This window comes from Impatiens glandulifera, chromosome 9 (assembly GCF_907164915.1).
Source record: "Impatiens glandulifera chromosome 9, dImpGla2.1, whole genome shotgun sequence".
NCBI classification, from domain to species: Eukaryota; Viridiplantae; Streptophyta; class Magnoliopsida; order Ericales; family Balsaminaceae; genus Impatiens; species Impatiens glandulifera.
Window position 1 is genome coordinate 22,840,177 of NC_061870.1, and position 115,696 is coordinate 22,955,872.

Consider the following 115,696-nt stretch of genomic DNA (forward strand, 5'->3'; position numbering starts at 1 on the left):
TTCTCAGCCCAAACTTGGGTGCATTGTTCCCTTTAATTATTTTACTATTACATAACCTTATAATTGAAAATTAATAATTCTAACACTTCAAATTTATAAATAAAACTTATATAGACAAATTATAGAGATGTCCAAATACCTTCAATGTTATTAAGTAAGAAAAAATTAATAGGTTTTGTGACTATAATATTTTTATAATAATTCATCAAGTTTCAAAGTTTTGGCTTATTATGAATTTTTTTTTTTATATAAAATATACTTTCTTTTTTTTGTCAAAAGTATATTTAAAAGATATATGACAAACATATATTTATGACTCATACTCAAATTAACTCTATTAATATTATTGATGATCTGCAATTAAAATATATTTTTTAATAATATATTTGTAGTAACTTTATTTTTGTGTTTGTTTAATAAAAAAAATTGTTGTTAATGATTTTCAGTTAATTTTAATTAATTAAATATTTTAAAACTAATTTATAAATAATTTATTTATAAGATTAATATTCAAATAATTATGACTTAGAAAATATATAATCATTCAATATGATATTGATAAAGTATAATTATGTTTAAATTTTGTGAAGAATCCTAACCAATCTAATTAATAATGGAGCCTAACTACTACAAGTAATATTGATTGGTAATTGGTACATAAACAAAGAACAATTTCAACAAACTATCAATAATAATTAGATAATATAAAAAATTATAATAATTTAACAAAATTAAAAACACAAATAATTTATTTATTTTCATTAAACAAAGTTTTTTTTAACAAAACCTCACAAAATTATAAAAAAAAAAAAAACAATATGGAACAAGCCCTTAGAGCCTGTTTGATTTGATTTTTTTGATTTTTTTATCCAACTTGTTTTTTTAATTACATCACTAACATTCTAACTATACAATCATTTTTTATCAACTAAAATATTAAAATTTATTTATTTATTTTTATAATTTTTAAATAAATTTTTTTATTAAACCAATTAAAAACTCATAATTTAAATTTTATCCTTAAATAACCAATATGTAACAATGCCTTAGAAGTTAGAACTTGTTTGGATTAGATATTTTTTTAAAATACAACTATAATCAAACATCAATTCATCATCTCTCATTAATCACATCACTCAATTAATTAAACAAAATACTAAATTATTTTTTATTTAAATTTTGTTTTATTTTATATAGAAAATTATCTATGTGGCCCTCAAAGTACTTCGATCGCGTACTTTTAGCCCTTAAACTAATTTTGAAAACAAATCGCCCTCAAATTTTCAGAAAGGGTCACCAATGGCCTTCTGTCAATATTTCCGTTAAACCTAACAGTTCTAACTAAAAGCCCTCCAACTATTATAATAGTTTACTTTTGGTCTTCCAACTATTTTGATAGTTGGTTTTTAACTCTTGAATTACTTCTCCCCAAAACTATCAACATATTCAATCTTGATTTTTTTTTTTATGACCAAATTTGAAGATAATTTGTTCTATTACAATTATAAATATTTATCTTTTTACAAATATTGATAGATTATAATAGAGTTTTAAACAATTGCAACTTCATATTCTAAGTTTTTTTTTTGTTTTATATAATAATGCCAAATAAGATAAAAATGCGAATGTGATTAAACAATTATAACATCAATGCCATACTAATAATATTCATTACAAAGTACTAAATATATCAATAATCATCTTTTATGCACTATAATTAAAAATGCAAAAAATTACAATTAAAAACATAAAGAGCAATAACACACTGCAATTAAGAAGACATGCTATTGTAGTTTATAATATTCATGTACTAAGCCCTAAAATATTAATTTTCCAATCATATGCTTCATTCTCTGTTTTTTACTAGTCACTGTAGTTAAAAAGACAAAAAAATCTACCATATACTGTGAATATATTCCACAAATCAAACAAATATATTTACATATCGGTTCTCTACTAAGAACTAGATATACAACAACAAGTCCTTACCATATACTCAATTGGAACCAAAATCTCAATTTATAGGTCTAATCATCCAAGTAATTTCTCCAATACTATAAACTTTATCTCATGTCACTCTTTACCCCTCTAACATACCCTTCTCTCGCACCGATCTCAAGAACTCAAACATTTATCGCAACGTAGGGCTTCTCTAGCAGACCCTTCTCTCAACTAAGGATTCTCCTTATAAAAAATATGCAAATCTTTGGAAAAGAAGAAACACAATATTAGGTAGGTAGGTTTTGTGGTTTGGACTAAAAGTCCCGACCGAAATGGATGGATACATAAATACACAATCACAATGATCATCAATTAATCCATGTCAAGGAATTCCATTCTCCTTCTCATTGTACCTTTCAAATCCGAAGCTTTCCTTTCCACCTTTTGCGTACTTGTTATTTCTGCAACTGAAATAGAGGTCACGTGAAGAGAAAATTCTTCCTTCTCCAAATCCATTTCACCAATTAGAAGCACATTCTCCTCTCAAATAATATATAGACCTAGAGAATGCCACAATAAATATAAAAAACTATAACTCCTTCACAAGCACCTTCCAGCACCGCATTTGCAAATTGGTCAAAGGAACGAAGTATGCCCATAAGATTTCTTTCATCTCGCAACAATACAATCAACTTATTATCAAGATAGCTTGCGAGATATGTTGACAAGTAAATATCTTATGGTCCTGCCGAAGACATTTTAGCAATGTCCTAGAGCAACAATGGTGATGAAGATAGATTTGTATTTGATCGATGATGGCTTTTGAGGTAATTTCGTAGTGGAGCGACGATCGATTTTAGGTAGATATGAGACTAGGAACTGGAGCAAAGTAGAGAGATGGCTCTGTATTTTATGTTGTAACGGAAAAATTGATAGAAGGGCCTTTGGTGACCCTTTTTGATAGTTTGAGTGTCATTGGTGACATTTCAAAAAGTTTAAGGGGTAATTTCTTTTAAAAAATAATTCAAGAACTAAAAGTAAGCGATCAAAGTAATTTGAGGGTCACCTAGATAATTTGCCATATTTTATATGTTAATACATTATAAATATTTTTAATAAAAAAATATATATATACGCCTACTCAAAATCAATCCACACTCACTCATGGGAAATTTGACTAAATAACCTCAAAGATGAGGTTATTTGAGCTGGTTGGTGGTAAGTTACTAATTAAATTGCGCTCGTGGTCTTTTTATATTTTTTTGACGAAATTGCCCTTGTAGCGAAACGCTAAGGGACTTAGCGTTTCGCTAAGTGAATTAGGTTTAGTATAAATACTTAAATTTTTCCATTTCCTTCATTTTCTTTCTCTCTCTTCTCTTGTTCTTTCTTTGACGGCGGCGACGGAGGCGGCGGCTACGACGACAGATGCGGCGGCTACGTCGACGGAGGCGGCATAACTTACATGATCTTGATTTCAAACCCTAACCTAAATCGATTTATGTTTTTATTTACACGATCTTCATTTCAAACCCAACCCTAAACTTATTTTGCATGCAGGTGAAGGATTCTAAGGATTTGAAGGTCGAAGAAAAAAGGAGAAGAAGATCTTCATTTCAAACCTTAACCTAATTCGATTTATGTTCATGTTTCTATTATCTTATCTTTATTTCAAACCCTTCGATTTAACTTGTTCTTATTTGGTTCATATTGATTCCGTTTCAGGGAAGATTCGCTAAGTGCTTACCGTTTCGCTAAGTGCTTACTGTTTCGCTAAGTGCTTACCGTTTCGCTAAGTGTTTACCTTTTTGTTTCTTTAGTTGTAAAGAATTGTTTTTGTTATTATATGTTATCCCCGCAACGTCGTTTCTTTTTTAGACCTTGTTCAGATAAGGGTATGAAAAAAATGTTTTATGCAACTAATTGAAAATTTCACTGAAATCTCTTGCATATGGTGCAGACTGATAAAGAGTCAAAGATGAGGAGCGATAGTTATAATCCATTTTTTGAAGATCATCACTCCCATGAGTACAAATACTGAGCTTTGCGACTTATTGTTGCCTTTATGATGAAGACTCTTTGTTTAGATCGGGATGGATGGAATGATGTATTATTATTATTATTATTAGTTATGTGTGTGTGAATGCTACTTAAGATTAAGATGATGACGATATTTTGCTGTTTGTTGCAGCAAATACAGTTCATGTTCTTTCTTTTTATAAGGTTGCTAGAGACAACTAAACTAAACTTGACTATGTAGATATAATTATTTTAACTTGTGTGCTTCTTGTGGCATTAATATATAATGTTCCTTTTTTCAGTACTTTTGACATTCATCTTCTTTTTATTTTGATTGTTTTTATATATAATTATTTGAAAGTATATTAGTTATTGTAAGACGTGAGAAAATAGACTATAAATATCCAAAACAAACCACAAATATATCACTATATTAACTGTGGTTTTATGATGGGGATTTAGTCGTCGCGATCTCTTTAAGATTCAAGAGATACTCTTCGTGACACCTTATTCCTACTATCGGGTCGGTTTTGATACAAGTATCGTTACCCGTGAAGAAATATACTAAAAGTACCTCGAGACCAATATAATCAAGCTCAAGAGGTACCCTATAAAGGTATTTATAGTTTATTAGTGAAGTACATATTTACAGTAATTGATACAAATAAACAAATAATATTTGTTCTTGCTAACACTACAAAAAGTTTCGGGGCTCCTGCTAGCACTACAAAAAGCTCCAGTCCTTTCCTCGGGTTCATAGAGTCGTGTTTCGTTTACCAACAACGGAGGACCCCACAATGCAGGTAGCAACAACAGTTAGGAACAAGATGTCGTCAGCCTCAATAAAACTTCAAAAGAACATTTATTGGAAAGTCTATTGTGTTTTAAAATCAATGTTTCATCGAAATGGATGTAAAGAAGAAACTCGTCATTATTGCAGCCAAACTTGAACATATACAAACAAACAAAAGAAGTAAGAAAAGAGAATTGTGATCAAATTCATTAGTAACCAATGGCAATTATAACAATGACAGAATTACAACAACAATAACCAAAATTACAAAGCCAAAAAACACCAACTTCATCAACATCCCACCTCTCTTTCTCTCTTTCTCTCTAGCTATATTAAAAAATTACAACAAATTATCTTCCTTCAATCTCCCCTGTCTGGATGATGTATATGTTTCTTCTCCATGTCTTGACGGGGATTGGGGAAGAAGTAGAAGAAGATTACCTCAAATCCAGCGCTTGTGTTCTCCTCGTGAGTTATGAGCTCCTTGAAACCACCTATCCCATCCTACCACTGCTGGACCTTTAGTGCTGCATGTAGTTCAGTTCATTCTCAACAATGTTAATCATCTATCATCTATCTATCTACTACTGCTCTTAACTCTTTCTATAAATCAAACAAGTTAACAGCAAATAAAATGTAAAGGTTTTGATGAAATTGTACATACACAGGGAGCAAAGGATCAGACAGACTTTGTCCAAGATTATCTATCATCTATCTATCTACTACTGCTATTATTTCCGTTTCTTGATTATCTAAATACATAATAATCTTCAATATACACCATAAGAAAATATATCTATGTACTTTAAACAGACAGACTTTGTCCAAAATTATCTAAATGGTTGAAAATGCTTAACATATCCTTTGTATTATGTATAATCTTCAAAAGAGATGGGGAAATCTCTAGATAGCTTAACAATGCATAATAATAATAATAAAATAGGGTTTAATATATCCATTTCGAAACGCTAAGCACTTAGCGAAACGCTAAGTACTTAGCGAAACGGAAAGTAAACCCTAAACAACAGATTCGAAGATTCATAAACCAAACATCAATAATAAACTTGAAGTATCATAGGATAAACGTACCAAGTGGAACCGTGCTTGTGCTCGTCGTGGAGCTCATCGTCGTGGATTTCGCCATCGCCGCTGATCGCTGCCGCCCAGTTTAGAGAGAAGGAGGAGAAGAGCGGTAAGAGAGAGAAGGAGAAAAAAAGAAATGAAAAAAAAATAGGCTGGGATATATTAAATAGTAAGGGTAATCTAGACATTTCACACATTACCACTTAGCGAAACGCTAAGTCCCTTAGCGTTTCGCTACAAGGGCAATTTCGTCAAAAATAAAATAAAAAGAACATAAGCGCAATTTAATTAGTAACTTAGCACCTGCTAAAATAACCTCATTTTTTTGGTTATTTAGTCAAATTTCCCCATTTCAAGGTGAAAAGAATTTTCACTTGTAAAATAATTAGCTGATTTATAAAAAATGGAGTATTGTATTTGAAAAAGTCACAAATATTTCTGATTTTAAAACGTTTTAAAATTCGTTTTTTATGTCATTCAATTCTGTTCTCATTCTTATTGTTATTTTTTATATGGTTGGTTCTTTGGGAAATTGGACGAAATGACCCTAAAAATAGGGCTATTTGCCTCCGTGGTCATCTTTAATAAAATTTGATCTGATGACCACTTTTTTTTTTTGACGAATTTACCCTTTTCGCGTAACGCGAAGGGACTTCGCGTTTCGCGAAGTGAGACGTTGTGAAAAGTCCAGAATACCCTTACTATATAATAAAATCCGGCCATCTTTTTTTCATTTCTTTTCTTCCCTTCTCTTTCTTCCCTTCCGCTTTTCTCCTCCTTCTCTCTAATCTCGCCGACGACGGAGTTCAACGGCGACACTCAATGAGCTCCACGACGAGCACAAGCACTGTAACAATTGGTAAGTTTATGTATTTCAAGTTTATTGTTGTTCATTTATGCATTTTCGAATCACTGTGTTGTTTAGGGTTTCATCTGATGATACTTCCCGTTTCGCGAAGTACTTCCTGTTTCGCTAAGTACTTCCCGTTTCGCTAAGTACTTCCCGTTTCGCGAAGGGTTTCCATTTCACAGTATTAATTATCCCGTTTCCAATTTTTCTTGCAGCCGAAGTTTTCGTTTTCTATAATGGAGAGTGGAAAGTTGATGCTAATGGAATATGGTTTTTTGATGCCTCTTCAATCAAAACATTGGATTTACCCCAAAGTACTCGTTATGCTGAATTAATTGATAAACTCCATGAAAGACTTCAAGTGCAGAAATCTACCTATGATTTAGTGCTGCAAGTGAAGTATTATATTCCGAATATCACAAATCCTAAACCCGTTTTTATTGAAGATGATGAGGATCTGAACATATATTTATCACGCTTGATTTTGGGTCGAACTGTGTCACCATTGTGTGTGTCTGTAGTAGAGAAGTCATAATTTACTAAAGAAAAGATACCACTACTTACCTACCCAACTCAAGAAAGTATTCTCCCACAATTTACTCAGAAAATTGTACCAGAAGCTTTACCCTCGGAGGTCTTTGTTGAAAGTAATGAAGCCGGAGATAACTCTTTGCCTCACATCCCACTTACTCAGGACTTGCATGCATCGATACCTACACCACATAGTGCGAGAAGAGCATCAACGGGTACACCTACTAGTGCAAGAAAATCATCATTGGGTACACCATGTAGTGCAAGAAGATCATCATTTGGTACACCATCGACAAACATATCACCGACAGACATATCACCGACAGACATATCACCGACAGACCCCTCATTTGCGTTGGCGTTAACTACTGAAACTGTATTGGAAGTCGGTGCCTTGTTTGAAAATAAAAAAGAACTACAACTGATGCTATATAAATATGCGATGGCTAATCATTTTGAATTCAAGGTGGAGAAGTCAAGAAAACATCTTTGGTATGTGAAATGTTTGGATGAGAAATGCAAGTGGAGATTGCGTGCCGTGAAAGGTAAATTATCTGAGATGTTTGAGATCCGGAAATTCGACCAACAACACTCATGCTCAGTTCTATCTAGGCTAGAGAAAAAAATGCAAACACCAGCATGGGTTATTGGGCAGTGCGTGAAGAGTAAGTATATGGACCATCACCATAATCACTTGCCTAAGAAAATAATTGAAGACATGCAGGCAACTTATGGGGTAAATTTGACTTATAATAAGGCTTGGAGGGCTAGGGAAATGGCATTAGTGGCGGTGCGAGGAACGGTTGAGGATTCATATGAAAAATTACCCTCATACCTATACATGTTGGAGAAGCATAATCCTGGTACCATAACAGACATCCAAACAGACGAGGTCGGGCACTTCAAGTATATGTTCATGTCCCTAGGCCTCTCTATTAGGGGTTTCAAAGCATTTTGTCGTCCCGTATTGTGTGTTGATGCCAGTTTTCTTAAGCACAAGGTGGGAGGTCAACTATTGGTGGCTATTGCATTAGATGCTAATGAACAATTATATCTTGTCGCATTCGGAGTTGTTGATTCAGAGAATAATAACTCTTGGACTTATTTTATGCAAAAATTGAGAGAAGCAATTGGATTAGTTGATGATCTCGTCTTCGTATCCGATAGACACCCAAGCATCGCCAATGCCTTATGTGCTGTTTTTCCAGAAGCATACCACGGTGCGTGCACATATCACATAAAGATGAATATCAACGCGAAATTCAAAACTGATAATTGTCATATGGAGTTTGATATGGCTTCTCGTGCGTACACTGTCCACGAATTCAATCGTTTTTTTGACAAGATAAGGGTTAAAGATAATAGGATTGCTGCCTATTTGGAAGAAATTGGATTTCAAAGATGGAGTAGAGCATTTTTCCCCGGTAAGCGATACAATCAACTAACAAGCAATTATGCTGAGAGTTTTAATAGTCAGAGCAGGGAAGCCAGAAAGTACCCCATTTCCTCAATGGCCGAGTATTTAAGATTGACAATACAAGGTTGGTTTAATGAGAGAAGAGAAAGAGCGTCCAACCACCGAGAAGTGTTATCTCCAACATATGAAAAGTGGTTACGTGAGGGATTCGAGAAGGCTAGATTCTATACAGTATCATCGCTTAACCGATTCGAGTTTTATGTGCATGACAATGAGTCTCATTTTAAAGTCAATTTGAAAGACATGAACTGCACTTGTAGGGTATTTGAAGTTTCTGGTCTTCCTTGTACTCATGCAATGGCTGCTGCCCGTCACCGCAATTTGGTTTGTTATGACTTTTGTTCAAGGTATTATTCAGCTCACATGTTCAATCTATTTAACCAATTGTTTAATCGTTTTATTTTCCATTCTTACAGATATTACACAACTGAATCTTGGATGAATGCATATGCGGAGACATGTTACCCTGCTGGTGATGAAGACGATTGGGATATTCCCGAAATGATCAAGGAACGCGTATGTCTAAAACCACCTGTCAAGGTTAAGAAAGGGTGCCCACAAACAAAGCGTAGGTCATCTCAAGGTGAGGTACGTAAGGTTCCGAGACGATGCAGCTCATGTGGTGGACTAGGACATAATAGGGCCACATGCAAAGCAGTCATGCCTGCTCCATCTACTGCAAAAGCATCATCATCTAAGCATCATGACTCATCTTCTCAACAGCACGAGCCATCATCTCAACAATATGAGCCTTTAAATTGATTGGAATAAGTTGTATAAGTGTTTTGGATAAGTTGTATTATGTTTTGGATAAGTTGTATTATGTTTTCGGATAAGTTGTACTCGGATAAGTTGTACTCGGATAAGTTGTACTCGGATAAGTTGTACTCGGATAAGTTGTAATCGGATAAGTTGTAATCTGTATGTTGTATCTAGTTTATCTGTGTACTGAAGGAGTACTTATCGTTTCGTTAAGTACTTAACGCTTCGTTAAGTACTTAACGCTTCGTTAAGTAAAACTTGGTTTAAGTGAGTTTAAGTTAGTTACTTGGTATGATTTATGTACATTGATTTATATGTTCAATTCTTTGGTATGTAAATATCAGACTACCAACCAACCAGACTACATTAAAACTACAAATATTTTAACATGAAATGTAACTTAAGTTGAAGTTCTACCCAAAAAGTAATACAAGTTCAGAATACATAAGCACAAGTCAAGTTCTATCCAAAAATCAATAAACGATTACAATACAAACTAAGGTTCTGTAATTTGATGAAATAACCGGACCGCCATCTTTTGTCGAAAAAACTCCATTTCATTGGAAGTCACATTCTCTACACCTAAACCAGCAGTCAAGTATTCCATGTGCATAAGCATAAATACACCACAATTCCCACTTTCTGCTGCTCTAGGGACTTCCCCATATTTGGCGACTGCATTTTTGGCTGGGTGTGGCAACCTTTTATATGTCAGTTTCTGGAAATTGAAATTAGGATACCGTTGTAGCTCAGCATCACTGGCTCCCATTGCATATATTCGTGGAAACATCTCACACAAAGGTCTCATGTATGGATCGAGATTCCTATAAATACTCGAGTCGCAGTCATAAGCTCATTCTTTCTAGCAAATTTAGGAACAAAACCTTTGATGACCTCATATGTCCACACTTGAAATGCCAGTGCAAACCCATAAATGTTATAAGCAAAAGGAGCATAAGGATCAGTACTCTTTTTCTTCTTCTTATAATATTTGTGACTAAGATGTCTCATGTTCTTGTTCAAACCTTTGAGGGTGGCTCTAAAGGTCACCTTCCCCCAAGGAAATCGGAGGAAACTTTCCTCGTCTTCGACCATGTGGAGGATTTTTGCAAATACCACCCTCCTTGGGTCAAATGAAAATAGGTACTAGCAAATCAGGCATACCAGCCCCATCTTCCAAGCATCTTCCTTATCTCTACATTTCAAAAAAGCAGTCTCCAACTCTTGCATTACTACACTCGTCTTCCCTTTAAAATATTTTACCAACAGAGGTGGACAACCTCGGCATTCTTCTTCGTTCACCTCAGGAAACCTTCCGAAGTTTAGGCCCGTCACCAAGGCGTACTCTTTCATACCAAACACAAGTTCTTGCCCATTGATATTGAAAGTTATCTCCTTGGAGGTTGAGGTTACCCTCCTAAGCAACATGTGATGTACAATAGTTCCTGAGAACTGCAACACTGGCGCAGAGACTATATATCTGAATTGGGTATTGTACACCTTCTCCACAAGATCCATTTCCTCAAACTTCATAACAATCTTCTTCAGGCAGAGGGCGCTTTTCCAAGAAATCCGTCCAGGAAAATCAGGAACGGTGGTTTCTGCCATCTACAAAAGGAACAACAACAAAAATGTAAGAACAAATACATAGACCACACCAAACGTTAAGTACTTAACGCTTCGCTAAGTACTTAGCGAAGCGTTAAGTACTTAGCGAAGCGTTAAGTACTTAGCGAAGCGTTAAGTACTTAGCGAAGCGTTAAGTACTTAGCGAAGCGTTAAGTACTTAGCGAAGCGTTAAGTACTTAGCGAAGCGTTAAGAACTTCGCGAATCCCTAAACCAGAAACAATAACCAACAACCAGAAACAAACATGCAAATATAAGGCAATAATCAATAACCAAAAACATACATTAAACGCTAAACCTAACCAAATAAACTGAAACAGCCAAAACCCTAAAACTAAACATGCAAATATGAAAACCCATAACCAAAAAAAGACATGCAACAACCAAAAAAAACAAACCTGAGATTTATGGGGAATCAATGATAGAGAGGGAGGACACGAGGGGGACGGGCAGATCGGCCTTGTCAAAGTCTTCTTCAGTGAGACGGTTGTAGTAGAGAGAGAGGAATCGAGAGAAGAGGGAAAATGGAAGAAATGAATGTCGAAATGTTTGATTTTTTAAAATATATGGTATGGCGCGTGCATATACGCGCGCCTCTTCGTCTTCCTACGCGCGCGTGCAGAAACGCTAAGTACTTAGCGAAACGTTAAGTACTTAGCGAAGCGTTAAGTACTTAGCGAAACGTTAAGTACTTAGCGAAACGTTAAGTACTTAACGCTTCGCTAAGTACTTAACGCTTCGTTAAGTAACTAGCAGAAACGATATCATCTGCAAATATCATCACAGCCAAAAGAACAATCAATAAGATGAACAAACTAATAAACCAATATGAACAAATATGAACATATATGAACAAATATGACCCAATATGAACAAATATGATTCAATATGAACCAATATTAACCAATATCACCAAAAAGAACATATTTAGGGTTAGGGTTTCATTAAGAAATACAAATAAGAACATAAATCTGTTATATAAACATAGATTCGGGGATTAGGTTTCTTATCTTGTAGATTTAGTTCATAGGAGTCGCCGTCGCCGGAGTTTACGCCGCCGGCGACAAACTCAGGAGGAAAGAAAGCATGAGAGAGAAAGAAAATGAGAGAAATGAAAAAATTTGAGTATATATATCAATACTGTTTCACTTCGCGAAACGCGAAATCCCTTCGCGTTACGCGAAAATGGTAAATTCGTCAAAAAAAAATAAGTGGTCATCAGATCAAATTTTATTAAAGATGACCACGGAGGCAAATAGGCCTATTTTTAGGGTCATTTCGTCCAATTTCCCGGTTCTTTCACTCTGTACTTATTCTGTCAAAATTCTGAATTCTTTTAATATTTTATCTGTGCCTTTTTATTTAATAAAATTATGTTATTTTTAAAAAAAATATCCCCACTCAAACATTTTTTTAAATAACTATTTATTTTACAATAAATCCAAACAGAACATCTAATCATCATTAATGCTATGGTAGTTGGGTTCATAGGATTCTTCACTATAATTTTACTTTATTTAAAAAAAAATTCAAATAATTTATAATTTCCTAAAAATACAAATAACTCATCATCAAACAAACTCAAACTCTATAACTTGATTAACATGATTAAAGATCATGATCATTTGAAATGAAAAACATAGACATAAACAATTCAAGTTTCCCTAAAACCTTACATACAATTCAAAATTCAAACCCCTAAAATTTTACCCTCTTCTTCTTCTTCAAGTTTGGGAGCAACATCATTAACAACAACAGATTGTTGATAAAGAACACCACCACCAATAGTAAACAAAAGACAAACCAATCCAAATGGATTCGCATGTTTATCCCAAATCAAAACATTAACCCCAACCGTAAGAAACTTATTCACAACCCCAGTAACAGTAAAAGCCGTTGCAGATATCGCTTTCCTAGCCGCAAATCCAAAGAAACTAATCACCAATCCAAGAACACAAGACAAACAAACAGCCAAAAAAGCATTCAAATCAAACCTCAATTCCCCTCCCAAATCATTAACAACATCAGAATATTCACCAGTAATAACCCAAAACAATGGAGACATCATTAATGATAACAAATTGTTATAATAAACAAAACCCCAAGTATTCAAACCAAGATTAGTCACCATATGTTTAATATAAACCATATCTGTAGTAATACTGATCAAATAAGCAAATGCCCATGAATAACCAGTCAGTGTAAAACCCAGATCAGTTGAAACATACCCAACAGCGCCGCCGGAGATGACAAGGAGAGACGAGAATGTTAGTTTCGATGGGAATGGTTGATGTCGGAATGTGGTGTCGGCGACGGCGACTAATAATGGAGTCATTGATCGGAAAACTATGAAAGTATCGATATTGGCGTGACGGAGGAGATTTGTGTTTGTGAAGATGGCGAGGTAGAAGATGACGGCGGCTGGGAAGAATTTCTTGGCGGTTTTTAACGTGAATGGGTCGTGGTTTAAGAACCCTAATTTGCGTAAAATGTAAACTCCTGATACTGAAGTTAGGTATTGGAATGATGTGAGAAGACCTGGATAGTTGAATTGGGTAATGGCGTATTTGTTTATAATGGAAAGTAAGCTAGAACAGAGTGCGTAGCCGAGGACTAGAGTTGTGGTTGTTGGGTAGTAGAATTGAAAACGAAATGAAGCCATGGAAATCTGGGTTTTTTGTTCAGATTGAAACCCTAAAATTGAAATTGACGATGACTAAGAAAGTGAGTGAAAAAGTTATAATAATAATAAGAACAGAAGGACCCATTTCCACGTGAAGCTTCTGAGCCCTTCTGAAGATATTGTCAGCTATAGTCATTGCCATGAAAAAACAGAACAAACATTTGAGATAATGGAAAAGAAGTATACATAAATAGACCTTAAACTCTTTGTAAAATTTTCAAATTAGTCCTTAAAACTTGTACTAAAATATTTCAATTTTATATATTATAATGAAGTATCAACCATTCTTATCCAACCAAATTAATAAATATTATATTTTTAATTAAATATAAAATTAATATACATATTAATCAAACTATAAATTAAAAGTCAATTTTTAAAAACTTGATAATACTATATGTAACTCAATAAACTATTTGTCTGTTTGTAGGAGAATTTTGAAAGGAGAGACATTATAATAAGAACAATACTCAAAAATTTGACGAAATGATCTGAATAAGGTAAATGAGTTAGTGACTAGCGCATAATTTTAAATGCGGTGGTGATCACTTCATATCTTTTGACGAAATTGTCCTTGTCGCGAGACGCAACCGCCGGTTGCGAGACGCAACCAGATACCTTGTGAAAAGTCCACAATCGCAAGACGCAACCAGATGCCTTGTGAAAAGTCCACAATCGCGAGACGCAACCAGATACCTGGTGAAAAGTCCACAATCGCGAGACGCAACCGGAATTCGCGAGACGCAACAGGCAATCGCGAGACACAAATTTTTTCAATTTTTTTAAAAAAAAATACTTAAAAAAAAAGATATTTGCGTCTCGCGAATGCCGGCTGCTTCTCGCGAATGTGGACTTTTCACATGGCATCCGGCTGCGTCTCGCAACGGGGGCAATTTCATAAAAAAATATAAAGTTTTAAGTTGCAAATTCGAAACATACATATAGCATTTTTAATTTTATTTTTAAGTTTATGAACGAGTCAACCCACAATCTGACCCAAGTATCCTATATATCCAAATTAACCACAACTTCGACCCAACAATCCGAACACTTTAAAAATTAAGTATCATTATATATATATATATATATTATTTAGTTAAAAAGTTAAACTTATATTGTTAAAATATCTCACGTAATCAAATTTGGTGTTGAATTTAAAATATAAAATCTTATTTGCTTAGTAAGTTAAAGCGTTGTAGTTGTTTTGTTATGTTGCAAGTTCGAAACATACATATATCATTTTTAATTTTATTTTCAACCGAATTAAGTTTTTGGGCGAGTCAATCCACAATCCGACTCAAATATCCATTTACTCTCACATATATATCCAAATTAACCACATCTCTCGAACCGACAATTCAGACACTTTGAAAATTAAACATCGTTATATATATATATATATATAAAAGTTAAAAAGTTAAACATATATTATTAAAATGTCTCGTCGTTCATTAAATTTGATGTTGAATTAAAAATATAAAATCTCATTAGCCTAGTTGGTTAAAACGTTATACTTGTTTTGTTCGGTTGTAAATTCGAAACATACATATAATATTTTTAATTTTATTTTTAACCGTTTTAAATTTATGAGCGGGTCAACACATAATCCAATCCAAATATACATTTAATCTCACATATATATCCAAATTAACTACAGTTATCAGTTATCGACTCCGACAATCCAGACACTTTGAAAATTAAGTATAATTATATATAATTTTCTAAACAAATAATTAACGTTAGAAAAAGAAGTGTGTGGAGTTGGGCCCAATTACCCTTAGCCACCATTATTTAAAAGTGTTTTCAAATAGTTTTTAAGCTCGTATTGTAACTTTCTGAGTTACCCTGTTTTCAATAGAACCCAAATCTAAAATCACTTATATAAAAATGAAAGAAGAATTTAATATACAAAAACATCATATTTTCTATCTATAATTCTTTTTTTCTTTTTAAAAGACATTATTTTATGTATTTTTATTATTATTTTATAATATATAAAGGTATCTTGTTTTTATTTTTACTCCTTAGATTTGTGTTGTGTTTTTGTTCGGCTTAATCAAATTATATTTTTTTTATTGAATTTTTAAAATTCGAATAATACTTTAAGTCGTTGGTGAATCGTTTATTATTCATACTCCGTATCGTGTTAGTACGAATAATACTTTAAGTCGTTGGTGAATCGTTTATTATTCATACTCCGTATCGTGTTAGTATTTATTTCTTAAGTAATTCTTATAAAGTTCATCATTATATTAATATATACATTTTCAGTCATAATCAATTATAATTTGAGATAACATTTTTTTTATGTTTACTACAACACTCGACTAAAACTAATTTTAATTAATGTTTAAAATATTTGCGAAATTGTTTAGTTGTTTTTATTCTACTTCAACCTTTCTTTCTAGTATCACAAAAAAACATAATAAAAAAAACATAAAACAAATGAATTTGGCTTGATTTCGTGCAAAGTAAAATGTGATCCAATCATTTATTCTACGGCTGAGGTTGTGGCAGCATGGACTCTCCACTCCACCACTCTGATTTCCTCAACCCTAACTAAGGTTTTACAATCGTCCGCCATGAAATATTTCAACAGAAATGGCCGGAACAACCGCCCTTTTCCTCCATCACACTCATACTTTCCCTCCCTCGTGCGTCATTTCCCGGCGAATCTCCACTAAACCATCCAAACTTTTCATCTCTTCCATCCCCAGACATCTCAATTCCATAACCCACATCGCCGGCAGGAATACCAAGTCAATCGTAAGACTGAGCTTGGTCGAGCCCACCATTGACATCAATCGAGTAATAGACTTCCTCTACGAAGACCTCCCCCATCTTTTCGACGATCAGGGAATCGATCGGACAGCTTACGACGACCGAGTCAAGTTCCGTGATCCAATCACCAAACATGATACCATTACTGGATACCTCTTTAACATATCTTTACTCAAGAACCTATTCAAACCTGATTTTCAATTGCATTGGGTCCGACAGGTAAAATTTCACACCTTTTTATCACTTTCTCTAATGATGATCTTGATTATGATGTTGATGAATAGTTTGTTCTTGTATATATAGACAGGTCCTTATGAAATAACCACAAGATGGACTATGGTAATGAAGTTCATTCTACTTCCATGGAAACCAGATTTGATCTTTACAGGTACATCAGTTATGGGTATAAATCAAAATACCCAGAAGTTCTGCAGTCATGTCGTAAGTTTATTATACATATAACTGTATAAGTCTCCTCCTTCATTCAAATCATACCTCATTATCGTTTCTTCTTCTATAGGACTACTGGGATTCAATACAGAACAATGAGTATTTCTCTGTAGAAGGTTTCTTGGATGTTTTTAGACAGGTAATTCATTTCTGAATCAAACCCATCATGGTTTCTTTTTCATACATTTGTAATCTTCTTCTTGCAGCTTCGGATATACAAAACCCCAGATCTTGAGACACCAAAATATCGCATACTAAGAAGAACTGCAGATTATGAGGTGAGGGAATACTCTCCCTTCATTGTTGTAGAAACAAATGGCGAAAAACTTTCTGGATCAACTGGCTTTAATGCTGTTGCTGGGTGAGTAATGTGTATATAATCTTTAACCTTTTGTTTCTTTTAATCTTCCTTTCAATCTGACGAACAATAACAATTAATGAATTAATGAACAGGTATATTTTTGGGAAGAATTCTTCAAAAGAAAAGATACCCATGACCACTCCTGTGTTTACTCAAACATCTGATAAAGGAATTAATGGTGGTGAGGTCTCGATCCAGATAGTTATTCCATCCGGGAAGGAAATCAGTAGCTTACCAAATCCTGATGAAGAAGCAATTAAGTTGAGGAAAGTTGAAGGAGGGATTGCAGCAGTTGTGAAATTTAGTGGTAAACCAATTGAGGATGATGTTCTTGACATTGAGAAACAACTTCGGTCTAAATTAGTCAATGATGGTCTTAAACCTGAACCGGGTTGTTTGTTTGCTCGCTATAATGATCCTGGTCGAACTCCGAGTTATAAGATGGTAAGGTTTGAAATTGATGTGTGTTTACTAAACAGTTTTGAATTGGTTTGGTTTAGGGTTTATGGTTTATCATCATTGTTTTTTTAATGCAGAGGAATGAAGTTCTTATTTGGCTTGAAGATTTCTCATTGGACTAGTCATCAACAACAAAGAATGAAGATTTGATTAATTATCTTTGGAAGATAATCATATAGCTAAACATGTATATGAAATTCGATTTACAATTTTGGTGTATCTAATGCAATTTTGAATGAAGAACTCTTTTTAATTTAATGAGTATAATTTTTTTATAAATTAATTAATGATGATTTACAGTTAACTTATTAAAAAAAATAAAATTGAACTATCTTAACATGTTTTTAATTAATAAATATATAGAATCAAATATTTAGAATATTCTCAAATTGATCTAATATTTAAAATAGTAGAATTAGATTTAATTCTATAAAAAAGAATATCAAATTTTTTATTTTTTATTTTTTAAAAATGATACATTTAATAAAAAAATCGTTTAAACACAACGATAAAAACATAACATAAAAGAAGAAAAAAAGTTAGGTACAAATTAATTATATTATAATAATTAATTGACTCACAGATCTTTAAGAACGGCAATAAGATCTCTACATGAATCCACTGGTTTTCCAGATCTAATTTCCGACATCGTCATGATAATGACATTGTGAATAATCCTTAACGGCCTACTTTCGTTGTTAAAAGTTCTCCGATTTTTTTCCAACCAGACAATCCACCAGAAAATTATAGGGATTGTGACCCATCTTCTAAGTCTCGTATTTTTAGTCGCCTCAATCCATGCCTCCCAATAGTCACTAACAGTTTCCGGCATAACACATTGTATTCCAGTCAAATTCCACAAAAGACTTCATATACTTGCAACAACGTGACAATGATCAAATTCTTTATTATGTAAATATTAATTTGATTTTATTCATTTGTGATGGCAGGAATAAGTGTAATGAGCTCGAATTTTAATCAAAACAAAAAAAATATCATATTCATAATTTCCTAATATCCTAGAAATATGTTCAGTAATAAAAATCTCTTACAAAATGTTACGAGTTCGATATTATCTAGAATCTAGACTGTTGATGGACATGGTCGTTACAGAAAATTATGAACCGGTTTAATCAATATCATTTTATCTATTAGATTTTTTCGATTTTGCTTACACCTAATTGTAAGGTTAGGGTTTGGATATTTCTTTGTTGGATGGTAAAATTGAATGCAAGATTTAAATTGAAGGATGAGAATGGTATGATTTGAAAACGGCAATAACTGTCGTATCATATCATTGATGAGTTATTGATAGCGTCCAAGTTTCCTTTTCCTTCCTTGTAAAACGCATTTTTTCTCCCTCTTTCTCGCCATCTGTTTGTTTCTTCCGAACAAAGATGGCGATGGTCAACGTGATACCGATCGGATCGGCGCGATTCAGAGCAGCATCCGTTGTTGTTGTATCTTCTTCTCAACGGAATCCGGATCAATTCAGGCACAGATCGTATCGTAATTGGTGGTCTCCACTCTTCGGCGGCTATTCGGCCTCCGAGTCCAATGATTACGTTGATTCCAGCAGCAATGATGATGAGGAGGAGAAGTCTGGCTTGATTCAAGGAAAAATAGAATCAGGTCCGAATGCGAAGGCGAATAAATCAGATCGATTCGCGCCAGGAGGTTTTACGGAGGAGAAGGCAAGGCATCTGCGGCTGTTGACGACGGCAGCCGATACAGCGTCGTTTCACGAAGTCATGTACCATTCAGCTATAGCCTCCCGACTCGCTTCCGACTTTTCCAAGAAGCGGTGATCAGATATGTTCACTTCTCTTCCCTGCTTCTTCTTCCTTGTAATGGAATAGCTAGCTAGGTTTTGCTCCTTGTATAAAATTAATTAACTGTTAATGTGTACATAATAGACAATAGTACTTACTTACTGTTAGCTAGATATGTTTATAAATAATAATAGATTCAGAATTTCCATTTGATGATGATGATGATGTCTCTGTTGTTAGAAATGGATCATAATGATCATGAGCATTCACATTCGTTTGATGATGTCTCTGTTGTTAGAGATGGATCATAATGATCATGAGCATTCACATTCGTTTGATGATGTCTCTTTTGTTAGAGATGGATCAGATTGATCATGAGCATTCGTTTGTGTGATGATGTCTCTGTTGTTAGGGATGGATCATAATGATCATGAGCATTCATTCGTTTGATGATTCGGTCGAGATCATGATGATGATGATTAAGATCATCGGTTTGATAATGTCTCTATTAGAGATGATTAATTATTTAATTGCATTCATTATTTATTCATTCATGTCTTTTTCATCAGCAAGTAGATAATTAATTAATTATATATGCCACTAAGGCTAAAGAGTCGTTTTATAATATTTGGTCAATGTTAAATGTATATTTAAATTTTATTTTATTTTAAATCATTTTCTAATTTTTAACTTCTTTTTATTTAATACTAATTTCACCAATTCTTAAAAGGAATACATAACAATATCAACAAAATGACAGAATTGTATTTTCTGTAATAGATAGATAAAATAATAATAAAATAAAAAATTGAATATATTAGAGTGATTTAAGATTATATCATTGGAATATCTATTTAAAATAATTATATATATAAAAGGGATTTGAGTTTTTAAACTTAATATATAATGATAAAATAAAAATAATAATTTAAAATAGAGTATTTTAATTAATAAATTGAATAATATTATAAATGATTAGGATAGTAAAATGATATTTGATTGGTTTTAATTATTTAAATAATTCAAATTAAATAAGTTGATATTGTAAGGATGTTGGTATCTTTTTAGTTTTTATTTTTATTTTAAATTACTAAATAATTTAAGTTTATAAAATATTGAGTATATATTATTGGACGTGTTACTCGAATATATGATCATTAAGATATTGATGGACTATAACCGATGTAATAAAATAAAATTTAAATTTATTTAAAAATGGATTAATCGCAATCGTTATCATTAATTATTATCCATACATACAAATAAATATCAAAACAAAATTAGAAAGAGTTCAAAATCGCCTGTTTTGCTAATGTAAATTTATAACTCAATGTGTATTACAATTGAGCACTAAAATATTTTATGCCTAAATAACTATGCCAACATTAAGTTGTTTTTTTACTCATTTTTTTTCTTTCAATTTTTCCCTTTTATAGTGATAAATATTTGAAGTTAATTTTTCATATGAAAGACCCTAAGTATTATATTTCATATGATTTGTTTGAGTTCCTTATCCTTAGACAGTGAACCAAAACTTACATGAACTCTCATCTAAGTGACAATTATAATTTTCACATAAAATGTTCAATAGATTTTTTCTAGACAATTTTATTCATTCATTAGACTTGTTCTATCTGTTTTAGTACTTTAATGAACTATTTATTGGAGTATTTTTTAAACAAATACTATTTAACATCTATAAGAATGAGAGAACTAACTAAAGACATTAGACACAACAAACCCATTGGCTAACTCACATCTTCTTGACTGGCTCAGTCAAAAGTGTGACTTTGGAATTGCACCATTGTTTGTCGATGATATTTTGTGTCTCTCATGCCTAATAGTAATAGTAGTACCCACAGGCCCCTCGTGCCTAATAGTAATAGTAGTACCCACAGGCCCCTCGTGCCTAGTTCCGTGCCTAATAGTAATAGTAGTACCCACAGGCTCCTCGTGCCTAATAGTAATAGTAGTACCCCCACAGGACCCTTGTGCCTAATAGTAATAGTAGTACTCACAGGCCCTTTCCGTGCCTTAGGACAGTCGAATCCTCATGGTCAGCCTTAGGTACTCATGCCTTTAAAAGGTAATTTCAATTCTAGTAACTGGATCAAACAATTCTCCGAACTTTGCAAGGGTTTTGAGGATGAATACAAGTTGGAAGAAGGTTTAAGCTTTAAGGATGGCCAATTGGAACACAACATATCATCTTACACAAGTTGATTCTGTTACTTGAAACATCTATTTTCAAATGAAACCTTTCATATATTAATGGTCCAAAAGAAAGAATCAACACAACAAGAACATTGGCATTGTACAATTAACAACAACAACAAAAATCGGAAAAAAAATGAATATCGCAATCATTCTAACGGATGCACAACATATTTGCACTCGTTGATCAAAGCCAACATACTCCTATCTCGAGATCTTCTTAATACACATCGCCATAAATACAACACTTCTACGTTTTCAACATTAAATGAGAGACAACATAGACATAGATTAATAATTCCATTACCTCAACTTTCTGCCTCTTTGATAAAATTCACATCCGAGCCTGCCATTATTGCAGACGAAATCAGCTGCTGTTTGTCATGATTTTCTTCTTCTTCGCTTTCTGTAGAATTACTTGCAACCGACAAAGTATCCGATCCATCTTCCTCCTCTGCCCATTTCCAAAACAATGTCAAACCTAAAATGTTAAAAAGATCAGTCATATGCAAAATCCAACCTGTACACGCATGATATTCGTGCAGTTGTTTCACAGTTGTTACTTGAAGACTTTCTGGAAGTAGGCAACTACAAACAGAACCTGAAAATAACAACCAAAATTGAGATGAATTTGATATGAAAACAAGACCAATTGAATGTAGGAAAATGCAGACCTAGCTTAGCAAGTCTGTTAACCCATCCAGGAATCCCTTTTGCTGTCAATCTCATAGCCATGTCGTCTGTAAAATGATTGCAGTTCTTGTAGATAAGGTGGTAAGTATCTCCATGATATTCTGATGCTACTCTCTCAATGAAATCTCGAAAATCTGAAGCAGACATGTTTATATGACCTAGAGGAATGGATGTTCTAAAGATGAAACCAGGGCAGGTTCTGGGTTCTACTTCAAATACACCACTTATCGGAAAATCATGTGCCCCAAATCCATATTCCATTCCATGAACTAGAAAATTAAAACAAAATCAAATCAAATCAAATCAAACCCATGTAATTGAAACAAATTAAGGGTTACAACACAATCAATCAGATGAAATGAAATCACAAAATCTGAAGACAGGAATTGATTAAATGAATTGAATTGAATGAATTGGTATATATTACCTTCTATGCCTGAATGGAAGATTCCAAAGCCGAACCAAACGGCATAATGATTCGCCGGGGTTAGATCGTATACATTCAATATGACTGGAGTCTGTATATTGGTAGCGGCGTCACCGCCATGACCGGGTTTGGGATTTGGGTTCGAGGCGTCATCTGCGCCCATATCTGTTTAATGATTCAGTTTGGGATGTATATATATGGAAGCCAACACCTCCTTCCTTCCCTGAGAATAAAATGATATATTTTCTTTCCAAATCTCCCGGACACAGACGGTGGCGACGTCGGAATATGCAGATCTTTCCGATCGTCTCTTTCTCTCTCCTCTCTTTCTGTCTGTCTCTCTCCTTTACAACCGAGACACGTGAAGAAGAAGAAGAGAGAAATGGAAAAATGTTTTGTTTGCTCTGTAAATTAATTCAGAGGAGAAATAGAAATTTGGAAAAAAGAGACAATTATGCTAAATTTTATTTACAAGTTTACTAAAAACAAATATTAAAATTCTGTTTAAAAATTTTAATATTATTTTATTTAATTTACCCAAATCAAAATTAATTATTTAAAATAATATATATTTTTTGAACACCAGTAAATCTAAACATTAATTTACTAATAATAGAAATAATATCTACAAAAATAAAAAAACTGAATAAGATGAACGACAACTTATTAAATTGATTAATATAAAATATATTATAGAATATTATTTTATTTAAAACAACATATCAATAAAATATATAGTTTATAAGTAAATAATTTTATTTTTTTGTTTACCGTGACAGCTCCAGCTCCTCTGCATTTTCCAACAAGATCATTATATAAATTAACATTTAACACGTGCATTTGCATAAGTAATAATATAAAAATTGAAAAAAAATATTACGGTAAAAATGTAATAAAATTTTTAATTTACTCTCACATATATATTCAAATTAACAATAACTCTCGCCTCCGGACATTTTAAAAATTAAGCATCATTATATATGAACTTATATTCACCCATCCGGACACTTTAAAAATTAAATATCAATATAAATATATATATATATATATATATATATATATTAGTTAGTTAAAAAGTTTAATTTATAGGGTTAAAACGTCTCACATTTATCAAATTTGTGTTTAATTTAAAATATAAAATTTTATTAGCTTAGTTGGTTCAAATTTGTGTTTAATTTAAAGCCGACCCGAGTTTTGAGCTGTCCCAGCCCCGTTAGAAAGAAAAACTCGATATTTTTTGTTGTTTTAGGTCGAGTTAAAAAAACTTAATAATTTATTTTTTTTGGGTGAAGTTTGAACCCATAACCAACAAAAATTCTAACTTTTAAGTTTTTATCTAGAACCACTAAACTGCAATATCTTATGTTCAAAATTACAATACATTTAATTAAAACCTTACTAATTTTAATAAATGGGCTGCCCTCCGAGGGCTTGCCGGGCTTACCCCAGGGCCGACCCTGAATATACATATAACATTTTTTATTTTATTTTTAACCGTTTTAAGTTTATGGGTGGATCAACCCACAATTCGACTCAAATATCAATTTACTCTCATATATATATTCAAATTAACCACAACTATTGACCCGACAATCCAGACACTTTAAAAATTAAGCATCATTATATATATATATATATATATATATATATATATATGTATTAACACCACACAATCCGACACAAGTATACATTTACTCTCACATGTATATCCAAGTTAACCACAACTCTCGACTCGACAATCCAGACATTTTCAAAATTAAGCATCATTATATATATAGATTTATGAAATGAGAAATCTATTTAATTCAATAACAATAAGCGATAAATAAAAACTAAATTGAAGAAACCAATTATATGGTGTGAAAAAATCTCAATCCAAAATTATGAATCCAAAATTATGAACAATAGTTAAATTTATTTTTTATTTTGAAAGGTTGATAACAACGAAAAAGTTCTTTCAAATTATAAATGATAATTTACCAATACAAAATAAGAAAAAACTCAACGAAATCATTAGAAAATACATTATAAAAGGCATCGAGATTAAAGATAAATTTTAAAAAATCTTGACTATAAAAAAAAACCTCCAAATCCTTTTGTTGCAAAGAAATAGATGAATGCGGACTCGAGAAATGGTTACCAACATGATTGTAGGGTATTAATAGTTAGGGTGTAAGCAGTTCGGTTCGGTCGATTTTTTTACCGAAAAATTCATCCCAAATGTTGGTGTAAGTTTTTCAAAATCTTCATCCGTCGGTTGGCAGTTAAATGTCAGTTCAATTTGGTCGATTATAAAATTGATTCAATCGGTTTACCAGTTTAATCGTTCAAAAAATAACAAATATAAAAATATATATAATATATTAAAGTAAAAAATAAATAGAATAATACATTTATAATATAATAACAAAAAGAATGGAAAATTTATTAGGAATAAAAGTGTAACAAATCAATTGTCTACCGAGATTTGAATATTAACCAAAAAATAAGTAACATCTTTATCTTTATCACTAGGCTAGAAAAACATTTACTTAAAAAAATATCTAGACTCATATATATACGGTCGATCAGTTTATCCCAATTTTTTATTATCTAAACCGCCAACCGAGCCGGTTATGGTCGGTACAGGAAATTATAAATCGATCAAAACTCGGTTCGGTCGGTTTATAATTATTTCGGTCGGCTTTTTTATTAGTCGGTTCAGTTTTTCGGTTTTGCTTACACCCCTATGAGCAGTACTCATCAAAGATTGAGAAGAATTATCGGATTGTAAAATTTTAAGATGACAAATCTTATCCTCATATCAAATATAAATGGTTAAAAATTGAAAAAAATTTATTTGAGATGGCAAAATCTGATTCTCATATCAAATATAAATGGTGAAAAATTGAAATAAAATATATCCGAAGTTAGAAAAGTCATTGAAGGAAGGGGTGTTCATCGGTTCGGTTTTTAGGTTATTCGAGTTTTTGGTTTGGGTTCTTCGAATTTTTATTTTTTTAAAGCAAATTCAAAAACTGAACCGATTTGAATCAATTCGAATTCGGTTTATTCGAATTCGGTGAATTCGATTTCGGTTCGAATTCGGTGAATTCGATTTCGGTTCGAATTCGGTCGGATATTCGGTTTAGACCAAATATTAAACATCACCTACCTATAAGATTAAAAAAAATCTCAAAAGAGTTAACAAAACAAATAAGTTGTTAGCTTAGTTACTCAACGTCAATATATATTCGGTAATTTACCGACGAAAGTAAAATAGTATCGACAACGACAATATATGACGGTTGAGAGCTATGGACGGTTAGAGAAATGGGAAAAGGAATGATGAATTATAGATTTAATGTAGAGATATAGTAGGAGGCCAATTATAATTTAATATATAATAAAAATAAATAATAAAAAATAATTTCGGTTTTCGGTTTGGTTTTCGAGTTGAAACCTAAACTCGAAAACCAAACCAAAAACCATATTTGAATTCGAATCGGTTTAGAATTCGATTTGAAAACCAAAAATGTAATTCGAATTCAGTTTATTCGAATTCTTTCGAATTCGGTCGGATATTCGGTTTAGACCAAATATTGAACACTCCTAGAAGGAACCATAAACAAGATTATTTTTTTATTTCTCTATAATTTTTTTTTTGTAGAAGAAAAGAAAAGGTGTAATAACTTACTTAACTTTTTTTTTTTTTTTTTTTTTTTTACATATAACTTTGAGATCCCACACACTAATTCAAAAAGAAATAATATTTACTTATATAATAAAAACTTGAATATAAGTTCAATATAATTTAAAATATTTATTTTTTTATTGAAGAAATTAGCACAATCTCTTTATCAACACATTTAAGTTTCTAAATTTTAATTTTTATTATATATATATATATATATATATATATATGAAGTGTATGATGGATAGTTGTGCTTGTTAATTTTAAAAATTAATATATTTTATTTGCACTTTTTTAATTGCGAAAAATAATAGTAGTTTCCAGCTGATGCTGACAAAGATTCCATGTACTCATGTTCCCAAATTAATATATTAAATAGACTCTAAATTTTGTTTTAGAGGAACAAATACATACAAAAGTTAGAACAATTATGCATATTGATTTCTCAAAATGAAGACACTTCAAAGTCAAAGTTTTTATTCCCCAAAAGTCAAGGTTTCATACTTTCATTTAAAATGTTTTCATTGGAAATTTTATATAGATCACTTGGACTTAAAAAACACATATATAACATTAGCATATTGTATTATTATATTAAATAAAAATAATGTATATAACATTAGCATATTATATTAAATGAAAAGGAAACATATAATATATATAATTGTTTTGTAAATACTATATTAATAATTCAAGATTTGTAAAACAATTTTTATTTCATTTAAAGTAATTTTTCAAATAAAATGACAAAATAAACAAAAACAATAATAAAAACATCAAAGATGAATTATGCATAAATATATATATATATATTAATAGATTGCATTTAAAAAAATAAATAAATTAAAAATAAGAAAAATAAATATATAAATATATATGATATTAGAAAAATATGTATAAATATAATATATAATAATATTTAATGATTATCCTCCTTTATTATTTTCACTTTCCTAAATATATATATATATATATATATATATATATATATTAATAAATTCTCTTTTTTAATTAATTTTTTCTCTCTTTCATATACTATAATATAATATAATATATATATATATATATATATTTTTCACTAATTATATATAATATATATTTATTCAACATTAAATATATAATTTTAAATAACATATAAATATTTTATATATATAAAACAAATAGTTCTTTTAATAAGATAATGATAAAATTTATTAAGTATTTATATTTTAAATATTTTTATTTTTTTAGTTAATAAAATATGATAAAATATTATATATATAAATAATTATATATGAAAATAAATAAATATAATCTTATATAATTAGTATATATTAAATATATAATTATTATATATTAAAAAATAAATCAAAAAATAATTATTTTTAATTAGAATAATATAAATTAGAAGATAAATTATGATAAGGGATAAAATAAAAAATAATCTCTATCATCATTAACTATATATAAATTTTATTTTCTAATTATATATATATAATATTAATATTATATATATATATATAAATTAAAAATAAGAAAATATATAAATATAAACTAATAAATTTATTTAGTATTTTTTATTTTTATTTTTATATTAGAATAAATAAATAAATAAATGTATAACATTATATAATTATTATATATTAAAAATCAAATCAAGATAGAAATATTTTTAATAAAAATATATATATATATATATATTATAATAGAAAAATAAGAAAGATAAATTATGATAAAAGATAAAATAAAAAATATTTTTTATGACCATTAATTTTATATAAATATTTTGATATATATATATATATATATATATATAATATATAATATGTTAATATTTGAAATCAAAATATTATATATATAAATTAAAAATAAGAAAATATATATATATATATATATATATATATAATAATAAAGACAAATTTATTTAGTATTTATTTTTTAATATTTTAAATTTTATTAATTAAAAAAATATTATATATATAAATATTCATATATAAAAATAAATAAATATATTCTTTTTTATTTTTTTAAATAGGTTGATTTGATTTTGATATACATTGTATTGTAACTAATATTTTAAAGTTTAAAGGATAATTATATATAAAAATAAATAAATAATTATGTTTTTTCAAATTATTTTCATGATATAAATATTTAAAGGAAAATATTATATATATATATATATATATATATATATATATATATATATATATATATAAATTTTATTCTCTTCTTATATATACATAAATAAAATTTTAATATTTTAAATCAGAATATTATATATATAAATTAAAAATAAAAAAATATATATTTAATATTTTAAATTATTTTTTTAAAAATATTATATATATAAATATTTATATATAAAAATAAATAAATATATAACATTTTATAATTATTATGTATTGAAAAATAAATTAATAGGAATATTTTTAATTAGAATAATATATATATATATATATATATATTATATTAAAAAAATAAAAAAATAAATTATTTTTATTAATAATTTTATATAATATATTGAAAAAAAGAATAGAATAGAATATTTAATTTTATTATATATTTGTATGAGTATGAAAATTTTATATAAAATATGTAGTTATTTAAAATCTAATTTATTAAATATATATAATTATTATATATTATAAAATAAATTATAAGATAAATATTTTTAATTAAAATAAGATATATATATATATAAATATTATATATTAGAAAAAAATGAAAAGATAAATTATTTTTATTAATAAATTTATATAATATATTGAGAAAAAATAAGATAAAATATTTAATTATTTTTATTATATTTGTTTTATAAGTGAAATTTTATATAATATATATAATTATTTAAAATTTAACTTTTTATATATATATATATATATAATTATTAAACGTAGTTTTTCTTTCATTTTAATATTGAAGCAAATATAATAATTTGAAAATTATTATCAGAAATAATCCTAAAATAAATACATCCATTAATAATAATGTTATTAAATATTTAGTTATAATGTAGACATATTACAAAGAAAAGTACCTACTTGTAATCTCTACATAAATTTAAGGACAATCTTTATATTATCATAAGATCCCAAATTCAATTTAACCCTAATCTGTAAAGAGTTTTGATTCAGTAGTTAGGTTGTTCCAAATCGCGGCGAATTTAAGAATTTGCTATTCCTTTTCAGAGGCGCCAACCAAAGCTCGCCCCAATCTCGGACTTCATCGTCGCAGGTAGGTAAACGGTAAACTCTTCTTCATTGTCGTTATATAATCTTGGTTGATGAAAGCTCTCTCTGGCGTTAGAACGATTTTGTTTTGTTTCTGTCATTAGAAATGAGGCCATTGGATGAAGACGAAACCACACATGTTTTTGAAAAGTTGTTCAAATTCACTGGCAACAATCTGAAGAATATCGTCGACAGGCCTTCTCTAGAAGGAACGGACACGAATCCTGGTCGCTACTGTTTCCGTATGCAGAAGAACAGAGTGTTCTACGTGAGCGAGTCTCTGGTGAAGCGGGCAACAAATGTGAAGCGTGATAAGCTAGTTTCCCTAGGAACCCAGATTGGCAAGTTCACTAAAAACGGAAGCTTTCATCTCACGATACAGTGTTTGAATATACTTGGGGACAATGCTAAGCACAAGGTCTGGCTCAAACCCACATCAGAGATGTCTTTTCTGTATGGAAACCATGTGTTGAAAGGAGGTTTGGGTCGTATTACTGAGAATATTGTGCCTGGTGATGGTGTGGTTGTCTACTCCATGGCTGATATGCCTTTGGGATTTGGGGTGGCTGCTAAATCGACTCAGGATTGCAGGAAGATGGATCCTAATGGAATTGTTGTTCTTCACCAGGCTGATATTGGTGAATATTTGAGGATGGAGGATGATCTTTGAGACAAGGATTTGGTAACTATGTAATTCAATTTTGCTTGTGTTATGATCTTGTTTACATTAGTAGTTTGTCTTAAAAAGTTATTCACTGATATTGAGCATTCTGAAACCTTAAACAACATATTTTTTAATCAAATGCTTATGTTTTCTCAGTTTAGAGGATAGTTTTATACTGTATTAATGTTGTGTTTTAACTTCTGATGAAAGTGAGTTCAATTGATGTGGCTGAATGGATGTTATACTAAACAAAATGTGCTCGATGAACTTGAATTTTTTTCTTACGTTTTATAAGGAAACTTTGACTGTCATAATTTATTGAGCCTTTTCAAACTTGGGTTGAACACAATTTTTTGAGGGGATTGTTTTTTAGGAGGATTGTTGAAAAATGAAATTTCAGAAAGTTATTTTCTGTTATGGTTTATTATTGAAATAATGAAGTGTTGGAGTGATATATGGTTGATAAATCAAATTGGCACAAGAGGGATAAGGGCCTTGTGTATATACATTCATTTGATTGTATGATTAGTAAAAGGTACACAATTATTTATTATTAAGCTACTTAACTAACTGCATTAAACCATTAAACCATAGTTTTAAAATACGCTGTTAACCGGCGGTCCAATTTTTCAACTGCATTAAACCATAGTTTTAAAATACGCCGTTAACCGGCGGTCCGACCATGAAAAAGTTTAATGGGCGGTCCGGATTTTGACTTCAATACGGTTATCTAACTGGCTAAATTCAGGTCCGACCGAAATCCGAAAGGAAATTTCCGGTTAGAAAGGTTTCATTAACTGGATCTGTTCTGTCATCTGTTTGTTAGCTTCGATGCCTTCGCTTTTTCCTGTTTCCAGCGATGCCGTTGTCTCTCTCTTTCAATCGGAATCAAATCATAGCTTGAAGCAATGTAAAATAATAGGGTGCTAATTTGATATGGGTATTCAGATCAAATCATAGCTTGAAGCAATGTAAAATTATAGGATGCTAATTTGATATGGGTATTCAGAATTTTATCGTATTTTGATTGATTGCGAGATAGATCTAAGAAAGACTAATTCCTTATCTTGATTTATTAAGCTTCTTAGTTATGTTCCCAAATTTACTTTGTTATTAGGTCTTCTGTTATATATATAATTGAATTGTTGTTAATAATACCAAGATTGATGATATCCTCAGATGAATTGAGTTAGTCGTGAAGGTTTACTTTGCTTTGGTTTTACTGCTTCTAGTTACAGTAAACAAGTTCACTTATGTTTTGGGTCACATGTTTCATATTGAATTAGTATACAGTATACTAATAGGTTGAACCAGATGATTGATTGCAGAAGAATGTATCAAACCCTAACTGTAATTTCACCTAATTGTGCTGTTTGGATGCTACTTTTCCTTTTGTATTAGATTATGTATGTTTTTGTTTATATTGCCTGCAGTAGCAGGTGTCTAGGTTAGATTAATTTGTTTAATTTCTTGCTCTGCTGCGAGGCTCAAAACAAAAAGATAGTGAACTTCAAATTTTGGGAGTGCAAGAAGAAAATGATCAATAGATGTTGATAGACTATGATATGCTCAAGTCTGCTGCTATTTTGTATACCATTAACATTACCCCTTTGTTTATTTTGTAATTGTATTCCCCGCCTCATTGCCATCCCTAGGTCCAACCCATGGTGTTCTAACGGTTGGACCGAACTACTCGTCCAACCAAATTGGATTGAGGACTGAAACGGTTTTCAGACCAATGCATTAAACTATTTTATTCATTTTTAATTATAATATATATATATATATATATATATAATATTGCTTAAAAAAATATTAAAAGTAATAGTTATAAATTCACTTAGCTACCCAAATTCTAAGGGCAACTACTTATATATGTTTTTCAATGAATCTTCTAGGAAGAAGAATAAGCGGCTTACTAGCTGAACTAAGGTTTGCCTAAAGAGGAAAAAGTTGCAATTTTATTACTTAATTGATTTGTTTTTCCTTCTCCGGTCCTTGCGTTAAAAAAAAGTCATCATGCTTTGCTTTTCCATTCCTTTTGCCATAAGTCATGTTTTTAGTCCAAAAAATGAGAAAGAAATGTTCTACTCTCCCAAACAAGAAGTAAGGATGGATGCAGACGAAATTCCTGTCAATGGTTATCAAACCCAAAGAAAGTGGCAATAAGGCGTGCTTCATTCTTTAGGAATCCGGAAGACAAGGAGACCAACCTTGGAGATTGACAACGTTCATTTCATAAGAAGAAACATATGAGATTTCTTTATGACTTATCGGCATGATCGACATGGACAGATCTATGAATTATAGTTAGGGTGGACCTAAAAAAAATTGACTAGGGAAAGAAACAAATTAAGGGGAAAAACCAAACCAATATTTTATCTATACTGAATTAGATTGAAAAAATTATCGAATTAATGAGTAATTTTACCTTTATACTTAAGCGCACCTCAATCTTAATGTGCATTGATTTATCTGGATCGAGATGTAAAATAATTCAAACTACATAATAATCTATTTTAACACGTTCTACCCTTTTGACGATGATGCAAAGTAGTATACAAACAAGAGTACTTGTCGAGAATGATCAGATCAACGAGAATCATAATCCAAACCGAGAAAGCTCAACTAGCTCATAAAAGGATGATCAGATTTAAAGTCCGAATGAATTTCAGACACAAATATCATTGAAAATATGATAACGAACAACTATTCTAACGAAAACATGTTTTCAAATATTAATATAATTATTATTGTGAATTATTAAATAATTGACAGCCGACAAGATTTGATTAGTTTTGAAGAATAAAAGGAATCACGGCATGCCTCAGGATTAATCGTGCATGCATGGAGAATGCTATTTGATAATTGTATTTTATATTATATTTTATGCATAATTATAAGAAGAACTGATTCTATTTTCCATCTCCCCTAGCTAATTTGAAAAAGTAATGATTAATACAATTTATAATAAATAAATATTAGTACAAGGCTAGGTAACATTTTATATTTATGTTTTATTAAAAAAAATCATTAATATCATGTAATAATACAATAACTAAAATAAATCCTCGAAACAATTTAACTCTACCATTTTCTATCTTTTACTAAACAAACTTTGTACTATATATTTATAATTATGAACCTTTTCATTTACTTATATACAAAATAAAATTCTAAGAGAATCCCATACTTAAAAAAAAAATAATCCACGTGTAGATAAAGCGACGTAATTATTGACTATTGAATATATGTGTCAGATTTAATATAAAAAAAATTAAAGATTCTTAATTAATTGGCTTGATGAAAAAATCTTATAAAATAATGAACTAATGAAAGTGTTACATAAATTAATGGGCCTCCCATTTGATACCCTAACTTGTATATAAACCTAATTCTCCAACCTCACCCATTCAAAACTCACATTTTGAAAAGAAAAGTAAAGAAAAAAGTGTTTAAATTTTCAATTAGTTATGGGTCGAGAAGGTGGCGATTGGTTATGCGGTGCATGCAACCATTTGAACTTCAAAAAACGCGATGTTTGTCAAAGGTGCAAATGTCCTCCAGGCACCGAAGACATGACTTTTTATCGAATGAGCGCAAGATCAGAGGTTTTAGCTGGGGATTGGTATTGCATGATCCCAAATTGTGGAGCTCATAATTACGCGAAAAGGATGAGCTGTTATAGATGCGGGGTTGTGCAAACTACTTCATTTATCGATGAAACTAATTGTCAACTTCCACCTGGATGGAAATCCGGCGACTGGATTTGTACTAGGTAAATATATATTTTTCGTAACAAAATGTCATTTTGAATAATATTATGAAACATATTCACTAATTTATTTTTTATTTTTTTGTAGTTTTGGGTGTGGAATACACAATTATGCTAGTAGGATGGAGTGCTACCAATGCAAGACATCTAAGCCTTTGGGTAAATAGCAATTAATTAATACACATAAGTTTAATTAATCATAATTATTAGTGTAATTAAGTTAAGGTAATTAATATTGTACAATTTCTTATTGTTTCAGGTTGAGAAGTCTAAGGAGAACTCCATCTAAGAATCCTTTTAATAAAATCATTTATAATGTAAAAGCCCAGTCAAAAGGCTTTTCAATTTTTGTTTGTACTCAAGTCTATATAAATCTCTTTTATATCAATCTTTGGATTTGCTTAGTCGGATTCTATATTTTAAGATCTTATTTTAATAAAATTATATATATTATTATAGAAAAGAAAATAGTTTAGTATGGTTTGTTTAATATTTGAATTATAAATAATGTCCTTCGCGATAGAATTATGAGTTTTTTTTATGATAAGTGTGACTCAATTCACCACTATAAAAAATAAGGAAAATCAACATAATAGAATGAGTCTATTAAATTGAGTTCAATAGTTATTTTAGGAATCATCAAACCACAAATTATTATTAAATATTTAAATATATTTGATTACAATTTATAAATATTTTTTTTAAATAATTAAGTTTATAACAATTGAACTACATAGATATGTTATAATTGTAATATTTAGCAATAAGTTTTTAAGAACAAATAAATTTTATCTAATTGAATAAACAAAATCAACCATTAATAAATGAAAGTAAATTGTTCATTCCATTACAAACCAATCAAACTAATACATCTCTACCACATGGCTCACAACATAATCATGATTGAGATTCAAATAAACTTGGTTTTTCATTTTTGGAAGGTATTCATTTGTGGTTTAGAGCAGTCATGAGTTGTTTTCTGTCACATCTCTTCTTAAATAATTGTAAAGATGTGAAATAGATGTTTTATTAGGGCCACAAGGCCAATAATGTCACAACACAGGCCCCCACATTTCTTCAAGTGAATATGTTAGTGTTATTATTTATTACTTATTTTCATTATAAAAAATAATTAAGACAGCAAAATTGTAATTGTAATGAAAACAAGGCAACGGATCAGACCTATCCTTTCACAAGTGATGGAGAGTGAAAAAATGTGTAAATTTATTATCGCTCATTGTTTGTCAAATTATCTCTTTCTTAACTCTCTCGGGCAAAAAATTGTCTCCATACTCAAAATTGTCGAAATAATAGGTATTCTTTCGGCTTTAGTTATACAAAATATTTATATTTATTTTTATTTTGTATAGATAACGAACTTTTTCAAGTTTAATGATTAGAATACAACAAAGATAACAAAAAGTCACGAGTTCGATTTCATCTGGAAGTGCTTTGAGTTTAAGTGGAGGTTATGACGGTGGGGTTTCATACTAGTTTTTCTTCGTTAAAAAAAAATACAACAAAGATAGCATCACAAAAGATGAAATATTGAACAAATCATCCGTTTAACCCGAAATGTAATTTGTTAAGGCTTATACTTTGTTGTTTGTTAAGGTTTATTTTGATACTGCTTTATTTTGATGGTTTATTTCTAGTCATATTTCTCAAAATATTTTGTTAGAAAAAAAAATTGATTTCATGTTCAGGAAATAAGGCTATATTCGTAACTTTTTTTATATTGAAAAAACTTTACTTTTTTTTTTTTTTTTTTTTTTTTTTTTCAGTTTTGCCTTTCATGTTCAGCGCCTCATACATATTCAGCGCGCCGATCAAGAGCATGTTCTTCCCACTTTTTTTATGTAGTAAAAAGGCCATGTTCTTCTCCCATTTTTTATGTTGATTTTGTTTTTTTTTTCAGTTATGCATTTAATGTTCAGAGAGCAACAAGACTTCTTTCCCCTTTTAGGTTGAAAATAACTTGATTTTTTAAGTTTTACCTTCCTATGTTCTCCTCTATTTTTATGTTTAAAAAAACTTAATTTTTTCAGTTATGTATTACGCAATGTTCAGTGCCGAACAAGGCCATATTCAACATCGAACAAAGCCATGTTTTCCCCCTTTTTATGTCGATTTTTTTTCAATTTTGTATTCCATGTTCAGGGCATGATAATGTCATGTTCAGCGTCGGACAATGCTATATTCTTCCCCCTCTTATGTTGAGAAAAACTTTATTTTTTTAGTTCTGTATTCAATGTTCAGCGCATCGAACAAGAACATGTTCTTCCCCTTTTATGTCGAATAAATGGGGCAACGGATTAAGTATGTACCCCGCAAACACACTTGATCATTTAACCAAGCGCAGAACTTGCCGCCCGACGGGCTCGAACCCAGGAACTTAAGGTTGGTATCCACCTCTTTTTGCCTCTAGGCTAGAAGAGAGGATCATATAATCGTGTATTTATCTGTTAGATCGAGGATTCATGTATTTTGGCCTGAATGTGGTTGGCAACATGTAACATTGACCGATTTGATCACATGTAACATTGACCGATTTGATCATAGGTACTTTAAACAAAAAATTATATAGAAATGCAACTTTGTGCATCCATCCAGATAAGGTGCAACAAAATTGCTGAGAAGATTTTAGATATTCTTTAAGGTAATTTGTTGATAATGTACTTGCTTAAGGATCAAATGGTGAAAATGTCAAATGTCAAATCCATTTCTATTTGTTGATAATTATTTATAATATAATTAGGAAGCATGGAACAAGTTCAATTAAAATTCTGATTGTGTGATTTTTTTTCTTTGTTTGTAAGATATGGTTAATTTATATTTTTTTACTATTCATTTTTTTGCTTCATATACTTCAATTTCTATTTGACATGACAGATCGGATTCATGATTTTCCTTTCGTTATAATTTTATAGCCTCGTTAAAAGGGAAATTTGAGGAGATAACCCTCAACAAGGGGTGAAATGCGGAAAGTGCAGAGATAAAAAAAAAAAAATCGCTGGTGACCCCTTTTATTGTTTTTGGACGAAAATGCCCCAGTTGCGTGACGCAATTTTTTATTTTAAAAAAAAATTTAATTATGAATTTTTTGGACGAAAATGTTCCAGTTGCGTCACGCAACCGCGAGACGAAATATTTTTTTTTGAAAATAAAAAATAAAAAAATTTCGGTTGCGTCACGCAACTGGAGTTGCGTTACGCAAGGATATAATTGTCGTTAAAAAAAAAAAAGATCACCAACGCTATTTAATTTATCCCACACTATCGGCTATTATGCCTATAAATGGGGTCATTTCCTCAAATTTCCCGTTAAAACTTTAAAATTCAAATAAAAAAAAAAACTAAATTAAACAAAATTGGTGATAAATCCTTTTTTCAAGTTATTTGTTTGTTTCTCCCTACATTCCGACTGTTCTTCATCTTCTTCCTGTAAACAACAACTGCAATGGACGAGGAATTTCTGAAGCAGAACATCGATTGCGTCTACTTTCTTGCCTCACCCTATACATGCAAGAAGGTATGTAGACCATTTTTCATTTCTTTCCGAACTTTTTACTATTAGTTCAATCTCAATGCCCAAATCGAACTTCTTTTTCTATATTTTAACCCTCAATTATTGAACACCTAAAGATTCCTTTCATTGATGCATGACTCGATTAACACGATTTAGAATATATCTATCTCAAACAGGTTGAGTTCTGATTCGACACAATCTTCTCACGTCAACTTTAGAATCTCTGATTTAGTGCTTAGGGCTTTTTCCTGTTCAGTTTTTCCTTATCTTTTAACCCATGTTCTAAATTTGTATGTATGTATGGATGGATGAATGATTGGATGGATACAGAGAGAATAAATAACCTGTTATGAATATCCCAGGGGGTGGATTGCGAGTATCGACATAGTGAGATCGCAAGACTGAACCCTAGAGATTGTTGGTATTGGTTGGCAGGGAATTGTCTCAACCCAGATTGTGCATTTCGACATCCTGTAAGTTTATTGATCTATTATTGTTCCTTTTTTCTTAGTTAAAACTAAAAATGCTATAAATTTCCTTTTACAGCCATTAGATGTCCATGCAGAGGGATCATCTGAATCACATCCTTCATCATATTCAAACAAGGTGAACATTCCTTGTTATTTCTTCTTCAATGGAACCTGTAGCAAAGGTGACCAGTGTTATTTTCTCCATGGACCTGATGATGGTAGATCAGTTTGGAAATTGTCGCAGACAGCATCTGCAGTCACTGATGCCATCACTTTGCAAAACAAAGTGTTTCATTTGACTGATTCTGGATCTTCCCTGACTGATACACGTGTTAATTATCCATTTGAATCTCGTGTTATTCCTAAAGAGGAGGATGTCCACTTGTCTGTTCATGAGAAAAATGAAGAAGCAGCTACAAAGAGGTCTCAAAATGAAGGATATTATGCTTGTGATAATCAGATTCAAGGGGATATAGAACCAGAAGACTGGTTGGACTCATCTTCGGGTTTTGATGTTCTTCTGGAGAATGCATCTGAGAACACTGATCAGTATGAAGATGTTCTTGAAAGGGATGGAAGGGAACTTAGTAGTCAATATTTAGGGTATGATTATGAGAATCATGTTGAGTATGATCCCGAGTATCCTGATCTAGGAAACTTTCATGAATACAAAATAAGAGATTCGTCTGACCAATTGGAGGATGGATATGATATTGAATATGCCTATATCCGAGAGAATCCAGGAAGAAGAACAATGGCGAATACTGTATTTCCCTGTAAGAGGAAACTCTTATGTCTAGAGTATGCAATCGATGACAGAAGAGCCGTGGATCTTAGAGAACTTATTGAAAGGCGAAGGGAAATAAATGGCCGTTCTATTACATGTTTTCCAAGGGGGGGAAAATCTACTTATTTCAGTCACAGAAACTATTATAAAATGAAAAGGCAATCTATCCAACAGTCTCGACTATCTGAAGTTTCAAGGAAGCCAGTTCTAAAGAAGAGAAGAATTGTAGAAAAATCAAATAGGTTCAGCAGGCCAAAGATGCATGAACAGATCAAAAAAGGGAAGAGAAAATACAGAGGGAAAGGTGGTGCTTTCAGGGGGGCGGTTAACGATTCAAACAGAATTGCATCAGAAGAATTTGAGGGACCTAAACGGCTATGCGAGATTCTCAATGACAAAAAGAGGCTTATGTCAGTTGTTGAATCCAATACATAAGACAAAACAAAACAAGAGGTGTTCTAACTTCTAAGTATTCTATTTCTTTTGCATATTTCTTGATTGGGTCCTCTTACGAATGTAAAAACTATAAACAGCTTGTTTATTTTTGTACAAAGCTGATTCATCATCATCAATAGATTATTGCTTCCTGGTTGTATATCTTATATAAAATCTAGTTGGTTTTGGTTGCCAATCCCATCTCCTTTCATTCTCCACTTTCTCACCTACTTCATTTATGATTGATTGCTAATGGCTTAAAAAACAGTAAAATAAATGAAACTTTTACTATATTCTTTATTTGCTGTTTCCTTTCCTTGTCAATTAGCTCAGTTGGCTGCTTGTGAATGGCATCTTCCAACTCAATGATTTCCTTGATCGGCTCTTTCTGGTATGTTTCCTATTGCCAATTCATAGTTCACAATTTTTTATTATTATTCTGTTTCTAATGATGTTAATTAGCCTTGTATGACCAGGAAAAACATAGTTTTTCCCTCCTATCTAGCAAATAGTCAAACTTATCTCCAACTTATATAATTATTTAAATATCTTTGATTTTGACATTTGAAGATAACTCTCATGGCTGGCATCTTAATCTGATTTTCCTGTGTCTCCCCAATTTGTTTCTTTTCTCTTTGAATTCAAAATTGGCTGCTGTCTTATGTGGGTCTAGTTTGGTTACCTAGACTCCTAGAGTTTAGGATCATTAAGTTGGTGAAACTTTAAATTTGAGAATCTCTGCTACTTTTTAAAGCTTTTAGATGATAAATAAAGAATTCTCTATTTATAAAGTCTTTTTTATTTTTATGACCAGGGTGCAAGACCGGACCAAACCAAACAAATTTGAGTTTATTTTAAATTTCAGATTGATCAAATGTTTGACTAAAGGAAATGATAAGTTTTGGCAGTTTTATATGGATTATTTAAATTAGTGGTGATTGCAGACTGGATTGGTTCGGTTATTTGTCCTAAAGATTGGCCTGTACCCTATATTCGCTAGTTAGGGCGGTTGGGCTGCTCACCCTAGTTCCTAGTCGTTTAGTATAGAAAACATATTTTAGGTTAAAACCATACTAGTACAAACTAGCCATAATGATTTGACCAAAAAGATAGATAATTATAAACTGAAGGGTTAAACAATTATAGATTGGTAAATGGACCTTGTCTATGCAAAATGGGGTACCCTTTGGTTAAATTAATATCAATTTTCATTCATATTATTGTTGTCTTCTTTCTTCTTCCACTAGTCATATATATTGGTGGGGTGCTTACATAAGAAACCACAAATCTTATCTGTGACACCAACTCCTTCCACAGAGAAACAAAGATAGATAGATAGAAAGAGAGGGAGATCAATTATGGATGGATTACAAAGATCAGAGATATCTTTCAGGAGGCAAGGATCATCAGGACTGGTATGGGATGACAAATTGTTGTCAGGCGAACTGAAAGAAGAAAGGGCTGCTGGTGAAGATGATCATCATACTAATAAAGAAAAGGGAGGAGGAGAATCTAAAGAGCCAAAACCACAGACTTATCGAATAGTTAAGGATGTTAGCCCAACCATTGATCCTCCTTCACCTAAGGTTTCCACCTGTGGTTTCTGTTCCATGTTTGGAACCAAACCCCAACAAAAATTTACAACTACCCAGAAGAAGCAACACCATAGACAACAACCACCACCACCCAAACGTAAGTTGTAGTTTTCCTTTCTTTTTTTTATCACAACTCTTGTTTCATAAAAACAAAACTGTAGCATATGGTCTGGTTTGGTTTGGTCTGGTCTGGTTGATCTTTACTATGAAAGTATTTGGACTTGTATTTTTGTTCGAAGGCTTGATCTTTTGAATTCATTTGATTTTAGCTCTACTGTTATTGATATATCTCTATTCAGATCATTTGGGATTTTCTTGAAGATTTCTTTCTCTTAGTTATTGTTGTTGTTATCATCAATCCATACATAATCATAATTTGATCTTTTAATAACCGGAAACAGGTTTTAAAGGTTTGATTTTCATTAAAAACGCTTTTTAAGTCGTGTCGGCTGTTAGTATAGTATTGGAAGATGATATATGAAGAAGGTTTAAGGCATAAAGTATTGAATGAATGTCATCAATTTCATCCCCACACATTTGTCATTTCTTATGACTTTTACCAAATAATATAAGCCTATATTATTTCTAGATAATGTGATTCACTGTGTACACAAGGAGAATGGCCCCCAAATTATTTTTATAACAAATAAGATAATGTAATAGTTTTTGTTTCAAATTTAGATTTGAGAATTATTTTAAAAAGGATTAAAAGATATGTAATTACTTAAAATAAAATCTCAAACAAAGTTGTTACTATGTTCAGCAATTTTTTCCCATTAATAATAATGTATTGACAATTTGAATGTTGGTGGGCTAATTTTTGTTGCATTGGATATTAGTTTTAATTGGTTTTATTATTTGAAAATTGTAACTAATAAGAGGTTTTTGTAGAGTGTTCATAATATAATATAATAATATATATATGCGCTTAATTTTTAAAGTGTTCGGATTGTCGGGTCGAGAGGTATGATTAATTTGGATATATATGTGAGAGTAAATGGATACTTGAGTCGGATTGTGTGTTGACTCGCTCATAAACTTCAAACGGTTAAAAATAAAATTAAAAATGCTATAAGTCTGGTTCGAACTTGCAACATAACTAAACAAGTACAACCTTTTAACCAACTAAGCTAATGACACTTTATATTTTAAATTTCAACACCAAATTTGATCAACGCGGTGGTTCATCAATAGGATTTAATCAGTCATAATTCACTTTTAACTATACGCTATAGATTTCACTATTATTAGTGAGCAATAATGAAAAAATTTCGTCATATTTATAGAGATAGAATATATAATTCATATGGATATAGTAAATCTCGTATGTGCTACTTTAATGGTAGTCTTTACATTTTCTCTTTTCCTCGGAGAGAGGATCTGCTGTCCCAAAGAGACTGTCCCATTTGCTGTCTTAGAGATCAAAACGATGTCATTTTGATAAATTAGAAAAATAAAAAAATATATATATGATATAAACCCTAAATCCTAAAAAATTATATATGTGACATTTTATTTTAATATTCAATTTCCTTTTTTCTCTCTCCACTCTCTTCTCTGAGATAGCAAGTGGGACAACAGATCCTAATTATTTTTTCACTCGTAGTATGTGAAAGAAGTGGAGTCTAGAGGTCAAACTAATTGAGTTGAGGAATCAAACTGTATCAATTGTTTTAAAAATCGTTCTGCAATGGGAGAGTAAATGGATATTTAGATCGGAATGTGCGTTGACCCGCCCATAAACTTAAAACGGTTAAAAATAAAATTAAAAATGCTATCATATTTTTACCGTAATATTTTTTCACGATTTTTTATATTATTACTCGTGCAAATGCACGGAATAAATACTAGCATTAGTTATTTTTTCTTTATTAATAAATATTTTATCTTTTTTCTTTTAAAATGAAAAATAAATAGCTGAAAATAGTTGTGCATATTGGCTAAGACTAAAAAATAATATATATAATAAAAAGATTAAAAAATGAATATATATATATATATATATAATTAATGAGTTTAAAAAAAATAATATTCCGTCACACTTAAAAAGTGAATTTATTTACATTTAATATAAAATTTGTCATTAAATTAGATGTAACTTTTTATATGAAAAGTTGATAAAAAAAATTAATATTTTGATAAAATTTTAAATTATGTTATAAGTAAGTGATAATGTTTTTGTCAAATAATCTTATAAACAAAAGCTCAACAAAATATTATTTTGTTTTCAAACATTGTCGAAAATAAAAAATAAAAGAAATGTTGTTTGTATTTAATGTAGCTGAATTAGATGAATCTAAAAATATTGATTTAAAAAAATGATTTTTAAATTATGTTACAAAAAATATTATTGATTTTTTTTTTTTGTTAATTCTATTTTTTTTTAAAATGTTTTAAGATATCGAATAGGCTAATAATAATTATAGAAAATGAAAAAAAGGAGTTTCCATGGAAGGAGGGTTTGGTCTGCCTAAATTTGAACCGTCAAAACTATTCAAATTAAACTGAAAATTGTTGGGCGTTGTTCTAATAGTATTACAAATCTTAAGTTTATCTATTTTTTTAAAAAAATATTTCATACTTTAATTTTTTTTTTAAAAATAGTAAGTATAGCCAATGAAAAAACACAATGAAAAATATGGCAATAGAAAGTGGCAATATGGTAATATGTATAAGAACTCCTTTTTAATAATACAAATTTTCCAAATTACTACAATACATTAAAAAAAATATAATAATAATAAAATATCATATTATTTTTTATATATTTGAATTAAGAGGTGCAATAATAAATAAAAATCACATTTATAAAGTTGAAATATACCACACTTACATCTTTGTGGTAGTAATCGTCATCGTTTTTATCGCATTCATTATCCTCTTTGTCATCAACATCTACGGTCTTAACATGATGGTGCTTCAATGGTTGAGACAACCTAGTGATCATTTTCCTTCTCTCATTCATCGTTGTTTTCGTTATTCATAAAAAAAGATAACAAATTTGATGAGAAGATATTCATTTAACTTTTTTTCATTAGCGCCAACCTCTTCATCTTCTTCTTACTCTCATTTCTCGATTAACCAGTAATATATTTTCTTACCTAATAAACCTCTTATATTACTAATCTCGTGACCTCACTTTTGCACTCAACCATCTCAAGAGTACTAACATCTTTTATTATCATTTTTGTTAAATCAACCATCTCATCATATCATTAACATCTTTACATTCACTTCTTTCTAAAACCAACAAATTCATTCATATATTTAACATCAATATTTTTGTGTTCTCCAACGAACATCTCAGTACTAATCTCGTGACCTCACTTCGAGTATTTTGTACCTCAACCACAGAGACATATTCAGTCCACCCTGATTTTTTTTACGGTATAAATGTGACATTACCCTTATTTTTTTTAAATTACATTTTTTCAATTGTTTTATCCAAAATTTTATCGTTATTTATTTAATCCCACCCTAATCTTTTTTTTCAAGCCCACCCCATTTCCGATTTCTGGGTCCGTCCCTGTCAACCATCTCATATCATATCGTGACCTCTTTACCCTCACTTCAGTAAACCAACCACCAATACAATTGATCTCTCATTTTGTGACATCACTTTCACACTTCGGTCAACCAACCATCTCAATCACACATTTAATAACCAATATTCTTTTTTTCAATGGACAACTATCATTATTAATATTGTGACCTCACACACTTTCACACGTCTCTTTTCCCTCGCCAAATCAACCATCAAAATCTCAATTGACATTTCTATCTTGTGACCTCACACTTTCAGACGCCTCTTATCCCTTGGAAAATCAACCACCAATCACAATCGATTTCTAATATCGTGACCTCACACTTTGGTCAATCAACATCTCATTCACATATATTTTTAACCACCAATCACAATCGACCTTTAATCTCGTGATCTTACGATGCTTTGTTACCCGTCTTTTATCCTACAACAAACCAACCACCAACCTTCAATCTAACTGGCCTTTTATCCCTTAAAAAACCAGCCACTAATCACATCGGCCTCTCATCTCGTGACCTCATACTTTCACATTCTTTTAATCGCTCGATAAATCAACTACTAATCACAATCGATCTATAATATCGTGATCTCACACTTCGATCAATCAACATCTCATTCACATATATTTTAACTACCAATCACAATCAACCTCTAATCCCGTGACCTTACGATCATTTGTTATCAGTCTCTTATCCTTCAACATACCAACCATCAATCTCAATTTTATCGACCTCTTATCCCTTGACAAACCACTCTTACGATCATTTGTTATCGACCTCTTATCATTTGGTAAACCAACTGCCAATTCTATTTGACCACTCATCTCATGACCTCATTACTTTCACACATATCTTATCTCTTGGCAAACCAACCACCAACTTCAATTGATCTCTCATCTCGTGACCTCATTACTTTCACATGTTTTTTTATCTCTCTCCAAACCAACCACCAATATGAATGAACCTATCCATCTCGTGACATCACACTTTCACTTGCCTCTTATCTATTAGCAAACCAACAACCAACCACCAATCTCAATCACACTTTCACAAGCCTCTCTTATCTCTCGGAAAATCAACCACCGCGACCTGAATCGACCTCTTGTCCATCAACAAACTAATTACCAATTACAATGTTACCGACCTCTTATTCATTAGTAAACCAATTAACAAATTACCAATCCCAATCGAGCTCTATCTCGTAACATCACACTTTCACACTTACATGCCTTTGATCCATTGACAAACCAACCATCAATCCCAATTGACCTATAATCTCGTGACTTTACGATTCTTTGTTACCGACTTTTTTATCCCTTGACAAACCAACCATCAATCTTATGTTACCGACCTCTATCCCTCGAAAAATTAACCATGAATCCAAACCACACACATTCAAACGTATGTTATTCATCGGCAACCCAACCACCAATCTCAATCACACTTTCACACGCCTCTTATCCCTCGGTAAGTCAACCACCAATCTCAATCGACCTTTAATCTTATCACTGCATGATCATTTGTTATCGACTTCTTATCTATCGACAAACCATATCATAATCACATTTTCACATGTCTCTTATCCCTAATAAAATAAACCCGCAATCTCAATCGAAATTTAACCTCGTGACCTCATACTTTGGTCAATCAAATATTTGATCCATATTTTTAAACCACTTTCATTTGTTACCGACCTATTATTCCTCGGAAAACTATATCCCAATCACACTTGGTTAAAATGTTGTACTTGTTTTGTTAGTTAAAAATTCGAAACATACATTAATACATATAATATTTTTAATTTTATTTTTAACCGTTTCAAGTTTATGGGCGGTCAACCTACAATCTGATCTAATTACTCATTTACTCTTATATATATATCCAAATTAACCATAGTTGTCGACCCGACAAACCAAGAAAATTTAAATTAAGTATTATTATTATTATATATAGATACACTAGATACATTAATATGCACTAGATACATTACCTTAATATTCTTACAATTTGAGAATTGAGATAAAAAATATTTGAGCTAAAATATTTTGTACCTAGTTATTATTATTACTATTAAAACATATTTTAGCTATACTTTTATTATTATTTTTTTATATATTTTTCAAAAAAGTTAAAATTGACTATATCAACTAAACAATCAAACCATTTTTTTAACCAATCAAACAAAACCAAACAATAAACCAAAAATCACGCTACATTTAAAATATCGAATCAAATTCCACATTACTTACCTTTAAATATAATTATTAAGAAAAATGCTCGTCTAGACATATGTACTTGAACAACTATCTCATATAAACATACAAATATCAAAAGTTCAACGTATGAACTATTAGAAATTGACCCATTTAGTTTCTTAGTTGTTTAATGTTATAACAATGTTAACTTTTTATTTTATTTATTATATATGTTAGAATATTTTGAAGAAAGACTTTGACAAAGAATGATATTTTATTATTGTTTTAATATATTTTGGCTAGAATTATAAATCCTTGTTCATCATTGTTAGTGCTAATTAACACACCATTTTTCTCAATTTTGTTTTCTTCCTAATTCAATAAATTTTTTCATCAACTTGAACATCTCAACTTATAATAACTTGACATTCTTTTTGGTTTGCATAATTGATGCTCGCCGAAGCTTCGATTGACCATTTTGATTTTGGTGAACACCTTTGACTTATTTTATCTATCAAAGATAATACACTAATTGTTATCGAAACAATGCTTATACCCATTTTCTACCAATTGTCCGAGACTGAGTAAATTTTGGCTCAAACTCGGCACATATAGTACATTGTTAATACAACTTAATCCTTCTTTCGTCTTGACGGAGATCCTTCCAACCCCTTTTGATTTTGTTTGCTCTCCATTCCCGAATTGAATAGGGCATTGGAATTTTTGTCGAGCTCGAAAAAGATTTTTGAGGTCGACGTCATGTGATTGCTAAATCCGTTGTCTAGTAACCATTCTTCTCTCTTTATCATTAACTATGTGACACGCATATAATGTTCTATGTGTCTCCGATGCTGTTTGATTTTCCTCAGCCTAACTTGCTTGATGAGTGTTTTCACTTCGATAATCTTTGGTGAGGTGACCAAATCGATAACATTTGTTGCATCTAGATTGAGCTTCGTATCAACAGTTTTTCTTAGAGTGGTTTGGCTTATTGCAGTTATTACAATTTGATGTGTTATTTTTCCCTTGCCTTTTGAACTACGTCCAGCTCGTTCTCTGGAATATCTTACACCTTTTAATTGGTTAGAACTCGAGTTATCTTCTCGTTCGTTGTTGCTAGTATTTAGTTTTGACTGAAATGCACTATCTATTAACCTTTTGGAGTGTCTAGACAATCATTGCTCAAATGATTTTAAGGACGACATCACTTCTTGGACTATAAGTGTTGACAAATCCTTTATTTTTCAATGACGGCTACGTTGAAATCGTATTTCTTAGGATGGAATATGAGAATCTTTCACACCATTTTTTGGTCGATGACATCTTCACTAGTTGACCAAATCAAAGATTTTGGTCGAGAACTCCATCAGAGTCTCTATCTCCTTCATTTTGGTATTTTCGAATTCTCTAAGTAGTGTTTGGAGCTTAATTGTTTTGACTTTTACATCTCCTTGAAATTCACTTTAAAAAATCTCATGTGCCTCTTTAGCTGTATCGACACACATGATTTTAGGAAATATTGTTTTAATGACTTTCTTTAGAGGAATGAAAGAGCGTTTGCGTTAGTTTGTCGGGTCTATTTTAGTTCTTTTAGGTCGACTTTATTGATGTCATTTTCTTTCTTTGGCTCATTCACTTCATTCTTCACAATCTCCCAATGGTTAAGAGATCGAAAGATAGTCTTCGCCATTAAACTCTAGAATGAGATGGTTGATATTTGGATCGATTAGTAGAAGGCTTTGTGGATTGGTAGAACCTAGAGGCTCTGAAACCAAATGTTAGAATATTTTGAAAAGAGACTTAATTTGAGAGAGAATGATATTTTATTATTATTTTATATATTTTGGATAGCATTACAAAAACCTTAATTTATAAGTTACTTCTTCTCCTCCTCCCGATTCCTTCTTCTTGCATATTCCTTCATATCATGTTTCAAATTGTTACTAATATATACGTTACTAACATAAGAATTTTTAGTGCAGTTTGAAGGAACTTCTTCTAGTTTGATTGTTTTCTCCATGGACAATCATTGAACTCAATCACTTTCGGCAAAATATGCGTAGAGTAAAAGTTGGAAACCGAGATGATCATAATCAAAACTTGCTCTCATTCCTTCTTCTTTGACTGCATTAACAAACCTATCAATTTCAAAATTCAAGAGAACATCACAATTGTATCCTACCCCGCCGACTATGACTGTGACGGGAAACTTGAGCTCGAAACGTGTCGACAATGTATTTCGACGGAAAGAGTCATAATATGGGAGGACGCATTGTTCAAATCGATGATACTAGAATCTCAAAAGAACTATTGTCCATTCAACGATTGTTAGACTATGCTAGTTTATGATAAGGATTGAGAAGAGAGGATTAAGCAATTTGGATGCTTAATTTGCCATTCTACGTAGATTCAATAGTAAAAAAATGACTTTTAACGAGGGCAAGAAGTCTCAGTGAAAACCAATATGCCCTCGGTGATAGTTTTTACCGATGACAACAAACGCTCTCGGAAGGTGTCGGTAATATGACTATCGGTGAAGGAAAAACTAATATCACCGAGAGTATTTTGTCTCCCTTGGAGATAATTAAATTATTTTACCGAGAGTAGAGCCAATGCTCTCGATGATAATCATCATTTCTAAAAAAATTATAATCTAAAATCTCCATCTGGTTGTCCAGACCTAAGAAAATACGTCCAACAAATTACAACAGTTCACTAATTCTAATATGTGTTTCTTTTGCTCTATGTTTCTTCTACTTATTCAAAATGAAAAATAATGAATAAAATGAGAAATGTTACCGTAACCAACGCAAATTTGTGTTTTTTCTACTTCTTCATATTTGTGTTTCTTCTACTTCAGATTTGAGCAATTGATAAGCTATCAAACTCAATAGAAACTATCAGAGGGAGAAATCTAATAGAAAGTCTATCAGATTGCTCATAGGAGGAATGTAATATTTGTAATCTTATCTCGTAACAATTACACATAAATAATATATGAATACAATAAAATGATAATAGAACAGATACAATAGATTATGTAATGAGATGAATAAATGTTTCTCGTTTGTTTTGAGACCTGTGAAAATACAATTTCTTTAAAATAGTTTCACCGTCTTCCGTTTGTGCTAGAGAGTTTCGTCGGTGGCTGCTTCCCAGGGTACAACGGAACCTGCAATGATTTAACACAGAAAAAACCACTACAATAACGAACTAGACAAAAGTACCTAAATCACAATCACCGGGTTTCGCACAAAAATTGTCGAGTCAAGAAACTCGAAGAACACTCACAAGAATAAGGAAAGACTTTTAGAATTCTAGAGTGAAAAGTGATAAAATCATGTGTGGAGAGGAATCAAGGTGAGGTGATATTTATAGTTGAAAAATAAACTTATAATCAATTCTTTAATCCAACAGCCACTAATCCATCATCCATTCATCCAACGGTTATCCTTGCTTGCCTTTTCATTATCTTTGCAAGTTACATCCAACAATAAGTATTTTGTAGTCACAATAGTAATTAACACCATTTGTTAATTGCCTCATTCAAGGCATTAATGTTAATTGTAACAATTGACAAATTTAATTCACAATTAATTTGATGTGAATTTCATTTGGATGAAATTTCACCTTAATTCACATTTGAATTTGATGTGAATTTCATTTGGATTAATTTTACTTTAATTCACATTTGAATTTGATGTGAATTTCATTTGGATTAATTTCACTTTAATTCACATTTGAATTTCATGTGAATTTCATTTGGATTAATTTCACTTTAATTACATTTGAATTTCATATGAATTTCATTTGGATTAATTTCACACTTAATTCACATTTGAATTTAGTGTGAATTTCATTAGCTCAAATATCATTTCCATTTAATTAATGGAATTAGTTTAATTCCAACAGGAAAAGAATTAGATCAAGCTACTTAAACATGTTTAAGTAATAATAAGGTTTCATAATCCTATAAGGGACCAGACAAGAAGTAAGACAGATAACCATGGAAGATCCACAAAATTGTACATGAACAACCGACAAAGAGAAATTTAGAATCAACGATTAATCATATGTAAAACAGATAAGCTAATAAAGGACATGAAAAGTATGAATAGAGAACTAGATATAAGAGAGGGAACCCGAAGGAGGTGAATTGGGGAGGGACAAGAACTCAAGAAGTAACAAAAACTGCGAGAGGCGAGGGTGTGTGATTATCGAGAAAAGGAGCCAACTCTTCTCTATACAGTACTAACCCTCTACTCGGCTTGTCCACCATTCCTTCATGTCGCATAAAATCCCAACAACTATTGCTTCAAGACTCGATTTTTAGTACTTCTTATAGTAAATAAGCTTATGAGTGCTAGCGAGCGAGAGAGATTTGATAAGGGAAAAGATGAATTGATCGGTAGTATGAGAGAAGATCAGATGCCCTTTGTTCATAGCCGACCCCCTTTTAGAGATTTGCAAAAATGAATAAGAGAGGAATAAGAGAGGGAAGAAAGAGTTGGGCGGCTGCTGGTTAATTTAGGGGAAAATATAACTTTTTTTTATCGAGAGAGCTACCATATGCTCTCGGTAATAATAATTATCATCGAGAGCAACCCTTTGCCCTCGGTGATATCTCAATGATATTAATATCACCGAGAGCATTCTTTCGCTCTCGGAAATAATTCTTGATAATTGTACATATTTTACTAGTGATTACAGAGTTCTATTTCATGTGGGTATTGAGTGTAAACAATTTTGAGACTGAATCAAGACGAAAGGAGTTGGGAAGATTTTATGGTGCGAGTGATGGCGACTAAAAGTAAGTGGAAACGTTGCTCAAATTGTCGGTTCTTCGTGGAAAAAAATGAACTGTGTATACACATTATTTGTAGGATTCTTTCATGGGATTTCATTTTGATTAATGATTCCATTTTTTATTTTCATAATCTTATTTGAATGATGATGTAGATAATGTAAGTGTGAGTTTCATTTATGCTATAGATTCTAGATGTGTATAATTAAAAAAATAACACCGTTATATAACATTAAACAACTAAAGGAATGAGCTAATTTCTAATAATACAATATGTTTGAATTTTGATAATTTTGATAATTTATACATTTAATGAGCTAATTCTAATGTATTTATATAAAATGAATATAAAAATACAATTTAATATTAGAGTAACGATAGAGATCAAATATATGATGTCATGAATGATGTGATAACACGTGATTGAACTTAAATATAATAGAAAAGAAAAATTACATTTTTCAAGTGCACGTGTTGACACGTCATTGCCCCCACATTATTAATGACACCAAATTCTCAATCCCTTAGTTCCTCTTAATATTAATAATAATACTTATTTATTTGACTCATAAAATAGTTCCTCTTAATATTAATAATAATACTTATTTATTTGACTCATAAAAACCTCTTAATAACATGTCTTAGACTCTTAAGTAATAATAATACAACACAATTATGACACAATGTTGTTTATTATAATGATTTGTAAATTATAATATTATAGATAAACAAATTATTTGAAAATTTTAAGCTTCATTTATAAGGCTATATTAATTAATATATAATAATAGTCGGAAAGAACACACTTTTTCTTTCCCTCTTGTAGTGAAAGGAGAAAGAAACAGACTGGCTTCTTTCAGAGCTCTCTCTCGCGTTAGTTATCTCTCTCGATCTCTCTCCGTCTCTCTCGATCTCTCTGAAGATCGGAGACTTGTTGTTGCAGGTTTACCGCGGTCATGTTTGGAAGCTCATAACTAAAGGTACTTCATACTCGTTTCTATGTTAGTCGTTCTAATTACATTTCCAATTCCTTCTCAAATTTCAGTTTTCCATTTGATTCTTCCTCCAAATCCAATTGAAGAAAGATTTTAAACTTACGATTCATATTTCATGTTTCTCATCATTGGCTTATATTACCGATTCCTTATTCGTTTTGTAGATCACGGCTACCTGTAATGTCATTCAACTTGTCTTAAGAACTAGCTAATTTCTCTGTTTGGATCTAGGTAACTGCAACTAATTGATATTAACCTAGTACCTACTTATATCTGAGATTTAATTATGTAAATTGTTCACTACAGAAAACTAGGGTTTAAGCTGGTGGAATACTAATTATGATCTCAATCTCATACTGTTGTTGTTCTTCTTGTTCAGATGATGATGATGATGTATAGGAATTGTGTTGTTTTCCTTGGAGCATTCATTTTACTTGTTGTAAAACTCAATGCCAGTGCTGGAGATGCTGATTCACTTTATAGGTTATTATTTCGTAATTGATTGGATCATTTGCATATTTACTGAGTGTGTGAACTTTATAAGAGGTTTGATCTTGATATATTAGGTCTTGTGTAAGTCAATGCCAAACCACGGGATGCACTGGAGACTTATGCTTTCAAGAATGCGAAAATTCAGATAGTAATAATCACAATCTTACTACAGAAGAAGGTCCCTGGTATTTCCAAGGTTCAGTTTATTCACAGCTGAAAAAATGGGATTGTTTAGGGGAGTGTCGTTACCATTGTATGGTTAAAAGAGAGAATGAAAGAACATTGCTCGGGTATGAACCGGTAAAATACCATGGGAAATGGCCTTTCAGACGTTTGTATGGGATTCAGGAACCTGCATCAGTTGTGTTTTCTGCACTCAACCTTGCGATGCATTTCTACGGTTGGCTATCGTTTTTCAAACTTATTTTCCATAAGCTACCAGTTAGACCTGATAAGAAGCCATATTATGAATATAGTAGTTTGTGGCATATCTATGCTTTCTTGTCAATGAGTTCATGGTTCTGGAGCGTTGTTTTCCATTACAAGTAAGTGTATTCGTTTCTGTGATGAAATAATCTTCTAGTATAGTTTGGATTAGATGAAAATTTTATTCATCTGTTTGAAATAATGGAATGATGCCAGAGACATAACTATGACGGAACACCTAGATTATTCTGCTGCTGTTGCATTACTTGGTTATTCATTGACACTAGCCATTATTAGAAGCTTCAACATAAGAAATGAAGCCACAAGAGTCATGATTGCTGCTCCTGTTTTAGCTTTTACAACTACCCACATTTTGTACCTCAACAACTATCAGCTAGACTATGGTAATTTTCCTTTTTTTCATCTTTTTGGTTGAAACCTCGGTAATTGGTATAGATTTAAACAAAGGATTGGTGAAATTTTACAGGTTGGAATATGGTTGTATGTGTTACAATGGGTGTAATCCAGCTTTTGATATGGGCAATTTGGGGTGGTTTATCTCGCCATCCTTCTAGGTTGAAACTATGGACTGTGGTTTTTGGAGGCGGAGTTGCTATGTTATTGGAGATTTATGATTTTCCTCCTTATGAAGGCATTTTTGATGCACATTCGCTATGGCATGCGACGACGATCCCTTTGACTTACATTTGGTGGAGTTTCATCAAAGATGATGCTCGTTTTCGCACTTCTAATCTTCAGAAGAAGTCGAAGTAATCACACACAAGGGTTAAATTGAAAATTGAAAAACATTAATGATCTTAGATATGCAGTTTCTTTCCTCCTTTAATGAATCAAGGATTGAACTTTTGATTGGTTTTTACAGAGACAGGAACAGGATTACTATTTTTATATTCTTTAGTCCCATTTGTAAACATTTGTCAATTATCTTTTATGTTTTCTTTATCCTAATTCAGAGATCCAGATGAAAAGTAACCAATAAATTTTGTGCTTGAGTTCTATAATAAGGGGTAACTAAACATCAAATCAAAACCATTCAAACTAAATTCAATATCAACTTGAACTATCAAACTGAATTTATTATGGTTTCTGTCTTAACAAGAAGATGGAGGAGAATCAAACCATCGAGAATTTTAAAATAAAATTAATTTAAAACTTAAGTGTTTAGTGTGTGATGTTTAGTAAACAAACAAATCTTAGTATAATGCAAATACATGACAATAAATACTACTGTTTTTATTGATATATTTTTTAAATAGATTAAACTGATCTTCTAACCGTTCAAACCGATAGACTGACGTTAAAAAATTTAGTAAATCGATGTCAACCGTTTAGATGTACAATTTAATCAATAAACCAACCAAACTGACTCACTTACCTCCTTAGTTTGGCATATTACTTTTTAAATCATAGACATATAAAATAATATTTTTCTGTTCAAGTTTCGTGAACAAATTAGTCTACGAATTAACGGCTCGATTTGTTTATTCTTATAAAACGTACCGTGCGTTGTGATGCAAGAACCTGACAAAACGAATCGGTCATTGTTGTATGCGAAGACCTAGTGACCTTTCATTAAATATTATTTTATATATATATAAATCAAAAGTGTTTTAAATTAGAGTACATGTCATAATTTTGGGATTAGGCTAGTTTTCTAATATTAAAAAATAATAATAAAGAAAGAATGATTTCATCAATTTATTTTTACATTTTGATTTGAATGTAATGGATAGTAAATGTTAAGAATCAATACTTAAAAGATCGTCACGAGTTCAATTCTCATTTAAAACATCTTAAGATCTTCAATTTGAAATTAAGTTCGAGGAAAATGATTGACATTCGGAGTGATGATGGTAAAAGCACTTTATTTTGGCATGAGGTTTGAAGGCAAATCTATCTTAGTTAAAGCTCAAATTAGAAAGATTGTCAAATGGTTAAGATGTGTGATATCATTGATGGGATGGAAACACGCTTCCGAGGCGAATTTCAGAAGGGGTAGGATCCTTGACGGGTTTGACCAAATCTGCCTTCATAATCGTGCGGATTCACACTTGTGGAAAATGAGACTAATGGAAAATTCAATTATAACTTGAATTGACATATTATTTGTGAGAGGGGAAATGCGGTTGAGTGAGATAATTTAGTTTGGTCTTCCAAGATCATTCATTCCATGACACCAAATTGTGTTTTGTCTTGCATTCCGTGGAAGGTTTATGACGAGGGATAGGGTGAACAAGTATATGTCCATACCTAGTACTTATTGTGTACTTTGTTCTAATAGTGAGGAGACGATTGCCCATATTCTTGGAGAATGTCGATATATTAAAACAATTTGGGTGAATTTTTCTAAAGCCATGAGATTGAGAAACTTTCCTCTTTATTGAAATCATATCAAAGAAGTAATGCTTGGAAAGGCCAAAAGTTATGGACAAAATGTAATGCAAGAGTGTTCTCAAGAACAAGGAGGAATGAACATCAAATTTAACAAGAAATCATGGTCGTGCGCTTATTCACACGTGGAGGCGAATACCCACAAATTCGGATGAGAGAAATGTCAAAATTAGTCTATTAAGTTCAATGAACTCACAAAAGTTTCCAAGTTCAAAGACATATTAGATTCTATTTTTGTTTGTTTTCTTTTAAATTAAAGTAAAAGATGGTTTCCCTTTAATTCAAAAACTTATTTATCTCTTATTTTTTTTTTTGGTTTTTAATTAAATGACTATAAATCATTCCCAAAATAAAATAAAATTAACCATCCATTCAAAATAGATAAATACAATAAATGTCAAAATAGATAAATACAATAAATGTATTGTTGTGAATTATTAATTTGATTTAAAGAGAAATATATAAAAAACAAATTAAATATTTATAGAGTAAAAATAATTTGATGTAGTGGGCAAAAGTTAGGCAAAGTGGGGGAAGAGAAGATCCAACGCACCCAATCCAAAGCAACGAATTTGGCAAATTCGGAGTGTAAAAATGCGAACTTTATTATTCAAGTCCACGCCTCCTATCAACAGAAATCCTCGGCGTCTCATCAGCCGTAGCCGTAGGAATAAAGCTAAATACCTAACGCTTTATTTCAATTCATAAACCCTTTCTTCTTCTTCTTCTTCTCGCCTCTTCTTCGCTTTCAGTCGCTTTCCCGTGCCGTTTTATCTATACCCTTTTATGGTTATCATTTACGATCATCATATGAGAATCCAAAGAGACCGATTCGGTCAATTTTAGGGTGGTTCGACTTCTACTGTTTCGAAACCGTTGTGGGTTTATTTGTCCTTTTATTATTTACTATTATCGATCGATTGGGTAACCAAATCTCGTAATTACTGTTCTTTGTTGTTGTGCTCTCTTAAGGGAAATTCTTTGCGATTGTGATGTGGGTTTTCGCCATTGTTTAGTTATTATGATGTAGTAATAGATTCTTTGTGTTTTTTCTCTTCTTCATCGATTCTTTTATTGATAAACCCTATTAAATTGCAAAAGATGTCCGGTGGGTCACCAATGGGAGGTGGTGTTGGTGGTTTGATGAGGCAGAGACACAGTCATGGGTATTCCTCTGGCGGGGAGGATCTTGAAGATGATGCTAGCTCAAGGTTGCGTCCACAACCTCCATTGATTCAGTTAACAAGAAGCTGGACTGAGATTATTGAGAACATTGTTTGGATTGTCTCGACAACCTTTATCTTGTTCTATGGAGATGGGAATTTCAATTTTCTCTTCCTGTTATGTCATGATCATCGGATTAAAAGGTATTATATATACTCATTTTGAACTGTTATTTAGGAATTACATGATGATTGTTCATTCCTTCTGCAGAGTAGAGCTGTATATTGGAATGGGTGGAGTTATGTTGAATGCCATATTCATTTTCTTAGCTTGGAACTTTAGGAAATCTGGGGAGAAATGGGATGTTTCGAATTCATCTGCGCTTCCTTATGTCGTGATGATCGGAGTCATCTCCTTCTGTTTGTAAGTGATGTTTAAAGGTAAAATGCATTTCAGGTGTTTTAATCTTGATGGGTTATACTTGTTTATAACTTCTGCAGATTGTCTTTTGCTTTGTGGCCAATTTGGAGTTTCCTAACCCTGCCTCTTCTGGTATGTATGAATGAGTTCTTAAACCGCAAACTTCTGTTAGTTAACAAATGCCTCGGTTTTATTTTGTTTTGTTTTTGTAGTTCACTCTTCTTATAACTGGTGTGGTGACAGTTCCATACATTGTGCTCTTGGTGTCGAAGAAGTCTCAAACTGATTTACTCCGCATAGATTAGACACACTTTTAGTCGTTTGGTTTTGTTTGATTGATGAATGGGATTTGAACTCTTATAGTGATAGATTGATTTCCATACATACATAGAACTTAGTTTAGCAGATTGAGATTTAGGATCCTTTAGAAGATTGAATTACTGTTTTTTTTTATCAAATATTTGTCTCACTGTTGAACAATTCTGATTTTCAGATACCCATTTGAAGAAATTTTAAAAGTGTTGATGATTTGACTCTTTTTTTGATTATTGTAGTAATGGTAGCTACTTTAAACACTGTTCATTTAAAAGTTATAATTGATTGAAAAGAGTTATTTTACAACTAGTTTAGTTTAATTAGAACTTAAATAATTGAGAGATTCTTAGGGTCATTTTATCCCAATCTGATTTGGATGTCCTTGAATAGTTTCATTTCTAGCTAGGTTTCATTTAATGTGTTATATTTTTTTTGAAAAATAAAGTATGGTTAAAAGGGGTTAAGTACATGGCTTGCAAACACACTTAATCATTTAACCATATGCAGAATTTGCTATCGAATTCATAATCTCTCAAAGAAGCTGGGAATATCCACTTTTTATTGTTTCTAGATTAGAAGAGAGATTTCATGTGCTATTTTATATTGATGCACATGATATTATTTAAAATAATTTTTTTTAATAAGATTATAATGTTCCAATACGATGCCATATTGTTTGTTGAATAAGGGTGTTCCCTAACCAATCAAACATGAGATTTTTGTTTTGGATAATCGTCTTATTGCTTTTTCAAGTGTATAATGGCTTAATAATGTCATATTGCTTTTAAAATTGTATAATGTCTTATTATGTACAATTTAGTTGTAGTATTTATTTTATTCTATAATTTTCTTATATAATTTTCATAATCAAAACTGTTGTAGAAAATAAATAACATAGAACAAGTAAATCAGTTACAAATAAGGGAAATTAAAAAGTTATAATAAGTAAAGATTTAAAATACAAATGAAAGCTAAAAGATGAAAATTAAAAGACTAAGTGATCTACTCTTTATTTTGAATTGTAGAATTTTTAATACATTTCTCAAACAAAACAAGGAAGTACATACTTCGAGTTTGTTACGTGATAAAGTAAATCAGTTTGATGCAAGTCCTTTGGTAAGAATGTCAGCAATTTGATCATAAGTAGTTATGTATCGGATGAAAAGAGATTTATGTAACACGTTCACGAACAAAGTGAAAATCAATATCTATATATTTTGTACGAGCATGAAAACTGGATTGACTAAGAGAAATGCAACATCAATATTGTCACATAATAGAGTGGAAGGTTGAGGTAGGGGATATGTAAAGTTCACGCAGTAAGGATTGGTTGAGGTTGAGAAGGTCACAAGTAGAATAAAAGTAAAAACGCTGTAGGCGCTAATTGATTATTGTTATTGTCTGTAATTCAATTATTGTTTCATTGTCAAATCTAGAAATTGTCTAGATCTGATCTTAAACTTTTGTATTTTTTTCCCTCTTTTGGTTTTTTTTAATGAAATGGCACTAAGGAGATAAGATTGTCACCAAGAAATATGTAGTAGATAGTTGTGGAGCGACGATTGTCCAGACAACCAACCCAATCAGAGTTAGGAAAGACAGATAAATCGAGAGAAGGTGATGGACGAATGAGAAGTCCATGATGAAGAGTATGACAAAGATAACAAAGTATTTTTATTTTACTGCAGACCAACGAGTGGTGGTAAGAGATTGCATTAATTGACAGACACGACTGTCAACAAATGCTAGTTTATGTCGAGTATGTTTCAAATATTGGAGAGCACCAATAATGTTGTTATACAAAAATAGCCCAAGAAGAGTGTTGTCATCATGGCGAGATAAAAATGACACATAAAAGATTGAAGTATTAAGAGGTTTTGAGTCACTCGTATTAGTTCAGATAAAAATGTCATGAATATATTTTGATTAAGAAAGAAAAATGTCAGAGGTAGATCAATAAATTTTAATCCCGAGAAAATAGTGTAGTGAACCTAAATCTTTGAGGGGGAAATATATGGTTGAGTAGAGAGATTATGGAGAAAATGTGAGAGGAAGAATTGCTAGTGAATATAATATCATTCATTTAGAAAAAAAATAACGATGTAGTTTGTGGAGAGTGATACATGAATAAAGAAGAATCGTTTTTAGATTCTTGAAAACCAATTAAAAAGGGCGAATTTCAAGGTAGTATACCATTCACGAAGAGCTTTTTTGAGTCCATAGAGTGCTTTGTGAAGTTTGCACACATGATTAGGATAATTAGGATGAGTGAACTTAGGGGTGAGACATAAAAACTTCCCATGTAGAGTTTCATGTAAAAAACATTTCTAACATTGAGTTGATGAATGTCATTGACGAGTGACCATAAGTTAGAGGAGGTTCGGATGGTAGTATGCTTCAAAATTGGGCTGAATATTTCAAGATAGTCATGTCTTCTTGTTGATGAAAGTCCTTTGCAACTAAACATGCCTTATGATGTTCAATAGAACCACCAACTTTTTGTTTGATTTTGAAAATTCATTTGTAACCCACGATATTTTACGAGGATCGAGAAGCAAGAGATCACGTCTTTTTTGAATTAGAGCATTAAACTCATTTTTCATGGCAAAACACAATTAAGTATGTTTATTGGTAGTGGAGAAACATGTGGGTGGAGATGGTGGTAATGTTGACGTTGTGAATAGCACGAGTTTTGGCACGTGTGATCATATGATGAGAGGACATTAAGGAGCATGTATAACATTGAAAAGTCCACATATGCGAGTGTAAAGATTGATTGAAGATGATTTGGTTGATGAGGATGAATGATATGAGTTTGATGTTGGCAAGTTAGTTGGTGAAGATGGATGGTTGTAGTTTGATGATGGTGAGTGTTTTGATGTTGGGGAAGATGGTAGATCTATGGTTTGTGATGTTAAAATTGGAAGATTGGAGGTGATGAATGGACAGAAATGAAAAATACGATATTGGGGAGACTGATGATGTAGAGAGATTGGTAGATTATGATATTGTATTTTTAAAGGGAAATGTTGTTCATAAAAAGTGACGTGACGAATATATATATATAGGAGAGGAGATCGACAAGAAGAAAAAAGAAACAACCAAGGAGAGGGAATGATGTGACGACGTGACTGATTGAAAGAAACAAAATGAGGATGTTCCGTTTTTATACACTCTATTGTTATAATGGTTATCGTTAATCAATCTCGTGTGTCAGACCATCGTCAAGTTTGGAGCAATAACGGCGGCGTCAAATATTAATTCAATTCCATTTTTTTCTCTCTCCTCTCTTATTTTTTGTCGCATCTTTCTTCGTTTACTGTATTAATGGAGTTTTAGGATGTGCAAGTTAAAGCTAGTGAGTTTGTTAAGGTCGTTCTTTATGAAGTTCAATCATACATATTTTTTGGGCAGCACTAGGTAAAGATGACAATAGGTACCCTAGTTACTCGACGATGGTGAAACATCCATCCCTAGACCCGATTTTCATTTAACAACCCGATCCCGACCTCGAACTTGATGAGTATCTCTATATTATCCTCATTCTTGATTCGTTAGATATCTCATTACCCAATTATATATTTATAAGATTTTAGGTGTTAAAAAATAAAAAATATAACTCTAAAAATATTAATTTAAAAAAATATAAACATTACCTACTCATACTTATATTGTCACAATAGTTGAAGAATATATAACAATATTGAAAAATTAAAAAAAAATAATGTTGAAATTAGAGAGAAATATGTTGAAGATTAAGAATAAGAAGGAATTGAATATGAAAAATGTGATGAGGGAAATAACATGTTATTAAATAAACGTGAAGAAGAATAGTCATGAGAAAAACAAAATTGGTTGAGCGGGTAAATATAATAAATGATATATTTATTATAATGATTAAAAATTTGCAAAGCCACCTCATTAACAAAATATATATATTTAATATTTAAAAAATCGGGTATCGTGTTTGGGTTTGACATACTCTCCATCTCGAAATCCGATCGAGTAATCTTTTATCATTCTCATCTCCAACCCCGATTTAAAATACCCAACGCCGACTATCGGGTACCCACATGTATCGTTGAAAAAAAAGTTTGTCGACATTATTCGATAAGATCAAGAAGAATGCTAAATTGATTTCTTTGAAAAAAAATTAAAGTTCCAAAATTTGAGAGCAGATGAATAAAAGATATTTCATAGTAATTGTTGTGGATGGACTAACGAATGTTGAACTATCTATATTAGGTAGTTTGAAAAAGAAAATGGAACTAGTTGAATTGAGATTGCTGAAAATAAAATGACTACAGGATTGTAGCTTGATATTTTATCGATTTATTTTGTCATTGTGAAATTTTGTTTTTACTAGTTTTCCTTTTTAGAGAAAGTTAAAAATAATAAAACAGTTTATTAATTAGTTTATAAAACTATTAATTAATTTAATAGTTACTATATAGTTTTATTAATTTCAATTAGTAATGAAAGGAATGGAATGATCTTTTAACCATACATTCTAAGGGGTGGTTAGTTCAAGACACTATTATATAACAAAACCACTTTAATAATAATACAATTTTGTTTATATATATTCTTTTTAAGAATTTAACAAGTTCGAATTCAAATTTACAAATTGGTTTGAGTTTAAGCCAAGCCAACAAAAAAAGTTAATAACCAAGTTGGAGCTTAAGCTGATTTGAGCTCGACAAAAATCATTTGCAGTCTTAAGCCCTAACCCTAATCCTAACCCTAACCCTAACCCTGACCCTAACGACGTGGACTGTTTTACAAATTTCTAAACATACTCATACTCACTGTGATTTTGACAAATTAAAAAAAAATGACTATATAAGCAAAATAATAAAGATAATCATACTCACTGTGATTTTGACAAATTTAAAAAATTGACTATAGAAGCAAAATAATAAAGATAAGAAAAGTAGGAGAAATCATTGGTACAATATATGGTTCTAACTAGCAAATTATCACATAATATAGGCTTAATTTTTTTTTATGAATACTTGATAAATTATTAACTTATTATTATAACTATTATTTTAATTATAAATGTCCTTTCACATAGTCAAATGATATGAATAATGTTGAAAGGGTAATATTAATAGAGAGAAAACCATAAATCTTTCAAAAGAAATTTGTTGAGGTACTAATTAATTAATGTATGAAAAAAGATTAGTAAGAAAATCCATACTTGATTCAAAGTAGGATTTCGATATTTGTTTGGAATTTTATGTTTTCACAAATATTTTCAATTGATTTTTAGATAAACTAGTTTGACATTATTTAGAAATGGTCACCTTAACTTGAAAGATAAGAAATAAGTTTAGGTATTGACTTATGTTAAAAATTGCATTGCATTACTTGTTATAATTAATTTGAAACTTTCAATAATAGGTAAGGGATCAAATAATAATTCATTTTTATTTATATTTATCAGAATTAGGTTTAAGTCTCTTTCATTAAGTTGTTTTCCTACTAAAACCTACTTCTTTTTGTCATCTTGTAATTTTTGTAATTTATATATATATATTTTTAAATAGACAACGGTCAAATATGATATTGGACCCACATTGGAGCCCTTCCAGAACACACACCCCGCGTTTCACTCCCTTTGTCATTTATTTATTTTTATATTTCTAAACAATTTTAATTTTAAAATAGAAAAATAGATTAAAATATTATTCAATTACTTGACACCATACGTACTTAGACAAATAAGTCAAATTTTTGCAAATAAAAAGTCAATCAAACAACCCCTTCTATCAATCTCATTTATTATATTTATTATTTTATCTATTTTTTTTTTTTTTAAGAAAGTTGATGATACAATTATGATTGGTAAAGAGCTTGTTTGTTTGGTTGATTTATTTTTAAATTTAACTATAATTAAACATTATTTTATTTTTCTATCTATCTATCTAATTGCATTCCTAGATTCATTAACTATAATTTTAAAATATTTATATTTAAAAAAAATAATTTATTTTATCATTATAAATTAATATTATTTAAATATTTTTATTAAAAAAATTATTATATTTAAAATTCTCATTAATTAAAATTTTGTTTAAATAAACTTAAACCGAAACAAGTTATGAGAAGTGTATGATCAATATTGTTACTTATCACTCATATTAGTATAAAAAAAATGGGAAATTTGACGAAATGACCTTAAAGACTGGGTTATTTGACCTGGTGGTAATTTGATAATTTAATTGCGCTCGTGGTGATTTTATTTTTTTTGGACGATTTTGCCCTTGTCGCGAAACGCTAAGTCACTTAGCGTTTCGCGAAGTAAATATGTGTGAAATGTCCAAATTACCCTTACTATTTAATATAACTTCCCTCATTTTTTTTCATTTCTTTTCTTCTCCTTCTCTCTCTTCCCGTTCTTCTCCTCCTTCTCTCTAAACTGGGCGGCGGCGATCGGCGGCGACGGCGGCGAAACGACAATGAGTTTCACGACGAGCACGAGCACTGTTCCACTTGGTACGTTTATCTTATGATATTTCAAGTTTATTGATGTTTGGTTTATGCATCTTCGAATCACTGTTGTTTAGGGTTTACTTCCCGTTTCGCTAAGGACTTCCCGTTTCGCTAAGGACTTCCCGTTTCGCTAAGGACTTCCCGTTTTGCTAAGAACTTATCGTTTCGCTAAATATTTTAACATGAGTTGTCTTAGCTCAGCTGGTAGAGTGCGTGGCTTTTAACCATGTGGTTGTGGGTTCAATTCTCATAGATGGTGTTTTTATAGTTTTTTTTTTTTACTTTTGCATAAATCAAATGCTAATTTGTAGAGAAATGATTATTTTTAATTTGATACATAAATGAAATGGTATAGAAAATGTTTGTTATGGTTATGTTTTAATTTGATGCATAAATGAAATGGTATAGAAAATGTTTGTTTGTTTTTTTTACTTTTGCATAAATCAAATGTTCATTTGTAGAGAAATGGTTATGTTTTAGTTTGATGCATAAATGAAATGGTATAGAATGAAATGAAACAAAATCAGCTTAAACATTCATTAACAAATACCAAAAGCAGCTTAAACATTCATTAACAAATACCAAAGAAAATAGTTCACTTTTTACATATTATTATTTTCTTAATTAGAATTAATTTATTTATTTACTGAAGTAATCTTCAGTCCTGCCCTTGAATCCAATTTGTCCAAAAGTCAATGCCAAGAACAATCTCAAGTGTCAAGTAACCAGCCTAACCTGTTTGTTTACTTGTTTATGTATATTAATATTAGAAAGAAACAGAAATATATTTTAATTGCTCAGTCCCAATGCTGGAAAGAGTCCGTTGATCGCCGGAATACTGGAAGGTGCTAACCATTCGATCAACCCAAACCCAATCACGTTCAGATCTTTCCGTAGCCAATCCCTCTCGAAACTACAATCAATCAAACAAACAAATTTCAATTATACTCTTATTTTCTTACATTACATACATACATACATGATACATACCATGTAAGCTTTCCACCTAAGGCTTTTGCAACCATCAAAGGATTCATGGCTCTAACTGGGATTCATGGCTATAACTGGAGCCTTTAGGAATCCTGAGCTCAGTCTCACCGGTGATGAAGACAGACAAGATCCGTTTCGCTAAGTGCTTAGCACTTAGCGAAATGCTAAGTACTTAGCGAAACGCTAAGCACTTAGCGAAACGCTAAGCACTTAGCGAAATGGTAAGTCCTTAGCGAATCTTCCCTGAAACGGAACTCATATGATCCAAGATTATATGCAAAACCCATTAATGAACCACACTTAACGAAATGGTCAAATATGAACCAAATAACAAATATGAACCCACAAATATGAACAAATATGAACCAAATATGAACCAAATATGAACGAAATATGAACAGGTTTTGAAATGAAGAAAATGTAAACATGAACATAACTGTTTATCAGATCTGAAATGAACATCTACATCGACGACCTTCAAATCCTTAGAATCGGAGATCTGCATACCCTAAACCCTAGAATCGGAAACCTGCATGCAAAATAGATTTAGGGTTATAAATCTTGTAAATCTGTATAGATAAAAACATAAATGAATTATGTTAGAAGATCTTGTAAATCTGTATAGATCTGTATAGATAACCGTCGCCGTCCGTCGCCGTCCGTCGTCGCCGCTGGCCGCCGTGAAGGAGAGAACGGGAGAAGAGAGAGAAAGAAAACTAAGAAAATGAAAATATTTGAGTATTTATACTAACCCTAATCCACTTCGCGAAACGCTAAGTCACTTAGCGTTTCGCGACAAGGGCAAAATCGTATAAAAAAAAATATAGAACCACAAGCGCAATTAAATTATCAAATTACCACCAGGTCAAATAACCCAGTCTTTAAGGTCATTTCGTCAAATTTCCCAAAAAAATAGTGTGAACAATCAAATTTTTTACCTAAAAACTATTTTGTTTCAGTTTTCCATTAATAATATTTAGAGATTTTTTTTTTATTTTACATTCAATTTGTATTACAAATCTTTGAAGATTATTTCGAATTATTTAAAAATAAGATTTTAATTAATTTAAATATATGTAAATTTGTTTTATTAGTTTTAACTCTCACTCTTGTTTATTACCCTACTTAATTTATTAATTAAAATAATTATTATTTAAAAAATATATATTTTATTATTATATATTAATATATTAAAATATTTAAAAAAAAATCATCCTTTCCATCAAAAATTCCTGACCAACTCCCTCAAAATCCCCCACAAATAATCAGAATATAAAAAGGCCTCAGTTTTAACTGTATATTATTATCTAAGTTATAAAAAAAAATAAAATTGTGATTCAATTATATTTTTTTGAAAATGGGTTGATTATTTGAAAAGAAGAATAAGTGTTAAAAAAAATTTAAAGATAGGTAGTATAATTTTGTTTTTATAAGAACTAACTACTCCATAATGCAGCGTCTTAATTCAAATTCAAAGCGCTTTTAGATAATCGGGTGAATCGCATATTTTTAGTCATTCTTACCCTGTGTTGGGTTAAGATGAGTGACATCATAACTGATAATACTAAAGAAAGAAACTTTGATTTAAGATAGAAACAAACAAAAGCCATCTTCCAAATTGAGCTCTCTCTCTCTCTAAATCGCCTCAGCGATCAGTTGGGTCGTCTATGGACCATCTTCTCCACTGAGGTGGTCTTTAATGGTGAAAGAGAATTCATTGTTTCAACGCCTTTTTTCCCCATTTTCTTGCTTCCTGTAAGGGACAACTTGAGCGATTTGCAATCGCAACTGGTTTTTCAGTCTTCATCGATCAGCTTCAAGTCTTTGAGGATTGAAGAATCTATAAATTGTTCAAGTTTGGATATGTCAAAACCAGACCGATTCAATCACCCGCCTTTGGCAAGTTTTCAACTCAATTTTTTCAATTGTCACTTCATTGTGTTTGTATGTGTTTTATTTTTGAAAATTCAAAGTTTGTATTAATAAAATTGTCGCGAAAACATCTCATTACAGGTCGACACCAAGTGTTTCTGCAGAGCAGACGGAGGAGGAGGACTAAAAACATCAAACCCATGTCTCAAACCTAACGTCAAGCCATCGATTCATCCCATCGGTCGAGTCGAAAAAACCAGGAACCAACCAACCTTAATTCCCTTCCTCCCCGATGATCTCGCGATCGCTTGCTTAATCCGCGTCAATCGAATCCACCATTGCAAACTCCGCCTCGTCTGCAAAAGATGGAATCGTTTGTTATCAAGCAATTACTTCTACTCCCTTCGAAAAAACTCGAGACTAACCGAGGAATGGTTGTATGTCATGAAACGAGATCACAAACAAGGAAAAACAACTTTCCATTCGTTCGACCCGGTACACCACATGTGGCAGACTCTTCCCCCGGTTCCAAAAGAATACAATACAGCAATCGGGTTTGGATCGGCGGTTCTAAGCGGTTGTCATTTGTATTTATTTGGCGGGAAAGACCCTGTTAAAGGTTCAATGAGACGTGTTGTTTATTACAGCGTGAAAACGAATAAGTGGCATCGAGCTCCTGATATGCTTCGCCGGCGACAATTCTTCGTGTCGTGTGTTATAAATAACTGTCTTTATGTAGCTGGCGGTAAGAACGAAGGTGCGACGACAAATCCTCCGTCGAGATCTGCGGAAGTTTACGATCCTACGAAGAATCGATGGTCGTTCATTTTGGATATGGATGTTGGAATGGTTCCGGTTTCCAGCATTGTCTATAGAGGGGAGTGGATTTTGAAGGGGATCGTTAGCGGGTCATATCGACCCGAATCGAATAGATGGTTTTCTGTTTCAGGCGGGTTAGTTTCCGGGTGGAGGAATCCGTGTGGGACTTTAAACGGGAAGATTTATGCGTTGGATTGCAAAGATGGATGTAGAATAAGGGTTTATGACGAGAAGGATGATTCTTGGAGTAAGCGGATTGAGAGTCAGATGCATATGGGGAACTCGGAAGCTTTTGAGGCTCGAGTTGTTATCGAGTTAAATGGTAAGCTTTGCATTGTTCGAAACAATATGAGTATATCGATGGTTGATGTTTCGAAATGCAATGATATGGATGAAGGTATCATTGTGGATGAGCATTTGTGGGAAACAATAACGGGAAAGGGGCAGTTTAAAACGTTGATGACAAATATCTTCTCGAGCTTGGCTGGTCGAAACCGAGTTAAGAATCATGTTCTTCATTGTCAAGTTCTTCAAGCCTGATGAGTTCGAGATCCTGGATGAAAAACTGTTAATAAATTTCTGACCAATGTTGAGCTTGATCTTATTTGGATCAATATACATATGAGAAATGAGATACTTGTACAAAAAAAAAAAACAGTTTTTCAGGTGCAGTCGTGTAATTGGCCCTTCAAAACCCTAATTTCGAGTTCGTATCACATTCAAACAAACTCAAATTCACAACTTATTCTAGAAAAATGAGACTTCTATTGTTACAGTACATGAACCTGATTGAAAACAACTTATTCTAGGAAAATGAGACTTCTATTGTTACAGTACATGAACCTGATTGAAAACAATTATCCAAAATTTTACACCAAAACATCAAAAATAGATTTCATCGAATTGCAGGACTTAGCTAGAGAGGTACGACTTTGCCATCAAGATGGCATCTGGCTTTTGCTTCTTGTATTCGTTGTATCGCAGGAAGAAATATCCAAGGTAGTCGAAATCAATTGGAGACATTTTCGCCTGTACAAAAAAGGAAAACGAATGGAACATCATTATGCACTTCATCATTAGTACTACCAAAAACCATAATCCATTTTGTAGAAGAAATCGTTAAGAAATTTATTTGAAAACACTTTTTGGATTCAAATTCATATACAAAAGTGTTTGCCAAATGAACCCAATTCAGAGAAAATTTGCAAACCTGGATCAATGCCCATAAAGCCCAATATAAGTGTGAGATCAATTTATATGTATTTGTCTCAACATAAAGAGCTTCAAGACTCTCTTCGCTTACCTGCTTGTTACGAAATGATTTCATATATTAAAAAAAAGCGCATTGAAACCAAGGTGGAGAAGGAACACAAAATAGTACCTCGTCTGGTTTCTCAGCTTTCAAATAGTGTCTAAAGAAATGATATTGTTCATCCTTACTTGGATACCTATATACCAAAAAGTCAAGAACAAGAATGAGAAACAAAGAAGACAAATGATTTAAAGCAGACAATAATAACTTACAAGCTGTAGTCACAATCGTAGCCAGCGTATTCATTAAAGTGATTTCCTATGTCGAAACCTCTGTAACTGTAAGATCCGTACTCGAAATCAATGATGTAGAGTTTCTCTGAATTATCAAAAAAGACATATAATAAGCAGACGAAATCACCCATGATCAAGATTCATAATCATGTTTATAAAGTTACCTTCTTGATCATTAAACATTAAGTTTCCAGAAAGCAAGTCATTATGAGAAAACACAACAGGAGCATGAAGATTTTCAGTTAACTCCTGTTCAACAGACCAAAATAAGGTAAATTACACAAGAACAAGAACAAAACAAAACAAAACAAAACAAAAAAAAAACATGAAAACTACCTTGAGCTGAGTAACTTCAGCGCTAACTTCGTCGAAAGAAATGGTGTCATATGCCTTTTGCTTCGTCTCATTATCATCAAACGAAAGAGAGGATGCTGCAGAGTAAACAAGTTAATCAATCATCCTCACTAAACAGGTAAAATCAGATGAATGGTTTAAAATAAGGACCTTTGTTGAGAAACTTGAGAACGTCATTCCACAATTGGGACTCTTTAGGACCTGGAATTTCCACTTTATGGAATCTATTAAGTTGCTTTGCTATCTCAGCAGCAAGCTCAGGCTTTCTCATATCTGTCAATAAATAAGAGATTCATTCATTCGTCGTCATCATTCTCGTGTTTCATAATCAAACCATCATCAATTTTATCAACACTACTAACCCAATGGAGTTAATGTCCTAGCATCAATAAATGACTGCACCATGCCATTCCCAAAAACTCCAAGCAACTTGGCACCAAATCCTGCTGCCGAGAGGTACCCAATCGCCTAAGTAATATCGTAAGTCATTAAATTTAAAGGGCGACAAAACAATTCTAATTCAAATCAAGCCAAACTCACTAGCAGTTCCCTTTCGCGATTAATGACATACTCAGTGTTAGGACCATACAATCTAACTGTCATCATTACTTCATCTCCATTTTCCTCCATCACAGTCACTTTCAACACTGCAACAATAGAAGAATCTCCAGTTAAATGAAAAAAAAAACATCATTGAAGAAGATAAAGCAAGTACGCACAGAGATTTGTGATGCCACCAGCAACTTTTTCAGCAGAAAAGTGTGAATCATCCAATTTCGTCCATTTCTTGAAGAGATCCTTTAAGAGCTCTCTGAACGTGACAATAAAACCCAAATTCTCAGAAATTAAACAATTAGATTGGTAAGAAAGTAGATCAAACGATATCTTGCAGAGAAATAGAAAGGAAAGAGGACGAACACGATGCGAGGTTTCATTTGGTCGATGGGGAGAGAATGGTCGACGGAGATAGATGACTTTGGCATCTCCGAACCTGTTCCATTCGTTTGAGCTTCGCAAGCGGCGTCCATGGCGGTCAAGATCTTTTCTGTCATTCTCTCTCGTAAACGAATCTGAAAACTCGAGAAATTGAGCGGATTTCATCATTTATGCCGGGGAATTAATTGCTTAATTGGGGATCTATCTCTTCGAATGGTTTTCTGTGAGATGCGGCGGGTGAGGAATCATCGAAATGACAAATGTATCCCTCTCATTCAATCCTTCTTCCCTAAACAAAGATTGACATTGATAGAACTGTCACAAATTTTTATTGGTTATTTTAAATGAAACAATTATATCAAGGTTTGATTTTTTGTTTTGGTTAAATTTTGTTTTTGTCAATTAATTATTTACATTGAAAAAAAGAAATAAAAATGCTCCAAATATATATATATATATATATATATATATAATATAATAATACTTAATTTTTAAAATGGGGTTGAGAGCGATGATTAATTTAGATATATACGTGAAAGTAAATTGATAATTATGACTTTATATTTTAAATTTAATATCAAATTTGATGAATAATATGTGAGAATAAATGGATATTTGGGTCGGTTGTGTGGTTGACCCGTCCATAACATAAAACGATTAAAAATAAAATAAAAAATTCTATATCTATGTTTCGAAGGTGGATCTGAAAGGGTGGGACGTGGTGGAAATAGAAGAGTTGTCTAGAAAAAGAAGGAGAAGGTTTGTTGTGAAGATCTTGATGCCGATTTGGACAAGTACCGTTCAGAAGGCTTGAAGAGAAAAGAAGAAGATAATAGTATCTAGCTAGCAACTTCACATTCTAAGTAAATAAATCTCTATTTTCATAATTTGATTTTTGTTTGTCATTGTTTAGTCTAAAGAACAGTGGCATTTGTCAATTTACCATGAATGAAATTTAAATTTAAAAAGACTTGACTTATTTCTTGTCTTAATTTTAAAAACACATATATAATAGGAAGGAAGAAAGAAACAGTGACAAATTTACCATTAATGGAATTTGCAAAAACTTATTTGAAAAAATTAAAAAATTTAACATAAAATAAAAAATTTATCTATATATATATATAATGATGCTTAATTTTTAAAGTGTCAGGATTGTCAGATCGAAAACTGTGGTTAATTTGGATATATATGTGAGAGTAATGGATATTTTGGTCGGATTGTGAGTTGACCCACCCATAAACTTAAAATGGTTAAAAATAAAATTAAAAATATTATAAGTATAGTTTGAACTTGCAACCTAACAAAACAAGTACAACCCTCTAACCAACTAGACTAATAACACTTTATAATTTAAATTCAACACCAAATTTGATGAACGCGGGACATTTTAACAATATAAGTTCAAATTTTTAACTAACTAATATATATATATATAATATATATAATGATACTTAATTTTAAAGTGTCCGGATTGTCGAGTTGAGAACTGTGGTTAATTAGGATATATACGTGATAGTAAATGGATACTTGTGTCGGATTGTGGGTTGATCCGCTCATAAACTTAAAACGGTTAAAAATAAAAATGTTATAGGTATGGTTCGAGCTTGCAACTTAACAAAATAAGTATATCCATTTAATCAACTAGACTAATAACACTTTATATTTTAAATTCAACACTAAATTTGATGAACGCGAGACATTTTAACAATATAAGTTCAATTTTTTAACTAACTAATATATATATATATATTATATATAGTGATGCTTAATTTTTAAAGTGTCCGGATGAGAGTTGTGGTTAATTTGGATATATATGTGAGAATAAATGGATACTTGAGTCGGATTGTGGGTTGACCCGCTCATAAACTTAAAACGGTTAAAAATAAAAATATTATATGTATGGTTTGAACTTGCAACCTAACAAAACAAGTACAACTTTTAACCAACTAGGCTAATAACACTTTATATTTTTAAATCAACACCAAATTTGATTACGCGAGACATTTTAATAATATAAGTTTAACTTTTTAACTAACTAATATATATATATATATAATGATGCTTAATTTTTAACGTGTTCGGATTGTCGGGTCGAGAGTTGTGGTTAATTTGAATATATATATGTAAGAGTAAATGGATACTTGGGTCGGATTGTGGGTTGACTCGGCCATAAACTTAAAATGGTTTAAAATAAAATTAAAAATGTTAAAGGTATGGTTCGAACTTGCAACCTAACAAAATAAGTACAACTTTTTAACCAACTAAACTAATAACAATTTATATATTAAATTCAACACCAAATTTGATGAACACGGGACATTTTAACACTATAAGTTCAACTTTTTAACTAATTAATCTATATATATATATATAATGATGCTTAATTTTCAAAGTGTCTGGATCGCCGGGTCGAGAGTTAATTTGGATATATATTTGAGAGTAAATGGATACTTGGATCGGATTGTGAGTTGACCCGCCCATAAACTTAAAACGGTTAAAAATAAAATAAAAAATGTTATAGGTATGGTTTGAACTTGCAACATAACAAAAAAAGTACAACCCTTTAACCAATAAAAAGTTATTGGAATTATTGGGAAAATGCGATCCATCACTTCCAATCTAACATGTTTCAGAATTGGCCACATCACATAAAGTATTTAAATCCCACAAACATTAATAACCTCATGAAAAGAAAAGAGATCCACAAACATCCAAAGTGAAGAACCCTTCCACGCTTCGCGTGCCACGACCGTAACATGGTTCCAAGAAATGAAGGTCGATGAGTTTCGTTCTAACTTGGCAGCTTCGGTGGGCGAAGAGACTCTTTGTTTGCGACGAGGTTTCACTTGTAACTTCAACCTGTAGAAGAATATTGCCAGAATTAGGGTTTATAACTTGTTTCCCAGATCCGGATGAATAGAGTCAAGCCGGAAGTAGAGTCGAGGCAACAACAGTGAGGAGCCTCTTCGCCTTCTTCGCGTACAAGTCGTTATGTGTCATTTTGTTCGTCGTTGTGTTCTCTATTGAGTTCGCCGCTTAGAGTTTAGAGAGAATGGGGAGAAAACCAAGAAGAGAGAGAATTTAGGAGAAGAGAGAGAATTTAGGAGAAGAAGGAGAAAAAAAGTGAAAAAAATATATATATAACGAAACTTGGTGTCGCGTGACGCGATGCATGCGTCGCGTGACACGAATGGGTATTTTCATCCAAAATAGTTATTTTGTAAATTTTATCGAACCTTGTATATTTCTAAAAAGGATGTCATTATTAGAATAATTTTGTCAAATTTCCCGCTTAAATAGGTATTTCTTCATAGCATTTTATTTGAATCACTCTAAAGCAAAATAATGTATTCTTATAATATTATCATTGTAAATGTAAATTACTTCAATACTATTTTAACCCTGCCAACATATTTTAAAACTACCTAAAAAGATAAAATGGCCTTACAAAAAGAAGGGTAAATATTGATCACTCTAAATATCTGCGATGTCATTTATTTGATCTTGTTTCAACGAGTCTCAATTATTGGATCCATATAAGAAAATTATGAATTAAACACAATTTAATCAAATGTAAAAACTAAAAACATGGTAAGAAATAGTTGTATGAGATGTATAATTTCTTAGTTGAGCATTTTATGTGAACTTGTTATTTATAGTTGACACAATTATAAAACCAAATGTGTAGTTTATATTTTCCTCACAAACACCTCATGGAGATTTTAGTAAATTCTGTGAAATGATCATTGCTGGTGGATCCAAATTTTTAGTAGATTTTGGACTGATAAGACATATCTAATTCTCCATATTTCTCATCACAAAAATAAAATAAAATATATGTAGAACATTCAACATGATTCATAAACAAGCAAATATGATTAGGAAAATTTATAAAAGACGAGCATGTCCTAAATTAGGTTTTTTGGTTTATTTTGACTAAAGTGATAAAAACTGTATGAAATATAGATAAGTTTATTTGGATAGAATATGTTTTAGGACATTTAAGTCCTCATTGTTATTAAAAATTACGGAGCGTGTCACCGGATAATAGGGTTTAATAATTTAAAATTTAGAAAAATTTGTAAAAGTAAAATTGTATTTTAATTAAAGGAATGAAGTGATTAAAAAGATTAAAATCATGGAAAGGAGGAGAGAAAAAAAACCAAATTAATCTAAAAAACAAAATAGGATAGACCCTAAAACTTTTCTTTTTATGATATAATTAAATCAAATCAAAGTAACTTAGTTGTAAAGGTCGACTTAAAAGACCAAAATGTCATTAATTGATTTTATCTAAAAACGCTTTAAGTTTAAGTGAGCATCATGACTGTGAGAGAGTCATATGACATTAGTCTCCTTTATTTAAAAAAATACATAAGTACAACAGTTGTAGGTAGGGGTGAGCATTAGCTGGATTAATCCGAAATCCAATCCAATCCGAATCATAAATACTAATTCGAATTGGATATTTCGGATTGGATTGAGATCGGATCGGATTGAGTTCGAATTGAATTAAATCGGATTGGATTAGAATTATCCAAATTATCCAAACTATCAAAATAAAAATAAAAAATTAATTTTTTTTTTAAATTAAATTTCATCTCAATATAATATATATTTTACTTATCAACGATGATAACGATATTTATTTTTCTTATTATTTTTTAAAATTTAAATTTAATAATAATAAAAAAAATTCAATTTTTTTTTTAAAAAATAAAAATAAAATTGTTAACTAATTTAAAATTGATATATATAAATATTTTTTTAGTTTGGATTATCCAAACCATTTTCAATCCAATCCGTATTTTTTTGTATTAATTAGTAAAATGGTTTGAATTACGAATAAATTTAGTTTGAATTTAATACGAATCAGACCAAACGGACGAATTTGTTTTACCTATTTACTCATTCATAGCGGTAGATTACCAAATATCCAATAATATAAACGCAATCTTTTCCTTCCTGCAAAATGTGATTGGTCATTTCTTTTTTAAGACATCTAGACTCTTCAGTTTCTTGTTTACCATTTTCTTTTTACCTATTTGAGGCTATTTCAAAAAAGGCAATCAGTCCGGTCCAGTCCGTCCACACTATTGACATTGATTTTGAAGGCGATGAAACAATTTTATTAACTCATTTTTTTGGAAAAAGAAAAAAACTAGATATAATGTTGATATTTTTTTATCTTCAATTTATAATTTTAAATTCTAAAAATTTCATATACAAGCTTATTGTACTATATTTAAATAAATAATTCCAAATTAATGTTTATAAAATTTGGATTTAAAAGAATGAATTATTTGAATTAACTTACTAAATAATTATTTTGAAAAAAAAATCAAATAAACAAAGATCAAACAAGCTCTTAAGTACGGAAGATTTTTAAATATTATTAGTACTTACTATTTTAAAAGTTAAAAAATACATGTATTAACTTAACCATTTAAAGAGTTCTTACTAATTAAATAAATGTTATTTGATTAGGTGAAATCAAGAAGACTTGACTTTATTGTTCACATTGGAGCACTTATTTAAGTTTTAAATTAATATTAAGACAATGTATCAATGGCCAATGGGGACAAAAAAAAATAAAATTTGAAAATGATGGAGGATATATATAACATTAACATAAAGTTATATAATTAAGTTATTACTAATGGAAAAACTTGACAGAAACACAAAAGAGGAAAAACAAAAGAAAGAAAATACTAAAAGAATTTGATAACGGAGTTCGGCCAAAATGTTGCCTACGTCTTCGAGCACTAAGACTATCAATTAATAAGGAAGAAGAGATACAAATATTGGGTGCAATAAACCAAAGAGGGGAGAGTTTCTTTTATACACTAAGAAACTTCCCCAACTCCCATCATCTTCCGATGTGGGATTTTAATTGTGCCAAAAATAACAAATCTCCACCTTGGCACAATATCCAAATATTAATCTTCAATATTAAAAAATAAACCTTCAGTGCTTCCAATTGGCACTCTTCAGCGCCGACTCAAATGCGGAAGGTGTTTACCAAATCTAAACAATTAGATTTGGTTTTCCCCATGTCTTTCATCTCGAAGTCTCTACCCAATTGAGCCTTCAATTTATCAGCTTCATATTGGCTCTTTGATGATATCAACATATCATCAACATACAAGAGTAGATAGATGTAAGACTCATATTGCAATTTGCGTAAATACACACATGAACTGAATCTGCTTCTTGTGTACTTGTGCTCCATCATAAATTTGTCAAGTCGCTTGTACCATTGTCTCGACGATAGCTTCAACCTGTACAATGATCTGTTCAACTTGCAATCCCAATTTTCTTTATCAGCAACTTTGAATTCATCTGGTTGATAAATGTAGATTTCCTCGTTCAAATGACCGTGTATGTCTGCGGTCTTCACATCTGGTTGAGCTAGCTCCAAATTCATCTACGCTACCAATGCCAACAAAATTTCAATGGAAGAGTGTTTAAAAATAGGAGAAAGTACATCATTATAATCACCTCCTTCCTTCTGAGCATAGTTTTTTAGTTACCAATTTTTCTTTGTAACGAACATCAAATTTTTCGGAAAATCCTTTTTTCTTAGCAAAAATCCATTTACCACCAATAGCATTCTTTCCTTTTCGTAGATGCGTCAACTTGCATGTCTCATTCTTCTGAATATATTGCATCTCATCTTCCATAACACTTCTCCTTTTTCCATTTTCAGTACTTCGACTAACATCTGAAAAAGTGGATGGAACATCATCTACGACTAAAAGTGGATGGAACATCATCAATGCTTCACCTGCTGTACCTATTTTGCTTTTCCTTTTGTCCTGTTTTCTCAATTCATGACTATATAAAGCAGAACTTACAGCATCAAAAGAAACATTTCTCTTCCCATGAAGTAACGTTGTTTCTAAGTGTTCAAATTCATCAAGAAGGGACGATAGCAACATCAAAGCAAGATCTTCATCCTCAAACTTAACATCAAGGTTTAATAGATCTGCTACTAATTCATTAAACTTAGTAATATGTTCATTCATAGTAGTACCTAATTGGTAATCAAACCGAAACAACCGCTTCTTCATAAGGAGCTTATTCTGACCACTCTTCTTCAGAAATTTATCCTCTAATGCTTACCACAGTTTCTGTGCAGAAGTTTCATTCTTCACAGCATACTTCTGCTCTCTGCACATGCACGATCGAATTGTTCCGCACGCCAACCGATTCATGATACTCCACTCTTTTTCTTCTATACCATATGGTTTTCCGATATCAATAACAACATCTAGACCCTGCTGAAAAAGACAATTTAGAACCTCATTTTGCCACATGTCGAAATGCACAGTTCCATTAAAGATTTCCACCGCAAACTTCAAATTCGACATCGGTGTCCTCGTCCAGGATGACGAAGGAGTTGACGCCCCTTTTGAAGACTCCACCATGCCAAGGACGAACCTTCGGCTCTGATACCACTTGTTGGGAAAAACCCTGACAGAAACACAAAAGAAGAAAAACAAAAGAAAGAACACACTAACAAAATTTGATAACGGAGTTCGGCCAAAATGTTGCCTACGTCTCCGAGCACTAAGACTATTAATTAATAAGGAAGAAGAGATACAAATATTGGGTGCAATAAAACAAAGAGGGAGAGTTTCTTTTATACACTAAGAAACTTCCCCAACTCCCATCATCTTCCGATGTAGGATTCTAATTGTGCCAAAAACAACAATTACATGTCTGAATAAGCACATTTAAAACCAAACACTATTTTGCATTTTGTACATTGAAATCCAATTTTAAATTCGAAACAATATTTGTTGCAACGATTACACACCAATATTTCCTTGGTAATCATAATGCATATTAGTGAACATTTGTGATGCGGAGATTTATAGAGTCCACCAAACTTGACAAGATCTGGAAATAGAGCAAACAACTTTTGCACACATTTTAACCCAACTGACTGGTCACATTCAAAACAGTGGTAAATCCATGTTTTGTTATTTACTTTCCTTTCGCAAAATTCACAATGGTCCTGTGCTGCACCTTGATTGTCATTACTAGTGGAAACATCATGAGTTGAATATGTCAATTTGAATCCATGTTCGTCGTACCAATGTACAATTTCTTGTGGCATTATCAAACATTTGGGGTGAATGCTAAAATGGCAAGCATCACAACCAAATGAGAAGGAGGAGAAACATGGTGAGATGGTAGAGCTATAGTTGCAAATCTTGCAATCGCACTTTTTAATGAAATTTCTTATACCACATGAGATGCAACCTCCTATGGATCTCCCATACTTAAGAAGGAGAGGGTGATCGTGAGTCTCGTGTTTCACGAATTTAGGAAGTGTAGCGCATCTAACATCCAAGTAGTATCCTTCACATTTATTGCATTTATAGGCAAAACCATTCCCTATCTCCTTACAACCCTTGCATCTAAAGAAGCCAAAGCATTCTTTGAGATTTTCTTGTAGGATTAGTGTGTGTCCTATATCTAAGTGAGCCGGGTGCTTTAGCTCACGCGGCAATTCAGCACACCATTTGTGTAAATCGAAATTGCATATCGTCTCATTGAAACTATAAATGGGTGTATTATTTAATAGGGGAAGCATGCATGCATTGCACACTTCATAGTCACATCTAGTTGTACTACTATAGTCAAACCTTGTAAATTTGCATGAATGAACCTCCAGGGTAAGTTGATGACCATGGCTGGGATGTTTGAGGATATGCCCGTTTTCCACGTCCTCAGGTTCACATGTATTTTTAATAAATTGGGCTAGCGTGTCCCGTACGACCTCATTAAAAGGCAACGGAAATTGGATCAATTTGTCGTTTATTCGATCTTGTTCTTCAGACGTCTCAATTATTTTGTCCCTACATAAGAAGATTATAAATTAAACACGATTGTTGCAAATGTAAAAACTAACATTGTAAGAAAATAGTTGAATGAGACATGACCATTTCTTAGTTGAGCATTTTATGTGAACATCATAATTACAACCAGCACAACCATAGAAACAGAATTTGGGGTTTATATTTTCTTCACAAACCCCACATATAGAGCGTACTGCATGTGTGCCTGGTGAATGGAGTAATTTGAGCTCATGCATATGGCTGTCATGTTCGATACGTTGAGGCAGTGAGCAACATTGCTCGTGGATCCAGAACGAGCAAGTTCTGCAGTGATAAGACATACCTAATTCAATGTGTTTTTCACCACAAAGACAACACACAAATGATGCGGGATATAGATGAACCGTCAATCCATGGTTGTGTAGAGTGTGGCCGTAAACAATAAAGGACATGAATGCGCATCTTAGATCCACGTCAAAATTACAAACCTCACAATGATAAAAGAATGGTGTCGCCCACATGTAGTGATTATCGCAAACATCACACTTGTAATTATAGTTGGGATTAGGCGGGTGTGTGTAGAGGATTAAAGGATGTTGTGAGTGATTTGGATAATCTTTCATCTCTTTGGGTAAAGATACACAAAATTCGTGAAGATTAAAACCATTGCATTTTTCCATACTACAAGTGAACCCGCCTATTCCAATTTCAATACCACAACAATTGCAAAGCAGTTCACCTTCGAATCCTTTTCTAACATCTTCTTTGAACGTCAACGGATGTTCATGTCCAAAATGCATAACACGTTTCTTTCTTGCCTCTTCTTCTTTTATATGTAAATGATTATGAAGAAAAGATGATGAACTTGGGGGATAAAGAATCTCATCTCCATCATTCAACATCAGATTTTATTGTAAGCAACAAGAAGATATATGATGATCAAGATTCAAGACAATTTGCAAAGACAACTTCTTTCTCTTTATAACATACCAAAGACTTTTTGTAAGGCAATAAGTTGAGTTGATCATAATACTAACAACTGTAAAAGTTAAAGAAAATTAATAATGACTTCTTAAGTCTTTGAGCAAAGTTGTAAAACCACTTCACCATTATTATTACGAGTGATGGGGAGGGAATGACTTGACATCACCTCATTTGGTTGGAAATAAGATAAAGTAAGAGGAAAGAGAGAAGAGATAAATTATTTAATTTTTTCAGCCAACCATATTGTCGCACGTCATTCCCTCACCAAATTTTCTCTCCCAATCATTTCTCTTATTTTAATTCATTATTATTTATTTATTAATTAAAAGTATTCATTGGTAGTTTGTATTTCTTTAGAGTTAGTGGATAAATTAAAATATCTTGATTTTAATAATTAATGATGGTGAGGATATTAGTTTTTATTTTTATTTTTATTTTTATTTTAAAGGAGAATAATATATAATAGAACAGCTTTGAATAAAGATTGTGAATCGCCTTTAGGTAAAGAGCCTTTAGGTAAAGAACGTGGAAGATGACGTGGAAAAACATTTGAAAAAAAAGGATCAAATCGGATCGGATCGGGCTGCTTTATTTCAGATTTCAGATTTTTTTTTTCGAATAAATTTTAATAATAAAAAATATCCGGACTGCTTTGATGGATGCTAATTTTGAAAACTATTTTCTACCAATTTTTAATTAATTAATTTATTAACATTTAATATAATGTAATCATTTTATATTCATATTTTAACTATTAAAAAATATATTTTTAAAAAATATATTTTTATATATATTAAGAATGCTGAGAATTATTTATTTTAGAAAGTGTTATATTGTTATCATATTGAAATTATTAAAATAAAATATTAAAGTAATTTTTTAATATTTAATATGATAAGTATAATATAATTTTAATTTTATTTTAAAAGTTGTCAAAAAAATATTTGTTATGTTACATTATTGTTTTTTCTGAAAAGAATTACCACTATTATCTGTCATTTTGATTTTTGTCATACAAAAAGTCTTAATGTTTATTATAAATGATGAAAAACTTATTATTTGATTGAAAAATTATTAATATTAAAAATAAATTAATTATTTGATATAATATATTTAATATCTATGATTGTCTAGATTATAGTGTACCTTGTATGTTAATTTGATATAAATAATTATTTATATTATTTTATTTTTAAATGTTGTATTTTTTTTTTTGACAAATATAATTTCCATCAAAATCTTATTTCTATTTATTAAAAAATATCATTTTATTAAAGAAATTCCCCTCTCCAGATTTAAAATAAAAATTTACTTAATCGATTAAGGAAAATATATGGGATAATCATCTTCATCTCCATTAATCAACATTAGATTTAGATTTGATTATAAGCAAGAAGATATGATTGTTTCTCTCTATAACATATTAAATATTTTTTTAGTAAGGATTAGTTGAATTGATGATAATTATTAATTCACCATTATTTTAATTAATTATTAATTATTATTTCATTGGTAGTACTCTATATTAATTCTTTATGGTTAGTGTCTAAATTAAAAGTTATTATTATTTTCCTATAGTTAGTGATTTAATTAATACTAATGGGTTGCCTATAATATAAAATTTAAGGGTGGTTGAGTGGGTTTATTTAAAAATGTTGATCCGTTGTGATTTTGATGATATATGTGACTTTTTTTAAAATTGAAAATTTGAGTGCCTTAAGCTTTCTAATATATAAATAACACATTTTAAATTCAGTATTAACCACTCATGTTGAATGTATAATATATTTTTTTTATTAAAATCACAATAATGTCGTTGTAAAATAAAGATATACATCCAATCAAATGTTTATTTATATAGATGTTAACAGAAACCATTCTTAAATTAACCTTGTTTCATGTTCAATTTCTCAAACTAACCTACTTTATTCATTTATTTCAAACTAACCTACTTTATTATTCAAATTCAGTTTTTTATTATTTAAATTCAGTTTTTATATTTTAATTTATTTATTTTTTATATTATATTTAAACTTATTATTAAATGTATATTTATATTATTATTTTTATAAATTAGATTATTTATAATTTGATGTATATATTTACATTATTATTTATATTTTGATATATATATATTTTAAATTATTATTTTTATAAATTTTATAATTATAATTTTAATATATATATTTACATTTCAATTATTATTGATATAATACAATAAATATTCACTTTATTATCTTCATAAATAATTAATAAATACTAATATATTTAAAATATTTTAACCATAACTATATATAATAATTTATAAAAATAATTACAATCATTCTTTTCTAAATTATTTACAATTTTACTCAAATACATCTTTAACTACGTTTTGTATAACCTTCTTGACCACACCTCTCACAAATTATAGTCTTTCGTGAGTTACTTATCTCAATTTGAATACATTGATTTTGACTTCGTTAATTTTTCTTCTTTCTCAAAATTTTATTGGGAATAAAATTATCATATTTTTTTCAATCATGTGGTTATTAAAACGTCCATTATTGATTTTCTTGAACATATATGAAATAGTTAACACTATATTTTATCTTATGTTTGTTAGTTGATAAACATATTTGACTTATTTTTATTATTATTTCTTGAATGCTTAACCTCTCTTATTTTCCACTTTATTTGGTGACAATTTGAACGATTATATTTTTTTATAATTGTTTTGTCATTATATTTAAATAATTCTCATTTATATAATATTATATTAAACTTTTTAAAATAATAAAATGTTATATAAAATAATAATTAAAAGTAAATATATATTAAAATATAAATAATCAAATTTATAAAAATAATAATTTAAATATATATTAAAATATAAATAATCAAATTTATAAAAATGATAATTTAAATATTTTAATAAAAATAATAATATATATATATATTTAATAATAAGTTTAAATATAAATAAATTAAAAAAATAAAAATAAATAAAGAAACTGAGTTTAAATAATAGAGTAAGTTAGTTTGAGAATGAATAAATAAAGTAAGTTAGTTCGAGATTCACAACAAAATAGTTTGGGAATTGGTTGACTAATGAGATAAACTGATATATTTAAATTGACTTCTTCAATCAAAAGAGCATCTTATGAGTTTTTATTAATCAAATTGTTAGATTTGCACGTTTCCTAATTTTCAATTAATTTATTTATTAAGATCTAATAGTATAATAATTTCATATTCATATTTTAACTTTTAACAAAAATATATAATATATATTAAGAATGTTGAAAATTATTAGTTTTTTTTATTTTTTATGTTAGAATATTGTGTTATTTTGTTATAATAAAATTTAAAATTGTTAAAATAACACATTAAAGTCATTTCTTAATATTTATTATTAAAAAATGATATAGTTTTTATTTTATTTTATTCTAAAAAGTGAAATTTGAGTCATTTTAACATAATAATAATACATTAAGAAAGAATAAACAAGAAATTAAGGATTGAATAACAGGTCTGGTCGAAGCATATATATACAATAAGTCAAAAATATGAGCCCCAAATCCTTATTAAACTTGTCTTCTTCTTCTAAAGACCATCCCTTCCATGAATTCTCCATAAGAATTTCTGAAAACAAGGAAAAAGAATAAATTGACGATTTTAAGATCATAAATTAACCTTTTAGTTTACTTAATATTTTTCTGATAATGTTTAAAAATTAAACACAAGAAATATTTAATAGCAAGAAACTTCAATTTATGCTAGCATGGACACATTGCGTTGTAAAAATTAATCAAATAAATAATAAACATGAAACGTTATATTATAATTTAAAAAATATATTTACGATTTAAAATTAATTAATAATCAAAATTATATGTTTAAAAAAATATTTAATAACTATTAAATTAAATAAATAAATATTATATGATAAAAATTGATAAAAAAAAAATTGAACACATAATTGAATAATTATAATGCATAAATAAATTTATACCATTTTGGATGAATTTATAATATTAATTTTTTTTTATATTCTAATTAACTATTTAAAATTAACATAAAAAAATAATAACGAAAAGAAAAAAAAAGACACATAATGATAGTTAAAAACTTATATGATTCTATTGGACAAGTTACTAGTAAGATCTTCTAAATATCAATAGTAGTAAGATCTTCTAAATATCGATTTCACCTGAAAATCTTCTAAATATCAATAGTAGTAAGATCTTCTAAATATCGATTTCACCTGACAATTTCTTCTCCGTATATTGTACATTTGTTCATACATTATATCAACTTAGATTCTGTGGCCACACTTGTGACTCCCAGATCGCTCGTCTGCAGAAATGAGTTAAAATCCCCTATGGCTCGTGATCCTTTCCCAAGAGAGAGGAAAGCCCTGCCCAGAGCGATTTCCGAGCCCGACTCGCGTACACAAAAGTCATGAAAAAGCCACCACCATCACGCGTTGACCGTCATCCAAGGAAGGTAAGTTGTTGGGTACCTCTGCCACTGATTGGCTAGGCTTTACTACCGAACCTTGGACGAGAGTGTGCGTAGGCAGTAGAGCCGCCACCGTCGCCTCAGCTTTCCCGTTGGTTTGGCTCGGGGCCTCCGTCTGTCCTTCTGGCCCCCTTTTTTGTCTGAATTAGCTCCTTTGTTCTTCTTCCCCACTGCATGTCCTGCGTTTGTTGAGTCTTTGGAAACCCTAGCGGATTCTTGCCCCCACGGAGCGGTAAGGGTTAATGTCCTCTTGTCTCTTCCAAGCAAGAAGGGCTTGTTCTCAGAATGGCAAAAAGCTATCGATTGACGAGTTTATTCACAAAGTAGCTCATCTATTTTTGAATATCTCTCAAAGGTTTCATTTGGGCCTTGCCGAATTTGTATACACCAAATTTTTATATCCCGAAACTAAAATAAATATGCACGTCTAGTATGATGATCATATTTGATTATTGGACCAAGGGAGCAAAAATTAAAAATACATTACAAATTGGCTCAAAACGACCCCTAAATAACAGTCCAAACGCCAATTTCCAAAAATACTCGAGTTTGAGATTTTTTCATACTTTCATAATGACCGGTTTAAAAAATTCATTAACTTTGAGTATTAATGTTAAAAAAATGTACCAAACAACCAACTTGGAGATTTGATATGTTCAAATAAACCAGTTTGAAAAATTGTGAATTTTGAGTATAATATTGATGTTTGTAATTTTGTGTAGAAGGCATTCAAAATGGCAAAAAGATCAAAACCGAGTTGAACCGGATGAGTCAAAAGAAGTCAATGAGTTTGACCGCGCACCTTAAAAGAATTTAAAACATGGACGCTAACGTCATGCGGTCATGCTGACGCCATGCACAAATTATTTGAAAAAAACCCACAAATGCATATGTTTGGCGCTTTTGTTCCTTGAAGAACTTCTACGAAGATCACCAACTTTAAAAATTCACCAAGATCACTATACACAATGGAATTAGATGATCTTGGATGATTTTGAAGGCTTGGAGAATCCTATACAAAATCTGTTTGTATCTAAAATTGAGTCCAAACTCTAAATCCTTGTAAATCGTCGGTAATGTGACCAAGACGGGATTAAACTGGACATGTTTGCAGTGTAAAATTCATAACTGAAGCTACAGAGCTTCACACCTTGTTCAAGAGCTCCCAAAGATTTGCGAAGAATAGAAACATGTTTTAACTTCTAATAGAGTTAAAATCGAATCAAAAGTTGAAAACTGTTAACAATAGTTAGACCTCAGTCTCTATTGTTAACACCGATCCTAACAGAAAACATCTTCAATGAAGATGAAGAGTGTCCAGTTGTGGTGGAAAACATATTTAGTGACTATGAAGAATGTATACCTGAAGTGGAAACTACCGACCAAATGAAGATGATTCGTGTCCACTTATGGTGGGAAGAGACAACTCTGCGAATCTCCCTATGCAGGAATGTCTAGAAGCGTCGGTTGGGAGATTCGCGGTGGTTGCTTCAATGTAGATGCCGATGAATATTGTTATAATGTAAATTTTTTTATCAAACGTTGTAATGGAATAGAAATTAGTTCATCTAATCCGATTATAGTTGATAATAATAATAATGATTTTACAATAATAAGAGTAATGTGTGTAAACATGAATCGAATACTCATCAATTATGTTATGCATATTTTAATTTCATATATAATTATATAAATTAATGAATAAAAAGTAATTGAAATATATAATAAATTAATTAATGCAGGTTGACCATTGATGTGATGGTAGCAATTGGAAAAGGGATGAGTATTTATGATACAAACTATAGAGTCGTCATCCGATGTGAAATAATCATGATAACTGAAATGACTAGATGGAAAAACAAATTTTGGCGCTTCAGAAGTTTGGGATAATTTGGATATTAACATCTATAGATTATAAACACAATACTTTATAATCTAATGATGCCAAAGTTTCCCAAACTTTTAAAGATATGACACAACCGCTGTTATATCTATCAGGCGAGTTGGAGAAACGCAACATCGATCCTAAACCTATTTTTGAGGTCGGTTTCCTGAATTTGACATAGTCAAAATTGTTCATCAAACTTGAAAGTGAATGCAAATGGCTGTGTACATAGGGAAGATTCTCCAAATGTGGCAGTTGGGGACACTTTAGATAGTGAATGTCTGAAAATTAATAGTCCTATGAGATTGAAGACCCCTTTGAGTATTCAGATGCGGACAATGAAGATAGTCCAACACACTCTTTTAAATGGAATGATTTGGGCGAGAAATCTGAAGCTTGTGAAGCTTATGAATCTTCTAAAGATAAAGATGAGGGGAGATGCATCAATATTAGAGATTATCTGAAAAGGAAGATCACCAAAATCCTTATGTGTCTTCAATCCCCCTACATGAAAGTCGTGGCCAAAAGTTAGAAAAAATAACAAACAAGGAACAAAGATTGACCGATTTCGTTTTTTTTGAAGATCTAGATGAAAGGTAAATAAAACAAGCTTTTTCTCAAATGAAAATAACAAAGTAGTTATGTTCTAAATGAATGTGCTTTGTAGTGAGGTAGGGTTCCCAATATAACCGTGCCCTAATTCAATCAATGAAAGAAAAAGAAGAAGTTGCGAGTAAAGTAGTGGACGCTTGGGCCCGTATATTGCACTCAAAATTTAGGAGGTTTGCACGGCATGAAAAACGAATAATTTGTTTTTCTATATCATCATATGTAAGTGCTTCATTTGATTTTGTGTTATGTATTGATCAATGTTCATAACATTGATAATTTAGAATTTATTTGCAGATTATATACAATTTGATTACACATTATTTGCCTCTACACTTAAGGAAGAGATGATCAATTGTAAAATAACAGAAAAAGGTATAAAAAATACTGACCTGGTATGTAAACCCTTCAAATTAAGGAATTTCGTTTATACTTGTATGCAATGATATCCAATAATTCTTCTTTGTATTCTTTTAACAGATATTCCTACCGGTCCTCCATAACGGGCATTACTATGTTGTATTTGCGAATATGTTTGTTCCAAAAATTGAAATACTAGACAACATCGAAATTCCGTGGGGTATTACATTTATGGGTAAGTATAACGGTATAACAAAGCATGTGACAAATTTTGTTTATTTTTTTAGAGATCTAGGCCTACTAGAATTAGTTGATAAATTATAATCAATGAGTATGACTTCTGTAAAACTGAAGTGGTAAGATCGAAAAAACAAAAATGTTGTGGTATTTAATATGAGACATATGAAAACTTATAGAGGAGATTGGACTAACTAGGATATTTACATCACTAAGGTCAAAATGTAAGTGTTAAACATATGTTCTTCATTCACACTTTTTTTTTATTGATTTGCTTATACTTTTACTTGTTGTTTTGAAGGCCGAAGAAACTTTGAGCACACTCAGGATAATATATTTATACATAATTCTTATGGCAGACGTGAATGCCAATAAGAGCAACTTAAAAAATTCACTTAAATTAAGATAAAAGTTGTATAAATGAATTTGAATTATTATATTTCACATTATACACTTATTGTTTATGGTGATAATAGTTTTTCAAATTATTGTTGTTTATTTTTTTATGGTTCACTTATATGATAATAATATAATAGTGTACATGAAATGTAACACCACTACCGGACTAAGATAAAACATTAATACATTAATGTAAAATCATGTATTCCTTCCATATAACACCACTACCGCACTAAGGTAAAAACATTAAGGGTGTGATTGATAATCCTGGAATTGGCATTGGATTGGAATTGGAGGGTCCAATTCCAATTCTTATGTTTGTTAGACACTTTAATATTAGGAATTGGAATTGGAATTAGAATTCCAATGGAATTCAATATAGTGTAATTTGAGAGTTTTCATTTCCAATCTTTTTAGGTCGGAATTGTAATTCCAAATTAACACGTTTTTCATGTTTTTGACATTTTTAACACGTTTCACACATAAATACGTTTAACACGTTTTTAACTCGTTTAATACGTTTTCACCCGTTTTCATGTTTTTGGCAAGTTTAACACGTTTTTGGCACATTTAACGCGTTTTTGGCACGTTTAACACGTTTTTGACACATTTGACATGTTTTCACATCCTCGACATGTTTAACACGGTTTTCACGTTTTTAACACGTTTAACACGTTTTTAACATGTTTAACACGTTTAACACGTTTTTAACATGTTTAACACGTTTTTGACATTTTGGCACATTTTGCACATTTTAGCACGTTTAACAAGTTTTTCACATATTAAGCACATTTAACACGTTTAACACGTATTCACATTTTTGACACATTTAACACATTTTTAACACATTAAACACGTTTATTATGTTTTTGGCATGTTTAACACGTTTTTGACACGTTTATCACGTTTACCATATTTTTGACACATTTAACACGTTTTTCACATATTTGTTAAACATGCCAAAAACGTGGAAAATGTGTTAAACGTGCCAAAAATGTGTTAAACTTGTCAAAATGTGTGAAATGTACCAAAAATGTGTTAAACATGTTAAACATGTTGAAAAGTGTTAAACGTGCCAAAAATGTGTAAAATGTGTCAAAAATGTGTTAATCTTATCAAAACGTGTGAAAAACATGTTAAACGTATTAAAAATATCAAAAATGTGTTAATGTGCTAAAATATGAAAACGTGTGAAAAACGTTTTAAACGTGCCAAAACGTGAAAAACGTGTTAAACGTGTCAAAATGAGTAAAACGTGTTAAACATACCAAAAACATGTTTAACGTGCAAAAAACGTGAATAATATGTTAAACGTGTGAAAAACGTGTTAAACATGTCAGAAACGTGCAAAAAATGTGAAAAACGTATTAAACTTGTCAAAACGTGTGAAAAACATGTTAAACGTTTTAAAAATGTCAAAAACATGTTAAGCATACCAAAAACATGACAAACATGTTAAACGTGTGAAAATGTGTTTTAAGTGTGAAACGGTTAAACATGTCAAAAACATGTTTAAATGTGCCAAAAACGTGTCAAAAACGTGTTAAATGTGTTAAACATATCAAAAACGCATTAAATGTACCAAAAACGTGAAAACATATTTTGAACCGTTATTTTATTTTACAAACATAGAAATTAGAATTGAATTACAATTCTATCATTTCCCAAATATAGGAATTGGAATTGAATTACAATTCTATAATGTTTCCAAACATAGGAATTGAATTGTAATTCAATGCCAATTCTCATGGAATTGGACTTAGAATTCTAATGCCAAATTCAATTCCTCCTCATCAAACACACCAATACATTAATGTAAACTCATTTATTCCTTTATGATCAGGCGCTATCTAATGAAGTTTGCTTGCTTCACTTATATTTACATCAAATAGTGAACAGGCAAACAAACCCGTCTCTTTCATCTTCTCTCTCACTTTCATCAAATAGTCTCTCTTTGTTTGGACCCTCTCTCTCTCAAGTCTGTATCGGCAAACAAACCAAATAGGTTCATTTTCTACCTCATTCTCTTCATTCAATGAGTGAATCATAGTAATATAGGAGTCAAAGATGCATGTTTTATCGGAGAAACAATTGGAGTGATATGTAAGTATGATCATAGAGAACCCTAACGCATTTGGTGCCTATTATGTAGATGAGATTCTACCGTTTATTCGCATAAATTTTAACGGAGTGCTGATGGCACACATGCAGAGCAGATGGAGTCCAGATAGTCGTTCTTTTATAATTGGGGACATGCACATCTGCCTGACGATTGAGGACTTTCCAGCAATCCTCAAGTGTCGATCTGATCAACTCATGGTTATGTTCTCTAACGATCCTCTACCTTAATTTTCATTCGAGATTCTCTAAAATTTCTATGGTTGTACAATGTATGACGTTGCATTGTTCACCATTGATGATGGATTTATCAATATGAGACACCTAAACGATTTCATTAATTTCATTTGACGTGTATAGGGACGAACAAGACCATCGACCACATACAAAGCAAACTATTCATGATGGTGGTTCTGGCTCATTTTTTGTGTCCGCCTGAAGGCCGACAGCCTTCGGATAGGCTCCTCGGGGTAGTTTCTGCTCTGATGGGAAATGGCCGAGGGTTGACTGGCCTTGTAATCGCCGAGACATTCATTGGTCTCCGCGACTTTGTTCCAGAACTAACACATTTATCTAATTATTTTTAAAAAATATAAAACTTAATTGATTAAAGTGTTGTACTTACAATATTTGCAACTTCAATATTTATATGTAATTTTTAATTTGATTTTTTTAATTTAACCATTACAAATTTTATAGGCGGACAACTCACAAATTAACAATTTGAACCCGTTTACTCTAACAAAAACGAGTACGTGTGAATAAGTTTGTAAGCAGTTCGGTTTAGTCGGTTTATAGATCAAAATGTACAATTAAACCGTTGGGTCGGTTTGCTTAAATCATAAACCATCGGTTTTGGTTTATTGATCGGTTCGGTTGGCACGGTCAGTTTATTCGGTTAAATTAATTTTTAATAAAATAACTAAAACTCAAAAATAAAAATATTGAAATTAAAACAAGGACAACCTAAGATCGACCAGTTAATAAAAGTGTAGAATAAAGATTGAAGTTAAGAGTTAATTTATGTGTTAATAACGCGATCCACAAGGAAGGAGATGAAGAGTTTCCTTATCATCCTTGAAAAATGAAATTTATCTATCATCTTTAAATGAATGAAGACCGATACTACTTTAGTGTCTCTCTCATCCGATGCACAAAAAAAAATAAAAAATTATAACATATCGATCAATTTATCAATCAATGAAGTTTATCTATCATCTTTAAATGAATGAAGACCGATACTACTTTAGTGTCTCTCTCATCCTATGCACAAAAAAAATCAAAAATTATAACATATCAGTCGATTTATCAATCAATGAAGTTTATCTATCATCTTTAAATGAATGAAGACCGATACTACTTTAGTATCTCTCTCATCCTATGCACAAAAAAATCTAAAATTATAACATATCGATCGATTTATCAATCAATGAACCGACGCACCGAATTGGAAAGCATTATCAGTTCAAGCTTTTTCATATTGTCGGTTTCTTGGTTGGTTAGTTCGATTCGTTAGCGATTCAGTTTCGAACAGTTCGGTCCGGTTACAGGCAGTTCGGTCGGTTGGCTTACAGGCCTACGTGTGAATACTAGTCATTTAAGAAATATATATATATATATATATAAATATATATATAAATAAAAAAATAAAAGGTTAATTTAAAATTTAAACTTTGTTATTCCATTATTTATTAGATGTATTATAGGGCTTATTTAAATATCAGGACATTAAAAATTTATATGATGAAATATGTGAGAAAATAAGTTGTTTTACCGAATTGAATAAAATGTGAAATGAGAGTATTCTATTTTTTATTTTAATATATTATTCGTTATTTATTAAGAATTTACATTGAATACATATTATTATAATTCTTTTTTAAAATTTATTTTGTTTATATTTTTATCCGTGTGCATCACACGAGAATTTTTCTAATTAAAATAATGGCTAAATTGTTAATTTAAGTTCGAACTTGGGTAGATTACTCCAGTTGTTCCGAGAATCTCCGCTAGTTGAACCGCATTCAGTAGACTCCCTGTGTTTTATCAAATAGCCTCGAGTTTTGAATTGTGCCATATCATACTCGAATTATCAAGATTTTAGTTATTTGAGATTTTTTCAAATAAATATAATGTTTATCTTTTTGTTTTAACATATTAATTTTGTCTTTTTAATTAATTTATAATGTTTATAAAATGAATTGATATAACGTTTTAAATATTTATTTATAAAATTAAGTTGTTTTTCAAAATTTATGCATTTTAATTTTTTAGAAATTAATTGAGTTATTAAAATAATGTGTAATTTAACGAGAAACTTTAGAAAATTTGTAGAGATAAATTTCGTATTTATTTTTAAAAAGACTTTATAACAACATACTTTTGTGTATGTGTTACGACTTGTTTTGTAAGGTGTGTTTATGGGTTCTTGATCTCTAGGACCGGGTGGAAATTCTATAATCAAAGGACAGCGAAAAGTTTTAATAGAGAATTTGGGATGGGGATAGAAGAACCAAGGGTGAGAAGAGAAATATTGTTGGTCTATACCAAACAGTCCATAATAAATAATAATAGACAAATGGGGATGAAGTTCATATCTTCATTATTCCATTAATGGGTCCTTGGGGAAGAAAGATCAGCCTTATATAGGTGATGTCTTGCCCCAGAATATTCGATTACAACTACTTAGAAAATAACATAATTCAGTTTGTAAAATAGAAAGGGAAAGCAAAAACAAAATATTAAAACAACAAATAGAAATCTGGCCCATGTGCACAATAGGGCAAAGAAAAGGTGCCGAGAAAGGTTGCTGAAATTATTTTAGGACCGAGGCCTTAATTTGGAGACCCTAACATTATCTCCCCCTTCAAAATTCGTCGCCCTCAACGAAAAAGACCGTGGCCTGGCGAACCTCTAATGCGCATGCCCCTATCTTCAAAGAGAACTCTTTTCTCTTGCTGTCCGGTCGAATTTTCAGCAGGTCCAGCAAGTGTCGAAGTGTAGGACCGCATTTCTTTAAAAGCCTTCGGTCTTACAGCTCCAATCAAGCACTAGGGTGTTATCAAAAATCCAGATTCAGTCCTTCCTTTGGCCCAGCACGCCAGGTGCAGTAAAAGGACCATTTTCCTTCCGATTATACTCTAGAATGTCTTCAAACAACCAAGCTCAGTCCTTTTTTCGGACCAGCAACACATGTGCAACAACATAGCCATGTCTTTTAATTACATTCATGGTTGGTGGTCGATTGTTGGGTTGCTGGAATAGTTGGTTGACCCCTTTGATTATGTGCTGAAAATTTTCAGGAGTGTCTTCCAAAACAAGTGAAATAATTTGGCATTCGTTCTTACTCTTTATTTGTACCGTGGCAGCAACATTGTAATTTTCCAAAGTCTTTTCTAGCTGGTTGCCTTGTATTATGTTGACCTGCGACCGAGGGGTACCCTGATGGACTGTGAATGTGTGCAAAGAAATGACATGTTCGTCCCCTATCTCAAGCAGCAAAGGTGGGTCATAAAACCTGATTCTTGGACGAGTTCATGGACTTCTTGGACTTCTTGTTGATTAGCCGAGGCCATGAATATTTTGGATTTGCACCTATGATTGGGCTCTCATTTTTCATTGCAAGTATAACACAGGTCTTCCTTAGGATCAGTTGTCCGGTTCGTGCTTGGCCAAGCCGTGTTAACATTGCATGGTTTGGACAGCAACGACAGTTTAGCGTTGTACAAGGGCCTGCTTCTCATTAGGGACCCGTAAGTTGTTTCTTGGGCAGCACTGACCTGTTTCAAGTTCATGCGTTGTCTAATGGAGGTGTCGTGTATAGGAGGACCGAATCGCAGCAAGAAATCTCTCTTGAATACATCCCACGTCAAGGCTTCCATATGGTTGCGATTCTGCAAATATGAGTCATGCCACGTTCTTGCCTCTTTTGAAAAGTGAGTGCAGACAATGTCCAATTTTGTGACATCATTCGTCTTGCTCACCTTAAAGACTTGCTCGGCAAATATGAGTCAGCTCTCCAAATTAGTCTCATCAAATTCAAGAATATTAACATTTGTGAGCCGGGTTGGAGGAAGGTAGTAAAAATCATTAACATATGGTCGGGTGCGGGAATCTTGGCCATTATTAAACGCACCACTTTCAATGGCTGTCAAGTTTTTTCCAACAGCATTGAACCTTCTGTCCATATTTTGCTTAAAGGCATTGTGCACAGCAGCCTGTTCGGTCATGTGTTGTTGCAGGAAAACTTGTATGGAGGCATATTGTTGGGTCAGGCCTTCGAGTAGGGTCTTAAGAGCATCCATCTTTGTTTGCTATCGGGTTTCTTTCATTTGAGGATCGTCTTGCTCTGATACCAAGAATGTTACGACTTGTTTCGTAAGGTGTGTTTATGAGTTCTTGATCTCAAGAATTAAGTTCTTGATCTTTAGGACCAGGTAGAAATTCTATAATCAAAGTGCAGCAGAATGTTTTTAATAAAGAATTTGGGATAGGAGGATAGAAGAACCAAGGATGAAAAGAGAAATACTGTTGGTCTATACCAAACAATCCATAATAAATAATAATAGACAAATGGGGGTGAAGTTCATATCTTCATTATTCCATTCATGGGTCATTGGGAAAGAAAGATTAGCCTTATATAAGTGATGTCTTGCCCCAGAATATTCAGTTACAACTACTTAAAAAATAACTGAATTCGGTTTGTAAAAATAGAAATGGAAAGCAAAATCAAAATATTAAAACAACAAATAGAAATTTGACCCATGTGCACAATAGAACCGAGAAAATGTGCCGAGAAAGATTGTTGGAATTATTTTAGGACCGATGCCTTAATTTGGAGACCCTAACAGTATATTATGTCAATTTGGATATTGTTATGTGACATAAGTTTGTGTATACTTTATCAATTTAAATATTTTTATATTTAAATTAACTAATATGATTTGAATGTCATATAATATGTGTAATATATGAAAATAGTTGAAAAAATCGAAAAGAAAAAGTTTACAATTTTGTTTTACAAATGTGATAAACTATTTACGGAAAAAAAATTACCATGTTAAAGTAAGAAGACATATTCATTCATTTGTGAATCCATATATCAACACACCCAAATTGGAGTCTCATATCAAAATTAAACTTTAAGATAATTTTCTATTGCATAAAGTCAAAACCAAAAGAGGCATAGCTACAAATTGTTGAATTGTCTAGGTTAAGGTTAATCATTTGAAATCCTAGGAGAACAAATAAGTTAATCAAAAGACAGCAATTCTGCTAACAAAATTGCAAAAAAAACTATAAATAAGTTGTAAAATGATCAAGGTAATCAAATAAACTCACTCATTCAATAGAACAAGCAAGAATAACCCAAATAAGCAATAAACTTGTGCGAATAAACCGAATTAAACTAATACTTATTGAAAAATTGCACAAAAGCCTTGTTTAATCTTTATCAAAGCATCAATGTTCTTCTATGGCAATCCTTTCAATCAAACAAACTCGATATCATTAAACCCTCCTGAGATCTGAAAGTAAATTTCACAATTTTGTTGATAAATTGATTGGTTTATCAAACATTGTAACAACAAGCATATGAAAAAGAGGGTTAAAAGGGTTCTTAATAATAATAAGAATAATGTAGATTTCATTCTATTACAATGGAGGAAATTAACCATTAGGCTACAAAATACTTTTTAGATAAACTGTTTGTTACCTTTCATCATCATCAATGTAAGAAGGAAAAATGCTTCTATCCATCCTCACTGTTAACAAGCTTTGAGTTAGAAATCGAATTCAAACCAAAATCAATCAATCATCCGACGACTCGCTGCTATTCCGGCCAGAACCATTCTGTCTTTGTCCCTCTTCCAACAACTTTCCGGCCTCCTCTTTCTCAAGCATTACAGCTTTCTTCTGTGCATCCTTTGCTTTAAGCGACTGAAGTTTCGCATGATTATAATACGCCACGCCAAAGAACGCCATCCCATACCCAATCAAATTCACAGGCGTTACAGTATCCTTAATCACCGACCACGAGAATGCAATCAGCAGCCAGTCCTTAACAACACCAGCCACATTCATCGTCAAAGCCGAAGTCTTCCCAACCAATAGAAACACAGCTAGGTTCAAAGCAAATGCACAGAATGAATTCGTACCGAATATAGCGAAATCAAAATGAAACCCTGACGTCTGTTCCTTCAACAAAGGTAACTCCACAACAAACCAAGGAACGGAGAGAAAAACTAAACAACAAGGAGCAACGTAATAGAGAGAAGTGATTGGATTCAATGTAATACCCTTGGATGTAAGTAGAATCTGGATCAACACTAGCCGAGTCGCCTCAAACGCTACTGCAGCTAGTTGAAGACTAACACCGAAACCGTCGAATTTAGCCTCGCCGTATGCGGCGATGGCGACACCGACTGAAATCGAGACCATATTGATCATTGTATCTGATTTGAACTGATCCTTTTTCAGCATTACGCCGATTGAATAAACAGCTACTGGCATTAAAGCCTTGAGCATTTGAATAAAGGAAACGGAAAGATATATGTAAGCAGAATTTGAGAACCAGAGACTTAGTGAATAGAGAGCGCCAATAGGAACGACGGATTTGAGATACATTTCGCGTGATAATGAAGCTGGTTCCACGATCTTGAAGACGCGGATGAGGAGGAAGGCGAGGGAAGAGCAGAAAGCCATGTGGATCATGGTGAGAGAGATCGGGAATGGCCAATCATACATTTTCCGATCGAGAATGTACTTGTTGTAGACAATGACGGTGAAACTAAGGAAGATCCACACCGCTACATAAGCATACGATACAATTATCTTCCTTATAACTCCTTCGCTCAATGCGCTTCCCTTCCCCATCGTCGTCGTCGTCGTCGTCGTCGTCTCCGGCGAAGAAGAGATTTCAGGTTTATGATTGATCAGATCTTAACCTAGTTCTCTAGCTCTAATCTGAATCTCTGTTCAGAGATCTGTTATCGCTATTTTCAAATGAGAGAGATCAGATCTCTTTAATGTGCCCTTCCCTTTATAAAACTCCATTTCTATTAAAGGATATTCTTATATTTATTATCTCATATATTATTCCTAATAAAAAATAATCCATTTAAGACGTTTTAAATGAGAATATCATTCCTCGTTAGTTGCGGTTACATTAAATTACGATTTTCTTACAGTTATGATGTCTCCTTCCCTACAAACTTCATCAGCTCTGCTTTTGCTGCTTCCATTACGACATTGAAGTCGATATGCATGTACCTTCCCCTGCAACCCCGACGAAAGTTTATGTATTGTTTATGTTAAGATTTAAGAACAAAGTGTCGAATTTAATACCAGAAATGAGTTTTCGACCAAATTGTAGAAGGAAAAGCTGGACTTCCAATTCCATGCATTATCCTTGCAATGGCTCGAGGAGTAAATTTAGCATGCGAGTTACTCTGCACAAACACCTACAAAATTTGCCATCTTATTTAGATTTCAGACACGTTTTTCTTGAGTAAGAACTCGATTGTTACCTTCATATCAGCTCGTAGGAAGGGACTGCAAAAGGAAAACAAAAGAGGGAATATTGGTCATTGTTTGGAATTGGAAAGGGGAAAACAGTTTTGTTTTTGTATATCGAAGTAGGAATTCAAATTTACCTGCTTATGCCCATCTTATTTGTCACATCAATGTCGTCTATTCCAGTAAAATATTCTGTAATTATCTTCTGTAAGCATGGGGTATGTTGGGAGTCAATACATCCTTGTGTTTTATCACATTTTGTAACTGCAAATATGGCGGCATTGTACATAGCATCTATCTTTTGCACCTGTGGTGGAAACGTTTGATTCACTAAATGTAACATACGTGATATCGACTATTCAAGTAGAAAAGGCAGTACTAACAGTTCCCAGATAATTAATTACCTTGGAATATTCAACCTCCAATAACCACTTTGTGATTTGTGCAGTAAGAGAACAATAATCCTTTGGGACTTTAACAACAGTATAGCACAATGCTGGATCCTTAGTCTCGAATGTGATTTCTCCCGTCATCTGAGAGTCAAAATTTAATTTTACAGAACATTTTGTAAGAAGCTTCGTATCATATGAGCTCCAAACATGATGATATCCAGACCTTCAGTTTTAACAGCTGATTCATCACCTCAGCAGGTGAAGTGGGAATACTGTGTGCAACCATGGGTATGTCAAACACATGCTGTCCATTCTTAGACTCCGACCTGAAAATTATCAAAATCACCATTTGTGGTTTCACAAATTAAGGAAAATAACACTTACAGTTTTAGAATTGCTGCAACCAAGATATTTTTGCTAGCAAGGAGTGCTGGGGAACTCTGCAGCATAAAGATCCCATCAAGATATTGGTAGTAGTTAAGGCTATATATTACAAAATAAAGAACCCTAAATTGGATTGGAGCTTTTCATTAACATGCCTTAGGGTGACATAAAAAAAAAAGCAGCCTTGATAAATACTAATCCCCGTGAATAATAAATAAACCTGATGAAAAGTAATAGTGCAGTTCACGTTTATCTGAGGAAGAAGATGCAAATATTTCACTTCACCCATCTCCAAGTGTGTTAAAATTGTGAGGATAACCTGCATGTAGTTAAGGGAAGGTTCACAAAAGATCAAACTAAGCATAAAAAACAAAGAAATGAATACTTGAATGAGGTAAATCTGGAATTAGAGAATTGACCTCTTCTTTCATATCAAGTTTACGTGATTGAGATTCTTTTACTAGTGAACAAACTTTCCCACAAGCATTGAGGTCGGGACTAAAGACTTCAGTTAGTAGTTTGCTTACAGCATATTCATCTACACCATCACTGAGAATAAATAGTTATGAGCAATTTTCACGATACAAATAAAAATGAAAGAAATCAAATATATTCAACCACCTGTACATCAGGCTTCGAAGCTTAAAATATGTGGCATCGTCAATAAAAAGATGACAGTAAGACACCCTCCCATCTCTTCCAGCCCGACCAATCTCCTAAATGATAGAAAGAATAGTAACAACAATTGAGAAAACTTCGTGCATAAACCATTTATACTCTAGCCATCAGGGCAAAAAAGAAAAACTATATGAACCTGAACATATGATTCCAAGCTTTCCGGCATTGCATAATGAATTACCTAAAACAGAGGCATATTATTCCGCTATCTCAAATCTAGATGTACTTATGAACTCAGACTACATTAGGTAATTAATAATTCAAAGGGTCTTTTCTTCTTACAGCGCCAACATCACTCTTGTCAAGCCCCATGCCAAATGCCACAGTTGCAACAACCTTTAAACGTCAATGGCAAGAAGAAGTAATTAAACGATTATCTAGTACTGCATAACTACTAATATAAGAGAACATTACGCTTAAGGTATTTTCCTACCACTCTTATCTTGTTGGCAAAAAATAACTCCTGAACACGGATCCTTTCTTTTGAGAACATACCACTATGGTAACACTAGAGAAACAGATAATCAATCTGTCCATGTCAGAGAAAATTGTGAAAAATAAAGAATTGGATTGAAATAAGTTTATGTCTTAGTGACCTTTGCTGGGATATTGCTGTCGCTCAGATATTTGCTTAGCGTAACAGTGTCCGACTGCAAAATAAATAATTATTCGATCATTTAAGCAATGGATAATGTTTCCCTGAACAATTAACAAAAGGAACAAAGATATATGGTAAATAAACAACAAGCCTACCTGAAATTTGCAGTATATAATGATACTCTTAACTTTGGACATGGAAGGGGACTTCATCAATGCGACAAGATCTTTCATTCTGGACTCGAAGAAAATGGAAATAAGAACAAAATATGACACGAATATCATAATGAAAGATACAAAGGGATACTAGCCTATTTTTGCTTAAAGTGACCGACAGCTCTAAGTTGTTCCTACAATGACCAGCCTGGATAAGATTCGAGGAAGGAATCTCCAGACCTTGCATTACATTCTGCAAAGTTTTACAGGTAGCAGTTGCAGTCATTGCAAGAACACATTCGGCTTTAAACTTTGAACCAAGCAAGGATGCTCTGAGTCGCATATATGAAGGCCGAAAATTATGGGACCTTTAACAATACGAAAATCAATTAATTACATTTTTCAGAAGTACAGTAAGCTAAAATGATTAGCACAGATAGCTCACTCACCATTCAGAGACACAATGTGCTTCATCCACCACAACAAGTGATACCATTGAAGTTGCAGAGAATATGGATATGAATTGTTCATTTAAAAGCCTCTCTGGTGATACAAAAAGCACCTAAGACAAATGTTAAGTATTAAAACCATTATGAATAATGTATCAACTGCATTGTTTATCAAGCTATCTAACAATTAATTACCTTTATACTTCCTTCTTGTAGCATCCTAAGTGTTTCAGATGTCTCCTCCATTGACTGTGACAATTCATAATGATAAGGAAATTAAGAAAATTTTGTGTGAGAAAGGGAGTTTAGAGAGAAAGAGCACCTGTGAACTACTGATAAGCCCCCCGGTGATAAATGGATGCAGCTGTTGAAGTTGATCAATCATCAAAGCAACCAAAGGGCTAATGACAATGGTGATCCCAGGTAATATCATTGCAGACAACTGATAGCACAACGATTTCCCAGATCCAGTGGGCAAAACAAGCATAGTGGATTGCATATTGATCACCATTTTTATTGCCTCAAGCTGGCCATCTCTAAATGACTCATATCCATACGTGAGCTTGAGTAACTCAAGCAAATTCGCATCAGAGGGATCATTTCTAACGTTTAACACGGCCTCTTCTATTAACTTCGCATCCCCTTCAAATTCCCTTTGCTCCGAAAGCTGTGTGGTGCCTGTAACAAAGCTTCCATCTTCGCACAAACCCTTTGTTTCATCTCCAAAGTTTGGCTTCTGCCTTCTCTTAAAGTTTTTGGAATATCTCTTACTACCACCCCCTGATGAAAAGCTTTTGTTCTTGCTCTTGTATTTTTTACTGGAACCATAACCATTGATGTTTAGCCTCACAAAATTGCCTTCATTGCTAAATTTCGGTCGTTTGACAGGCAAATGGGTAACAGTACTTCCACCAATCAAATTAGGAAGTCTCTTCATTAATTTACCAGAGTTTCCATCTCCAACAGGTTTCACACTCTTATCAGGCAAATTCGTATTATTATCGCCCACCACATCAACATTGGAAGGAGAAATTCGAGGATCAGAAGATGAAGGGAGATTTGAATCATTCTGTAAAGACTCTAAAGTGAAACCCGGTCTTGAGATCCTGGAGAAAGAGGAGAATTTAGATGAAGATAATCCTCCAGCAGGAATGCTATGAACAACTGAAGTATCCATTGAAACTGCTTGATTCTGACATGACCCCAGGTGGATTTGAAACGGCAAGAGTGAGAAGTCAGGCGGTGGTAGGTGTTTTTCCGGTGAGGAGATGTAGGATGGTTCTGGAAAAGGTCGTGGAAGTGAGTCTAGCTTTCTGGAAGAAGAGATGGGTCTGGCGCGGGATGTTGAAGACTTAACCTTTACCTTAGATTTGGAAGAAGAAATTGGAGTCGGAGGTTTGACATCTCTGGGCGGAGTTGCGGAGACGTGAGAGGCGTCGGAGTCTGAATCGGAATCCATGGGAATGATTGTGAGAATTTTGGAGAGATTTCTTGCCGTCTTTATTTGATTGAGGCTCCTTTTCTTTACCTGCGAAAAGACTAAGAAGCGGGAAGAAACAGCTTAATATTTTCGGATCTCAAATTTAATTTATTTTATTTTATTAAAAAACAACTTAAATATCCATGTATATTACAAATAAAAATATTGAATGTTCGAAGATTTCTCTCAAACGGACAAAGTTGGTAACCCAAAAATGTAGATTTGTCGTATAAGTCGCATTAATTTAAACTTTTTATCAACTAACAAAGACTCGGACATCACCCATGAATCTCAATAATAATACTTCACAAAAGACTTCAAATATTAGTTATCTTTCGACAATGCAAAAGTAAGTGTGTTGTCGAATCAACCTCTTCGTGACACATACGACTAATCAAAATACTACATTTTTCATGCATATATCATCCGTTAAAATTCTACCATAAATAACACTCCATCAAAAAACGAGATCTTGAATGGAATCTTTGACTCCTAAAGTTTTTCTCAACAAAAAATATATAGAATAATTTTAGCGAATAACTTGTAGTAATGCCCCACTTTGAAACTATCAATATATTGTCAACACATAACGTCTTGTTTAGACGGGAACAATAGTTTGCGTCCTACCTAAGGTAAAACTCTATTATGAGACAAAATCTCCAAAATGTTTAATCTCCTTATATATCTAATTCGACTAGCAAAATCACAATACCGAGAATCATACATTATCATTAATTGTGACATTTCTACATATAACAATGAAACCAAGCTCAGGATATGACGTAGCTAGACTTTTGACACTACACCAAATATCGTCCCAAAATCTAATTGAATAACCATCCCTCCCAATGAATCTAGACTACTCACAAAAATTTTCCACATAGAATAAATTTCATTCCAAATGTTATACCGCGCTGGATAATTAGACATTGGGTGAAGCAACCAAACCAATCATTACCATACTTCAATCTAATTATCGATGTCCAAAAACTATTCGACTCTATTGTAAATCTACTACAATATTTTGATAGAAGAACCTTATTAAAAAAATAAGATCTCGAATATCTAGACCTCCTTGATGTTTAAAATATTTAACTTTATTCTAACTAACTTGATGAAAAAATGATGAGTTAAAAGATGCTAATAAAAATTTATACATTATTCTCTCCATTTTCACCGCCACGCTCTTGGGGAGAATGAATAACGACGTCATATATGTGGTCATAGATGACAACACACTCTTATTGAGAATCAGGCGACCCCCTTTCGAGATTATTTTACTTTTTTATTTATATAGTTAACATTACATTTTAGTGATAATCGGGTCCCAAGAGACATTGGATCGTAATTCAACACTTAATAACATACCAAAATATATTGACGGAAGACCATTAATTTTGAACCCTAGCATATGTGTCAATCTCATCATTCTTCTATTCGAAATAAAATTTGAAAAAAATGATGTTTGACTTATTAAGATTAACTCGAAACCCGAAACATACACCGAATAACTATAAAATAATTTATCTTGGAGCATATTTCTTTATTTAAAAAATGCTTCAAGTTTTTATTTTATTTTATTGCGATTGATTTGATTTTACCTTCTTTCAAATTTGATTTAGTGTTATAACTTGTTCGATTTTGCACGATATTTAGTCGTATTAGATTTGTTATCTTGAATTTTTATAATCTGAATAATAATTTCAATTTTTGTGTCGTTTGTTTTTCATATTTGTCGATTTTTTTGGTGATATTTTATGAAGTATGTGTTTATTACAAAAGAGATGAAGTTTTTAAATCTCATTTATTTAATAATGGAATTATATGAAATGATATTTTATTTGGAAGCCCTTCACATATAGCATCGCTTGATTTTTATGATTTATTTTTGAGTTTTTTATTATTTTGACCATATATGTAAGTTATTACTTGATAAAACTTTTTTCCGCGTTACTTATCAACCCACAATCAACAAAAAAAAAAATTAGTGTCACTCAGAATATTTGGTTGAGATTTTTCTGATCTTGCTTAATTGGTTCGTTAGGCTTCTAGCTTACTCTATTTCTCCACTCATTCTTATGGACTCAAATAAGTTCATCTTTAAAGTTATCCTCAAGAAATGGTTAGATTGTTAAGTTTTCTTCATTTGAATTTGAATTTTATAAATTTATTATAATATTTATTATCTAGATTTTTTAAATGTCAAATTATTGTTATTATTATTATTTTGTATATGTAACTATTTTTTATGAATTAATAAGAATTGACCCTTATAAAAAAAAATACATATTTATGGTTAGTTGAAAATTCAAATTATTATAATATATATATATATATTTTGATACTAATTATGTTTTTAATATTTTTGGAAGAAAAATTAATTTTCATTATTTCAAAGAATGAGTTACTTATAGAAAATTAAATTATAAAGTAATGTCAATTAAAATAATTAAATAAAAATTTAGATATAAAATAATATGATATATTTGTAATAATTAAAATTATAATGATGAAGATTAAATTATCTTATAATTTCTTCACGATGACTCAAACTATACGTAACAATAAGGGATAAAGTAGAGCAAATCATACAAAAATAATTAAACGGGTCAAAACAAGCTCAAGCTCCATCAAATATTCTTAGCTTCAATGAATTAACCAAATATAGGTTAAAAATTATATATTTTGCAAACTTATTATTTTAGAGTTTATATACTAATTGGTTTTATTTTTAAAAATTAATAGACACCAATACCAAATTAATTGGTAATTTTATTTAATGAACCATGTAGAGATTTTTTTAAAAATATTTGTTGTTTTGGGGATTTGTAGACAAATTATAAATTACTTTCTAACGAAGTAAATGAGACTCGGCAGGGTATGAGTATAGGAAAAAATGCAATACAAATGTTTGAATTCATATAACATTTAGTCAATTAATACAAAATTATTATATTTAATCAATCTAATATTAAATATGTATAGTAAATAAAAAATAAGAACCAAACAAATTATGAAAATTTTAGTTACAAATATTTGAAAAATATTTAATTTATTATGTTTTAGTCAATTATTTTTAGTATTAAAATAAATTTATTTTATTTTAAATTATATTTTATTTCTATTTTATCTTATAAATATAAAATTTGAAATTTCAATATACGGAAGACTCATAAAAAAAACTACTAATGATTATGAGTAATTTCTAATTATATTACATTGATTTTGTATTTGGTATGTATAAATATGAAAAATTGATTTATCTTATTTTAAGATAATATTATTATTTATAATAATATTAAAATAATATTTTGAATTTTTAAATTCAAAATAATCTAAAAGATATTAAACATAAAATTAAAATTAATTATTGTGATAATTAAATCTTAATTAAAAAAATTAAATAAGAAATTCAAAAATAATTTAAGGTTAAAATATTATATTTATTTTACCCAAATTAAATCAAGAAATGGTTGAAATTATTTAATTATGATTTTAAACATAAATTATATATAATTTATGGCTTAAAACAATTAAATAAATACCCCAAAATACCCAAAAATAAAAACAATAAACATAAATTTTATTGTGTTTTCAAAATTTTTTTTTTTTAATTTTTAGTGAAGAAAAACGCAAGAAATGGATTAAAATTCGATTCAAATAACATTTTTATTAAAAATAAAACTGATAATCCTGTGTAGCAGAAATTATATTTAATTGATGCATCAGGATTCTAGACCATTGGATCAGCGCTGATAAAAATCCAGCGCCCAGGAATCAACCATGCATGCCCACTATAACGGAGCATGCGCGCACTCGGTCCACACAGAAACAACTAATATGACGTCACGCCCTTTAGCCTAGTCGCCCAGACGCCAACGGAACGTTGAAGGATTGTCAATGACGCGTTTTGGATATATCAAAACGTCATCGTTTTGATCGTCTTCTTTGTGGATACCTGCATGTCACGACGATTTCCGACGATCTTCCAGAAGCTTTAGCTTCTTCATTAGTCCACCCCATTCTTTGATTTTTCCACCCACTTGCTTTCCTTATACTCGCCTTTAATAACCATATACATAGGATCGACACCTTACCCTAGAACTAGGCTTCCACGAATATGATAGGATTTAGGGATAAAATCTTCGATCATCAAATTGAACTTGAATTCGACATCCTTGACCGACCTAAAGCTACTATAAATAGTCCTTAAGTGTTTCTCTATCAATCCATCAAACAATCAACACATTACACATATAATCGAAGAATTCAAATTCCGGCCAAGAACAATTTTTTGTAAAAATTCTCCAGTGATCACAGTCTCGATCCAAACTTCTGGAAAGCTTACAACACATCATTGGAGTGTTCTCCAATCGTTGGTATGCATCCAGAACCTTTGTAATTCAATTTTGTTTGAAAATTAGATTTTTCCAATTTTGATCGGTTTGATCTATTCTAGGGTTCAATTGTATGATTTCTTTGTTTAGAATCAATCCCTAGATGTTATATGAACTTTCTGTTAAAAGAGATTTGGTCAAATCAACCTTAAACTAAAAAACGAAAATTTGAATTAAAAATTTGGATTTTTTAAAATTTATGTTATTGAGCCTTAATCTTGTTTTTATTCAAATAACTATTAAGTATGTTTGTAATCATGTTATGATGAATTCCAGATCACTATAACATCATCCCGATCATGTTTGAACAAACTGTATTTTGAAAATTTTGAATTTGGATTTCATCTTTAAAATTTGTTACAGAGCTACTATGATGTTCTTGTTTTGGTTATGTTCAATTATGTTCATTATTTCATAGTTAATGGAACAAAAATCAGACCTTGAAATGGCCTAATTTAAAAGATCTCAAATATTGATCTAAAAAATGGATTTTAAAAATTTATCTTTGTAAAGATCGATTGATCGTGATTAGGATTAGGACTTTTGTTTCCCATAATTATGAATTATCTATAACTTACAGATCATGATTTCATGATCTGTATCAAAAGTTACAGCTTCTGCAATTCTTGACCAAATCAAGAACACTCGGTCCCCGACGATCGAGTCTTGTAGGACCATGACCGAGGAACATGATCAAGAATCTTTGGTCCTGACTGAGAATAATGACCGATGTTCTTGAGTTAAGACCTAGACCGAGGACTGATGTTCTTGAGTTAGGACCAAGATTCAAGACCGGTGTTCTTGAGCAAAGACCGATGACTCCGACCAAGGTTTCTAACCTCGGACTAAGAGGTCTAATTTAGGACCGAGCCTCCTAGGTCCACGACCAAGAAAACCTAGACCTGGGAACGAGTCTACCAGACCTAGGACCGAGCCCTCCGATCCCTCGACTAAGTAGTCCAAGTTCGAGATCGAGCCTCTTGAACCCAGGATCGAGCCCTCTAGTCCCTTGACCCATGCTCCCGAGCCCTAGTTCGAACCACCCCGGTCTAGACAGAACCCGTCCGAGCCCGGATTGACAAAATCAGACCTAGACCTTAGGACTCTGATCCTAAGGCTTGTCTGGTTCCACTTTTCAAACTCCAAAATTATTTTTGTAATTTTGGAACCCCAATCCATTTTTAAATAATCCCGAAATGTCAGAAAATGATATTTAAATATTTTCGGAATATTTCTTAAACAAATATTTTGGATAAGGCCCTGTTTGGAATTTATTTTTAAACTCTAACACTTTTCTAATATTTTTCAGGGTTTTTATTCAGTATTATATCAACACAATCGCATGTACGCCCTTTTAAATAATTTATTACAATTATTTATGCGATCTAAACATATTCTTGTTTAGGACCCCAAACTACTAATTAAAGAAAATAAATGTTAAAAATAAATCTTATAATAGCCAACCTTTTTGTTTATTTTAAAATTTAAAATCGTAATTTGACGGCCGCAAAAGACATAGCGCGAAAGTCTTTTCTCGAGCATAACCAAAAACCGAACCCCTTACAGAAAATCTGGTGTAAAATACATTTGTACACATACACATTTTTACTGATTTTTCTAAAATCATTTGGCGACTCTGTTTTCAAATAAATAATCTTTTAAATTAGTTATGTTTGATTAATTTAAATCGGGTTTTGGTTAAATTGTTATTTAACTCCAGATTATTAAAGTTTGAACAAAATTAATTATTTTTACATGATTAATTTTTTAAAAGCTCTTAGGTATTTTCAACATTTTATAAAATAATTGTTTTATTTTAAAAGACGTCTGACATGCAAACCAATGTTGAAACACATTGAACTTCGAGCCACTCCGCGATATTCCCCGTATCGACACATGTTAAGCTATGAGGGGAGCAATTCTTGGGGTTACGTAAGTGTTTAAATGATTTATTTTGAATGAATGTATGTTTTTTTGGGTATATATATTATATTTATAGTTAATTATATCAGGTTTAAGAGAAATGATATATACAACACCCTTATACAGCACTTACCTGATTTGGCAAAAAAAGAAAATAGTTTTCTCTCTTTTTTACCAAATCAGTTAGGTGCTGTAAAAATGTGTTGTATATATCGCTTCTCTAGGTTTAATTAACCATTAAATTGTGCAATACATTGTTATAAGATTTATTAGTAAATTAATGAGTGAATATTTTTAATTAAGTATATTATAATTAACTATTATTTTCTTTAATTTAAATTACTTTTATTTTTTAAAATCATTCTTTTAATTTATTTTTAATAAATAGGTGAGAGTATTATTGAGTAGAAACAAGTAAATAATAATTAAAAAGTGTATATATTTTTTTCTTCACTTTATATATATATAATTTTAAAAATATACTAATATATTAATAATTTTATAAAGTTATCTATAATAATTTAATGATAAAAAAGTTGAAGAGTGAAAAATTACTAAATATTTTTTAATAATAAAATATTAAATAGAGAAAAGTTATTAAAGGTTTGGTAGTGAGAAATTGAAGTTCGAACCATTATTATTCTCAGCGGTTTTTGATTTAAATTGTCGTTTTCGATCCAAATTGTTGATTATGAATGATTGTTTTCCGTGTTTGATCGGTATTTGACCGGGGATAGATCAGGATGATATTTGCGAAATTGAATTTGGTGTTCAATCTTCATTTGGGAATGATCATAAGATAGATAAGAAAAATAGGATATATATATATAATCTTGAGAGTCTTATTCAAATGTTAAATTACAAAGACTAATAATATATTCTCTTTTACTTTGTATTAAATGTTCTCTTTGAACTAATATTACATTTAATTTCTACAATACAAGTTTATATCGCCATCAAGGTGATCGTCTTGGAGGTTGTAGTGTAGTCCAATTGCTTTGTGAATATGTTTCAATATTAACCACTTTCAATGAGAATCAAACCTGAACACAATTATTAAAATTTAGTAAATAATAATGTTCAACATAAGAACAATTAGAAGATCTTATCTTCTTTTTTTGGGTTCTTCTATATTGAAACCAAACTTTCACAGATTAGCTTGAATTATAATTTACTAAGCATTTTCAATATGTCTTGAATAAACTATTTTTCAGAAAGAAAAAAAATATACCATTCATCAACATTTTAATCACTTACACACATATAAATAGAGATTTACCTTTCAAGTTCTTAAGTATTTATTTCAACTTAAAATTTTTCATTTGAACCTATTTGATAGAGAAAATGTTTGTTCCACATGTCTGTAAGATTAGAATAAATAAGATAATTAGTCAATGTTTATTGATTATTAAGAATAATTATAAGATCTTATCTATTTTATATACCTTCAAATTGGTTCTTTAAGGTGAAACCAAAGTTTTGTTTTAGGGCACAAAATGTTGACCCTGGTTGGTGAATCTATAGAAGAAAAATAATTTATTATTCATTAAACGTCTCCAATCAATTCTTAAAAGATAAATAAAAAGAAAAAATTTGTAATGAGATCACCTTTTATTTTTCATACGTTCTTTTCAATGAGAATCAAACTTAAGACCTGATTATAACAAAATAATATATAATATTATAAAGAGCATTTGGTAGTTGAAGGATTATAACTCATGAAACAATTTTAAGCCTCCAATTTAAATACAATTCCATATCTAAAGACTTAAAAACCCAATTGAAATCCCCTGTTGTTATCAATTTGATTTTGTGCCTCTTTTGCCCTCTCACATGAAAGAGTAATCATTAAAAAAAAAAAATTGTGAGAGTGTACATAGTCAAATTGGTAACTAGATAATCCAATCTATTAAAAACCTAGATGATGTTACTATAACAATATGTGCACATTTTATATAACATAAATGATAACCAACCTGAATTGTGCAAGGAACACTTCTTATATTTGGGTACGATTTGTCCATGAAGATCTCGACCAGGGCTTCCACACACATTAGAATTTAGGATTTGACTCTCGAACTAAATCTCAATTTAATCGATCTATCAAAACTAAATATATTGAAAATGCATCGACAATGTGAAAAACTACAAAGAGCAAATGCCCTCTTGGTCAAAATTAGATGATTTATGCACCAATGAAAAATGAAGAACTTTTTTTTTATAGAAAAGCAACCAACACAATCATGAACCAGACTATTGTTCCCTAATCATAATCATTATAAGAGAAGACGAATGAACATTTGAAGAAAACACGCTTAGACGGCGGGTTAAGAGAAAATAGGGAGGCGTATAACTCTTTATGTTAGGGTTTTTGTTTCCGTTTTCGGAAGACTTCTTATTTATAGATGTATTCAATTAATGAGTAGATTACATAATCTATTATATATCTATCTTTATTATAATATTGCTATAAATCTCTCCTTATCTATAAAATTAATTAGCAAGATTACATAATATATTTTATCTATGTCTATCTATATAAGAATGCTATAAATCTCTTCTTCTTACATCTGAAACATACTTAATTTAAAAATAAATAAAATTATTTTATATTTGTATCTGAAATAATTTACTTTTAGTATTAAGAAGTAAAAAATATATTATTTAAACATAGCCAGAAAAATATTTAAATGAAAAAAAGAAAAAAGAATCTATACATTTTACATCCATAGTTATACAAACATATCAAATTATGATAAAAACAAAATCACACATAAAAAATATCAAACTATGATAAAAACAAAATCACATCTCAAATTATAGTAAAATGAGACTAATTATAATTATCACATACAAGATTAATCAAACACAAAAAAACTAGCATTCAGTCCATACAAAAAAGTTTGACGTAAACTATCAACACCATACAAATCATACACGAGACTAAAGAATTTCAAGAATAAAAGAGATTGTAGAGAACCAATACTGAATATTACTTCCAAGAAAAAACAATCATACTAACCTAGGCATCCAACCTTTGCGCTACATTGCAACTATTTTCGTAACTAACGATCGACCGAGGTGTCGATGATCTTACTTTTAGGTCGTCAAAACGTGCCCAACAACTCCTCAACTAAGGAATAGGGTGTCCCGGTTTTGACCTCCATCAATTTTAAGAATAATTAGTTGACTACTAGTGAAAGTCCTCACATTTCTCCCCTAGATAATCCACCACACAACAATAAGATGGATAAATCATTTATTTTGGTTTAATCTAAGCCCCTTACAAATCTCACTATGCCTCCCAACACTTAAATAGTGTAAAGAAGATGTATGATAGAAAAGGAATAATTGTATATATGAATAAGAAATGTACAGGTTATTTATATTACAATTTGTTATATGTAAAGTCTAAATATGGGTAAGAATTAATTGTGCAATCACTAAGATTATGGAGGAATATATTGTGACTTGATTGCATCTTTGACTTGCAGATTTTGTGGAGTAAGATTGTCTGGTTCCTTAACATTCCCCCTCAAGATGGACCTTCCATTGAAGAGGCCAATCTTGGATAATAGGAACTCAAAACGCGGGCGAAGGAGAGGTTTGGTGAGGCCGTCGGCGAGCTGATCATGTCCACTGATGTGTTGTACCCGAAGTGTTCCAGCTTGGACTTGTTCACGAACAAAATGAAAAGCAAGAGCAACATGCTTCATTCGAGAGTGAAAAATCGGATTGGCGGAGTAATTTGTAGCACTTAAGTTATCACAATATATAACAGGTGTAGAAGGTAAATGTATGTCGAGTTCTTGTAGAAGGGATTTTATCCAATTGAGTTCAGAAGTGGTGTCAGCAATGGCACGAAATTCAGCTTCGGTTGAGGATCGGGCTATCGTTTTTTGTTTGCGAGATGTCCAGGAGATAGCATTTTTGCCGAGATATATGATATAACCTGTAGTGGAGATGAAGTTATCAACATCGCTTGCCCAATCCGCGTCACTAAAGGCATGTAGTGATGACGGAGTATTGCGATGTAATTGCAAACTAAGGTGAGAAGTCTCGTGAAGGTAGCGGAGGAGCTTCTTGAGAGCTGTCCAGTGAGCTTCTTGCGGGTGTTGCATGAACTGGGCTAACTTGTTGACAGAGTAAGCAATGTCAGGACGTGTGAGGTATAAGTATTGGAGGCTTCCAACAGTAGAACGATAAGTAGTAGGATCACATTGAGGTGTGGAGGTATTTTGTAGCAGTTGAGGGTGAGCAAGCATAGGGGTAGTTGATGGTTTGCAGTCAAGCATGTCATGACGTTGAAGGAGGTCGTGTATGTACTTTCTTTGGGAGAGAAGGAGACCAGAAGTGTTGTGTTGTACTTCCACCCCTAAGAAGAAGGAAAGTTGCCCCAAGTCTTTGAGAGAAAAGCGTTTGGCAAAGTTGGAAATAAAAACCGAGACAAAATCAGGTGAAGGACCAGTTACGATAATGTCATCGATATAAACAAGTGCATATAGGAGATCGCCATTTTTTTGTAAATGAAGAGAGAGGGGTCGGCGAGAGATGCTGTAAAACCAAATTGTAGTAGATAGGAGGTGAGAGTTGTAAACCATGCGCGTGGAGCCTGTTTTAACCCGTATATGGCTTTGTTTAAACGACACACATAAGAAGGGTTGTTAGCGTCGATGAAGCCGGATGGTTGCTGCATGAAGACTGTCTCTTGGAGATCACCTTGGAGAAAGGCGTCGTTGATGTCGAGTTGGCGTAATATCCAGTTGTGTTGGAGAGCAATTGAGAGGGTGAGTCGAATCGTGACTGGTTTGATAACCGGACTGAAGGTGGCATAGTAGTCAAGACCAGCTTGTTGATGAAAACCTTTTACGACAAGCCGAGCTTTGTATTTGTGAATCGTGTTATCAGGATTATATTTGATTCTGAATACCCATTTATAACCAATAACATTTCGAGCTTCACTAGGTGGTGCGAGAGTCCATGTATTGTGTTTCCGTAGAGCATTGTATTCAGCAAGCATAGCATCACGCCAATGAGGGATGGAGAGTGCTTGTTTGGGGGTGGTTGGTAGTGACGTGAGTGAGGAGATAGTGGTAAGTTGGGCATACTTTGGGTTAGGTTTGGTTATGTTGTTTGTGAGACGAGTTACAGGACGAGGGAGAATGGGCGGAGGGGGGGGTGGATGTGGTGGCGTAGGAGGTGTGTTTTGTGGGGGTGTGGCAGTGGTGGACGGTGTTGTAGGCTTATGTGATGGATGTGGTGGCGTAGGAGGTATGTTCTGTGGGGGTGTGGCAGTGGTGGATGGTGTTGTAGAGTTATGTGATGAAATAGGTATGAGAGGAGTGGGAAACCATTCGTGAGATGAGGGAAGCGAAGTTGAATTTTGTTGGTTTGATAGACGGTGGAATGGAAAATCATGCTCAATGAAAGTGATATGACGAGAAGTGTAGATTTTGTTTGTGGTAAGATTTAGGCACAGAAAAGCGCTTTGAGTTAGGGAACGACCAAGATAAATGCATGGTTGAGATCGAGGATCTAGTTTATTGGAAGCATAAGGTCGTAGTAATGGGTAGTATAGACAGCCAAAGGAGTGTAATTGGGAATAAATAGGTTTGATATTTAGGAGTCGATAGTAGGGAGAGTCATTTTGTAAGGTTGGTGTAGGTAATCGATTTATGAGATACACAGCGGTGGAGAATGCATGTGTCCAGTAAGTGACAGGTAGATTGGCATGAGATAGGAGAAAGAGACCAGTTTCGACAATGTGACGATGACGGCGTTCTGCATAGCCGTTGTGTTCAGGGGTATGGGGAGGTGTAGTAAGATGTGAGATGCCATTAGCGCGTAAGGTGGGAGCCAATTTGATGGACTCGCCTCCATTGTCAGAGAATAGGGTTATGATCGTTCTTTTGAAATAGTTTTCAACTAATTTTTTGAAGTCAAGAAAGACTGTGAGAGAGTCGGATTTATTTTTGAGAGGGTAAAACCATACATATTTAGTGTAATGGTCCACAAAGATTAGATAATATTTGTAGTTGTCATGTGAGAGGTGGGGTGAGGTCCAAACATCTGAAAATAATAATTCAAGGGGAGCTGTAGACGTAAGAGTGGATTGAGAGAAAGTAAGTTTGTGTGCTTTATTAATCTTGCAAGAATTGCAGTAATCAAGGGATGAAATTGAACCTAAATTACATAAATTTGAAATATAAGAAAAAAAATTAAATGACGGATGGCCAAGACGGTGATGCCATAGGAGAGCAGACGTGGTGGATAGCTTTGAAGTAGATGATGTGAGAGATGTTTGAAGGGCACATTTGTAGGAAGAAGACTAGGTGTACATGCCATGATTAAAAGTTCCTTGGAGTAGGATGGTGTTCGTGGAGATAGCCTTGAAACGAAAGGAAGAAGAGGTAACTCAATTTGTGCATTATTATCAAGGCAAAACTTGGAAACAGAAATAATGTTTTGTGCAATTTTTGGAACATAAAGAACATTTTGAAGGAGTAAAGATTTGTTTTGAGAGGTGATAGTGAATGAACCTATGTGAGAGATTGGAAGAGAAGAGCCATCACCGATGATAACATCATCGTTGCCTGTATAAGGAGTGTGAAGGGATAGATTATCGAGATCATGTGTGACATGGTGAGTAGCACCGCTATCTATATGTTGGAATTTTAAACTAATTCATAAATTCCATTAATGAATGGAAATGAGAATTTGGGTAAATAAAATCAAATAAAATTCAAATGAAATTCACATGAAATTCAAACGTGAATTAAAGTGAAATTTGATCCAAATAATTAAATTATTATAATTAATTTGTTAATGATGTAATTAACATTTAATGGCTTGAAGAACAATTATCAAATTAAATTTGTTTAATTTTGTTAATTGTCATTGCAACCTTCATGATATTATTGCTATCAATTTATTGCT

At 31.5% G+C, this 115,696-nt stretch overlaps 14 protein-coding genes and 1 pseudogene across 19 annotated transcripts; 8 read left to right on the top strand and 7 right to left on the bottom strand.

The window, feature by feature from the left end:
• Positions 1-2,313: 2,313 nt before the first annotated feature.
• LOC124916789 lies at positions 2,314-2,790 on the bottom strand (annotated as a pseudogene).
• Positions 2,791-12,678: 9,888 nt separating this feature from the next.
• Positions 12,679-13,917, bottom strand: LOC124915725 (GDP-fucose transporter 1-like). Its single transcript, XM_047456489.1, has one exon. It carries the CDS (start codon positions 13,743-13,745, stop codon positions 12,774-12,776), a length of 972 nt encoding a protein of 323 aa, XP_047312445.1. The 5' UTR covers positions 13,746-13,917; the 3' UTR covers positions 12,679-12,773.
• A 2,382-nt stretch (positions 13,918-16,299) lies between these two features.
• Positions 16,300-18,091, top strand: LOC124914562. The gene is made up of 6 exons (XM_047455141.1): positions 16,300-16,766; positions 16,851-16,988; positions 17,068-17,136; positions 17,204-17,358; positions 17,451-17,802; positions 17,895-18,091. The coding sequence occupies exons 1-6, from the start codon at positions 16,368-16,370 to the stop codon at positions 17,937-17,939; spliced, it is 1,158 nt and encodes a 385-aa protein (XP_047311097.1). The 5' UTR covers positions 16,300-16,367; the 3' UTR covers positions 17,940-18,091.
• A 3,742-nt stretch (positions 18,092-21,833) lies between these two features.
• Positions 21,834-23,299, bottom strand: LOC124914538 (deSI-like protein At4g17486). The gene is made up of 4 exons (XM_047455113.1): positions 22,924-23,299; positions 22,478-22,765; positions 22,324-22,404; positions 21,834-22,257 (listed from the first exon to the last, which is right to left on the bottom strand). Exons 1-4 carry the CDS (start codon positions 23,084-23,086, stop codon positions 22,112-22,114), a joined length of 678 nt encoding a protein of 225 aa, XP_047311069.1. The 5' UTR covers positions 23,087-23,299; the 3' UTR covers positions 21,834-22,111.
• A 6,394-nt stretch (positions 23,300-29,693) lies between these two features.
• Positions 29,694-30,783, top strand: LOC124914846 (60S ribosome subunit biogenesis protein NIP7 homolog). Of its 3 annotated transcripts, none has more exons than XM_047455459.1 (2): positions 29,694-29,812; positions 29,913-30,783. In XM_047455459.1, the coding sequence occupies exon 2, from the start codon at positions 29,915-29,917 to the stop codon at positions 30,476-30,478; it is 564 nt and encodes a 187-aa protein (XP_047311415.1). In that variant the 5' UTR covers positions 29,694-29,812; positions 29,913-29,914; the 3' UTR covers positions 30,479-30,783. The 3 variants fall into 3 exon arrangements, with proteins under 3 accessions (XP_047311415.1, XP_047311416.1, XP_047311417.1); XM_047455460.1 differs by having other exon boundaries at positions 29,719-29,823; XM_047455461.1 differs by having other exon boundaries at positions 29,725-29,816.
• A 3,162-nt stretch (positions 30,784-33,945) lies between these two features.
• Positions 33,946-34,414, top strand: LOC124914003 (zinc finger Ran-binding domain-containing protein 2-like). The gene is made up of 2 exons (XM_047454462.1): positions 33,946-34,250; positions 34,336-34,414. Exons 1-2 carry the CDS (start codon positions 33,946-33,948, stop codon positions 34,412-34,414), a joined length of 384 nt encoding a protein of 127 aa, XP_047310418.1.
• A 3,256-nt stretch (positions 34,415-37,670) lies between these two features.
• Positions 37,671-39,663, top strand: LOC124915431 (zinc finger CCCH domain-containing protein 32-like). The gene is made up of 3 exons (XM_047456144.1): positions 37,671-37,778; positions 38,138-38,248; positions 38,322-39,663. Exons 1-3 carry the CDS (start codon positions 37,707-37,709, stop codon positions 39,465-39,467), a joined length of 1,329 nt encoding a protein of 442 aa, XP_047312100.1. The 5' UTR covers positions 37,671-37,706; the 3' UTR covers positions 39,468-39,663.
• Positions 39,664-40,680: 1,017 nt separating this feature from the next.
• Positions 40,681-41,334, top strand: LOC124915405 (uncharacterized protein At1g15400-like). Its single transcript, XM_047456114.1, has one exon. The coding sequence runs from the start codon at positions 40,826-40,828 to the stop codon at positions 41,168-41,170; it is 345 nt and encodes a 114-aa protein (XP_047312070.1). The 5' UTR covers positions 40,681-40,825; the 3' UTR covers positions 41,171-41,334.
• Positions 41,335-52,404: 11,070 nt separating this feature from the next.
• LOC124914512 (post-GPI attachment to proteins factor 3-like) lies at positions 52,405-54,426 on the top strand. 2 transcript variants are annotated; one of them, XM_047455083.1, is made up of 5 exons: positions 52,405-52,584; positions 52,979-53,082; positions 53,166-53,636; positions 53,734-53,921; positions 54,005-54,426. In XM_047455083.1, the coding sequence occupies exons 2-5, from the start codon at positions 52,979-52,981 to the stop codon at positions 54,289-54,291; spliced, it is 1,050 nt and encodes a 349-aa protein (XP_047311039.1). In that variant the 5' UTR covers positions 52,405-52,584; the 3' UTR covers positions 54,292-54,426. The 2 variants fall into 2 exon arrangements, with proteins under 2 accessions (XP_047311039.1, XP_047311040.1); XM_047455084.1 differs by lacking the exon at positions 52,405-52,584 and adding an exon at positions 52,679-52,830.
• A 2,116-nt stretch (positions 54,427-56,542) lies between these two features.
• Positions 56,543-58,049, top strand: LOC124915111. Its single transcript, XM_047455769.1, has 4 exons — positions 56,543-57,296; positions 57,364-57,516; positions 57,594-57,645; positions 57,726-58,049. The coding sequence occupies exons 1-4, from the start codon at positions 57,031-57,033 to the stop codon at positions 57,816-57,818; spliced, it is 564 nt and encodes a 187-aa protein (XP_047311725.1). The 5' UTR covers positions 56,543-57,030; the 3' UTR covers positions 57,819-58,049.
• A 9,130-nt stretch (positions 58,050-67,179) lies between these two features.
• On the top strand, positions 67,180-68,644 carry LOC124916030 (F-box/kelch-repeat protein At1g55270-like). The gene is made up of 2 exons (XM_047456765.1): positions 67,180-67,215; positions 67,330-68,644. The coding sequence occupies exons 1-2, from the start codon at positions 67,180-67,182 to the stop codon at positions 68,545-68,547; spliced, it is 1,254 nt and encodes a 417-aa protein (XP_047312721.1). The 3' UTR covers positions 68,548-68,644.
• Positions 68,645-68,731: 87 nt separating this feature from the next.
• Positions 68,732-71,091, bottom strand: LOC124915701 (probable ethanolamine kinase). Of its 3 annotated transcripts, XR_007096871.1 has the most exons (12): positions 70,825-71,087; positions 70,626-70,717; positions 70,447-70,553; positions 70,269-70,374; positions 70,057-70,179; positions 69,889-69,983; positions 69,717-69,801; positions 69,532-69,637; positions 69,389-69,455; positions 69,218-69,313; positions 68,851-69,036; positions 68,732-68,792 (listed from the first exon to the last, which is right to left on the bottom strand). XR_007096871.1 is itself a non-coding variant. In XM_047456466.1 (11 exons), exons 1-11 carry the CDS (start codon positions 70,956-70,958, stop codon positions 68,920-68,922), a joined length of 1,125 nt encoding a protein of 374 aa, XP_047312422.1. In that variant the 5' UTR covers positions 70,959-71,091; the 3' UTR covers positions 68,732-68,919. The 3 variants fall into 3 exon arrangements, 2 of the variants coding, with proteins under 2 accessions (XP_047312422.1, XP_047312421.1); XM_047456466.1 differs by having other exon boundaries at positions 68,732-69,036; positions 69,218-69,310; positions 70,825-71,091; XM_047456465.1 differs by having other exon boundaries at positions 68,732-69,036.
• Positions 71,092-78,696: 7,605 nt separating this feature from the next.
• On the bottom strand, positions 78,697-80,596 carry LOC124916031. Its single transcript, XM_047456766.1, has 4 exons — positions 80,183-80,596; positions 79,892-80,037; positions 78,842-79,715; positions 78,697-78,750 (listed from the first exon to the last, which is right to left on the bottom strand). The coding sequence occupies exons 1-4, from the start codon at positions 80,594-80,596 to the stop codon at positions 78,697-78,699; spliced, it is 1,488 nt and encodes a 495-aa protein (XP_047312722.1).
• Positions 80,597-96,382: 15,786 nt separating this feature from the next.
• Positions 96,383-97,815, bottom strand: LOC124914400 (probable sugar phosphate/phosphate translocator At4g32390). Its single transcript, XM_047454942.1, has one exon. It carries the CDS (start codon positions 97,660-97,662, stop codon positions 96,598-96,600), a length of 1,065 nt encoding a protein of 354 aa, XP_047310898.1. The 5' UTR covers positions 97,663-97,815; the 3' UTR covers positions 96,383-96,597.
• Positions 97,816-97,859: 44 nt separating this feature from the next.
• LOC124914401 (ATP-dependent DNA helicase Q-like 5) lies at positions 97,860-102,478 on the bottom strand. The gene is made up of 19 exons (XM_047454943.1): positions 101,283-102,478; positions 101,156-101,209; positions 100,961-101,073; positions 100,667-100,879; positions 100,512-100,590; positions 100,355-100,408; positions 100,192-100,266; positions 100,041-100,094; positions 99,895-99,939; positions 99,702-99,796; positions 99,500-99,629; positions 99,301-99,399; positions 99,081-99,136; positions 98,920-99,022; positions 98,709-98,837; positions 98,442-98,611; positions 98,316-98,340; positions 98,134-98,249; positions 97,860-98,064 (listed from the first exon to the last, which is right to left on the bottom strand). Exons 1-19 carry the CDS (start codon positions 102,417-102,419, stop codon positions 97,977-97,979), a joined length of 2,835 nt encoding a protein of 944 aa, XP_047310899.1. The 5' UTR covers positions 102,420-102,478; the 3' UTR covers positions 97,860-97,976.
• Between the last annotated feature and the right edge of the window lie 13,218 nt (positions 102,479-115,696).

Excerpts from the sequence above, each read along its gene's own strand:
- LOC124914538 (XM_047455113.1), bottom strand. The coding sequence starts at position 23,086 with ATGGGCGCAGATGACGCCTCGAACCCAAATCCCAAACCCGGTCATGGC. Across the intron at positions 22,405-22,477 it reads TAACAGACTTGCTAAGCTAG|GTTCTGTTTGTAGTTGCCTA; the intron begins GTCTGCATTTTC and ends TGTTATTTTCAG. Across the intron at positions 22,258-22,323 it reads CGAATATCATGCGTGTACAG|AGGAGGAAGATGGATCGGAT; the intron begins GTTGGATTTTGC and ends GGAAATGGGCAG.
- LOC124916030 (XM_047456765.1), top strand. The coding sequence starts at position 67,180 with ATGTCAAAACCAGACCGATTCAATCACCCGCCTTTG. Across the intron at positions 67,216-67,329 it reads GATTCAATCACCCGCCTTTG|GTCGACACCAAGTGTTTCTG; the intron begins GCAAGTTTTCAA and ends ATCTCATTACAG.
- LOC124914846 (XM_047455459.1), top strand. The coding sequence starts at position 29,915 with ATGAGGCCATTGGATGAAGACGAAACCACACATGTTTTTGAAAAGTTG.
- LOC124915431 (XM_047456144.1), top strand. The coding sequence starts at position 37,707 with ATGGACGAGGAATTTCTGAAGCAGAACATCGATTGCGTCTACTTTCTT. Across the intron at positions 37,779-38,137 it reads CACCCTATACATGCAAGAAG|GGGGTGGATTGCGAGTATCG; the intron begins GTATGTAGACCA and ends TGAATATCCCAG. Across the intron at positions 38,249-38,321 it reads ATTGTGCATTTCGACATCCT|CCATTAGATGTCCATGCAGA; the intron begins GTAAGTTTATTG and ends TTCCTTTTACAG.
- LOC124914401 (XM_047454943.1), bottom strand. The coding sequence starts at position 102,419 with ATGGATTCCGATTCAGACTCCGACGCCTCTCACGTCTCCGCAACTCCG. Across the intron at positions 100,880-100,960 it reads GCACATTGTGTCTCTGAATG|GTCCCATAATTTTCGGCCTT; the intron begins GTGAGTGAGCTA and ends GTATTGTTAAAG. Across the intron at positions 99,023-99,080 it reads GTTGCAGCAATTCTAAAACT|GTCGGAGTCTAAGAATGGAC; the intron begins GTAAGTGTTATT and ends GATAATTTTCAG.
- LOC124915701 (XM_047456465.1), bottom strand. The coding sequence starts at position 70,958 with ATGACAGAAAAGATCTTGACCGCCATGGACGCCGCTTGCGAAGCTCAA. Across the intron at positions 69,802-69,888 it reads CTGAAGTTACTCAGCTCAAG|GAGTTAACTGAAAATCTTCA; the intron begins GTAGTTTTCATG and ends TCTGTTGAACAG. Across the intron at positions 69,638-69,716 it reads AATGTTTAATGATCAAGAAG|AGAAACTCTACATCATTGAT; the intron begins GTAACTTTATAA and ends TTGATAATTCAG.
- LOC124914562 (XM_047455141.1), top strand. The coding sequence starts at position 16,368 with ATGGCCGGAACAACCGCCCTTTTCCTCCATCACACTCATACTTTCCCT. Across the intron at positions 16,767-16,850 it reads AATTGCATTGGGTCCGACAG|ACAGGTCCTTATGAAATAAC; the intron begins GTAAAATTTCAC and ends TTGTATATATAG. Across the intron at positions 17,803-17,894 it reads GAACTCCGAGTTATAAGATG|AGGAATGAAGTTCTTATTTG; the intron begins GTAAGGTTTGAA and ends TTTTTAATGCAG.
- LOC124916031 (XM_047456766.1), bottom strand. The coding sequence starts at position 80,596 with ATGTTGAATGATGGAGATGAGATTCTTTATCCCCCAAGTTCATCATCT. Across the intron at positions 80,038-80,182 it reads CATTCTTTTATCATTGTGAG|GTATGTCTTATCACTGCAGA; the intron begins GTTTGTAATTTT and ends ACATTGAATTAG. Across the intron at positions 78,751-78,841 it reads GTGAATTTTGCGAAAGGAAA|ATCTTGTCAAGTTTGGTGGA; the intron begins GTAAATAACAAA and ends CTCTATTTCCAG.
- LOC124915725 (XM_047456489.1), bottom strand. The coding sequence starts at position 13,745 with ATGGCTTCATTTCGTTTTCAATTCTACTACCCAACAACCACAACTCTA.
- LOC124914003 (XM_047454462.1), top strand. The coding sequence starts at position 33,946 with ATGGGTCGAGAAGGTGGCGATTGGTTATGCGGTGCATGCAACCATTTG. Across the intron at positions 34,251-34,335 it reads GGCGACTGGATTTGTACTAG|TTTTGGGTGTGGAATACACA; the intron begins GTAAATATATAT and ends ATTTTTTTGTAG.
- LOC124914512 (XM_047455083.1), top strand. The coding sequence starts at position 52,979 with ATGATGATGATGATGTATAGGAATTGTGTTGTTTTCCTTGGAGCATTC. Across the intron at positions 53,083-53,165 it reads GATGCTGATTCACTTTATAG|GTCTTGTGTAAGTCAATGCC; the intron begins GTTATTATTTCG and ends TTGATATATTAG. Across the intron at positions 53,637-53,733 it reads AGCGTTGTTTTCCATTACAA|AGACATAACTATGACGGAAC; the intron begins GTAAGTGTATTC and ends GAATGATGCCAG.
- LOC124915405 (XM_047456114.1), top strand. The coding sequence starts at position 40,826 with ATGGATGGATTACAAAGATCAGAGATATCTTTCAGGAGGCAAGGATCA.
- LOC124914400 (XM_047454942.1), bottom strand. The coding sequence starts at position 97,662 with ATGGGGAAGGGAAGCGCATTGAGCGAAGGAGTTATAAGGAAGATAATT.
- LOC124915111 (XM_047455769.1), top strand. The coding sequence starts at position 57,031 with ATGTCCGGTGGGTCACCAATGGGAGGTGGTGTTGGTGGTTTGATGAGG. Across the intron at positions 57,517-57,593 it reads GGAGTCATCTCCTTCTGTTT|ATTGTCTTTTGCTTTGTGGC; the intron begins GTAAGTGATGTT and ends TAACTTCTGCAG. Across the intron at positions 57,646-57,725 it reads TCCTAACCCTGCCTCTTCTG|TTCACTCTTCTTATAACTGG; the intron begins GTATGTATGAAT and ends TTGTTTTTGTAG.